The sequence below is a fragment of the Clytia hemisphaerica genome, unplaced genomic scaffold (genome assembly GCF_902728285.1).
Source record: "Clytia hemisphaerica strain Z4C2 unplaced genomic scaffold, Clytia hemisphaerica genome assembly, whole genome shotgun sequence".
NCBI lineage: Eukaryota > Metazoa > Cnidaria > Hydrozoa > Leptothecata > Clytiidae > Clytia > Clytia hemisphaerica.
The window spans coordinates 185,640-329,818 of record NW_027103629.1 but is presented as its reverse complement, the minus strand read 5'-3'; the positions used below and the strand labels follow the sequence as shown (position 1 = coordinate 329,818).

Here is a 144,179-nt window from a genome sequence, read left to right as displayed (position 1 = left end):
CCACGGCTCTCATTTTATGGCCGGAAATTGACCAATTTAAAGATCAATACAGAAATGACATGAAAAAGAATTGACGTGTTCTTGAAAATCGCTAGCGAAAAAGCTTCATGTGAGAATGGCAGACTTCCGATTTAAGCGTATTTAATATAGATATCGGTAGTTATGTTACTACCTTTTTGGTTAATTCAGCTTTCTAACGTAATTTATGACAATATGAAATAATAGAGAATGGCAATAAATCAACAAATAATGTAGGCGCTACATTTCGCTGGTAGGAATACTTTCTAAGGTTATTCATTACAATTTATTCAATAACATCAATTTTGGGACTTTAATTTTATCTAGTAGGAATTTCCCTGAACGCAAGTAATTGGGCTACAAGATTCGAAATTGTAACATCAGTAAAAAACTAAATTCTAGAAAGTAGGTATGTATAGTTGGTTCGCGTGTTCTCTGTATTTGGGAAGCCTTATCTCCACAAGGCTCCACAAGGACTAAATTGTCTAAGTGACAAGCGAATGGGATCTATATACATATAAACTGATGCCTGGTTGAAAAGTGTACAAAGTGAATGGTGCTTATCTAATGCGAATTAAAATGAGTTCTTTTTCCTATATAGCTTTTCCGTGGGGGTTGTTACGCTGTTGGACGCTGTTTAGTTAAATACTCAGAGTGGTTCTTAAAGTTTTTACTGTACAACAAAACCATTACTAAACCTTCTCAAGCCCATTGTTAGAGGTTTTAAATTCAAATGTAGATACAATTTTGTAACATAAAAAAAGGTTAAAGATTCAGAAACAATAACGAAATGGAATATCAACTCAGTTATTTTACACACCTTTAACGCGGTGAAATATGTTGGATTAGTTTCCGACAGTCCCAACCTCAATGGAATAAAAAGAAGCAAAGGGCGCCAAGTGGCAGTGCTTTGTTTTTCGTTAGATGAAGATGAGCTGAATCTTGTTTTCCTCCTCTTGTTAACATTACAGCATTCACCCTCCTTGGTAGGTGTCGGTAAGGGGGGCGTTTCATTGTGTGAGGACGAACACTCTCCATAACAACCCCAAGTGTCCATATTTGATTTGCAGAGTTTTCCTAAAAATGACACGGAAACAGTAAAAAAAGCATTAGGTTTGCTACTCAATACTTTTCAGCTGTCTTCATATAAAGGCAAATTATGGTAGCTTCGCAGCGAGTTAATAAAACGAAGTATAATTCCCCTTACTTAAATCTTCGATGACGACGGTATTATCCATGGCAACGTGAACTGCGATATCGTTGGCGTCGTCGAACAGCACCAATTTTCTTATAGAAAAAAGACATAATTTGTGAATTATTATGGCTTTTTCGGACAGAGTTAGTCTTATTTCGGGATTCTCATATATGATAGGGAAATCAGTACTGTTGAGTCGGCGCCGCTCATAACACAGCAAAGCCATGATGTAGATTCCTAAGGTCTTAATTTTGAGCAAACATATAATGTCCGATGCATAAAATGAATGGGAGTTTATAGTCTATCAGTTAGACTCATCACAATTCAGTTGGAAGATCGATATCAAGATAACAATAAGCTTGGTATGGTTAGCAGTTTCTTTGTCATTGATGGTGGCAAATACTACTTCAAAAGAAGCAAAACTTTTCAGACATTCAGTGAGAAAGTGGTTTTAAGAATACCTTATGACTTGAGCGATGGTATTTGGTCCGAACCATTGACCAACAGACTTTCCCTCTCCGACACCCATTTGCGCTGAAAAGTAAAAAAAAAACAAGGAATTGAAACTTGATTGGTTTCAAGGACTGTCATTAGGCTTTGCGCTGCTGCGCTGGAAGGTCAGCCCGAAATCCGAAATGCTAAGAAAGATTAATTAGATGATATTGAATTCGCTAGATAGAGTCATACGTGTTTTCTCAATATAGGAGTTTCTCGCTGTGATTGACCTTATCCAAGCTTTTTAATCGCTTTTGAGGAAATATAAACAAACCAAAACAGACTCTGAAACGAAACTTTGCGAGAAAAGGAATATGATTGATTTGGTCATGTTTTTAGCTCTCAAATGTTTTTCTAAGCCACAAAGATAGATGACGGTCAAATAGTGACAATTCAAACAAAAAAAATAGTTTTGAAAAAGATTTTTTTGCGACGATTCAAAAATATGAAGAATACACGGTCTTTCCTGATTCTTTTCGGGAATTCTTTTCGGAAAATTGGCAAAATTTCCATTCTGATTTGCCAAAATTGATAAATTCTAACCCAATTTACCAATCAATTACTGAAATTCAGTACCAAAAGCTTGAAATTAGTGAAATACCCACTCCAACCTCAAAAGGGATACCGGGTACTAACCTTTTTAAGATTCAATATTAGACACCACCAGTTACCCGGTGGGTCAGTATCCTGCGGCTGTACCCCCTCCCCTCCCGTTCCTTGCTGTTCTTTTAAAATTCAAGAATCACTTAAAAAGAATACTCTAAGCATAGGCGGTTTTAGACCATGTCGAGCTGAACTTATCAGAGAAAGAGATTTGTAATTGTAATTTTATTGTCTTTTAACGAGCGTTGCACTCCTTCACATGTTTCAAACCTACTTGCTCTGTTGTCTCAAATCCACCAGTGTCTAAGGCTCACTATTGAAAAGTTTTATGAATCTAGATGGTTGTTGTCCTAAAAATTTCAGCATTAGGGTTATTCGTTAGAAGTGTTTTCAGGGTCGGATACAGGAGGTAGGCTATCTTATTCATGGAGAGTAATTAGTTTCCATATAAGGTAATACGATAATAAAGTGCACTCTCCTCCATTGGTTATAGCCTCCCTCTGTATCCGAGCCTGTGTTTTCACTACGCTGTTGCTTCTAGAGCAAATACCGCGATGTATACGGCAAAACCAGTAGAACTCCCTAAAAATGATCTGTTATTAATAACAATTACCTATTTGATGTATGGAATATAAGCTGTCCTTTTTGTCCAAAAATTCTCGGAGAATCTAGGGTAAGAGTTTAAACAGAAAGATATGAATGAAATATTTCATGTGTTACTTAAACAAGCCTGAACAACAAATAGTTGACAGGTAATTTAAATCAGAATCAATTATTTTATTCATATCAACCAGTACACAACATTCAGTTTAAGGCTGAACAGTCTCATGTGTTTTGATTTGAATAAAAAACGTTCTAGAGTTCATTAGCCTGATCTGCCCCAATCTACTAGCAGGCCCTGTTTGTTAAAAATTAGTCACTTTTGCTTATCAGCTTCAGCGAAAGGTAACACGATCATTTAAATGAGTCGGTTGAACAAGCAAGTTAGGTAATCTCATTCACTATATCCCTTGAAACAATTATACAAAGCGTGGTGCTAATATCAATGTAGATGGTCGAAACTAAGCTCCAATCACGATATAAATCATGATATAAATTACACGGGCCTTGACTTTTAGTTAATTTTCTATTCCTAATATAAGTCATTTTTTCGTTGCCCCGAAAAGAGCTTCTTAATTTCATGGAATTATTAGTAGTTTAAGTGGTCTCAATTTTTCTTAAATCGATTTTAAAGATCCTCCTGTCAAAAGTCTCTTCCCGAATTTCACAGTTTTTTTCGTACCAAAGTTCGAGACTGTCGAAGTTACATAACTTAATGCTTTGCTGACGTAAAGAACACCGCACTAAAAAATACGAATAGAGGCTTTTTCAACATAAATTTTTTTTTAATGTTAAGGGTCTGTTTTCTCTTCATGTCAAAAGAGTCTTTGAGCTACCAAAAAATAATATCAGGCAAAGAGTGTCGTAAAAAATATCATCAGCTCAATGCAATTTCATTTAATAAACTTAATTAGATTTTTCAAAACCTAGGGTTGATCAAAGATATCAAACAACTGCCTAATCAACTTGACCTCCCTAAAAAAGAAAATCTTTCTGCATTTACCTGCATATATTTCGTATTTCTTTTATCTCGCTCCCAACTCCAATCTAAGAACAATAAAAATACATCATGATGACATCATCTAAAAATTAGTTTTTGAACTTCACTTCCTACAGAGTACAGAGGAAAATAGTCCTGGATTTCATTCCACATCTGAATTATTTTTTCTGATCAAAGTAATGGATACCTCTCCCAAGATGCCGACACTGTAAAGCTTGGCCTAGCATCATTTGTCCGCATCTCAGCATGCATCCCCAACCAGCGTCTGATGTTGGACCAGTTCCACCTTGAAAATAAATGACAAGAGAAGAGATATTAAAGATAATGATACCTTTAACAATTGTCACGAGTGATATGATATAAGATATAGGTGTAAAAATATTTCAGTGGAATATTTTTACATTTATATCTCATGTGGACTACCCTCATTACACTTATAGAAAGCCCAAAAGTTGAGACTTTTTAGGATGGACCTGGGATTCAATAGAGGTCCTTGGTAGGGATAAGATCAGAGCTGACCAAAGGTTGAAATGTCCCTTACTCTTAGGTTCCAAACAAACACCCCCCCCCCTAATTGCCGGGGAGGTTGAAAATTGTACTTCTGGAAACCCAAAACTAAGGTAAATATAGGCTAAAATCAGGCTATTTAGAGCAAAATAAGGGGGCTTCTCTTCATGACGGCTGAAAATATTCTTAAAGATTAATAAACGACCCTAATAAGGTCCGTTCTTAATTTTCGAAAAATTAACAAGCGGGGGGGGGCGTTTATTTGGAACCTAAGAGTAACTATTCAAATAGAGAGTGGCACTAACAAAAAAGTGTTTATTTCACTTTTATTTTCTCAACCTGTAAAAATGGCTGCTTTAAAGCCATTGACCTTTTACATAGTTATAATGTATGTTGATTCAGCAGATTGAAATAAATAGAATCTTTTGTAATGAATAAAGAAAAATGTGGAGCAAGATTTTTTTCTTCCTTTTATTTACAAATTTGAAAGGACTTTTTTATTAAAATTTTGCTGACATCAGTTTCAGACGAGTCGGGTGTATATAACACCGTATAATTCCTTTAACTAAAGTAATGCTTTAGCAAATTATTATCACTTTGCCATGAATCTATGTATATATGAAGCTGCTTGCTGATCTTCCAAAAAAACAATTTTTTATTATTGGGTCCTTCAAAAATGTAACCCGTTCCTTCTAACTCTTTTTCGACATTTTTCAAAGTCAAAGTGTTCTAAATTGATGGTCTGCATGATATATAAAAAACGCAAACGTGCTTCCTTCTATTTTTATTTCAGAAAATGGTTAAAAGGTTGTACAATTCTTTTAGACTGCTATTTTTTGAAAATTCAGCATTTTCAACGTCAAAGCATTCTAAATTGATCGTCTGGTTTTGGTGATTCGTTTTAACTACGATGTTTTCAAAAGTTCAATATTTTTTCGAAAAGATTCAGACCGGATTTGAATATTTTTAACCGTTAATCGTTACGTTAACAAATAGTACTTACCTATTGGCAAGAAGTTCCTTCGATATGTAAACCATAAACGATTGTATACATATTCGTTTATCTCTTTCATTTCTGAAAAGTGAGAAAATCAAGTTGTCATAATATTTACTGAAAAATTGAAACCAGTCTATAAAACTGAAAAAAAATCGGTTTTTATCAGTATCCAGAGAAAAATTTATGGATTTCTTTTGGATTAAAGCCATAAACAGCACGGACAATCAAACAAACATTCATTTTTCTACAACAAAGTAAAGAGGCGCGGAAAACCCGAGTTACAAAAACTCGAGTTACAAAAACCCGAGTTACAAAAACTCGAGTTACAAAAACCCGAGTTACAAAAACCCGAGTTACGACGAATGTGACGTCACAAGTCTTGAATTATGACGTCATAAGTGGGCTTCTTAACTCGAAAATGTTTTTTACTGTGGTTTTGTAACTCGAAATATATTTTTATAATTTTGTTTTAGAGTTACGTAACTCGAAAATAAAATTCAAATTTCAATTTTCGAGTTACGTAACTTGAAATTGTAGTACATTATTTGAACTTTCGAGTTATATTCAGGTGAAACCAAGTCGGCCAAAAATTCTAGAATTCATATAATTAATAAATATACACCATTTCTTTCGAGAAGAATCAATAGATCCGATTAGAATAGAAACTTATTTTAAAGCGGAAATGATAGAAACAGCGTCAAAAAATCTAATTTACAAAACAATAATTATAATAGACCAGAAGAGCAGACGTCATAAACATGATTTTGAACAATCAGAAAAATATTTTAAACAATCATTCTAAACATTTATTTTATCGATTACAATTCATTATATTATTTTTGTACATTGCGCAATTGAGAATCTTTTCAACGAAATATGTGTTGTGTTTTTTTTATAAGAACGTCTAAAAATTCGAAGCCTTCGGATCTTTAGCTTTTTTAGTTGAGCCTTATTAGCTTTTTTAGTTGAGCCTTATTAGCTTTTTTAGTTGAGCCTTAGGGCCTTAAAATTTTCTTGAAATGTTCCTATTTCACTATTAGCATTAGGTGAGTATTTTCTGCAATTTTCTAAGATTAAGAAATTAGGTGTTTTTGACGTTTTGAGTCCATAAGGCCTTAAAATGTCAAGAAATGTTCTTAACTTATTGTTAATATTTTAGCCCTCGAATCGAAACCTTATGTTCTCGTATGGTTTATTCTTAAAGAATGTGTGAAAAACCTAAAGAAACTACAAGTTCCACCGAACTTTTTTAGCGAAAGGACAATGAATTTGAATTTAACAAATAGGGATTGTGAAATACAAAATGTATTTCGAGTAATCGAATCTTTTAGATTTAGTCTACTTCACCCAACAAAACCTTCAGAAATTCCCATCAAAATAGAGGTATATAACAAGAAAATTACAGAAAATTAAATTTTTTACCGTCCCCTTTCATTTTTATTCCCTTCCTCTCTTCTTTTAGTTTTATAGATCAAAAACCCCATTCGTAAACTAAAAGAAAAAAAGCACTTTTTAGAATTTTTGGCCAACTTGGTTGCGCTTCAACATAACTCGAAATATTTTTTTTAAATTTTGTTTTAGAGTTACGTAACTCGAAAAATGGAATTTAAAATTTATTTTCGAGTTAATAAGTCCCCTTATGACGTCATAATTTGAGACTTATGACGTCACATTCGTCGTAACTCGGGTTTTTGTAACTCGGGTTTTCCGGGCCTCCAAAGTAAAGGGAAGATTGAAAAACCAATCTTATAAGAAAAATTAAGTAGTGTGGTGAAGGTAAAACTCCCATCTGCCGGGTCCACAGGTTGCGGATAGTGGAACGGCCTCCAGATATGGAGGTTAACTGCGAATATCAAAATAAGCAGTCCTGGACAAAATCCCGGTTTGCCCTTCAGCAAGGCATAGTAACCGGCAGCTGCCCTGCCCGGGTAAGTGGCAAAATCATCGGCAGCAGGATGGTGGATTGAAGTACATGCGTAATAGTCAAAATACAAATCGGTTGTGGTTAAACTGTGTTCGAAAGAAGACAAAACACCCACGTGAGACGAGTACTGCGCTTGGAAAGTCCTTTAGCAAGTGTCCAAGAACTTTTTCGCTAAATTACTCAAATGAATGACTCACCCAAATCAACGGCCCCTAGTCCCAGGCGCTCACAAGAGAAGGGGTGCTAACAATCACCTGGCTAACACGATGAACATAGGTACGTGGAATGTTCGAACACTTAATAATGAGGGTAACCTCGAAATTTTAATTGACACTAGCAAACGTTTAGACATTAAAGTTCTAGGTGTATCCGAGACACACTGGAGCTCCGAAGATGACGATATTTTCGAAATGGACAGCTATGTAATTTTAAATTCGACAAGACAAGACAAAATTCGCCGACAAGGTGTAGCATTTGTAATCGAAAAGGAACTTTCAAACAGCATAGTTGACTATAATCAATATTCAGAAAGAATGATTAGTTTAACCCTAAAATCGTCGTCCGGATCAATCACTTTCCTTCAAGTCTACACCCCATATTCAAGTTATGATGACGAATTTGTTGAAACATTTTATAATAACATCCAACAGAAAATTGATGCTCTCCCTAAATCCTCTACTGTCTACCTACTCGGGGACTTCAACGCCAAACCCGGAACAGATTTCAATGAAGCAATGCCAGAAGTTGTAGGACAATACGGTTTAGGAAATACAAACGATAGAGGATTCACCCTGCTTCAATTTTGCGCCATCAACAACTTTGTACTTACAAACACGCTATTTCAACATAAGGAAAATAGAACGGATCACATGGATTTCGCCAGACGGTTTAACACAGAATCAAATCGACTTCATTATAACAAATCAAAACAACAAAGGAAGTATTAAAAATAGTCGATCCTATCAATCAGCAGACATCGGTTCCGATCATTCACTCGTCATTGCTACAATTGTTTTTGATAAACAGGTAATAAAATGGCCACGAAAGAAAAACACACGATATGATGTACAGAAACTATTAAACAAAAACACTGCAGAAGACTTCAGGATATCAATAGGCGGAAGATTTGCACCGCTTATGCTACTAGAAGGATCTGATGTTGATGAACTCTACGATAAATTCAAAACCACTACGAACAAGGCTACTGAGGAAACCGTTGGACGACTTAGAAATAAACTAGCTGAAGGACTTGGAAAAAACGTAGCATTACTTTGTCACCAGCGTAGACAAGCAAGAATTAATTTCATCAAGCATCCCAGAGACCCCGACATTAAAGAAAGATACAGGACTCTAAATAACTCGGTGAAGAGAGAAATACGAAAATTTAAATCCCTAAAATTAGAAGCAAAAATAAACCAAATGGAAAAAGACTTTCAAAATAATAACAGCCACAACCTTTTCAAATCTCTAATCGCTATATATGCCTCAGAAACATGGGTTCTGACTACAAGGGAAGAAAACAAACTGAACGTTTTTGAAATGAGATGCCTTAGGTCAATAATAGGAGTTTCGAGGCGTGACAGAATCAGAAATGTAGACATACGAAGAATGACACAGTCCGAAAAAACGATCGTCGAAGTGATCAAAATCAAAAGGATGAAATGGTTCGGACATGCATGCAGAAAGCCGAACACATCACTTGTGTACCAAAGCTTCAAGCAAGATTTTCCAAATAAGAGGCCGAGAGGTAGACCACCAAAGAGATGGTCCGATCAGATCAGAGCCGACACAAGATTGCCACTCCTCACAGCGGAACGAAACACAAGAGACCGTTTGAAATGGGCAGAGTCTGTCAGAAGAGTCGCAAAGGGTCGACGGACCTATGTTAAGTCAAATAAATCATAAGAAAAATTCATTGTTGATCTATTGTGACAAAATAATGTAAAATTTACATGTCATCCGATATGGAGACTTATCTAAAATCTAGGGTCTGTGTTGGCGGGAAAATCTTATACGACCTCTTTTTTTTCCAGAAGAATCACCCTTATCTTTATCCTTGAGCGTATCATAAAACACGTCCACTCTGGTGGGTTTGAATGGAGGGTATTTATCGACCTACAAAAAGAGGAATTTTTTTTTACTTCTAGAGGGATTTTCAGAAAGAATCATTCTCACGACTCTCACGTCAGTATTTTTCAAGGAGCATTTTCAGAAAAGATTATTCCCACAGCTGGATAGCCCTGAATTAGTAGTATCCAAAAATGGTATGGTTTGTCAGCTTTCGATGTTTAGATCTCGAGATACATATTTTGGTTTAAATATTGAAAATTATCGATATTTTTGCTAAGTCAGCAGTTTTTCAGCATATTTAACCATCTTAAAAATGAAATATCTCAAGATCGGAACATCGAAAGTTAACAAACCATACCATTTTCGGATACTACTAATTCAGGGCTATCCAGCTGTGGGAATAATCTTTTCTGAAAATGCTCCTTGAAAAATACTGACGTCGTCGGAAAACGCCTAAAACGTCGATTTTTCGCCTTAAAATGCCATTTCTCGGCACCAGGTGGTCGAAACTTAACAAATAACCCCATTTTCTTTATCTAATTTTCACGCTGAATCCGCTGGTAGCCTCAGATATTTGATTTTCAGACTTCGAAAAAACTGTTATTAAAGGGGGAACCCTTGATAAGTTCTATCGATTAACTAAAAATCGTTTCACTCGAAAACTGCAGGAGATTCGAAGGGCAAATGTTTTTCGTCAAGCATAATATAAAAAATTTGCCCTGATGTTGGTTTATTGTTATAACTTTGGGCTTCTGTGACAACACTGTACCCAAATCTATAGGAAAGGGTCGGATATTATCCATGTTATATTTTGAATTTTCGGTAAAATAATGTACTGTAATGTGCAATCAAAAATTGAAGTAAAGATGACGGATGATGGAATTTGGACTTTCCGACTCAAAGGAATCGGAAAATTAAGAAACATTATCAGTCGATCGGACGACGCGAACACAAGTTATTTGTGATTGCAGCCTTCCTAATAAACTTGGTGGCCCTTCCTTTGGGACAATATAATATTTTCGAACTGAACTTTATTGGAAATGTACCGGGTGCGCTATAAAAAAGTCCCATACCCAAAACTTAAAATCGCCAAAATTACAAAAATTTAGATAGTTTTATGATGTAGCCAATTTTTGCCATTTTGGCACTTTTGATTGTTAAGGGGGCTTTTGGATTGTTTTGGGTAAGTGCAGTATATACAGATATATGGGTATACAGATTTGTCAAGATAGTGTGCGTTTACAAATTTAAGGTTTTTTGTTGACTCTTTTCGTATTTCCTCAGATTACTCCACTATAGGCGCTAAATGCTCATATTGCACCAGGAAAACTCCTCTTATTGGTTCGTTTTTCCCGCGCAATTCTTGCCAGATAATCCATTCCAATCCAGAGCAGGCAGACAAAGATTTTGTAGGCAGTTTTTTGATTGGTTCATTTACTTGAACCTGATTGGTTCATTTATTTGAACATGTTGCTATTTATGAGAAAAATTCGACAACAAAGAAAAGACAATTTGTTTACACACCTACTTGATTTGGTGATGTCAGCTAGCCTAGAGAAGGACTTGTGTTTTTCGACTAAAAAAGCTGATTTTACCATTACCATTATTTTAATGATTTTAGGAGGGGAAAAAGGGCACGTACGTGACAAATGACCTGTTCACTTTTAGCTTTTATTTTGAAATATCCCTTAGCTGGCATCAAAAAATTGTTCTGTTCGCGACACCCGACATCATCATAATATTTTCCACTGATTTTTTTTGTGCGGAGAAACAGGAAAAAATATGGAAAAAGCAAATTTTTCCTTTGATGTATAATCTTTTCTCTGCAGAACAAACGAAATAATTTCTTTCTTTTTTGCTACCTTTTTTTCCTGTTTGACACTTTTCTGAAATTATAAATTGTTTCGTGATTTTCTTTTGTTTTTTCAGCATTTTGGAGATTACGAAAAATTCTGACCGACTGACCCATATTCTTCTAAATTTGGCTCGCCTTCTTTCAAAAACTATATTATACTTTTCCTCATTTTTTTCCGTTTTTTTATGCATGATAGTATATAATATTTCATCTCTTTTTTGAAATTAAGTAGTATTCCTTAATTTATTATAAAATATTCTCCTTTTTGTAAAGGTGAAGCGTGACGCTACAGATCAAGTCTGTGTTTTGACTGGACTCGCCAACCTTTATAATTATAAGGGTACAGTCTGTTTCTTGTGACAAAATCCCCTGAGTGTGTCATTGTTTCATGCTTGAATGATATTCTTAAGTTATTCTTTTTAGAAGAGAAGGACTCTAATAATGTTTCGAATTGCGGGATTTTCGGAAAGACTGCAGCGAATTTAAAAGAAAACTGCTCTTAAGTTCCCTAAAGTTTCTGTCTCTTTGTTAATTTCTACCTGAAGGTATTTACACTCCTTACTTAATTCCTTTATTTTTAAATTTCTTTTTGCTAAGTTCTTTGAATTTTGATGATTACCAACTTTTTAGAATTACCTTTTTTAAGAATTTTTAGACTAATAAACTATTTATTCAATATTTTTAAATATTTTTTACTATTTTTTACTATTTAAACCTTGCAAACCCAAAGTACAAAATCTTGGAATCGGGGGAAAGATTTCTATTTCTATTATATAGTGAAGATATGTAATATCTGTCATTGTTGAAAAAGAAAAGTATTGATACATAAATAACTCAAACTGATAAAAACGAAAAAAGTGAAGAATATTTCTTAATTATGTATGAGTATATTTACGATTTTTTTTGGTATTTTTAATTTTTTAATTTTCAAATCATTCCGAAACAGAGGGTAATTTAGCAAAAAAGTCAAAGGGAATTAGATAGTGGTATGTGAAAGAAAAACCTGATCCAAATGAAGATAGAAGAAAAGTAATAGTGGAGAAACAATGAATTGCAAAAAAAAATTTGATAAACACACTTCCGTACAATAATTTACACATGTCAAGTTCATCAAAATTACACAAGTTCATCAAAATACTTACAAAATGGGGACAAATACAATAGCAAATACATCAAAAAACATACAAATAAAAAACACAACCTGAAGTCCCAGACTTGTGACTGGCATAGTGACTTTCCACGTGTTTAAGGGCCAACATTCAGTCGCCTTCAGAAAACATAACAGAAAAAGGAAGCGACAAGCAGCTTCCACACAAAAAACAGACACTGCAACAAAATACAGTACAAAAGGGCAAAATGACACACTGTAACAACTTAATACACTACAGGTGAAAGAAACATTTGTAGCAAACAACATCTCACACAAAAACAGAAAAATATCACACAAAAATTGAAAAAAAAACACAAAAAACTTTCAAACACAGAATCAGAAGTTGGACGAGAACCTGCTTCGTGCCACGACAGGACGACCGCACGGGGAAAAGGAAAGCAGAAAATGAATAACTCCGATGCTAATTTCTCAGAAATAATAATAAAAAATTAAAAAAAAATTAAAAAAAAAAATTACAATTTGAAAATATATAAAAATTCTTCGAAGGTTTTCCCATACTTCCTAAAACAGTCCGGAAACCTGGAAAAACATTTGACAACTTGCTTCTTCAAGAAAGCATTTGAAGCTCCCTGGTTTCGCATTCGAATGAAAAGCTCAGTGACTCTAGGAGTCAGATCTTCAAACATGAGTGTGCTACGTGCAATCCGTAAAATTTCTGAAAAAGTAGATCTATAAGAAATGCACAATGGGATGTTACTGTTGGCATGTGGCTTCCTTACAATGAAGAAGGGAAAGGTTTCTCTCTTATCAAAAAGTTTATATCTGAAAATATTGTTTTTTCAGCAGTGATATCTAGATCTAAAAACGATGCATGGTTTCCATGGTGCTCAACTTTGAGATCTAATTCTTTAGGGTGAATCTGTTTGTAGCAATTATGAAACTCATCTCTGTCATTTAAGGCACACAAATCATCAATAAATCTGCCTACAGAGTGGAAGTTATAGGCACTAGGCGAACTAGCAGAAATGAGACTTTTGACATACTCAAATTCAAAATAGTACAATCTATTCCCATGGGAATTCCAATTTTACGGATTGCACGTAGCACACTCATGTTTGAAGATCTGACTCCTAGATTTAGCCCATCTGTTCTTAGGTTTACTTAGTCTGTATTTTCTTCAGTGCATATATATGACTTTATTATATTCTAGTTCTATGAAGTTTTTTTATTTTTCCATTTGATGTTTAATTATTTTCAATTAATTTAATTTAGATAGTTGATAGCTCACTTATTTATGTCAAAATACTGGTCGTGTTTTGCAAGGTCCAGTACACTTTTACACAGCCTTCGGTGTTGCAATCTATGCAAGTTTACTCATTCTATCTTACGCTCTGTCGTGATTCTATCTCACCGAGTTCTTAGATCTATTTTGTCGCTTACTTTACCTCTTGCCACCAATAGTACTTGAACCTTAGTCTAGTCTAGCTTATAACATTATGTTAGTATTTTTTTTTTTAATATATTCGTTAATTTTTTATAATAGCACACATTGCGATGGCCTCAGCTAGCATACTCAGATACTCGGATTTGTTTAGGTTTTAGTCTAGCTCTATCACTATTCACATTTTACCCCTTATACTTCTTTAATCCTAATCATTTTATTCGTCATACTAGCCCACCGCTTCGTCCCTATCTGCTTGTCCGCATACGGCCCCAATTTTTCTTCAGTATACTACCAGGTTATTTTACAATTTTTTTCTAGACATTGCACATATATTATATACAGAATTTTCAGGTGAAGAGCCAAATGTAAATTTTGGAAATGCCAGAAATATATCATTATTATTATTATTATTATTATGCACTGTTTAAGAATAGAACTTTGAAGAAGCAATTTTTTATCAGAAAGAACACACACTCAGACAGCGAAGATATGCTAAAAAAAAAATTAATAATAATAATTTAAAAGCACTAGTAAAAGCAACATAAAAAAGAAGACAAAATGTTTTCAGAAATTTTAGAAGAAAAATTTCAAAAGTGAATTTTGTGAGAAGATTGAGACTAAAATTCCAAACACAAAAATTGTTGAGATTTAGAGAATTATGAGGTAGATGTGACCAGAAAAGGTTTTAAAATGACTTTATGCTAAAAATAGTATCAAATGTGTGTATATATAATGAATAAGTTTATTCAAAAATATATATGATAAATTAAAATGATCGAAATTGTTTTTAGTATTAGAGAGTTCAGCAAAAAAAAGGATAGAATGTAGGTAAGATTAGAATAGATGAGCTCGAGACTCAAGAACTTGAAAATGTAATGATTCAGAGAGAAAATAACTTATTTAATAGTATCATCAATTATGACGTCATAAGCAGGTTTTCTTAAAATATCTCTAATTATACTGAGAAGAAATTTAAGTAACACCAAATCCGATATTCTACATCCAATTACGCTCCGAAAAATATATAATTTGTTATGGTTTATGAACTAGAACTAGGGGCGAAAAATTAATGCAATTTTGGGACATGCATTAAGTTACCCAAGTGGTACTACTGAAGTAACACTCCTTTCCGGTGATTCAGATCCTCTAACAAAAAATTTTTTGTGATCTGTCTCTTAAAAACTAAAGTCCTCAATCCAATCAAGTTCGTTATTTCTAATACCATAGAATCTCAACTTCAGCAACAACTTTCGATGACACACTTTATCAAAAGCTTTGCTGAAGTCGAGTAAGACTGCATCTGCCTGTCCTTTATCATTTATGGTTTTCACAAGGTCATTGACAGTTTTTATTAACTGAGTCTCACATAAATGCTTTTTTCTGAATCCTTGTTGGCGGCCTGTTAGAACATTGTGATGCTCTAGATGGTTGATAATATGACTATGAATGATATGTTCAAGGCTTTACATAAAATTGAGGTTAAACTAACAGGACGGTAACTGTCTGGGTTTGATCGAGATTTATTCCCTCCTTTGTATAGCGGTGTGATGGATGCTTTTTGTCAGTTGTCAAGGATCTTTCCTTGCAACAGAGAGGCTTGAAAGATCATAACAACTGCATCACATATGATATTAGCAGATTCCTTCAAGATTTTAGTTGAGATTCCGTCTGGTCCATTAGCTTTCCCTGGATCTAATTCGGTAAGTAGTTTAAGTACAACGTTCCTCGTTATTATAATTCCATCCATTGGCGAAGATGGTACCCATCATTGTCGGAGAAAACGCTCACGAATTCCTTGTTTAATACTTTGACGATATCAGTATCTGAAGTAAAGGTATCACCATCAACACTTAAAGAGGTGATTCCAATATTGTCTTGTTTTCTTGATTTAGCTGTAATATAGCTGTAAAATTTCTTATGATGGCTTTTATGTTCTGATAGAAAGTTTTTGTTGATGCAGGTTGATGAACAAAGGCAAATTTACAAGTTTTTCTAGCTTTTTTAGAAGCCTCTATATATTTATCTCAGTCAGAGGATTTTTTGGTGTATTTGTGTGCTGTGTGAATCGTTTTGAAGATAATTTGGAGGGGACGTTGTTTTCCGGGGCTGTGGTCATTATGTCCTTGAACTTTGACCAAAAGTCATTGATTGGTGTGTTGATGGTTTCGTTATTTATAAGTTGATTTATTCTGTTGGTTACGTCTATCTATATGTTCATTTTGAAATGGTTGCAATCATTTCTAACAAATCGTCATCAAAGCCCTAATAGTGGATGGCGTTCAATCTACCGAAATTCAAGAATATGATTATATGTGTGAAAGTCCTTGGAGTGTTGATGTCCAATGACTGCAAATTCGAGCATCACATAAACAACGCGTTGGTGTCAATTCTCGGAAGACCTCATCCTGGATTCTCTAACCTAATAACAGCTGTTCATAATTTTCTTTGGCGCACGGTAAACCTCTGAAGGCACTTGAAAATTATACATCTGAGGAAAATAGTCCTCCCGCGGAAAATTCTACAACAAGAATCTTATTGTACGCCGGAAAGTCAAAAACTGATAAGGCGCCCTATTCATAAACACAATCACGCTTTTTTGTTGTCATTCCTAGTCCTTTTAGATGAACGCGGTCCCTATGATTTCGAGATTGCATATTCGTCAGATTGTTTGTTTTCACACATCCCTTTAGAGCTTCAGCGTGGTGTGCAGAAAACAATCACAATCTGATCTCAGGTTAGGATTCTCAGGACCTTCATAACAAGAGCAACTACACCTATTCTCACTCTTTGGAGATTTCTTGTTCTACCCAAACTAAAATATTGCTCCCAACACTGGAATCCATTACTGAAAGCTGATATACAAAGTCTTGAGATGGTCCAATGGAGCTTTATTCGAAAAATCCACCACCCTGAAAAGACATACTGGTCAAGATTGAAGAAATTCAAACTCTACTCGCTGAAACGAAGACGAGAAGGATACATGATTATCTCTACACATGGAAGATCCTTGAAAACTTTGTGCCAAATATCAGCCTCTCAGACGGTTTACGACCTGTTTTTCAACCCAGACTTGGCAGATTTTGTTTTGTCAAAGCCCAAATTCCCAGAAAATCAGCTGTCTTACAGACTAGCCAATATAATTTCTTGTCTACCCGTGGGACAATCTTGTTCAACACAACTCCCTCCCAAAAGACTTGAGGAATTAAAATGATGCCCTTTGCTAACCTTCAAAATAAAGTTAGACAAGTTCCTTGCTTCCGTTCCAGATGAACCCTGTGTTCTGGGGTTTACAACCAATGCTGCATCCAACTCAATTAAACACATCTAAAAGATGCAGGCAGACATTAGATTGCTCACCTGTGCTCACCTAGATGGAAGACCATCGAAAGCACTTCCAGGTATTCCAAGTAAAGTATTTACTATTGTATAATATTCTTCTTTTTATACTTTTTATTTTTATAAACAAGTTTTTGTTAAATATTTGTGATGTTAGCTTTTTTAGGCTTATGCATATAAATGGATAGAAATATAGAAAAGACAAAATGTCAAGATTACACAAAAATACAGGCCAGATATTGACAATCACAGGTGATGTCAACCAAAACCCTATCGAACTGATTTTTGTAATCAAACCATCAAATTTCATTGGTTTTTTTTCAACCTTTTTTTCAAAATTTCAACCTGATCGAACAGTAATCCAACTTTACCGGAAAATATTCAGTTCCATTAAAGGTTCGATTACTTATCCCAATTTGATTAATCAATCAATCAGTGTTTTTGTAGCTCAAATGGTTCCAGTTATTGCAAGCACAACAGCTCTAGCCGAAACGATCCCCAACATGGATTAGCGGAAAAGAGTTATGCTCATGAATCATGCGCTCTGAAAATGATTTGTGAACAAAAACTGTAAATCAATCGAACTTTACCGGGATTGCTCCGTTCGATTGACTTATTGCCTAGACAGTTAGTCACACTAGGAAATCAAGCTTTCAGAAGAAACAACATCAGTCATCTATATACAGGATGTATTTGCAACAAGAAGGATGAGAGTTACCTGAATCAAGTTCAAGATCCCAAGACAATCAATTAAAACTTGAAAACTAAAAATGATACAAAATGACAGATTGCGAACGTGCAGCAGCCAAATATCAACCAGCCAAATATCAACCAACCAACCAATTTTTGTCATTCAATTCCCGAGACAGCACTTTGATTTTTAAGGCCTTGTTTATACGCTAAAGTAAAAATAATTCCGCACATGTAAATGGGTCATTGTTTGAGGTCCAGCAAAATTTCCGGGAAATATCCTATCCGGCGATGCGCGGATCTAGGTGGGTTCCGCCTCCCCTGTATATCTTTTTCTTGGGAAATTGATCTTCAAATTAGTTTTCAAGGTTGGCTTGGCTCAAATTTTTTCATCTATGGCTCTGCAAAGTTTTTGAAAATGTTAATTTCATTAAAAAGCGCTGGGTTATTTTTTCATGAATCACTTTAGAAGTTTTGCAGCGCATTTTTTAGCTTGAGAGTCAAGTAAACGATACAGCGCTTTCGTAGCATTAATCTTTGATACGCATTTTGGCGGGACGCTAGTGTGACTAACTGCTAGACAATCCCATGTCCTGACCAATCGTCCCAAGTTAGAGCCGTTGACCGTATATACCGTGTTAAAAAAATGAAAATTTTGACATACCCCAATGAAGATTCCAAGCACTTTTTTGTGGCCATTATACAGCCAAAGAAAAACTCAATACACCTTTCCCGTAACTCAAACTTCTCAGAAATGGCCCGGGAAAAGGTGTGCTCCACCGTTGTGTATAAAATTGTTTGGGAGGTAAACGAACGCGTTTTTGCCTGTGAGTGGTTAGGGAAAGTGGCTTTTGGTAGGGATCTTCTTTTGGAAAAAGATTTTCAGAGTGGTATAATATCATGAATAGATTGAACATACTAAAATTTGAGGGGATTTTGTTAGACAGAACTCAAAAACTCAAAAAACCAACTTTCCCTAAGGAAACGCAGGCAAAAACAGGTTTGTTTACCTCCAGAGCCCAAACGGTGGAGAGCATCAAAATAATGCGCGCACATTAGTTTTACAAATTACGGGAAATCAGACGTGATTAATCGAACCAATCGAACAGTATTTTTAATCGAACAGTATTTTTAATCAAACTTTGTCAAACTTGATCGAACTTTGTTGGCCGATTAATGTTCGACTAAGTTCAGTTGTTGAACTTTAATCGAATACTCACAAATTTCTCAAAATACAAAGTTCGATTAAGTTCGATTACTGAAATCAAACTTAATCGAACTTTTTTTAAAGAGGCCTCGATAGTTCAATTAGTTTGATTACATTAATCGATCGTAATCGAACTAATCCAAATTAATCAAACTTTGTCAAGTTTAATCAAACAAAAATTTGAGAAAACCCGAGCAACTGAAGGCCGCTCCACTTGCGCGTAACTCGATCGCACTTTTTCGAGCAAAGCTTGCACGATACTTGTCAAAAGAAAAAAAAAATAAAGCATTTCAAGCGCGCGCTACATTTTTATGACGTATATAATCTTTTTTTCCGAGCAAAATGAGTTTTGTTGAATTTGTCAAACCTTTCTTGTTATCGAACTTTATCCCAGACGTCCGCGCTCAATAGGATCGATCATCGGAACGGCTCGATGACGGATCGATATGTGATCAATGGATTACTTAATGATCCGGATAGGAGATCGATAGAGGATCGATACTCAAGATTTTTTTAAGCTTATGATTAGTTATCGATTATTTATCAATCTATCCTCGATCTTTTATCGATCTTATCGACCCTATCGACTCATACTCGATTTACGATTGATGACGAATCGATTAACGATCGGATGACGAATCGATATACTCAATTGAAATACTAGCTCGATAATGGATCAACGAAGGATCGATACTCAAGACTTTTTAATGGCTGAATCTTCCATCGATCTCCTATCCGGATTGTTAAGTAATCCATCGATCACATATCGATCCGTCATCGAGCCGTTCCGATGATCGATCCTATCGAGCGCGGACGTCTGGTTTATCAAAGGGAGTTTTTTGTCGAGTTTGTCGAACATTTCTCGTTGACGAACTTTGTCGAACTTAATATGTTTTTTCAAACTTAATCGAAAACTCACAATGTTAGCAACTTTTGAAAAGTTCGATTCAAGAATTTAATCAAACTTTTGTCATTCGATTAAGTTTGACAAAGTTCGGTAATCGAACTGTTCGATTAATTACGTCTGGGGGAAAGGTGTATTTTGAATTGAGTCTTTTTAAACTCAATGTTGAATTGAGCTTTATCTTTAATAAATCTCAATATTTGAAGAGTCTTTTTTGTAATAGTACAAACCAAAGTAGAGCACTTGCTTTTAGCTGTAATTTTCAAGATTGAGAAAAGTACTTACGTTCGTCAGGCTTAAAGTGTTTGCCCAAAATGTAAACAGGCTTTTCTAAGTTCAAATGTGTCTCCACTGGATCTGTAGCAATCCCTTCGTATGTGAGAAAAGCAACATCCATTTTGTTGCTGGAGAAAATTCAAAATTCAATAAATCTTTATCATCTCTCTCGACGAGTACAGCAGTTTATCAAATGAGTTGAAATTTCAACTCAGAACACTGATATGTGTTTTTGAAACAAACTTTTTTTTCCTCCACTACTACCGCGCCATTATAGTTGTTGTTGTTTTTCTTTTAGAAAATGTTTAATTTGAGGACCGGACTGAAGTCAATGTTGTGATCACATGATCAAATACAGCATTTTGATTGGATAAAATATCAAATCGGCGCTTATGGCGGCTAGATTTCAAAACATTGGCTTTGGCCACCGACATTGAATTCAGTTCTTTTTTGCTGCTTTGGACATTATAAATTGGTTTGATTTTTTTAGATTTTAGTTTCTTTGTATTTGAAACGATGAGAGTGTTGCCTTTTCTGTACTGTGATTTTATAAAGTATGTTGAAAAATGACTGATGTAGCTACGCTACTCTTTTAGCTAGAGGTATTGAAGCAATTCTAGCTGTCAGTTTATACCAATTACCAGCAGGACTCTCCCACTTGTTTTTTTACAATCAATAAAATAGGGCAGGCAGGCAGGATAGCTCTAAAGCTCTAAATCAGCATCTATTAAGATGAAAACCAGAATATGATTTTTGAATGGGGATCAAAAATATAAAGTGTACTTGCAAACTCTAACAAAATTAATAACAGCACTGTCATCATTGACGATAAAACAAACAGCCAATTCGATTGACTTCAAAATATGCCATTTTTGCCCTGATTGCCAATTACTATTTTGCATTCGATTGACAAAAATTTGGCAAATGTGGCAAAATTTGAGTGCCATAAATGCCAAATAAAAAAGATGTGGTGAATCTGGCATTCTTTTGGCATTTTTGGAACTTACATGCGGCATACGTCTCCATACAAAACACTGTTCCCACAAGACCTGTGTTCTTTTCGCGCCGATAAATACTATCTTGTTTAAAACGAAAGTATGTCATTTAAACCGATACTATCTCGTTTAAAAAGAAACTAAGCTCATTTAAAACGAAACTTTCTCATTTAAAACGAAACTATCTCATTTAAAACGAAACTATCTCATTTAAAAAGAAACTATCATATTTATTAACCGAAATATCTCAGTTCGTCGGAAACTTACGTCCTGAAAAGGCAAGTTACAGTAAACGAGTTATAAATACGGTTTTAAAAAAAAGCTGAGTAAGGAAGACGTGCTTTTCTCTGAAGTAGCCAAAAAGTCAAAATTTTGATAAGTCATTCAGTCACGTGGGTCGCGTTTTACTGTCTGGTCTGTATTTTACAGGTGGGGCGGGGGTACATAGGCAAAATGGGTGCTGGGTATGTGCTCGAGCCCCCGGGGGGTACCGTATGTGCCGCCCTCAAGGGTACCTTTTTTGGACTTCTAAAGTCCCGCTAAGGGTCAGAAAAATCAGAAAATCAACTTTCAGTCCCACTAAGGGTCAGAATAAAAGAAAAAATTTCGACTTTTTACCCCCTGAAAGATCGAAATTTGGTCAAAATTGGTCAAATTTGTCCCGCTATAAGGGTCGTAATATTCCCCAAATTTTCCTTTCTTTTATCCTTTTTAGTCCCGGTAAGGGTCCAAAGTTCAAAAATCGGGCCGCACCCTCCCCCGTCAGCTCGCAACCCTAGTACCCCCCGGGCCCCCTCCTTGCCAAGATGCAAGGAAGGGCCCAGCCCTCAACCTCGATCCCTGCGTATTATCAGCTTTTTTATTCTAACTGATAGCGCTAGATAATACCCTGGCATTGGCTGGTTTTCGAACGCGAAAGATTACGTAAATCAAAAACAAAACGTCAGATTTCATTAACTTTCTTCTTTTTTGAAGTTGTTGCATTGCAGTGTAACTTTGTAACGTCAGAATATTTTATGACGTATTGTTTTGAGAAGTTCCCCCTCTGAGAGGGGGAACTCGCATCAGCCAACACCAGGGTATTCTCTGGCGTCAATCAGTAACGTAAATAAAGCCTGGGATACACGGGAACGAGGTTGCCCAGCCCTATTTTGAAAAAAGGTTGTTTGTCGAAAAGGAGGAACAGGCACTTTGAGAAAATGGCCTCTTTGGCTAGTTCTTAAAAAAAGCACGCTTTTTTCTTCTAAGCTCGAGTTACAACTCTTCATTACTCGGCTTTTTGATAAAACAGTATTTATAACTCGTTTACTGTAACTCGTCTTTTCTGGGCGTAAGTTTCCGATGAACTTGTTTAGAAATGATAGTTTCTTTTTAAACGAGATAGTTTCTTTTTAAACAAGATAGTTTCTTTTTAAAAACGAGATAGTTTCGTTTTAAACAAGAAAGTTTCATTTGAAACAAGATAGTTTCGTTTAAATGAGATAGTTTCTCCTGAAACGAACTTAGTTTCTTTTTAACAACAAAGTTTCGTTTTAAACAAGATAGTATTTATTGACGCTTCCGCGCGCCATACTTTTGCCAAAGATTTGGAAAAATAGAAGACCTTCCAATGCTAAAGCAAAACAATGCGGATCGGCAATTTAATTGGTTAAAAAATCGTTTGTTTACAAACGCCGAAAGAAAACTGCTGACTAAGCATCACAAAACGGAAATCATAATGGCGGAGTAGCGATGTACAAATTTGCCATAAAGCTGTGATCTTTTGACATTGAAATTGTAGATTTGGCAAAGTTAGTGAGTATGGCAAATTTGGAAGTCAATCGAATTGGCTGAAAGGATAGTATTCAATTATCATTACTATTCCTTTATTTTCATTTCTAGAACTTTTGCAAATAAAAAGGAAAAATACAAAAGTTGTATTTTCTACTGCTCTATTCACCTACTGAACAGGGAGGGGTCGGTAGTAAAATCTCAGACATAATGACTTTTACTAACGGTGGTGGTGATGTGACGAAAAAATCGAAAAAAAATTTTACTACCTGGTTAGTTAAAACTGGTAAAATTAGCAAATTTTAGCTATTTTTGTAATTCTTTTAGCTAATTTTTTGGATGACTTTTCTGAAAAAATCTGAAAATTTTTATAATTTGAAAAAATTTTCTGTTGGAAAGTTGTTTGCTGCAAACAAAAAATTAAGTGAAAAATGTGTCACAGAAATTATCATTTTTTAGCTTTTTTTGTAAAATCAGTCCGAAAAGCAACCAAAAAATAAGTGGTCAGGCAATTACTTTTTTATTTTCTGGTTTACAGACACTATGAGGAAAAGTTTTGGACAGGAGGATGGAAAAAAATAAAAATAAAATGGATGTTTTAAATTTTTTTTATTTTCTTTTTTAAAATCAGAAATAGGAGGAAATAATAAAATAAAATTTTATGAAATTTCGAAAAAGTAAAGAAACGAAAATTTTCGAAAAGATTTTTTAAATATGTCTCGCTTCAACAATCTTCTTATTAGCACATGTGCAGAAAAAATTACTCTTAAAGTTGTTTTTTGTGGATAGGGAAATTCCATGGGGAAGTTCCCTGATATTAAGGAAAAGATCAAAGTATCTTTACATTGGCAGAATAGGGCTCAGCTGTTAGATCGTTTAACCCCCTCTCTCTTTCTTTTCTTTACTTTTTTTTTCCTGTTTAAGTAAAGTTTTTTTTCTTTCTTTCTTCTTTTTTGAAGGTCGGAGGAGGAAAAGTAAATAAAAGTTTTTGAAATCTCTATTTTATTTTATTTCTATTTTGGCAAAAATAATGTCGGCGGATCCGTAAACCAATAAATAAAAAAGTATTTGCCTCACCATGACAAATTGTCCCAAAAACTTTTACTATCAGGGTAGTAAATACCTCTTCAAAGAGTCTGGGTGGTGGTTTGTAAAAATTTGTACAAATCCTTTTACTACTCATATATGCCTGAGATTTTACTACCACCCCCCCCCCCCATACTGAATTTGAAAAATCTTCTATGTGATGTTTTTTTGCAAACTTCAAAAAACTGATTTTTGTCACGCGTTTGCAGTACTTTAGCTGAAAGGGATTCTGCCACAAAAAATGAATCTTTGTCAGCGGGCATAGCTATCATGAAAAGCATTTGAAAAATTCAAGTCAATGTTGTTAATCAGTAATTCTATCCCAAGATATTGACATCCAAAGTTCCAAATTCAAGACATCTGCACTCTGTGGAAGCCATATAAAAATGTTATTGTCGCGAAATATAATCCCTACGAAAATTTATTCCCTTAAGATAACGGTGGCAGGTTTGCTTGAATTTTGAAACTCAATCCTAATTTTTGTACATGAGCTATGAGAATCGTGATAAAAGTTTGATGTCCCAAGGCCCTTATTTATTAACAGAAAAAGCTTATTCTGAGGTTAATTCTTTGTGTTTTAATAGTTCCCAACTAAATTCTGTCCAGATATAATTGGCAGTGGAAACAAGAAGGCCTGTAACTTTTGATAGTCAAATATAATTATGGAATTTTTATTTGCTTGTTTCAGAGAATCAAAAGCGCTATATTTGAATGTATTTTTGGTTGAAAAATTCGCGATTTTTAGCGGTAAATTTGGCGATTGTAAAAATTGAGCTTATTTTCTACTTATGCTATAATGTTCATTTTTACACCAGTGGTAGTTCAACCTTAGGTTAAGAATTTTTTTAAATTTCAAGGCGAACAGAAAGTCCTTCGGAAGATATGGGACCCAAAATACCCCTTGGTAGCACTTTTCTGTGAAATATCGTATCTCAAACTTATTACTAAAAACGGGGGTTATGTTATCTTTTTTGAACAGTGCAATTAAAAGTTAGAAAGTGTTGGTGCATTGGTATTATTTGTATCATTGATTATTTCGAAACTAAGTGAAATCACAGTATAATAAGCAGATATTCAATAGGTATACGTTGGTTATTGAGATTTATTAACCCAAGGTGATGTAATATTCAACGAGGCGCAGCCGAGTTGAATATTCATCACCGAGTTATAAGTTATAAGTTTCTATTTTGTAGAGAGATTCACACAAAACTCTTACACAAATCGAACATTCAAATGTTTTTTCTTTTTAATTGCTTTTTAATGACTTAAGTCAATCAATTGTTCACAAAATTCACAATTGAACTCTTTTATTGTCTCTCTTTAATAGAAACATAATAAAAATAAAAAAAATTCAAGTTTCGAAAGAATTGTTTGAAAAAAACATTCTACTGTGGTTTAATACCGTGGTATATCAGGAATTATGAAAATAATGGCTGCTTTTGCCTATGGGTATATAATAATTGTTTTTATTGAAAAGATAAGCATGAACTTATATTGCCTTTGCTATTTTTAAGGTATTAAAGAACTTTGCTAATTCCCAAAACACTAAACACAGTTTGGCTATGAGGTCATTAAAGAGATCGTAAAATGTGTTATGATCGAACAACTGTTTTATCATGTCACTACCCTCGTTTTAGTAATAAATTGGAGATTTGATATTTCACAGAAAAGTGCTACCAAGGGGTATTTCGGGTCCCATATCTTCCGAAGGACTTTTTTGTTCGCCTTGAAATTTAACAAACTTCTAAACCTAAGGTTGAACTACCACTGGTGTAATAATGAACGTTATAGCATAGGTAGAAAAGAAGCTCCATTTTTGCAATCGCAAATTTAACTGCTAAAAATCGCGAATTTTTCAACCAAAAAATACTTCCAAATATAGCGCTTTTGATTCTCTGAAACAAGCAAAAAAAATTTCCAGAATTATATTTGACTATCAAAAGTTACAGGCATTCTTGTTTCCACTGCCAATTATATCTGGACAGACTTTAATTAAACAGAGCTTGGGTTGATTTTTTTGTTCTTCAAACTGAATTCAAACTCAATCTTTGAAATAAAAATGATAACAGCTCAAAACCCTGCAACACAGATTTTTTTATATGAAAAAAGAGGTGGACTAATTTTCCTTTTGCTTTTTATTGCCCTTTGGTTGCTGTTGTTGTTGGCAAATTTTTTGATTTAAATGGTTTGATTTACATTTGAAATGTTCATTTCTATAAAAGGCATTTGTTTTGTTTTGAAAAGAATTCGAATGTTGTTAATAAATACAATGGTTAATTACATTCGAAAACATTAAAAGAGAAAAACAAAGGGACGGGCAAACCAAGGCAGAAATTAAAATCACTAAATGTAGAAGGGCCTTAAATTTCAAAACAAAGGCTGAATCAACTCTAAACCAGGCTCTTTCTGATCTATCAATCAAAACAAACTTATCGAGAACAAAAACATTGCTTGCGAAAACAAAAGTGACACACAGAAAACAGAGATACACACTACCGCTATTAAAAAAATATATGGATTAATTAAAAATTACAAAAACTTTATTTAGCATTTGTGAAAAATAAAAATAAAGAAATGAATATTATATACTAAAACGTCCCCGTATTTTAGTTTTGTCTAATTTCCAACCTTGGAATTTGCAAAACGCCCGTCGGCCCAATATACTACTTTAATTGTCCTTTGACAATTTAAAAACTTGAATTTATAGTACTTACAAAAAAAAATTTCTAGCCCTTTGTTTATCGCGCCATTTTTGCATCACACAAACTTTCTTGGCCACTCATAATAATTTTTGTTTTGCATTGTCAAATTTAGCTCTCCATTGTTTGTATTGTCAAGTCAAGACAGTTCAAATTTGACCTTACCTAAGAATAAAAAAGAAAGGATTTTGTCAGTTTTACTATACTATGCATATATTAATTTGCAAGATATTCTATTCGCTGCGCAAGCGCCGTTTTCGTAGACTAGATCTCTTTTTACTTGGAGGATCGGTGGTAACTTTTCATCTTGTTTATTTTTTAAATGGAGTAAAAAGTTCAGAAAGTTGCATATTTTCAGTGAGTAAACAATTCTGTAAATTGACAAAGTTGATGATGACAAAATTGACAAAAGTGCTCGTATTAGGATCTCTTGTCTTGAATCCTACTCTCGGGTACCTAATAGCCGGGGGGGTTGGAGAAAATCGAAAAACTTAATAAGCGGGGGGGTTGGAATAAAAATGTCCTGGGTGGAAAATTTTTGAAAAATAGGCTAATACAGCAGAATTAGGACAAAAGAGGGAACTTTCAAAAATATTTTTCCAAAAATTAATAAGCGGGGGGGTTGGAATAAGAATGTCCTGGGTGGAAAATTTTCGAAAAATTAATTAGCGGGGGGGACGGCTATTAGGTACCCGAGAGTAAGCATACGCAGGATTGCAGGTTTTGGTAGTTTTTCCAAGGTTTTGAGAATTTTATGTTTCAGTTTTTCATTTTATCCATGAATTCAACCTTTTCGTGCCTTTTTATTTTATTTTCTCCAATTTTTGTCAAGATGTAGTTTGTGTTGCTTTTATTGGATATTTCTTTGAATAATATATTGGATATTATTTGGTAAAGTTCTACTTTTATTTTTACTTTTTTGCAGACCGACCTGACCGACCCCTTTTTTTGGTGGCTTGGCCCGTAACAGGTCGGTTTGCGTAAAAGTGGACATGGAGACGGTTTGACCCACAGGGATTATAAGAGTGCTTCAATTTGTTGGTTTTTTGTTTTTATATGTTGCTGTTAATATACAAAATCTCACTGTAAAATTTTTTCACCAGAATTTGTACCAATCTGGAAATATCGCGTTACGTACGGGACATTTTACGTTACGTACGGGACGGTTTTGGGAAAATTCTAATTTTAAAGCTTTAATTGTAACATAATCCTTGTGTTGGCATCTTTTGTTGGATCATCCAATGAAGGATAGGTTGAAGTAAAACTTTTTGCCTTGTTTTTATTTATAAGTGCTAGTGGGAGAAATGGGCAGAGATTTTACTTCACGGTTGAGCTTTTATGTCCCGTACGTAACAGTTTGGTTGAATGAACTGGTATAATCTTTTGTGAAACCATTATGACAAATAATTTACATAGATTTCTTAATTGATATCTGTGGATCATAACTAAAATTTAAAATTTGCTGTAAAAACCATAGAAAAAAAGATATTTTAACTGATTTGAGCCTAATTGGAGATGGTTCTACGTGAATGTCCCGTACGTAACACCTATAAAATTGGTCATATCTCGCTGAAAGTTTGGTTTCAAGTTTTGTTTTTTTCAGTTTTTTGTAAGTTTTCCAGATCCCTCTCTAAAAACGATTGCTAAATTCTCTGGGTCTACATCGTTTTTCCAAAAAACTGCTTAGAAATAAAATTTGTCCCGTACGTAACTTTGTCCTGTACGTAACAACAAATTTCTATTAAATACACAGCTGTTTCTAAAACTATATTTTAGTGTTTACTTCCAATTTTATTGAACATATGATGGCTGTTATCAATCACCTACCTTCAAGACAACTTTTTTCAGTCAGTTGAGTGATTGAGAGGGTCATTGATAGCTGTGAGGGAGTAATACAATTCAAAAGGTTGCAATACAGAGTCAAATCTATATCTATAGTGTGACCCACTAAACGTAACCTGAGATTTCACTGAAACCCTTTTAGTTTTTTCTCTAGCTGTTTCTCTGACTTTATAAGTTATTGGCTTGAAATTTTAGCTGACCCTTTTTCATGATATATAGAGCCTAGAGATGTGAGGGAGTGTATGTAGTATTTTGAAAGTTTGTCCCGTACGTAACAACAAAGAACTTATGATTATCAGCAATAGTAACATATTCATTTGAGGCTAGATTGCTAACATAAACAAATTATGATAAATCTTATGTTTGTTTTTTAAAGTAGAATAAAACAAGATAATAATGAAACCAGTCAATCAACGAGTAAGAGAGCATCGACAGCGTATGAAAGATTCATTGGGAGGTGAAGTATTTAAAGAGATGAAAAGAGGAAGGATAGAGAAGATCAGGGAAAAGCAGAAAAAACAACGACTTAAAAATTATGAGGCAAAAGAGGAGTATTGCAAGAAGGAAAGAGCGAGTAAGAGATTACAAAAGGCCAGAAAAAGATAAAGTGAGGGACAAGCATCTGAGTTATCAATTTTACAAAGAAATAAACTAATTGGCAAGAAAAAGAGAAAGCGAAATTCTGAAAACATGAGAAAAGAACGGGACACTTTAAAAATTAAAGTTAAGCTTAAATACAACAAGAACAGAAGGCTTAAAAGACAGTAGGCAAGCAATGAGAATGAAACCAGTCAGTCTGCAACCCCAGAATCTGTAAACCTTGATACATTAGTCATGAACAGTGTATCACCTCATGGAAAAAGACGCGCCTTGCAAAGATTAGCCTTGAGCAATCCTCCATTAGAAGTCAGTCCGCTATACATCTCGATAAGGTGGAAAGTAGGCTCAAAGCCAAAGAAGACGCCCGATCTTTTCTTCACAAGAAGGTCATAAACTTCATGAATCAGGACATTAATTCTGTTGTTGTTCCCGATGAAAAGAAAAATCATAAAAATCTGCGGTACAGATTGTCATCAATAAAAACTCTATGGCATAAGTTTGAACCGGAAAATTATGACAAGGAAATTTCATATGCTCAATTCTGGCGCTATGTTTCAGAAAATATTATTAAGCCGAAGCCAGAGGACTGGGGTGCATGCTTATGCATGACCTGCATGAACCCTGAGTTTAAACTATCATGTATAAAAAAAACTTCACCCAATATTAATTTAACAATCGAAGATCTTTCAGAGGTGACAGTCCAGATAGTCAAAACAAATTGGAAGAATTGCACGCCAAAATTAAAGCATGTAAAAAAGAGTTTAAGTACTTGGAGTGGGCAAAAGAAAAAAGATCTGGGACAAAGCTTACACTTTACCACACCAACAAAAATCCTTGTTCTGTGAAACTGCTTGTTTTCTTGGAAAAGTTTCAGACTTCCAAGCAATTTTTAAAAATTTTGTTACGTACGGGACATTTTTTGTCACCCCCTGTGGCTTTAAAGATGCTATTTTATACTGAGGATTACTTGACCTTACAGTGTTTTATTGTTTTTTTCTCCTCGTGTATAGCTATAACTATAATTTAATCAGTTTAGGTGTTTCATGTACTTCTATTTTAGCGTTTATCATAGTTAATATGGGGTAGAATAGGATTTTCCGTTAAAAAATTCATAAATATGTTGAAAATTTTTTGCTTATGATTCTTTCAATGTGTAACATTTTATTGAAAATTGATGGCAACCATGTAGTAGGAGTGGAAAATATCAATAAAGGGTATTCCAGGCTTTTTAGAAAAAAATTATAGTAAATTTTAATGATTGTTACGTACGGGACCTGACGGGACAATTTTTTGGGTGCCTTCAACATTGAAGTAGCCACCATTTTCTTTCAGATCAGAATCACGTAGGACTGCTTCGGAATATGAAACTTAAATCCATAAGGTAAAGAAAAAACGTCATTACAATAAAAAATTCAAACAACAGGAAAAAACTTTTTTGACCCTTTTTCATGTCCACTTTTACGCAAACTGACCAACAACAAATTAAATTGGCCTCGCCTAAAGGCTAATTTTTTGAGCAAGTGTTTGAAACAAAAAGGGATCATTTAAAACAAAAGTTTTTGCATCGCAAAGAGGTTGTGTTCATGAAAAATATATCAATGATTCTGAATGATTACATGTTTATTTATAGGCAAGAGGTGTTGCGCCTCAGCCTTTTGAATGCTTAAAAGCTTTTAAAGAATCCAGGCATAGCATATGCTTATTATATGTTTATAAAGTAGGTTTTTTTGCTATGTGGGTATATATTTATATATGCCAAGTTTTTAGTTTACAGTTTACATGCCAAGTTTTTATACATAAATCTTGCAAACAATTGATCCAAAAAGCGCTCAAATTTTCAAAACAAAAGGACCACTTGAAAAATATTGTATACCGATGTATATGCTCATGTTATGCTTAATAGGAAATCTGCAAATCTGAGCCTCCAATTATAAGCGTTATTATTATTAAGCTTTAAAAACATGTACATATTTATTTTTGAGATTTTTATACATATAAACATAAATAATAAGTTTTTTAAAAGCACTTGAAACCAGGACCCTTGAACAAGTGGCAACTCAAAGCCCCTTCACTTATTTTGTAAATAAAACCATGCCTTGATTTTTGTCACTTTCGGCCACACTACTTTTTAGATTACGACATGGGCCCTGTATGTATACTTTTCTGGTATTCAATTTAGCTCCAAATCCAATTATTTTAAACAATGTTTTACACAAAAGAAGAACTGCAATCGCTGAATCGGAAAGAGTTACAAAAACTTTGTAAACAATTTTCAATTAAAGCTAACAAAAAGGTATTTGTTTATCACATCCCTTACACGTTTTTTTTTTTTTAAGAAACTGGTTTTACCAAGCAGCCTCAATGTTTCTTAAGAAATCGGCCTTTTGAGCCTTAAATGTTTCTTACATGTTTCTAAACTTTTTGACATAATCAGCCTCATGGAAGGCTGGATTGGAAGGTTTTTAAAAAAAAAACGAATAAAAAATGTTATTTTCTCATTCTCAGCCTCAGCATGTTTCTTAGATGTTTCTTAGTTTTTAGGCATTCTTAGCCTCATGTTTCTTAAAAGTGTGTTTCTTAAAAAAAAAACGTGTATATCAAACATTCTATGCTGTCTCTCTCTCTCTCTCTGTCCTTTTCTATTTTTCTCGGTTTCTCTTTTTTCTTCTTTAGAATTGTGAGTTGGTTTCAGACTTGGTCGAATACTTCAGCAGGCTACAAGAGGAGGCAAAGGTATTTTTGGTATTTAGGTGTAGCATCTTTTGTTTTTATAAAACTAATAGAAATAATAAACAATTTTCAGCCTGTAATTTTTGTAGTACACACACAGTAAAATTGACTCGAATTTGTAACAATCGATGATATTGATAATGTTCAAACTGAAAAAGTAAAATAACTCGTGTTCAAATAATTGAAAAAAAACGAAAAAATTATTAAGTTTTAATTAAGTTTTAATTGACAAATGAGTTCGAGGCTAATTGAAAATAAATTACATGAAAGGAATTTAAGTCTGAGTAAATGTAATTTGTGAAAGAAAATCTAAGTCTAAAGTAAAGTTAAATCCAAACATGATGAGAAAAATGAGTGAAAAATTCTAAGTTCTAACTTTTAACCTAAGACACACCTAAAAAAGCAAAACAAAATGGCTGACACACCCCTTCCCACAGACCGGCTAGGCTTTTCTCAGCAAGTGGTGGTAAAAATTATGGATAAAAACTCAATGTGGATTTGATATTCCCACGTTTGTAGAGCTGGGATCTGAATTCCATTATTTACAAGTCAGAAAATTCAATGGGAATGGAGAAAAAAAGCACAATATTTTGCAGTGAGGATTTGTATATTTGAATTGTTTTCATTGGGACAAAAATTTTAAGTGTAAAATTTTATACTGGGGACGATATTTTGGCCTAGAATTTGAAGATTTTTTATTTCAAGAGTGATACTGACCCCCTCATTCCAACCATCATTTTATGTGTTTTGAGAAAATTTAACCTGTTTTGACCTAAAATTTGAATTGTTTTATTTTAGAGTTTGACAGAAGATTTGGAGTTAAAGCAATGGATGTCAGAAGATGAAGAGACCTCGGCTACAGGAAAAGCAGAAAGCAGCAAACAAATGAAAGATGATCTTATGAAAGAAGTTGAAAAGAGGGCCAATGAAAAATGTATTGCTTTTGTTTTATTACAAAAGATCTTCCCAAAAAAGAGTTTTAACCTTAAAGCTAAGTCAACGGAATCGCTATGAAAATTTTTCTAAGATTGCGAAAACAGTACGTAGCTGTTTAAAGACGAATCATCAAAACAAAATATCCCGTGCCACGTCAATTAATTGTATTTTATAATGGAATGACTTCTTTTTTAAATTACATACAGACACTGACTTATAAAACCTTGGACCAAGCTATATCCGCCATCTTTGGTCAGAGTTTTTTTGAAAGTGGTACCCGCAAAGAAGTCATTGCAGTGTTGAATCCTTGCCTAAAGACAAATAGCGCTACATCACTAGTATTGTGTAAGCGAAAGTAAGCGCTCTCGATTCAGGTACCACTTTCAAAAAAACTCAGATCAAAATATTTTGCTTGGCTGGGATCGAGCTGTCTTAAGGGTCTATATATATATAAAGCTCAGCGAATACAGACCATAAATTTATAACGCTTTGGCGTTGAAAGTCTTGAAGGAAAATTAAAGCGAATAGTTACCATTTTTGATGGTCCAATCAAATTATTTGAGTTGTTTCTGCAAGATCAACAAGCAGCCTCATATATGTATATAGATTAGCCTTTAGAAAAGCGAGACATTTGGCGTTGCGGTGCTCCTATTCTAGGTCAGGACCTACCGGTACAGGACCGAAAAATATCGAGCTACCTCGTATATGCCAGTAGCACTTAATTGGTTTTTACCAACTTTTACACGAAATTATTTATCCTGTTTTTAGTGAGCAAAATACCCAGATTCCAAGCAGAAGGTACCATAGCAAGCACAGCATCTCCTTGTAAGTTTTCATCTTCCATTTTTCTAAATGAATTTAAACTGATGAACTAAAAGTCTAAACTACTTGTATTTGGGCACTACTAACCAAAAAGAATAGTTATTGTCAAGAATTACAATTACCATTTCTACTTCTCCCAACCAAAACTAGGAATCAGAAAACGAATGGATAGGAGTGAAAGTTCGAGTTGGTTGTAAAGCCGATATACATACCTTAATCACAATTTCTAGTGGATTGAGTTTGTTAATCTGTCCAACGACCAAACCTTAGTTTGGGCCCTTTAGACACAGAATTTCAAGCCTTGTTGTGGACCTAATTGCTTTACGCCGTTTCGACACTAGTTCAACCCCATGCTGAGTCTCAAATTCCCGTTTTTATTGCGAATTTTTCGTCCAATTTTGGCGTAGACCTTTTGTAAAAAAAAATGTAAACGTTTGCATTTTTATACCTTTAAAAAGTCACATGCTCGACCATCCCCGTTTGTTACTTTTTGATGCTAATAAGAGTTTGACCATATGAAAAATGGCTTTGTCAGCAATCAAAATTGTTAATTTAAGAATTACGCTAAGGGAATTAATTTTCGCGTGAAGTAATTTTCCTAATTTTGTAGATTTTTGGCAAAACCGCGAAAATTTGAACCCGCGAAATACAAATATTTTGCCAATTTTATCGAAAAATCCCAAGGAAAATGAAAGAAATTTGTCCAAAAAAGGCCAAAACGGCGAACATTTATTCCCGTGAAATGCAATTTTTCAATTTTTATATTCAGCTTCCCGGAAATTACAAATCAGTCAACAAAAGCAGTTCAAAAAGTAAGTTGATACCGTTTACTCTCCACTAAAGATATTTATCAGTTGAAATTTGAGAATATTTTTAAACTCGTTGTTATTGTTAGAGTTTCAAATGTGGGACACACAATTCTTTATCAATCCCTGCGGGTGCGCCACAAGAAAGAAGTTCATTATATACTATTTTAAAACTTTAAGTTACTTTCGAATTAATTGCGCTATCTTGGTTCTCTATTCTATAGAATGGACTCTATTGACGTGTACTTAAAAAAGAAAAAAAATCGTATGAAATATCAAATGAATTATCATACAAAACTCAAGGTGATTGTTCTTTTTAAACTGAAATTATTTTGATTGTATCAATTTGTATACCATACAAATGCTCGCTTATTTTTGAGTGCGGATTAACTGTCATTTGAACAAAATCTGAGGTCTGTTCTAAGAGTACCCAAAGCATGAGAGGCAGTCATCGTTAGGTAAGACGGCCTCTCGCAAATCAGAAAAGTAGGACGAAAACTACCCAAGCATTTTTAAAGGGTATTCAACTATTTCCCTTTTGCTGTTATTTGATTAAATTGTTAATTGATCGTTAAAAGATTCAGTGGTAATAATTTTGCCCTTTAATCTCAAATTTACGCTATTTTTATATTGTGTTTTTCATAATCATATGATTTTATTTTCAAAAAAGCCTCCAAAAGTTATCATTAATTCAGCCTGGTCAGAACCCCTTGTACAAAGATTGAACCTTAGGGATTTCTAATAATTTACGTTATAATAACCTTTCGAGTCAATACAAATATTCAAAGTTGTTTCTGTACTGCATTTTGAGGTATAAGAAAAAATTATTTTTATACCTTATTTATGCTCATTGGGTCAAGGGCTATCGTTTGTCATTAGATTACTTGGATTACTTTACGTATATGAATGAGATAGTGGAAAAATTGGCTAATGTAAGTCCTCGAGCCTTTAGCAGCCTTATGCTTTTAAATAATTTGACCTATTAAAAAAGGTATAGGTTTTACCTAAAAGGCCAGTACGCTAAACATTAGAACCTGAGGTCAAAAATGAAACGAATAGAGTTTTTGCCTCTGAAGCCGTTTTTTGACAAATATTGTCATGAATCAATTTCTAGAGAGTATTTAAACCAGGGAAGGAATTAAATCAAAGCTGAAAATGTTTTTCCTTTTTGTTACACAGAAACAAGCTGAAGATAATCTGAAGCGAATGAAGTTGTCACACAACACACCAAAGGCGGATACAGCTAATATTACTGCACGGGTATAAATGCACCTTCATCATCATTTTAGTCCAAGCGCTTCTCTTCGGTCAAAGGAGAGAAATTGGATGTAATAGAAAACCAACTGAGCTCTGGTTACGGAAAGTGTTTTAGCCTTGATTAGTTCGTTGAAAAGTTCAAGAAAAGACGACTCGTCCTAAAAATTGACTGGCTCCTATATGTATATGCTATGATCATAAAAGTAGATTTACGTTTTTCGTTTTTGGCAAATTGCTCTCTAAACTTTCGGTGTGAAGTGACTTTATATCAATAATGTTAAGTTGTTTCAATAAAATTTGGTAGAGCTTTGAGAAAAGCAGATTAAATTTCTTATTTTCTTGCATTCAGGGTTTCATCTAATGATCGGTTATATCATTAGAATTGCTAGGAAATTCTTAGCAAAAAAATATAGGTATCTTTTTGTCTGAGCTAGGTGTTCTCAGAATATAAGCCCCTAAAATTTAGGTATAGATAATTAAACTGAAAATAAAAGAATTTCGTCATATCACGCTAGCTATGCAGATTTTTTTGAAGAAATCCATTAACCAAAACATTAATTTTAAATTCTGTTTCTTTTCCAAAGAAATCAAAAGGCAGCACACCAGTGGCAACCAAAACTACCAAACGTGCATCGACAGCTTCTTTCAAAGTAGACAAAGAAGTGACCTTCAATTTCACATCAAAGCTGAAATCACCCAAACCTGTACTTAAAGAGTCTAATCTTAACAAGAGTGCAATCTCCTCCTCCTACATCAAACCCACAAGAAAATCCTTCAAAAATGTCTCCATTCTCGACACCAAGTAAGACTTTTTGTTAATTGTGAATTGTTTGCGAGGTATTTGCGAGTTATTCTATAACTTGTCTTCCTTGTATGTTAAAGTTTTGTTGGACCATTTACGCCTTCTCACTTTCATCTCTTAGATCACCTAATGTAAAAACAACTTGCTCGTCGTCTGCAACGAAGAAAACACCTGCGAAGTTTGATCTTCAAGCTTCTTTGAAGAAGAGGCTGTCTTACAAGCCGCACTCTGGAAAACTGAAGGGTTCTTACTTTGCTGATAAGTCGTCAGCAGGAGCTAACACCACTTTCAACGCCAATTCTACTTTTACGCTTTCCCCAAGGAAAGATGTCAAGCAATTGAGTAAACCAAAAGCCAAAGCCAAGAGGTAATAATTTTTTTTTCTCTTTTACAGTGTCCAAAGATCTATACCGATATTGACGTACCTTCCCCTCGTGTACATTATTGTATATTTAAATTTTAAATTATTCATTTTTTGTTCTCTTTGCAGGGAGAATCGACGTAACGAAGCTACTAAACGACGTGACAACAAGAGAGCAGACGCACTTTCAAAACGTCGTGGAATTCAAACTTAAGAAAATCATTTTATCCGTTTTTGACCCAGTGTACATACACCCATATGTTTTAAGTAGTAGCATGTTTTATCATTTAACTGTATATAGTATCTTTATCTAACAACACTACCTCTTTGGAAAATGGGTATTACTGCAAATTCTTTTGTAAATTATTTAGTCACCATTATTTTTGACCAAAGAAATAATCAATATAGACTTTATACGTTTCAATGAATCTATCGAGTCCTGCTTTCTTTTATAAACGTTTCTTTCAAGCGTATCGACGATTTCTAAAGACTGCGTATGTTCTTTTTTCGGTATCGTGCTTGATTAAAGATTTTGTGAGCATTCCATTGCATTTATCTAAAAATTGCATCTTCTGGAGTCCACAGGGCCTCATAAAATATTCTTAGATTTTTGGAACCTAGCATATTCCTATTTCTTGAAATTGTCTCATGATCGCAATTAATTGACAAATTAAGTACTGATTAATTAATCAATTTAGTACCTAGTCATTCTTTTGTTAAAATAGTCAAATAGCTCTTTCGTTAAAGTAGTTAGATAGTGATATATTTCGGTGAAAAAGAAACGCACTCAACGGATACTTCAGGTGGACCTTTTCCTAAACAAGTAAAAATGTTTCAGAGGTTTAAATTACTAAATCTCTACAGTGGAATCTGTACATATAACGTTTAAAAGAAGCCAATCTTTACTTGTTTTCTCCCCTGATCATCATCTAAGAATATGATGGTTGTTGAGATTTCTGAAAGTTACCCGTTTAACACTCGTTGCTAAAAAAGAAACATGTTAATTCATTTTTAGGTTTAACATGATGGTATAACAGGTTTGGAAGAGATGGTCGGTTATGACATTGTCGGCTTCTCACTTTGTAAACCAGCGACAGAGGGGGTCGAGTGAATTAACAGTTACACACAAAATTTGTTTCACGAGTACGATAAGTAGATTGTTTCTGCTGGTAAGGAAGTTCTGTAGTTTGAAAATCTGTCAACATCCTCATCTGTGCTGGTAAAAAAAAGAGCAAAAGAACCTGGATTCTTTTCCGATATCACTAATATTGATATTGTTTTCTCTTTCATCAGATCTGAGCAATCTTGCAACGAGGCTGACCTCGGCATTCAGTCTACAGGAGTAGCAGCCAAACAGGTATATAATGCTCTCCTTATCTTGATTCAAGTTGGCTCTAAATAATTACATCCTTTAGTTTGGACTGATGAACTATTTGCCTACTTTTGAAATATCTCATGAAATGCAAATACATAGTGTATGAATATTACACTGTGACGATTAACAGCGGTTCTATTCAGTGCGCATTTAAGAGTACAAAAGTAACCATGACGATTTTCCTAGCACCTGGATTAAGGCCGAACCAATCAAATCATGACCAACAAACAAAGAAATGATTCAATGAAAGAGTTTCATTTCAAAACATAACATGCAGATCTTTTCCATCATTAAATTAAAGTAACATTAAAGAATTCGAATTAAATGATGACTGGCTAAAAACTGTTGAACTCGTTTGGAAATAAGAAAATATTTTTTTTGAAAGAAATTCTGAAAGTGCGTCTTCACAGGCTAGAAAAAGCCAAACTGTGTTAAATGCTCCTTAGGGAATGGAATTTCTGACCATTATCTGAAAATATATTTTCCAAAGTTTTCAAAACTTTTCATTTACGCTGGATTATTCCATTTCATTCTTAAATCATTCTGTTGAATTAGGTTGAATGACATTATAATTGATAGCGAGAGCATTTTTTTAATTTTTTTTGCCTTTTGAAACTGTCAAGGAAATAAGTTGCTGGTTCCAATAAGAAAATACTGTTTAGCGCTCGTGATTGTGCAAAGCTCGACCAGAGAAAGATGCGATGAGGTAAAGAAGAGAAAGGGGTTACAATAACTATGCAAGTAAAATGGGTAGAAAAGAAAAGACAATAAATAGTTTTAAGATTTGAGCTAATTTTTTGATACAGGATTTTGAATATATTTTAAAATTGGTCCTAGTCATTAAAATGTTATACAAAAATATCAATTTATATAATTTTAGAGTTCTATTTTTTCTTACGTTTTCAATATTTGTTATTTTTTAAATTGTTTTATCATTTTTTGTGATATTATTCTTTTTAAGTAATACTGTTACATAATACGTTTTACAAATAATTTTAAACAACGTGGGATTATAATGCTTTACTGTATAAAGGAAGTTAAAGCTACAAAAATTTGAGATACAAAAAAACAGTTACAAAATATTTTACTATAAATCAATGATGTCCGTAACAACAGCTCTAATATAGAGCATAAAAGGACGTTTCTAAGGTCAACTAGACCAGTTCCACATTTTTGTTATATAAAATTACATACTGAATATATATGGCTAGAAAAATAGACTTGATTACCCCCTTCCCCCCAACCTGAGGTGATATGATTACTTGGCTCAAAAGAATTCTGAAAAGAAATAGGCGAAACCGTTATCGGGTTTTTCAAAGATAAGAAACTTTCTCTCGGTTGATTTTGTTACATGATATTCATATTCGACGCAAAGAACCATCGTAAGAGTTGTAATCTGATGGTTAGTTTTTAGATGTTTAATAGGATGGTATTAAGTTTAATAACATTTCGGAGCCATCTAACGGCATTGGGTGAATAGAAAAGAAATTCCTTTCTACTTTCTCATTCTCCACCTATTTTGAACAAAAGATGATAGAGTAGATGTGGTTTTATTGAAAAACTCTCATGAACGATAGATGGACGTCCTTAAACTTAATATACTTTGTCAATAGAGATTAATATGATATCGTTATAGCTTTTTAATGATGACTCACTCACTCTCCCTCTCTCAGTCATGTCTTTTCTTATTGTTTTAATTTTTTTTGAACAGGGAAGGAGTGTCGTTGACGACTTGACAAACAAAAGAAGCTTTTGGATAAAGAAACCGCAGGAAAGAATCTGTCATAATTTTTGACCTTGCCTCAGTAAGTCAACTTTTTTATCACCTCTCATCCCTTTCTCTTATTGTTAAACGTACCTCTCAAGATCGCTCTAACTTACTTAATATAATTTCACACTCACTGACTAAAGTCCACGAACTCGCACTTTCTCTCTTTTAAACACTCACTCGCATTAAACTCTCACGCTCTTACAATCAATACGATAAAATTGAAAACAAATGATTATACGATAACTTAACTTTTTGCTAGCGTTACAACTGTTGCTGTATACGTTGATTTCTTGAGTTTGAAATAGAACAGTTTTGTAACGGTAGCAAGAAGTTAGTGAACTGTTTACAATAAGACTTTCCTATAAAATAATATTGTTTGCCCAAAAGGGCAAATTAGTTGGCTGGCTATTTTACGACTTAATATAAGTCATTAGTGATAATCAGCCGCCAACCCTTTTCTTGTTCCACATTTTCGTAATATATACGTTATAATATAAGTTGAAGTATTTAGAATAAAATTTATATACAGGGACAACACGTTTCTCCTCTCTTTCTCAACATTGAGAATTTGAAACAAATAAAATGAGAGCAGGAGAAATAGGGACATTACAAACATAAAACGAACAATATTACTGTCTAAAACTGTTATACTAAACTCTTAGTTTGATTTGTTTGGTCTACATGTGCTTTCTTTTTCATGTTGACGAAACTTGTTGTTATCAGGGAAGGTGACACCACAATCTTCACAAACAAACAGCTTGGGTCGGCGTTCACGGAAAGCGAACTTGTGGACAACATTGTGTACTCTTGTCATGTGAGCTTCCAATGAACATCTCTGAAAAAACAAAAAAAAAGATGCTGTTGTGTAGTTGTTAATCTTAAAATGTTGTATTTATGCTCTGTTGGCACTTTGTCTACTAACTATGGACTTTCTAAATAAGAAACTCAAAGTATCTTACCTGAGTGAATGATTTTTCACACATTCGACATTGAAATGGTTTGATTCCAGTGTGTGTTCGAATGTGTCTTTTCAGATCAAAAGCATCATTAAATCCTTTGCGGCAGCGAGGGCAGTGGTGTTTTTTGTAGGGTGTGTGTGATTGAAGGTGACGATTTAAAAGTCGAGGGTGTGAATAAGATTTATGACAGACTTGACATTGGTATTTAATTCCCAAATCTTTAGTGGAGCTAGTTGATGATTCGCTTGTAGTACTGCTTGATGGTGAAAGAGGTTCTGAATCCATGCTTGACAAACTACCTGAAGGACTTGGTGGTTTGTATGCAAGATCGAATGTTGAAGACTTGCAGACTGGAGATGGAAGGTTAGGTGAGTAAGGCGTTTCGTATGAACTGGATGCTTTCGCTTTGGAGTATCCTCTCATAGCAATCATGGACCAGTAAAAAGCTGCAATATCCAGATTGGTCAATCCTGAGCAGTATTTGCAATCATCAGATGTGCAAGAGTGACCTCGACCTGGTGTGACCAGGGGAGGTGGTGGTGGAAGACTGCTGGTTGAAGAGACGAGTTTTGGAACTTTCAATGGTGGTAATGGTAAAGTTGCTTCGTATGTTGTGTTTTCTGAATGTCTTCGTTTGTTGGAGAAAGTATTCATACTTGGTAGTGGAGCAGTTGGTGATGGGAATGCTCCTCCTCTAGGTAAGTATGGAAGTGGAAATGCGCTGAATTCGTCTGGTTTCATAAAAGCCATTATTTTTGTCGATGCTACTGCACTTCTTGATTCGTCAAAATTTATCTGTTGAAAAAAGAACAGGATAATTCATTTAAAAACTGATTAATCACAAGAGGCTGTTCATATACTATGTTGATGCAGTTTGAATAATTCAATCATACTCCAAGATGAATAGCTTCATATTTTACTTATTTATCAAAAGATGCTGCTGCTTCTTTTCGAAAATCAGTTTCGTGAAAAACCTAAACAATGAAGCTTTCCATAATTTAAAAAGTGAAACACTTGACGTCAGGGTATCATGAAAAAAATGTTTTATGAATGTTGAAAAGATTTTCATGATTATTTTACGAGTAGATATTCTTTAAAAATTTGATTATTGATATGTTTATCTGTCTAATACTTTTCCCACATCAATGAACGAAAAATCAATAATGCAAAATGTTGTACTACTTACCAGTTATTTGTGCTTGCTGCACTATATTCCAAGCTTTCTGATTAAAAATGTTGCACTCAATTTTTATACATTTGAATTTTGAACTGTTACTATTACAAATTTCCCACACGGTAAAATTGTAATATTTTCGATTGCTGTCAAGTTGAACACACCCTCTGAATAACACCACGATGCTTTGCCCTCGCTGCCTGAAATCGGTTCCTTTTCTTCTTCTTTATTTTGAAATGTTTGAATTAAAGTGCTTAAGAACAGATTGACTCTGTTTTTTAAGAAAGGGTTTTAGTGTTACCCTGTTCCTGTCGTGTTTACACGTCTGTGTTTTTTTGTTAAGTGATCTTCAATCATATCTGTAGATGACTTTTGTAACGGGATTTCTTTGTTGTGTGTTTGTCAGAAAAAATTGCCTCGATCATCCAATATCTCAAAGCCTTTTGAAAGATGGCAATATGTGATTGAAAGTTCGAATAATAAAGGCTTGTTGACATATTTGTTAGATGTCTGATTTTTTGTCACGGGGGTAATATTCTTAGAAATTTCGAAAACCTTCAGAAAAATCAAATCAAGAAATTAAATGAATGTTTCAATTTTGGAAAAACCCTTTCTCTTGAATATTTGGTATTTTTATTGTCTCTATTAATGTATGTTTTTGAATTTTTTGCTGCTTTTGTCTGAAAGTATAGACCCCCGTCTATGAAATTCAAATGGTCTACTATTGATTATCAAAAGACGGTTTATGAAAATTGACAATTTATTATGAAAACAATCACTTGTAAAATAGGGGCGAGTTAAAAATGGACTTATTACTCAAACTATAGACTAACCAATTTTATTAAGCGAGAAAATATAAATGTCAAGTAAAAACCGTTGCTTTTGCAGCGTAACGGGAGCCTTGAATAAACAAGCTCTGAAAAAAATAAACAATCGGAAGTTCAAACATGGAAAGCCTTATCTGAACATTGAAAGGACGTTTGCATGATGTCTTGACTTGGAAATGTTTTGTTTGGACAACGTTACTTGAACACACTGAAAGTAAAGGAACCTTATGAAAACAACAATATCCTGATTTGTTTTGACAAGGATAACGAAAAGATCACCTCTATGAGACCTTTATAGATCTTTAGATTGTCTGCTTGGTCGATTTTCTCATGGGTTTCGAATTACTACCTTCTCTTAAAACCTATCTATGCCTTTGTATGCAAAGGCTTGACAGAAGGCTTCTAATGTCACTAATGGCTCTTCCAAAATCACTTTTTTGAATGGTGTCTAGTCTATTCACGTCACCATTTCCCAGGCTTTATTTCTTCCCATTAAAGTTGCAATATCGTCTACTATCTATTTCTTTTGGAAAAACTAAAAGCGAGATTGCAAAGTGCAACTGCCATAAACTTCCCTTCGAAAGCACGTAGTTGTTTTCATCAGGCCGCAACTAACGTCAACAATGAATTATAACTGAATCTTTTGGCTGCCTCAACAAAGGAAGCACAATTAATGCTTAATTAATCACCCGATAATTTTCTGTCCACCCACATTGTTCATTTTTTGAACGTTCAAATGAAGGCCTTTTAGCTTTGATGTTTAACGAATGTAAACTAGACATCTTTCTTTCAAGAGGGAAGTCCTGATATTTTTCTTTTCTTCTACACCATACTTTTGTCAGTTAATCGATGTCCCCAAACTTTCCGCTCCTCTGACATTATATTGTCTCCTTTGTAGCTGTTGTATTTGTTGATAACCATGATCACCATGGTTTCAAAATATCTCACTCCAATTGGAGATCTAGCTTATTTCAACCGTTCTCTTAAAACCTCCCATAATTACTATGTTCGTTTATTCCTTGGTATATCAAACTCATTTCTTTTGTTATGTTGAACAACAAAGATTAATAGCCTCATTAAACCGATTAAAATTGATGGTCGGAAGGTTCCAAAATACCATCTTTCATTAGTAAGATTTATTTGTTTTTTCTTTTGAATTTTTGCAGCATCAGGATTAATTAAAAGGATTAAATTTGAAAGCCATTATGTCCTCGTTAATACCCATCTAAGCTTCCTACATATAGAAGCAAGAAATTCATAGACTAATTTTCAATCTGTCTATTCCTACATTAAAGTTTGCACCTAGAAAATTGACCTCGATAAACCCCCTTGTAGACTGTGCAGTATAGGCTGAGAAAATATGGTGTACCAATATCATTTTAATTTGATTGAAACCTTAAAGGTTATTTGAAATGGCTCCATTGTTAATTGATTATTAATAAGAGCAGTGTAAGGGCATGGATAAAGAGTAAAAGGTAGCACTTCTTGATATTGTTGTTTTTGCCAAGTATCCTCCTCTTTAACTCTTTTCATCTTAGGAAGTCCCATGTCAACGCTGTTGAGTCCCTCGTAACATTGAGTCATTTCTCGCTCTTTATTGGGATGCGTAACTTTTAAGAGATTTTGGTATTTTCACTTATAAGTGGCTTGTCTTGTTTATGCTCCCTTCTAAACAGGATGTTTTTGATGGCAGCTTTTGGCGTCAGTAGCCTTTTCTTGTGCGGTGAAGAGATGATATTCGATATTTCCTCACTTCGTTGCATATGGTGTAGATCAGTTCTTTCACAATCATGTGAAACTCATTATGACCTTTAAAATGGAGAATACAAACTCATAGGTTCCCTTTGCTTCAGGCTAAGTCCTTTCAAAGTGTAACTCACGAGACCAATTAAAAGATTCATTTATCTCCTTCACTTTTCATATCCCCGCTTCAGATTTTTAACCGTCAAGAAAGTGATTAAGGCCCATAAAAGACAGAAATTTACCTAAAATTACGTTATTGGAATTTGTTTTGTACATTGCTTTAGATTTAGTTATAATGAATTAGAAATCTCCGACTGTTTTGAACCATAAAAGAAAGATAAGTTCATCAAGCTATCGTGCTGTCATTTTTTGTATCTTTCTCAGCCCACGTTATCGGCCTGGTATTTTAAACTACAATAGGTTACTTATAAATAAAAATCAAATCTCTCCTTAAATGGTGAAATTTTCATCTACTGTCATTCCAGAGAATTAAGTACAGCGTAAAAGACTTTAGATGATAACTGTTTTACTAAAGAAAAGAATCACAGTTATGTTCTGCTAAATTTTTTTTCTTCCGATGATTGACTCCATTGTATGTGTTGTGAAAGTGTTTTTATTCATGCACAGTGTGGTTTACACCATGCTCTGTTCTCTGATCTATGCTTTTGCATCACCACTGTGCACGCCTTCTGAAGAAACTACATTTTTCTTCGTAAGCAACAATTACGAACTGCCTTTTTTTACAATCTGAACAAAGCAAATCTTTTAGCGATTCAAACTGGTTAATTACTTCAAGGGCGTGGAAATTTCCTAAAACATTTTTAAGAATGAAGTTAATGATACCTTCAGTTTTGTGATGAATATGAAATAACTCTGGTTTAAGTTTAAGAAATATTAGCCAATACAAGGATTAAAAACTAACAAACATCAAGAATCATGAAAGCTTTTTCTTGGGAAAGCCATTTTAAAAAGCTCCTTTGCGAAAGTAAATTCTTGCGAATACTAAAATTCTGCGAGTTTGGCGAAAATGTCTTCGCTTTAAGTAAGTCTATTTTGATCTCAGAGAGGCTTGATTTAATAGATTAAAATCAACACACTATTTTTCATAAAGTAAGAATATCAGGGAAATGACATGTAGAAGTACAGTAAAAATAACTTCGTCCCCCTTTATTAAAACTTTCAGTTTTAGCACATGTAACGTGTTCAATGTCAGAACATATGACATGAATTAAACACGTTTTTTGAAACCAAGAGTAGATGTTTTGTTTTTGGAATGAACCCTTGGCAACAGCTGCACTTGAGTTCAAGGGTCAACGTTGTGCTTGTGTTTCATAGGGCTTTATAAATATGAGTTGTTGTTGAGTTGCAACAATGCAATGCAACAAGCAAACTCAAAAAGACTTCTCGGGAGTTTGGAAACCATGAGTCTGTTCAATATTTCTCCTTGTCCATCCTACTTTTGTTGTTGCTAACATTTTGATGAAAGTGTGCAATATGTATTACAACCAATGATTAAGCAAGCACAACCTTTTTTGAGTTTAAACTTTTTGATGTACACTGCTTTAGAGTGCGTTGTAATTAGGCGTAGAATCAATAGCTGGTTTGACCAGGTTACGCCCCATTTGATTCTTATCATACTTCATTGGGTATTATAATGTATATATTTTGCGAGAAATAATTTAGGCGAAATTTACAGCTTTGATTGAAATTCGTCATAATAACTTTATACGAAATTCAAGTTTTTCATAGACTTTCCATGATATTTCTGCCTAAAACGCTCATTCATACTTAGGCAAAAACATCCCTGGCATCTGGCATACCATAATTAGGTGCAAGTTGCAATAGTTTTGTTAGATAGTTTACCAATTGCTTAGTGTAGTTTTTCGTTTAAGAAATTACTTTCTCTTAATTTATCCTGTGCTTGAGATGAATTTCTTTCAAGTCATTTAAGACAGAAAAGATGGAAAACGATTTCAAAAAATACCTAACTTTGCCTTAGTACATGTTTTTTATTTATAAGCAAGTGTCTTACCCTATGTCAGGCTCGCATTATGCTTAGCATTCTATTGTTCTCAAACAATAGAGCCATTTTTTAGGTACCAAAAACTGAGCCTGCATATGCTTATAAACGTTATGCTTATAAAAGAAAAAACATGTACGACAATTTGAAAGGTGTTGATGATTATTTGTGAGCAAATCTTTTTTGTTTTTATTGCAACAGTAAGAAAGGCTGGGAATGACAAGTAGCGGGGTCGACTTTAAAGACCGATTACGAATATATCCGACATGGGGCATAGGGAGGGTGAAGCCCTGCTGCAACGTCTTGTTTGAATTTGAGACTTCCGTTTTTGGTCAAATTTCAATTTTATTTGGTTCGACATTGAAAAGATTGCTTTTTTTTATCAGCGAAATTATGGAGATTGATTATTGTTTTAGAGCATGTTTCGTCAACGAGTGTTGTACCCAAAATATCGAGGTTACATACTTTATTACTTTGTTATGATTTTGTATGTTTTTGATGTAATGCTTTTCAAGCATTTGTTAACTTTTTTCAGAAAGTCGCCTGTTACAAGCGATAAAAATTTAGGCGCGTCCAAGGCGCATACCTTCATCAATCAAAAACGAGATTAGGCTCGAGTTTGGGGTCAATGTTATACTTTATTGTAAAAGTTTTCTGCATGACTTCATCATATTACTTGGCAAGCCCCTGAAATATGCACATCTTTGCGAATTATTTAACATTAGGGTCAAACGCTTTCCCTAGTTTTTCTGGTTAAATTGGTGTGAAGTTAGAGCTTTTTTTTGTTTTTGCTTTAAAATTTCAAGCCGCTGAAGCCATTAAGTAAACTAAACAATGCCGGTCAATCAAAGCTTTCGATGTTTTCCCTTTGCTGAAGGTACCGATTCTCACGGAGGAACGTATCGATGGCTCTTTAAGGCTTCTTGACTCATTGGTTGCCAACCAAACACTACTACCAAATCTTTATATAGCAACACTTTTCAACGCTAAACCAACAAAAAATGTCGATGTTTGCGTCAACTCTTGATGACTGTGTTTTTTGATGATCTTTGTTCTCTAGTTGTGTTAACTCTTTCGACATACAAAAAGTTATTGACGATGTCACATTTGCAAATCTCAAGAACCTGCAAACTGATTAAAATTGAATTCAAATTAATTAAAAACATTCCAGTTTTTACAGTCAAAAGATACAGGGAGAGTTATTCAAATGATATTAGCATTACCAGTTCAGTTTAGCCTTCTGATGCGAATGAAATATACCTTTCTTATCGTCTTATTACTGGCCCATATCATTAAACAGCGGTTGGTTCGAAACGCAGGAGACAGGACGCAGGAGACAGGACACAGGAAGCAGGTCATACAAACTACAGACCGGAAAATTGTAACACACTCGTAACATATAATGTATAAAATGTTTCTAAAAACATTATACGCAATGGAAAATTATATATTATACAAAATACGCTATTTAAAAGATTTTTCAATGACAAGCCATCAAAATGCATCAAAATGCTGATGGTGCAAGTAGATATAGATTTATATATTTTGAAAACATTAAATGCTCCAAGAGAGCTGTTTTAGAGATATGAAAATAGTGACGTCATTTTCATCAAAAATACGAGATAGGGAATGAAAATATTGATATATTAATAAAACAAAATTAATTAAATTAAATTAATTAATAAAATAAAATTAATAAAACCTTTGACGCTATTTTAGTCAATTTTTGTTTTCATACCCAAGGTGATGCAGGAGATATAATGAGATATGATATAGCGATTGTGAAATAGCTATTTTCCTGTTGGGGCTGTTTAAAGATGAGATAAATATTTTTAACACATGTATTTTGTGTATAACATATATGTCACATGTCAATGACATTGAAAAGATAACTGCTACTATACATGCGTGATTTATGTGTAATATATAATACAAGTATTACAGGTCCGTGTTATACACGGCACAAAATGCAAAAGCACGTGGCAAGCATGTGGATAGATTTTGACCTTTAAAAAGGTTCTAGACCAATAAAATACCTTCAGAATGATATTTCTAACAATTACAAGTGTTTTTCAAACATTTTCTTTGTCTTTCACAGCAATTAAAGCTGACCTGTCAGCACTGACCTGCGTCCTGTGTCCTGCCTCCTGGGTCCTGTGTCCTGCGTTTCGAACCAACCGATTAAACAGTAATAACATAAGACTTTCTCATACTATGGTAACACTTATTCAAAAAAGATCAGCTTTGTTAATCCTTCGCCATGCCTCTAAAACATGGCATTCTAAGTCTCCAAAAGCTGCCCCTTTATGATAACTAGTTTTTCAGAGTTTTTGCAAGTTGGTGGCTTGAAGCCATTTGTTTACTTTTCCAAAATTCCTGGTCTCTGTGAACCGTTGAGGATCAAGAGGATAAACTTTTAGCTGAAAATTGTGTTTTTAGAGAAAATATGAACCAAATTCAAAAATGAATGAAATTTGGCAAGGATTAATTTTGACAAATAACCGGATTATTAAAATATGGCATAAAGTTTTGTCCAATTTGCCGAACTCTTCTTTCAATAGATAGGGAGTTTAAAAGTTATATTTTAAAGGAAATTATTCCCAATAGTGTTAGAATGAGGTATGAGCTCTTTTCCCACCAATTTTACTGGTTGATAGGAGGTCATTTCAGTTATGCCACGTTTTCTTTCAACGGTAATCCATTTCCCTTCCAAAATTTTCTTCCCGTGTTTCAAAGATCCTGCTCGAAACTAATCTTTTCCTCACATAACCGTTTTCATTATCTCCTTTTACAATCAGGATGAGAGGTTTATCTAATCAACGTCATTAACGGTTTTCTTTTTTCGCTCGCTTGCTAACGGTTTCGTTACGGCGAATCATTTAGATAATTATTTTTGTTTGCTTGGTCGAGCGGTTTTTAGCCCGCACCTAGTCTAGCAAGCTAGACGACTAATTCATACATAGTAAAAATAAAGCAAAAAGTAATAAAGGGAACAATTTTAGTCGTCTAGAAACCTTTGTGCACTAACTCCAAATAAAAGAAAAGTGTCAATATTTGCAATTATATTTTTTTACCGCTCAAAATAATTCTTAAGAAAAACATGTGTGTGGATTTGTGTTTTGAGAGTTTTGTTATTGCTTGATAAATTGTTTTCTCGCTACGCAAGTTTCTGCGTAGCTAGCCCCTGTATCTATAAGGATGGAACACCGGATTCTTCCAGTCGTTTATACAAACTAAATCCCGTTTTTTATTATTAGTATTGGTATTATTAGTATTACACGCATTATAAACGACTCCAGTCTAGCCCGCACCTCACCAAAAACCGGGAGTTTTAATCTCGCAATCGCGGAGAAAAGCGCAAGTTACGTCTAGTATAGGCTAAGTGGTTTTTTTACTCAAGTGCAATCTCCGTTTTATTTTATGGGTCTATTTTTACCCCCGGTTACTTTCATCGTTCGTGTCATATTTGAACCGCATTGGATAACAGCGCAAAATTTTATGTTTTTAAACTAAAAAATTGCATCAATTCTTTATTTACCATAGTTTTTTTCAACCTATCGCGTACATTTTAAACAATTTTTTTGGCTTGAAAAAGTTTTTCCACCCCCTGTATGGATATTTGATTCTATCCAGCTAAATAAGCACCGTTTTGAGGTCGACGATAGATTTGTATAACTCCTTGAATGATGATGGATGTTTGATGACTTTCATTTCTTTCTGTTTTGATGCAGAGAATGGAATGTTTTTGATAAAAGATGTCTCACCTGTCAAAAGAAAAGCATCTTGTCCGGAAGTCATCAGCAGTTTCCTCTTCTTCTTATCTATGTATTGTAAAAACTTCCATTTGATAGACATTCACATCACGTTCAATGTCCGTACTGCAGAAAACCATTATCTTTTCCACCAAATTAGTCCAATTAACTCGTGACGATTTTTCCCATGCTTGGTTGAAAATAAACTTGCGAAATGAACCACTAAAACGACCATTTAATTAGTTCTGTGGATAGACACATTGTTTCTTCTTAAAATAAAACCAAAGATAATTTATTATACTTACTGAAAGTTTTCTGCGACATCGTCCTTTGACGCCTTTGCAACCCTCCTTTGAATATTCCTAAGTGAGAGATTGTCCCAAGTAAATAAAAGATATGAATCATTCGTACATCGGTACTGATCGCTATGCTGGAGAGATTGGCTGAGCAATGTTCGTCGGCGGCAATTCTTTTGTTAATCGACAACTTAATAGGTAAAGTGATCGTTTTCTTAGGCAAACCTGGTTGAATAAATGTTTTTAGACTTCCATTGAATCTAATGAATCTTGTTCACTGAAATATTTTGAGCCGAGTTTTGAACTGGATAGATGACTGCCATCATGGATGGTAATAGACGATATCGGCTTTCGATAAATGCAATGCATTCTGGTTTCTAGGGACTCTCAAAGGAATTATAATCTATTATAATTGATCTATTATAATTCCTTTGAGAGTCCCTAGAAACCAGAATGCATTGCATTTATCGAAAGCCGATATCGTCTATTCTAGACCCAAATCCTTGATTTTGATCAGAAATTCGCAAGAGGTCGAAAGAGACGAAAAATATTGTGGTGGTGAAAGCTTTTACCGGGGGGGGCATACTTAGGCAAATGGAGGGTGCGGTATGTGCCGCCCTTAAGGGTACCTTTTTTGGATTTCCAAAGTCCCGCTAAGGGTTGGAAAACTTAGAGAATCAAATTTCAGTCTCGCTAAGGGTAGGAGAAATAGGAAAATTCCTACTTTTTACCCCAAGAAAGATCGAAAATTAATCAAATTTGTCCAGGTAAGGTTCGTAAGATTCACAAAAATTTCCTTTCTTTTCTCCTTTTTAGTCCCGGTAAGAGTCCGAGGGTCGAAAGTCGGGCGGCGGTTGTCAGCATGCAACCCTAGTACCCCCCCCCCCCCGGGCTTTTACAAACTACTTTTTAGTCATCCGAATTTTTTAGCCGATGATTGATCTTTGCCTACGAACAATTTATACCGGAGCATTTCTTTTACTGAATGCGATAATGAATGATAGTGAATTTCGGATCTATGTACTTTAACGTACAAACCCGACGTTACTCGATATCTACTTTTACCTTATTAAGATTAGTGATATATTGCGAGTATAGGTGATTTCAGTACCTAACTCGAGATATTGAGCTTCCGAAAGCGCAAAAACTGGACAAAACAGCTGTTTCTGGCTGAAAAACACTGAAAAACACTGTTTTTAAGGATTAGAGTTAGGTAAAAAAATCACCTATACTCGCAATATATCACTAATCTTAATTTTTTGAGAGCTTTCCAAAAATATACAACAGGTCTCCGTTTTCTCAAGCTAAAATTTTCATTAATTTTTCAAGCTATGATTTTTGCCTGAGACCGCCGTATTTGTCCGAAAATCACACCAAAGTGTCCGAAAAAAAATTGGTACCCAAGTTATTTTGATTCCCCTACCCCTTAGCTTTCCAAAAATGTATAACAAGTGCTTTGACTAAAAAAATCGAGCGATTTTACAAATTTCCCCCTACTACTTCTAGGAAAGCCAATTCCTAGAGATTTTCACTAAATCTTACTAACATTCTCAATACCGTCTTTTGATGGATTTTGGACAAAAAAACTTTTTATCCAAGTATCCCTGTACAAAGATAAGACCTTCATGAAGGTACACTAGCCCTTAAAATTACCTAGAAATGCCTTAGACAATCCTGGTATTTTGATTGAAAAAGTAGTAAATTCAAGTTTGAAAGTCGAGCAACAGCAACTCTTTACCTTCCAAATTTTACTTCCCTTTAAAGAATTATATGCGTTTTTCAATGACCATTGCTGCAAGCTGAGATATTTTGATATCATTTCATTTGTCACGAACCAAAGGATTCTTTTATCTTGATTGGGTCCCGGGGGGGCAGTAGGTTTACCAACTGACGGTATGTACGGCGAAAAAAAATGGCTTTTAGAATCGCACCCTTACAGTGCAGAAAAAAATCAGTGAAAATCATACCCTGACAGTGCATTTTTTCAAATTTTCAACTCTTTTAGAGCAAAAAAATCAAGACTTTTGAGCAAAAATTGCCTGGATTCGCTGAAATTTCCAACCATACAGTGCATTTCTGATATTTTGAAAAACATACCCTTAACCGCCGCACATACCCGTCGGTCAATTTGCCTGACTGCCCCCCCCCATTGGGTTGAAACTTTGAAAAGGTTGAAAGGCTTTTTAGCGCTTATTGTTGCCTACAACGGAAAAATAATTAATTTCCCGGGGGTAAGAAAACGTTTGATCCCGGCCGAAAGTAACATTTTAGAAATAGTAGCAGTAGTAACTCAAATAGTGATGACCTATTTCTTAACTTCAGGTTACAGGTAAAACTGTAAAGGATAAAAAAGTGCATAAAAATGGACTATTTTTTTAAGAGGTTTTTATTATTTGACATCGTAAAAAAATATTTTCATAAATTAGACTACAAAATATGAAAAAAGCTAAATGCATTAAATTAATCAACCGAAAATGAAAGTGAAAGAACTTTCCAGGTCTCCATTAGCATTTTCCCTTTTCAGATCTAAAGTCCAATTATTCAATCAATGCTTCAATTCTAGCATGCTACAACGGCTGTTAACATTTTTCGGCAAAAAAGCCCGTTTGCAAATTTTCTTCGCCCTTTTTCTTAGATAGTGATCTGTCTTCTTAATAAAATTCTAGCATTCAAAGTTACAGTTTAAGAACGTGGTCCGTTGAAATGTAAAATAGTAAAAAGAGTTTTCGACTCCAACGAGGTATGAAAAAGGGGTTCATTTTTTAAAAAATGCTGAAATTTTTTTTCTCGAATATTGAAATGGTCGGAATTATCTTTTAGAATTGGAGCATTTATTTAAAATAACAAGCACAAAAGAAATGGTGCACTTAAAGCAAATAAACTTTAGTTCATGATTGATGAAGCTTATCAGTTTGGTCTCACATAATTTAAGTTAAAAATAAAAATTTGAATATGAAAATGAAAATGAAAATAGAAATGAAAGAGAATTGGCAAAGAAAGAATGAGGAAGGTGTTTGTTACTCAGAAGGTGCAGATGATGAAGATGGCCGTTTGACGACGAAAATCCTTTGATTGCTCACCGTCACCAATAAAGCGAAGTTGTCGTACGTCACTGTAAATGAAATTTCAGGACGATCACGATACAAATGAAATGAGATCTTCCAGAAAAAATTTGAATATGGGGGGTGGAGGATATAAAATTTTTTGGAAATTTACCAACCGGACATTGTGAATTATGAACCCCCGGACAAGCATCAGTTGTCCCCTTGGACATTTAAAATCACCCCCAAACAGAGCAAGTTTGCCCCCAAAACAAGGCAAATTTTGCAGATTTTTCACTACCTCCCGGACAAAAATTTTCTGGAAGAGCCCAATGTAACATTTCTAAGATTTTCACCCTACTATTGGGGTTATAAAGCTATGGATATATGCCAAATATAATCTCCTTCGTCACATAGCCCTTATTCTTTTCTTTTAAAATTCCATGAATTTCATAGGTTGGCAAAAATAAGCTTCATACCCTACTGTGACTTAATACGGATGAAAATTATATGGGTTTCAACAAAAAAACATTTTGCCACTGTTTACGCCAGCCCTTACACTACAACAAGTCAAAGAAATAATGCTAATGTGCCGTGGGCCGATAATATATTACGAGCTTTCCTGAACCTTGTTCAAAAGAGCTTAATACGTACATGAGATTCGTTTGAAGGTCTCAGCTGGGTCAGTTGATAAAGGAAGGTGCGCAGAATGTTTGACAACTTGCGTGATTGTGGATGCTGTCTTCTCGTCGTTTTCCAACTCACCCGCACTCTGAACGTCACAGAAATAAAATGCAAATCAAAATATTCGATAACCATGTGAAAGTTTTTGTTTGAGAAGGTGCTCCTTTGCTTTTTGAAGAATTACTTTTTAGCTTTTTGGTCTAAATCATGTTAGCATATTTCTTAGATAAGATGACATGAGGCAACTCCATTAGCTTAAGAAAGGGTCCTAATTTCACGATACTCAATCAGGAACGCACATTTGGTAAATTTTGCTCAATTTAATCGTTAACATTGTTATAAAATGTATACTTGTTATAATATTGTTTATCAGTAAAAGAAAGAAGGTACTTTTAGGCTCTAATTAAACGCCCCACACCGCTTGTCAATTTTTCAAAATCCCCTCCCGGGACCTTATTAGGACCCCCCGTTTATCAATTTTTAAGAATATTTTCAGCTGTCAAAGAGAAGGTCCCTTATTTTGCTCTAAATAGCCTGATTTTAGCCTATATTTACCTTATTTTTGGGTTTTCAGGAGTACAATTTCCGACCCCCCCTCCGGCATATAGGTCTCCCCTCGTTTATTTGGAACCTAAAAGCACATATCAAGTAAGAAATTCAGTCAAGAAAATTGTGGTAAGAGGGAAGAGACTTACGGAAAGCACAGCACCTTCATGGTTGACCACCAAATATCCAGTTTGATCAGGAATACGATCGATGCCCATCAATAACGAGGATGACTGAAAAATAACAAAATAGACTAGAGTTATTTTCATTTTGGGTCTTCTAGGGCGAGACCAAACTAATTTATTGTTCTACGGGCCCGACTGGCCCCGTTTTTTTTCCAAAACCCAAAAATTCCTCTAAAGAAAGAAAGTTCTAAATGATCTTGTAGATATAGCTTGGGCACAACAGTACACTGGCAAAGTGGACCTTTTGCTATCTTTTGTTTAAAATTGATTATGAGCTACTTTTACTTTATTTCTCACGAGCTAACTAAGAAAATTTGCTGCAATAATGCCATTTTTTTCAAAGGTTTTCAAAATGGTATACATGGTATATTGTACTTCCCGAATATGAGATTTCCAAAAACTTTCTCTCTTAGAGTTTTCCTTCATGTTCTATCAGTATGATGCAACAAAGTTTCATCTTCACTTTGATAACTGCCTCGCTAAAACGCAGGGTTAACCACAACTTACTGTTATTTAAACCTATCGGTTTGAATGGTCTTTTTAAATACCTTATAGAAAAACGCTTATCAAAGAAGAAAGTAAAACGGTATAAATTCAATTTTGGCACGAAAAAGGATAAGGTAGCACAAAAATTTTTCAGAATGGTGAAAAAAGCCTGAAATTTGGCACAGATGACTCTTTCAGTGTCCACAACTTATAATCCACATAAAACATTAAATTTGGACAACTTGTTCAAAGATTAGTATCTTTTTAAGTTTCGCCTAGAGGGATTATGATGACATCATCAAAAGGTTTTCAACCTTGATATAACTTTTGATAGATAAATTCTTTCAAGGCATGTACTATATTAGTCTGGAGATCCATACTCTCTAACCAAAACTTACACCACATAAACGAAAATCCCATTAGAAGCTACTCAGTGAGAGTATAGTCTGAATCGCAGACCTCTACAAAACCCCTGGTATAGGTCTGCTTAATGATCTACCACCCGCTTTCCGGTTCGGTTTTTTTTAATTCGATGTATTTTACAGAATCTTGGCGAGTTAATAATTAGATTGACATTGATGTGCGCGCAAAAACGATCGTTTCGAACATTTTCAATAGTATGTTTACATTCGAAATTCGAATCCCAGACCAGAAAGATAAGAAAGAAAGATAAAAAACAATCTGATGCGCGCATTTTCTACAGTCTGTAAATTTATTATTGACTTTTGCTTTTATAAGATATCTGGTCTGTAAATTTATCAAAACTTTTCCTTCAGCTCTTCGGTCGAAACTCAAAAATACAAATATGAACAAAAAAGTGAAAGAAAATAACCAAAAACACTCCAATCTGTTCAAAAGAATTGAATCTAAGTACATGAAAAAGATGAACACAAAGGCCACACACGGCAAGTTTGCAATATATCATGGACTGAAAATGACGAACTTTTCTAAGTATTTGACGGAAATTAGCGACGAACTTTTGTAGCCAGATATTCTTCGCTCAACTGTTTCACCAGTTTCACCAGTTTCACGGATTTTCTTGTACAGATACATAGCCAAAAGACCCCTCTAAGCTGTTTCACCAGTTTCACCAGTTTCATGGATTTTCATGTACATATCTATAACTATAGCCAAAAGAGCCCCTATAGGCTGTTTCACCAGTTTCACCAGTTTCACGGATGCTCAAGTAATATCTATAACTATAGCCAAAAGAACCCCTATAGGCTGTTTCACCAGTTTCACCAGTTTCACGGATTTTCTTGTACATACATAGAGCCAAAATATCCCTCTAAGCTGTTTCATCAGTTTCACCAGTTTCACGGATTTTACTGTACATATATATAGCCAAAAGACCCCTCTAAGCTGTTTCACCAGTTTCACCAGTTTCACAGATTCTCAAGTACATATCTATAACTATAGCCGAAAGACCCCTCTAAGCTGTTTCACCAGTTTCACCAGTTTCACCAGTTTCACGGATTTTCTTATACATATACATAGCCAAAAGACCCCTCTAAGCTGTTTCACCAGTTTCACCAGTTTCACGGATTCTCAAGTACATATGTATAACTATAGCCAAAAGAGCCCCTAAAGGCTGTTTCACCAGTTTCACCAGTTTCACGGATTTTCTTGTACATATCTATAGCCAAAAGAGCCCTCTAAGCTGTTTCACCAGTTTCACCAGTTTCACAGATTCTCAAATAAGTAATATCTATAGCCAAAAGACCCATCTAAGCTGTTTCACCAGTTTCACGGATTGTTCATGTACATATCTATAGCCGAAAGAACCCTTATAGGCTGTTTTACCAGTTTCACCAGTTTCACGGATTCTCAAATAAGTAATATATATAGCCAAAAGACCACTCTAGGCTGTTTCACCAGTTTCACCAGTTTCACAGATTTTCATGTACATATCAATAGCCAAAAAACCCTTCTAAGCTGTTTCACCAGTTTCATCAGTTTCACAGATTTTCAAGTACATATCTATAGCCAAAAGAGCCCTCTAAGCTGTTTCACCAGTTTCACCAGTTTCATGGATTTTCATGTACATATCTATAGCCGAAAGAACCCCTATAGGCTGTTTCACCAGTTTCACCAGTTTCATGGATTTTCATGTACATATCTATAGCCGAAAGAACCCCTATAGGCTGTTTCACCAGTTTCACCAGTTTCACGGATTCTCTTGTACATATATAGCCACAGGACCCTTCTAAGCTGTTTCACCAGTTTCACGGATTTTCAAGTAATATCTATAACTATAGCCAAAAGACACCTCTAAGCTGTTTCACCAGTTTCACCAGTTTCACGGATTTTAATGTATATATCTATAGCAAAAAAACCGCTATAGGCTGTTTCACCAGTTTCACCAGTTTCACGGACTTATACATTTTAGTTTTAAGCATTTATCTTATAACAATTAGTTCTTACAAAGTAAAAAAGGGATGACGCATAATATGAACATATTTATTTTTCTTGTAAGCATATACTTTATAAGAATCAAATCAATAACTCTTGATAGACGGTGATATACCTTTCGGTAATTAGCTCTTACAAAGTAAACTAGGGACGGTGCGCAATATGAGCATGTTTACTTTTCTTATAAGCATACACTTTATAAGAATCAAGTCAATAACTCTTGATAGACGGTGATATACCTTTCGGTAATTAGTTCTTACAAAGTTAATAAGGGATGGCGCGCAACATGAGCATGTTTATTTTTCTTATAAGCATATACTTTATAAGAATCAAGTCAATAACTCTTGATAGACGGTGATATACCCTTCGGTTATTAGTTAATACAAAGTAAACAAAGGATGGTATGCAATTTGAGCATATTTACTTTTCTTATAAGCATATACTTTATAAGAATCAAGTCAATAGCTTTTGATAGAAGGTGATATACCTTTCGGTAATTAGTTCTTACAAAGTAAACTATAGATGGTGCGCAACATGAGCATGTTTATTTTGCTTATAAGCATATACTTTATAAGAATCAAGTCAATAACTCTTGATAGACGGTGATATACCCTTCGGTTATTAGTTAATACAAAGTAAACAAAGGATGGTGCGCAAGCATATTTATTTTTCTTATAAGCATATACTTTATAAGAATCAAGTCAATAACTTTTGATAGAAGGTGATATACCTTTCGGTAATTAGTTCTTACAATGTAAACTATAGATGGTGCGCAACATGAGCATGTTTATTTTGCTTATAAGCATATACTTTATAAGAATCAAGTCAATAACTCTTGATAGACGGTGATATACCCTTCGGTTATTAGTTAATAGAAAGTAAACAAAGGATGGTGCGCAAACATATTTATTTTTCTTATAAGCATATACTTTATAAGAATCAAGTCAATAACTCTTGATAGACGGTGATATACCCTTCGGTTATTAGTTAATAGAAAGTAAACAAAGGATGGTGCGCGAGCATATTTATTTTTCTTATAAGCATATACTTTATAAGAATCAAGTCAATAACTTTTGATAGAAGGTGATATACCTTTCGGTAATTAGTTCTTACAAAGTAAACTATAGATGGTGTGCAACATGAGCATGTTTATTTTGCTTATAAGCATATACTTTATAAGAATCAAGTCAATAACTCTTGATAGACGGTGATATACCCTTCAGTTATTAGTTAATACAAAGTAAACAAAGGATGGTGCGCAAGCATATTTATTTTTCTTATAAGCATATACTTTTTAAGAATCAAGTCAATAACTCTTGATAGACGGTGATATACCCTTCGGTTATTAGTTAATACAAAGTAAACAAAGGATGGTGCGCAAGCATATTTATTTTTCTTATAAGCATATACTTTATAAGAATCAAGTCAATAACTCTTGATAGACGGTGATATACCCTTCGGTTATTAGTTCTTACAAAGTAAACAAAGGATGGTGCGCAAGCATATTTATTTTTCTTATAAGCATATACTTTATAAGAATCAAGTCAATAACTCTTGATAGACGGTGATATACCCTTCAGTTATTAGTTAATAGAAAGTAAACAAGGGACGGCGAACATTATGAGCATATTTATTTTTCTTATAAGCATATACTTTATAAGAATCAAGTCAATAACTCTTCATAGATTGTTCTCAACTTCAGTTGAGCTAGAATCTGAGAATGTCTGTGTATGTCCCAAAACTTTGGCGGATTTGGTTGAAATTTGGCACACTTGTTCTTCACGTGGGGTCTACAATTGGGCCTATGAATAATTTGAAGCCACTGAAGCTGAGCCCAGTGCGTTGCGCACGTTCGACTATGATATACTCTTTGGTAATTAGCTCTTACAAAGTAAACAACCTTTGCTTGTAAATTGGTCTTATTTTTTAGCGATTTTGAGCCTCGCTGTTCTCATAAAATTTTTCTTAAAGTCTCTGACCATAGTCCGAAAATTGATTTTGGTATTTGAACATAAAAGTTATATTTCAGGTTCCTTAATACTTTTAACAAAGAATTGCCTTTATAAATTGATTTTTAATCGAATCCCTTAAGAATAAAAAATGACGTTATGAACTTTAAAAAGATGTTAATAATATGTTGCATCACCCTCTTTTACAAAAAGTGCTTAGTTTTAATGGGTAATTAACTTTTTTGTTTCAAAATTTCTTTACACTGTCCGCAAAGAATTGAACTAAAATAAATTTTGCGGGAAATTTTTCTAAAAAGATGTGTCAAAAGTTATGACTGTTTTTTTAAGCAAAATCCAGATGAAAAATTGATGAAAAAACATTATTTTGAAGATTTCGAGACAAAGTAGCATTTACAAAAATTTTCCGCAAAAATATTTATTGTTCGGTAAAAGATACACCATCTACTGCGAAAATTTTTTCAAAATGTTTTTTCTTCGCCGAAACTTATCACTTCAAAGTTGAAATACTCTTCCTCGCAAAAGTCTTCATTTTCTTCCTCATTAAATTTTTTCAATGCAATTTTTGAATTTTCAGATTCAGGAATAGTTTGTCTAACAGAAAATGTATAACATGCCATAGTTTTGTTGGTTACATCAGTCAGAAAACTCATTTTAAACACGGCAATTATGAAAAATTCACTATGGTCAGAGCCCTTAAAAAAGAAAAAAGTGTATGGATTGCATTTCTTTAAAGTGAGATAAAGTAAATACATATTGTTTGTGTTCCTTTTTATTAAGGCTCGATGTAAAGTGGATTTCAGATTAGCTTCCATCTCTACATTTTAAATTTTAGGCAAAATTTTTGACTTCAAGTCGTCTTGTTTCTTAACCATCGGTGTTGTTGTTGGTGATGTAGTGTAACCAATAACCAAATCTCACCTATTGAATATTTGTTTATTATTAAATACCCGTACTTGTAGGCAATAACCGCTTTTGAATAACTCCTGATATACCACGGCTACCTTAATGGTATTAAATTTCGTCTGTTACAAAATTTTGCGATTCGCGGAAATTCGGGGAAACGCGTTTTGCGTGTATTAAATTTCACGATTGCCAGTTTCTGGAATTTTTTGCACGTATTAAATTTCGCGATGCACTAAATTTTCAAATAGGGGGAATAAATGACTGATTTCGCTTGAAACACAACGTATTGCTCAACGTATTGGGTGTCAACATACCAAAAATAGTAACCAAACTAGTGACAAAAATAGATACAAATACAACGTTTATAATAAAGTTAGAATGTCGTTCTCTGTAAAACTCTTGACACTATGATCTAGACTTAGTTTTAAAACACAATTTCATCAATATTCACTCCCTAAAACAAATCACAACTGGCAACTGGCTGCATAACATTTTACACAGATCATCTCTGTAATATAATATAAAACTTCAGCCAGCTAAAACTAGTTCAGCCAGCAGCGACCTTCTTGGAAAAAATGAAAGAACGAACTATAAGACGTGTAGCACGTGGTTTCAATTCAAGTTCTTATAAACTTCACGCCCAATCTCGACTAATATTCTAGTATTCTTATAAAAAAGTGTGTAACTTTGAAGTCTTTTTACTATGTTACGCAGTTTTTGCTCTACACTATTCATAACTTGTACAACATACGTTGCACTGAAACTTTTTTGCAAAGAGATCTGAGAGCACTCTTGTGTTTGTTTTCATATGTACACCGCTCTAGAAATTAGACTAATATTAAGTATCATTTGTTTTTCAATTTCTCCTTGTAATTATATTATACTTAAAAGTGTCAGATGTCAGATAAAAGCTGAAAACGTACGAAAAATTCTAAACCTTTTCATGCTATGGTAATTGTCGTGAAGGATATCTGCCAATTCAAAATTTGTGTTACAGAACTATAAAAAAAGAGGTTTCTGAAAAAGGTTGACAATACACTAAACGTCTAATAAACGTTGTGATTTTTAGGGGGTGTTTAATAAATAATTTAAGAACCGAGGTCACTTTGATAATGTGAATTGGAACCTTATTTTGCCTTTTCATTATCATTAGAGTCAAATATGTCAATTTAGGGATGTAAAACGGGCCGTAATAAGTTCGAGCAAGTTTTGGTAGGAATTTCATACCAAAGAAATCACGTGACAACAAGCAATTTCACTGGTTTGAGAGATGTGAAATAACGTTTGCCGCCTACTTTTTTTGATCTCGCGCTCCGAAAACAATTAAAATGCTAAATCCTATCCATTGGCATGAAATTTAAAAAGTCTAATTTTTGCTTCACTATTTTTTGCTGGAGAAAGCTTAAAGTTGCCTAGCATCTGTGCTAGCAGGGGGGCCAGCGGTTTGCGTGAATGGGCATTTTCGGTTGCGTGAATGCGTGGCGTGAAAATTGAAAAAGAAATGCGTATAACGTAAATGCATTAATCTAGGCTATTTTGTCTGTGAATACGTGAATTTTCCCTTTTTTCCCGATTTTCCAATGTTTCCCCGATTTTTCTCGAAAAGTTTTCCGATTTTATGAAAAATCGGGTTATTGCGTGAAACTCGAAGAAAATTTGCGTGAATTTCGAAAAAGGATTGCGTGATTGCGTGAATTGAGGGTCCACTGGGGGAGGGGGCTCAGGCTAGGCTGTGATTTAGCCATGTATAGGATCGGAGTAAAAAATAAGACAGAACTCATTAGAGCCAGGGGGTAAAGCTTGAAAAAATATTCTAATCATTCATTTATGGTGCAGAGAATATATTCAATGGTGCGGAGAAGATATCTTTTCTCTACTATTTGAAATTAGAGCTTCTTATTACATATAATTATCAAATGTAACTTTCTTGCAAGGTGTGAATCTCTAAGTTACCGTGGTGTAAGATAGGTTATCCTTTGATGTTTGGACTCGATTTGATTTTCATTTTATTTAAGTCTCTGTTAGTGTTATATTCTATACTTTTAACCATAAAAAATGTCTGGTCTGTTATTTTCCAAAGAGTGAGCGAGAGAAAGGAAAGACAAGATGGCGACCGCACTCACTAAACATAAGTAGATTCTGGTACTTTTTAAAGTAAGTAAATTTACTACCAATTTAAACCTGATTTCTTTAAATAACTACGTATTTCGACAAACACGGATTGTAAAGTATATGTTATATTTCTAAAAAGAAATCCTATATAGCGGTTTTAAATATTGTTCTAAATAATGAAAAACTTAAAAATTATGGCACTTTGAAGTTGTTGACCTGCTTTTATTAATACATACTGTATAAGTTTACATTTTAGATTTTTCCAAATTCAGATACAGCTTTTTTATTATCAGAATATTAATTTATAAGAATATTTAGCATCTTAAGAACATGTCCTTCCTGAAAGCAAGAAAAGTGAAATTGGAAAAAACGCCATTCTTTTATATCAGATGCCAGAAAAGGTACAACACATGTGTTCCAAGTCATATTACTGTTTGACGTCAAAAAAGTTCACACTTCAAAATGTATCAAGATGATAGGATCAAATCCAAACGAACACACATGAGTAATTGACAGGGTTCTATATCTTCACCTAGGTAACGAATTTTTCACTTGTTTTACAATTATGCTTGATATAAGAAATAAAAAGTGTAATTATGTCAAAATTTCGGATAGTAAATTACAAAAAAGTTATGTCTCTTTTGATTGAAAAATCAATGCTCGTATTTGAATTTGAAATGGTCGGGGTGTTAGGTTATGATGCTTGATTAACTAAATTGACAAACGGTGTTAATTTTTTCGCGAACCCTCGTTTCTGTTCGTGATCAGTAAAGGGGCGAAAAACAAAACACGTGGTATTCTTTTCATTTTCCACGAAATTTGCTGCTGGCTTCACGAGAAAAATTGTTTGACAAAATCTGCCGTTGCCACGAATTTTGACGAATAGAAAAACCAATATACCCCATAGCACCACGTTGGGATAGATCTACCGATATAGTACCACGTGCCACAATCACTGCCATCCAAGGAGTAATGTTTAAAAATCGGGGAAGCGCAAAGTTTTTTTTTGTGATAAGTTCAGTACTGCTTTTTAAAACGACCCCATTCTTTGAATCAATATAGCCCACAAGGGCACATGTGTACAATTCGAACACAACTATTTCTTTTAAGGAACGCTTTTCAAAATCGGTAGATTTTCGGAAAGTTTGTTTTTAGATCCCTCTATATCCCTCTTTATCCGGCACTAGATCCGTCAAAATCAGAAAAGAAATTATTCCCGTTTGGTAGTGTGCTTTACCTTTCCTTTAAAGATAAAGAAAAAATCCTATCTTCAAACGTCATCATAGCTGCACGAGAAAAACCGTTGGACGAAAACTGTCGTTTGCACGGATTTCGTGGGATAGATATGCCAATATACATACTATGTGCTACGCGTCTTATATTTCGCTCTTTCATTTTTCCCACGAAGGTTGCTGCTGGCTGAACTAGTTTTAGCTGGCTGAAGCTTTATATTATATTACGGAGATAACCTGTGTAAAATGTTATGCAGCCAGTTGCCAGTTGCAATTTGTTTTAGGGAGTGAATATTGATGAATTTGTGTTTTAAAACTGAGTCTAAGATCATATTTGTCAAGAGTTTTACCGAGAACGACTTTCTAACTTCATTATAAACGTTATATTTGTAAGAACCATTCATGTTCAAAACTAAAGTCAAAGTTCGCAAAATTTAATTCTGTTTAAATTTTTCAAAAATAGAAAATCTCGAAATTAAGTACACGCGAAAATGTCAAAATCGGCTGGAAATCGCGAAATTCTCAAAAATGAAATATGTTACACTTAGCTACTATTTTTGTCACTAGTTTGGTTACTATTTTTGGTATGTTTGGACCCAATACGTCGAGCAAGACGTTGTGTTTCGAGCAAAATCAGTCATTCATTCATTCCCACTTTTGGAAAATGACCAATTTAGTGCATCGCGAAATTTAATACAAACGAAAATTTCCAGAAACTGGCAATCGTGAAATTTAATACACGCGAAACGCCTTTCCTGTAACAGGCGAAATTTAATACCATTAAGGTAGCCGTGGTATATCAGGAGTTATTCAAAAGCCGTTTCGCCTATAAGTACAGGTATTTAATGATACGCAAATATTGAATAGGTGAGAATTGGTTACTGACATTACATCACCAACATACATCACCGAGGGCTATAAATTCAATAAAGAAAGAAACAAGACGACTTGAAATTTAAACTGAATTAGAAAAACAAAAAGTAGAGATGGAAGATAATCTGAAATCTACTTTACATCGAGCCTTGATGAAAAAGAACACAGACAATATGTATTTACTTTATCTCACTTTAAAGAAATGCAATCCATACACTTTTTTCTTTTGTAAGACCAAATTTATAAAAACAGCGAAGCTCAAAAACACTAAAAAATAAGACCAATATAAGAACAAAGGCTGTTTACTTTGTAAAAACTAATTAGCAAAAGGTATGTCACCGTCTATCAAAAGTTATTGATTTGATTCTTATAAAGTGTATGCTTGTAAGAAAAGTGAATATGCTCATATTGTGTGCCATCCCTTGTTTACTTTGTAAAAACTAATTACCAAAAGGTATATCGCCGTGTATCAAGAGTTAATGACTTGATTCTTACAAAGTGTATGCTTGTAAGAAAAGTGAACATGCTCATATTGTGTGCCATCCCTTGTTTACTTTGTAAGAATTAATTACCGAAAGGTATATCACCGTCTATCAAGAGTTATTGATTTGATTCTTATAAAGTGTATGCTTGTAAGAAAAGTGAACATGCTCATATTGTGTGCCCTCCCTTGTTTACTTTGTAAGAATTAATTACCGAAAGGTATATCACCGTCTATCAAGAGTTATTGATTTGATTCTTATAAAGTGTATGCTTGTAAGAAAAGTGAATATGCTCATATTGTGTGCCATCCCTTGTTTACTTTGTAAGAATTAATTACCGAAAGGTATATCACCGTCTATCAAGAGTTATTGATTGGATTCTTATAAAGTGTATGCTTGTAAGAAAAGTGAACATGCTCATATTGTGCGTCATCCCTAGTTTACTTTGTAAGAACTAATTTCCGAAGGGTATATCACAGTCTATCAAGAGTTATTGACTTGATTCTTATAAAGTATACGCTTAAGAAAAGTAAATATACTCATATTGCGCGTCATCCCTTCTTTACTTTGTAAGAACTAATTACCGAAAGGTATATCACCGCCTATCAAGAGTTATTGACTTGATTCTTATAAAGTATATGCTTATAATAAAAGAAAATATGTTCATATTGCGCGTCATCCCTTGTTTACTTTGTAAGAACTAATAACCGTAAGGTCTATCACCGTCTATCTAGAGTTATTGATTTGATTCTTATAAGTTAAAATGCTTATCATAAAAATAAATATGATCTTATTGTGCTTATAATTAAAATAAATAAGTCCGTGAAACTGGTGAAACTGGTGAAACAGCTTAAATGGGTCTTTTGGCTATAGTTATAGATATGTACAAGAGAATCCGTGAAACTGGTGAAACTGGTGAAACAGCCTATAGGGGTTCTTTTGGCTATAGATATGTACAAGAGAATCCGTGAAACTGGTGAAACTGGTGAAACAGCCTATAGGGGTTCTTTTGGCTATAGTTATAGATATTACTTAAGAATCCGTCAAACTGATGAAACTGGTGAAACAGCTTAGAGGGGTTCTTTTGGCTATAGATATGTACAAGAAAATCCGTGAAACTGGTGAAACTGGTGAAACAGCTTAAAGGGGTCTTTTGGCTATATATATGAACAAGAGAATCCGTGAAACTGGTGAAACAGCCTATATGGGTTCTTTTGGCTATAGTTATAGATATTACTTGATAATCTGTGAAACTGGTGAAACTGGTGAAACAGCTTAGATGGGTCTTTTGGCTATAGATATGTACAAGAGAATCCGTGAAACTGGTGAAACTGGTGAAACAGCCTATTGGGGTTCTTTTGGCTATGGATATGTACAAGAAAATCCATGAAACTGGTGAAACTGGTGAAACAGCTTAGAGGGGTTCTTCTGGCTATATATATGTACAAGAGAATCCGTGAAACTGGTGAAACAGCCTATATGGGTTCTTTTGGCTATAGTTATAGATATTACTTGAGAATCTGTGAAACTGGTGAAACTGGTGAAACAGCTTAGATGGGTCTTTTGGCTATAGATATGTACAAGAGAATCCGTGAAACTGGTGAAACTGGTGAAACAGCCTATTGGGGTTCTTTTGGCTATGAATATGTACAAGAGAATCCATGAAACTGGTGAAACTGGTGAAACAGCCTATAGGGGCTCTTTTGGCTATAGTTATAGATATTACTTAAGAATTCGTGAAACTGGTGAAACTGGTGAAACAGCTTAGAGGGGTTTTTTGGCTATAGTTATAGATATTACTTGAGAATCGCCGTGAAACTGATGAAACTGGTGAAACAGCCTATAGGGGTTCTTTTGGCTATAGTTATAGATACTACTTGAGAATCCGTGAAACTGATGAAACTGGTGAAACAGCTTAGAGGGGTCTTTTGGCTATAGATATGTACAAGAGAATCCGTGAAACTGGTGAAACTGGTAAAACAGCCTATAGGGGCTCTTTTGGCTATAGCTATAGATATTACTTGAGAATCCGTGAAACTGGTGAAACTGGTGAAACAGCTTAGAGGGGTCTTTTGGCTATAGTTATAGATATTACTTGAGCATCCGTGAATCTGGTGAAACTGGTGAAACAGCTTAGAGGGGTTCTTTTGCTATAGATATGTACTTGAAAATCCGTGAAACTGGTGAAACTGGTGAAACAGCCTATAGGGGCTCTTTTGGCTATAGTTATAGATATTACTTGAGAATCCGTGAAACTGGTGAAACTGGTGAAACAGCTTAGAGGGGTTCTTTTGCTATAGATATGTACTTGAAAATCCGTGAAACTGGTGAAACTGGTGAAACAGCTTAGAGGGGTTCTTTTGCTATAGTATGTACAAGAGAATCCGTGAAACTGGTGAAACTGGTGAAACAGCCTATAGGGGCTCTTTTGGCTATAGTTATAGATATTACTTGAGAATCCGTGAAACTGGTGAAACTGGTGAAACAGCTTAGAGGGGTTCTTTTGCTATAGATATGTACTTGAAAATCCGTGAAACTGGTGAAACTGGTGAAACAGCTTAGAGGGGTTCTTTTGCTATAGATATGTACTTGAAAATCCGTGAAACTGGTGAAACTGGTGAAACAGCTTAGAGGGGTTCTTTTGCTATACTATGTACAAGAGAATCCATGAAACTGGTGAAACTGGTGAAACAGCTTAGAGGGGTTTTCTGGCTATAGATATGTACAAGAGAATCCGTGAAACTGGTGAAACTGGTGAAACAGCCTATAGGGGCTCTTTTGGCTATAGTTATAGATATTACTTGAGAATCCGTGAAACTGGTGAAACTGGTGAAACAGCCTATAGGGGCTCTTTTGGCTATAGTTATAGATATTACTTGAGCATCCGTGAAACTGGTGAAACTGGTGAAACAGCCTATAGGGGTTCTTTTGCTATAGATATGTATAAGAAAATCCGTGACACTGGTGAAACTGGTGAAACAGCTTAGAGGGATCATTTGGCTACATATATGTACAAAAGAAAAGAATATCTTTTAACAAAGTTAAACGATCATTTTCCGTCATTTGAATATACGTCAAATACTTAGAAAAGTTCGTCACTTTCAGTCCTTAATATATTGCAAAGCTGCCCCACACAGTATCGAAAAGTGAAATGCCAAAGCTGAAGAAAAGTTTTGTTTGTTTTAACATTTAACAAGGGAATAACAACCACTCCCTTTTGTATAATCATAAAGAAGTAATGTCAGAAATATTCAATATAACCCCCAAAATGTACTGTATATAATACACTAGGCCAGCGTGTTTCAAACACACTGTTGGCGATCGCTTATTTCCGACAAAATCATCGGAGAAAGAACCTTCTGTAGTGTTCACTACGAAAAGAATTTTCACTTTGTCCATTTTTTTGTTTAGTCGTAGAAGGGCAAGGTTTATTACTTTACACCCTGCGCTGCGGATCTGTCTCTGATAAATTATGGCAAGATTAGAGCAGCTAGACGAAATTAAAATGTCGAGTAAAATGGTCTGAGTGAACCTTACCTATTTAAAAGCTACTTTATCGTTGATTTGTTACATAGGCCATGCAATCTCAATTCACGACACTTATTTTACTATCAAAATCGTTGTAGTAAAAAACAAAATGTTTACGCATGCGTTTTAAAACAGCTGTGAAATTATTGTCTCGCTTAACGAAGTAAATCAATTTAACAGCTCTAAGCATAATGTGGCATAATGAACATGGATAAATGAGACGAGCATTGAAATGATAGGGGAATGACGTCATAAACAATACAAAAGTGATGAATACAATAGACTACTTCAGGCTGTTATACATTTTATTTGATCTGCAACTTTTGCCATTATTAGTCAGTACATAACACATGATCAAAGCAAAAGTAAAGCGTAGACCCTAGAGAAAAAAGTTACACTTTGAGGAAGAGGATGGGATATAGCCTAAAAAAAATTTAAAATCTCTCCTATTCAGACAAAATGTAAGGAAACTAATGAGTTTATAAAGGTAAGCGAGTCAAACATTTACTTTCGATTTCAAAAACGAGATTTGACTTGTATATATCTACACTGTTAAAATCGCCCTCAGGCGATCGATAACTAAAATACCTTGAAATAATCTGCAACATATCTGTAGAGCTGACAAAACAATTATCTGCGGAGCCAAAGTGATCAACGAATCCAGTGTGGTAAAAATTCATACACTCCAAATACAGTCCAAATTCAAGCATCAAAATGTAGTTTTACGAAGCAAAATTTTGTTGGTGCACACAGAAGATACATCAGATGATTAAACAAGAAAGGAGGAAGAAAAAAAAGCAAACTTCCTTCCGCCTACTTTTTTTTCGAAATCCAAATATATTTTCCAATCTATGCCTCACAGAAAATTTAAACATTACGTAATGTTATATTTGTAGACAATCGCCATCTAAAAATGTCTTTAGCCGTATATCGGCTAAAGGCAGCAAATCTCTGGACAAAGGAAATATCGCTTGATAAAGTAGCCAATCAGATTTGCACAATTTTAATCAAAACAATGATATCACGTGATTTCAACAATTGTTAAAGGTATGTGGAAACCTTCGTTTCGAATTTTTAACAAAAAAAATTATTTTTGTTAAATCTGATGTAAAATTTCCAGAGCTTTCCTTTATTGCTCCGGCCTAGGAGCCTTAAATTCTCTCTCGTCCGACGACGATCAAGACATTTTTTGTTTGTTTATCTAATCCGATGATCTATTCCGATTTGATAAAAACGGATTTTCCAATAATACTGTGATTTGATTGGCCGAAAGTATTTAAGAAAAAGATGGCTGCCGAAAGTGGACTAGCTGACTGTGTAGCAAATACTGGCAAATCTCAGTGAAAAATTGATCATTTTCATCATTATTCATGATGTTTTGGACATGATTTATGAGAAGTTTGATGCATACTGGCTCTCTAACAATGTGGAAAGACTTTGGAGAAATTTTGGCTATGAATCGTCAGCTGATCGAGTGCTTAAATCTTGCATATATGGCTAAACAAAACTATAAAACTCTGTACAGGTAACTTGACATTGGTGAAGCTTTCAAACACACATTGGAATTTAAAAGAGAATACTAAAATTACAACATTACAGTGCAAATTTGAAAACGATCTGAGTAGTTTTTGTGGTGTTATGTTTATGGCTGAAAATGATCCTGTTTTGTATTACTGTATTGATCATTGTTGACCGTTCCTTTTGATTCTTCAAACCCGACACAGATTTTTTACAAACGTATCACTATGAGAATTAAGTAAAGGATACTGAAACACAATTCCTGTGAAAATTTGAACAAGAATGGGGAAATTTTCACAGTATTATGGCTGAAAATGATTGTTTTTGGACTTTGTCTCGTAATTTCATCGCGGCTTGCGATTTTTCATACCCGACACAGATTTTTTACAAACATATAACTATGCTAATTCAGTAAAGGATACTGAAACACAATTCCTGTGAAAATTTGAACAAGAATGGAGAAATTTTCACAGTATTATGGCTGAAAATGATCGTTTTTGGACTTTGTCTCGTAATTTCATCGCGGCTTGCGATTTTTCATACCCGACACAGATTTTTTACAAACATATCACTATGAGAATTCAGTAAAGGATACTGAAACACAATTCCTGTGAAAATTTGAACAAGATTGGAGAAATTTTCACAGTGTTATGGCTGAAATTGATCGTTTTTGGACTTTGTCGTAATTTCATTGCGGCTGTTGACCGTTCCTTTTGATTTTTCAAACCTGACACAGATTTTTTACAAACATATCACTATGAGAATCCAGTAAAGGATACTAAAACACAATTCCTGTGTAAATTTGAACAAGATCGGAGAAATTTTCACAGTGTTATAACTGAAAATTATATTTTTTGGACTTTGTCGTAATTTCATTGGCTGGGGCGACCATTCCTTTTGAAGAGTTTTCAAACCCGTAACAGGTTTTTTCCAAATATAACACTATTTATTACATACACACTATTGTACCATTTTATTTGGTTTATCCTACTCTCCTCCAAGTATTATCCCAACAGAAAAAATAATGCTTAGCTAAAAGCTGTGGCCTCTAATTTAGGCTATTTTCTCCCCAAAATTTTATCCGGACAATCAAATCAACGCAGATCAACGGCGTATCATGGCTTCGCTATTGGCAAGTTTAGAAAAAACAAGCAACATGCTGAATGGACCTACCTCTTAATCAAAATCAGATAAAAGTAGGTGTTCTACATTTTACTATTGGTATTGAGCAAACACAATAAGTTTTAGAACAATGCAAAAACGTCTGATTTATTTTCTTTTATCATTGTAACTTGGTCGCCTTTTTTTGAAAATTTTATGACGAAAAAAAAATTTTCCGAGATAAATTACTTCTGCCACATTTTAGGGTGCCTTGCACTCTATCTTTGCCAAAAATCAGGAAAAACTAATGAAGCAATTTTGCACCAAGTCCAAAAAACCTTATTTTTAGGTAGTTTTTGGCCCAAATTTGCGAAAATCCGTATTTGACGACGAAAAAAAATTTTCCTAGAAAAATTACTTCAGCCACATTTTAGGGTACCTTGCACTCTATCTTTCTGCCAAAAATCAGGAAAAACTAATGAAGCAATTTTGCACAAAGTCCAAAAAACCTTATTTTTAGGTAGTTTTTGGCCCAAATTTGCCCCCCAAATTTTTTTTCAAAGATCGGGCTCCGTCACTTTTCAGGCATTGCTATTTTGTATCATTGTGCAAAAAATTGAAAAAAACTAATCAGCCAATCCCGAGAAAAGCTGCTAACAGGAAAATGGTAAAAGGGAATTTCCCCAAATTTGCGAAAATCCGTATTTGACGACGAAAAAAAATTTTCCGAGAAAAATTACTTCAGCCACATTTTAGGGTACCTTGCACTCTATCTTTCTGCCAAAATCAGGAAAAACTAATGAAGCAATTTTGCACCAAGTCCAAAAAACCTTATTTTTAGGTAGTTTTTGGCCCAAATTTGCGAAAATCCGTATTTGACGACGAAAAAAAATTTTCCGAGAAAAATTACTTCAGCCACATTTTAGGGTACCTTGCACTCTATCTTTCTGCCAAAAATCAGGAAAAACTAATGAAGCAATTTTGCACAAAGTCCAAAAAACCTTATTTTTAGGTAGTTTTTGGCCCAAATTTGCCCCCCCCAAATTTTTTTTCAAAAATCGGGCTCCGTCACTTTTCAGGCATTGCTATTTTGTATCATTGTGCAAAAAATTGAAAAAAACTAATCAGCCAATCCCGAGAAAAGCTGCTAACAGGAAAATGGTAAAAGGGAATTTCCCCAAATTTGCGAAAAATCCGTATTTGACGACGAAAAAAAATTTTCCGAGAAAAATTACTTCAGCCACATTTTAGGGTACCTTGCACTCTATCTTTCTGCCAAAAATCAGGAAAAACTAATGAAGCAATTTTGCACCAAGTCCAAAAAACCTTATTTTTAGGTAGTTTTTGGCCCAAATTTGCGAAAATCCGTATTTGACGACGAAAAAAAATTTTCCGAGAAAATTACTTCAGCCACATTTAGGGTACCTTGCACTCTATCTTTCTGCCAAAAATCAGGAAAAACTAATGAAGCAATTTTGCACAAGTCCAAAAAACCTTATTTTTAGGTAGTTTTTGGCCCAAATTTGCCCCCCCCAAATTTTTTTTCAAAAATCGGGCTCCGTCACTTTTCAGGCATTGCTATTTTGTATCATTGTGCAAAAAATTGAAAAAAACTAATGAGCCAATCCCGAGAAAAGCTTGTAACAGACGAACGGACAACGGTCAAATTAAAGGACCTCCCGGTAGGTCGAAAAATTATAACAACTTGGAAATATTCACTTCTAAATGTTTATCTCCTTTAGCTCCAATTTTGAACTTTTTAGTCATGGATGAGTGGGCGGGGGTGGGGTTGGTTCTTTAGGCAAGAAAGTGCATGTGTAATCACTTAGAAGAGCTAAACTTCCAGCTGGTTTATTTATTTGTTAAGATTATTTCTCATACTCGCTCTGCAATAGAATTATTACTTTGCTTTCTGATCTGTTCTGATTAGTAGTTTGTGGGCAACATTCTGACACAACTAACTCAACAAGCTTATCTTTCACATCTTTTAATCTCTTAAGCCGGAGCTTCCAGCGCAGCTGGTTTATTGTTTATTAATTTCATTTCATATTGTGAAAGATATGAAAGGACTTCTATCTCTTCCTTGTTTCGGTTGTTAATAAATAAAATGTCTTTTGGTCCATTAGAGCCTTTATAGAAGTCACCAAAACAGATGAATGTATCATAATAAACATAAAAAAGAATGACTCGAAGAACAAGACAACGAAACTCATCCCCTGTAGCTGAAAGAAGACTGATGAGTCAAGTTTTAGAGTTGCAATCAACAGTGGAAAAGCTGAACTCTCACGTTGACATTTTAAACAAAACGGTCGATGATCTTGAAGAGCAAGTCAAAGAACTTTCTCCCTTGAAAGGCGAGGTCCAGAAACTTGTCGATACAAACGCCGTGGCATCAGCTGTTTCAGAGAACCTTTCCAAGGAGCTTGAAAGGCTTCAACAGTATATTCGACGGAATTGCTTGGTGTTAGAGAACATACCACAAGGAATCTTTGCATGTCCACTTAAACGCTACTCTGGCCAGATTCTCAAAATGCGAGCAAGTTGACTTTATTTACGCCGATATTCACGGGAACTTAAAAGTAAGATTCAAAGAAAAATTCAATGGCAGGTATGTGTATTCGTTCAATGACGAAAATGAACTTTCTGAATTAATTTATGATGTTGAAAGCTATATTTATGATGATGATATTAATGGTACTAACTAAGTACTAATTTGATTAATCTTACAAGCTAAGTTGCTATATGCTGCTGAATTAATCTTAGACGTAATAATTTTGTTCAAACCTTAGTAATACACTTTTGATAATACTCTGAAAACTTAACTAGATTTAACATTAACATTTTCTATGATGAACACAACTTGTCAGGCGTGTGATGAGTTAGTAAGTTTAGGAGGTCCAACGTTCTTCTATCACTTTTGTCAGAACTGGTTTTATAATGAGTGTAATCTCCCTCTAACAAATCCAGACACTCAAATTGGGTCTTACATCAACTGCAATTGCAGTCTCTTCCCATTTAGCATGTGCTACGAACTGGAGGAGAAGGACTTCAGGTTCAACTATTTCCACCCGTTCTTTTCAGATCTTCCAGAGATTAATCAAATCCAAAATGCTAACACAGAACTCTCTTTTAATTCTTTTCAGTGTAGATATCTTGACGTCGATGATTTTAATTTAACGCTACTTTCGCAAACTCTTCTTCGCATCTCTCCTTCTTACATCAATTAATATTTCCTCTCTGCCAAAACATTTTGATCTATACAATAATCTTTTAAACGCAATCGACCACAAGTTCAAAGTTTTAGGAATCTCCGAAACTAGGCTTACAGAAACTTCCCCTCCACATAAACCTTGAAATTGACGGTTATAAATCTCTATTCTCCAACACTAAGGCTAGTGCTGGGGGGCACGGCACTCTATATTTCAAAAGACATAAAGTTTAAACCTAGAAAAGATCTTTCTAGTATACTCTATTCGGATAAAGAGCTTGAATGGACTTTCGGCGAGGTTATGTTTGAGAAACAGAAGAATGTCATTGTAGGCTGTATCTATAAGCACCCACCTATGAAAATTGAAACCTTCATCGAAAACTTCTTCATTCCGCTCTTACAAAAAAAAACAACAAGGAGAAGAAACGTCTCGTTCTCATGGGAGACTTCAATATCAATCTTTTAGAATACGGCAACTCTCTGCATGTTAATAATTTTATCGATTCTCTTCAGTCTTCCTTTCTTTTACCAAGTATCTCTCTTCCAACTAGAATTACAGACAGGTCGAGAACACTTATCGATAACATCTTCTTCACTCCATCTAAATATAAACCCCATAGCGGGAACCTTTTGGTGGGCATATCTGATCATCTTCCTCAATATTTAATCTTTGAAAATTTTCAAACTGGCAAACGGCACGAAGTCAAATACTATAGGAAATGGAAAAATTTCAATGATGCCAAATTTTCTGACGATTTCCACAAGGTGAATTGGAATGACATGCTGCGGTCGTATGCCAATGAACCCGACTTGTTGTTTGAAACTTTTTTCAAGGAGATGAATACTCTAATAGATATACATGCACCTTTAACTAAACTTTCTAATAAACAAATAAAGAAAGGTAGTAAACCGTGGATAACTAAAGGTTTAAAGATTTCTATAAATAAACGTATAAATATTACATGAACCAAATTGTTAAATTAAAAAGAAAGAGCAAGATAAATCATTTCAAAAATTACTTCAACTCTAACATTAAAACAGTAAAAATATCTGGAAAGGTATAAGCGAGCTAATTAAAGCGAAAAAACACAAAAGTGGACACACTGACATAACATTAATGGTCAACTAACATCTGATCCCGCTGCTACAAGCGAAGAATTTAATAAACATTTCTCAACGATCGCCGATAAAATTCGTGAAACTATAAACAACAATGCTGACGAAAACTTTAACGATACATTACGAAATGCTCCACCTAACTTCCTATTTTTTCAACCGGTACAATCTAACGAGGTAACAAAAAACTCTCTTAAACCTAAAGCTGACGGTCCTTATAGCATACCCTCTAAAGTATTAAAAACTGTTTTAGCAGAGGTGTCAGAAATCCTCTCAAAGCTTTTCAATATCTCGCTACAGACAGGTAAATTCTTCACTCCTCTCAAGACGGCTAAAGTAATTCCAATTTTTAAACATAAGGGCTCCGATCATGATGTTAATAATTATCGCCCAATATCTCTACTATCAAACATCGATAAGATATTCGAAAAAATAATAAAATTTAGATTAGTCTCTTTTCTTGATGACAGTAACATTATTTTCAAAAGCCAATTTGGTTTCAGAAGTAATTATTCTACAACTCGCGCTTTGATAAACCTAACGGGAATGATAAGATCTAACATAGACAAAGGACTTTACTCTTGCGGGGTATTCATCGACTTGCAAAAAGTTTTTGACACGGTCGACCATGAAATACTACTGTCTAAACTTAAACATTATGGTGTGAGGGGCTTATCTAATCAATGGGTTCGTTCATATCTTACAGACCGACAACAATACGTCTCTGTTTCTGGAGTGGACTCTTTTAAACGCCCTGTTAATCACGGAGTTCCTCAAGGATCTGTCCTTGGACCTATTCTCTTTCTCATCTATATCAATGATCTTCATTGTGTTCTTCACAATAGTCAAAAGATTTTTTTGCTGATGATACCTGTCTCCTCTCCTCTGATTCTGACCTTCAGTCTCTAGAGACCTGACCTTGCACGACTCTCCTCTTGGCTCAGAGCGAATAAAATGTCACTCAATGTATTGAAAACAGAAGTGTTGCTCTTCCGTAGCAGACATAAGCCCGTTCCCTATTCAATGAAGTTAAAGCTCGATGACTTCGAACTTAAACTCTCAACTTGCGTAAAATACCTTGGGCTATTTCTCGATGAATTTCTAACCTGGAACTCTCATTTTGACCATCTAGCAAAAAAACTTCGTTATTTTGTTCCTGTTTCTGTCATAAAAACTCTTTACTATGCTCTTTTCCATTCACATATGTCATAGGCAAACATTGTCTCTAGTTAAATGCTGTGGAGTAATTAGTTATTCAAAAGACTGTCGCGTTCGCCGAAACATCTATCGAACAAATGGAACGTTATATATGTGAACGCAATGCAATCGAACACAATTGAATATTACCCAGGAATTGGCTGTTCAGTTGAGATTTAATTGTGTTTCACAATAGAATAACAATTATTCTATCGCCTTTGTTATTTTTGCTCATATATGTAATTTCTGCGCAGATATGTAATTATTTTGCGCAAATATGTAATTATTTTGCGCAACTATGTAATTTCGAGCTGCGCAGATATGTAATTAAATTTTTGCGCAGATATGTAAAACACGACCTTTTGGTCTTAGTTATTTTTTGAAAAACTGACTCGATTTTAACATTAATTTTTCAAAGTATTTAATCGCATTGTTCTTGGACTATGGCAAATATTTGGCGATTGTTGTTTTTCTTATAAGCATCATCTTTATAAAAAACAAGTCAATATCTTTTTATCAAAGTGATATTGGCTTATTATTGCGATTGGTTCTTTCAAAGCAACTAGGGGACAGTGCTAAACGAGGCAAGATTTATTTTTCTTATAAGCATCAACTTTATAAGAACACAATTCATAACTCTTAAACAATATTTGTTAGCTATTGTTTGATAAATCAAATCTCTAAAAAGCCTATTCCACTTAGAAAAAATCCTTGTTCTTATAAAATCTTATAAACTAATGTTAGATTTGGAAAAATTCCCCATTTCTTTCGATAGAGCCGTTGCAGAATGCCGATTCCACTTAGAAAAAAATAAAGTCGAATATTTTGCCTTTAGTTTAATTTGTAACAGGAAAATAAGAAAGGCATGTAAATTTTTTAAATATCTTTAACAATCAGTGTCAAAATATATAACAATCTTCAGAATTTAAAGTTCGAGCAAGAATCACAACTTCAATAATCCCACTCCAGATCGGTTTCAAAAATTGCGTGACATTTTTTAGAACACAAAAAAATATTTAAAATTTAATAAAATTTAGGGAAATTTATCAGAAGCTTTGAAATTTTAACAGGTTATAGGAAATTTTATTAGGTTTTCAAAAATATATTTATTAAGTCATTATTTGCGACACTAAATGACTTACTAAATGATTTAACGTCTTATCTTTAAGGTATGTCACAATTTAACACAATCAACTTTCAAAAATTATTTACACAAAAATCCATGTTTGAATACCTTCTGAAACACCGAATGGTTAAAAGTGACCAACTTTCGTTGTTGAAAGTGCTAAAAAATGACTTACTTTTTGGGTGATAAAATTGGGGAAATCTCAGCTCCAAACTTTTAAAAGGCTTATTTTTTTTAAACCAGAACTCTTTCAAATTGTTATGGACTAAATAGAAGACTAAAAATGTAACTCAAGTGTGTTAAAAGACTTACTTTACTTTATACAAACTTTGATGAAAAAATTGAAATTTTCATTTCCCCTATCAAAAATACCCTAACAACAATCATGAAATATGATTAAACAAATAAAGTGAAAATATCGTAGTAAATTAATATCAACGTTTTAAAGCTATTTTAGTGAAAATTCGTCGGTTCTGCCCCCTTCACTGGACTTCAATGGGTCTAATCCATTGCAAGGGAGTGTCCCACGAGGTTTAGGACCATTGGGAACCAGCTCAGCCCTGTATGGAGCTCAGAATAAGCTTAACTAAGGCTCCAGTAAAGCGCTGTAAGCTTACAGCGTAAACCCGGGCGGCTCTGTAGGCCTAAAAAAGTAAATTAATATTAAGCAGTTATTGGACAAAGTCGAATCCAATATGCAAAAATATTGGGCGTGCGAGAAAAGATATTGGACGAGGCTTTGCCGAGTCCAATATCTTTTCTCGTAACCCAATATTTTTCATATTGGATGAGACTATGTCCAAATAAATGGCTTATTATCCGTTCATCGCTAAAATATTTCTCGTTTTCAAACATAATTCCAATTTATAAGCTCTTAAATCTGGTCTCTTGGTAGTTTTTTATTCGAAGTCTTATCTTTATTTTGTGACGTAACGTCAAAAAGAAGATGCTCAATTGTCATTGAACTCGTTGTGTGACGTCAATTTTTGAAATGGAAGCTATATATTCGAAAATATTGGACAGATAGAAGCCAATTAAATGTCGCTATTTACGTGCGTCGGATAATAATAACTTATATGTGACAAAATCGAGTCTGTTAAATGACGCGCCTTACGCGCCCACGCGCCTTCCATCTATTGACGCGCCCACGCGCCCTACGCGCCTGAATTTTGACGCGCCCTCTTACGCGCCTTATTATCAACGCGCCCTAAATTTTTGACGTGCCTTACAGTATTACTACCTTAAATTTTTGTAAATTTTGACGTGATTTTTATTGCCCCCCGGCACGTGAAAGGCGAATGTTCTGCAAAAAATTATTCAGAAAAAAAGACGACAACAACGGCGGTTCATTTCATTTTTTCTGATTTCTAATCCAAATTTTTTAGCATTCTCTATGAGACAGAAGTGATTTTATTTCTTTATCATTTATCATATTTATCAAAAACACTTCGTAAAAATTTATTTATAGACTCAATGACACATGGTTTTATCAATATTTCATTTTCTGGTTGAATTCTCAGTGTGTTATTTTCTTGCGAGTTCATACTTAATTGATTATGCCTTATTATTTTCCAAATTTTAGCTAAATTGTGCTTATAAGCGTTATGCTTATAAATAAATAAGAGTGTATCGGTAGAGCGATTACTCAGGCTAAAAGTAGCATTCCTTATTAAATTATCACATTTCAGGGCTATGGGGGCATTTATAGCGATAGTTAATGCTAGTTTAAAAATGTAATCGATTGTGGTGTACTTGGGATTATAGTACTGTACTTACCTGATACTGCTTAGCGAAAGCCTAATCCCCTCAAATCAAAAGTTTTTGATTGGTTTCTTATAAAGAAGATGCTTATAAGAAAAATAAATATGCTGACATTAAACACAATTCCTTCCTTGCTTTGAAAAGAACTAATAGCGAGGTTAAATATCGGGTTTGCTCTAGAACCGTTTCCGTTCAGTTTCTCGTTCTAGAGCAAATCCGATATTTTTGCCCGGGGTATGTCTGCCTAGCTTTCGGGTTAGCCTGTAGAAAAGTGCCGTAGCGCGAACGAAGGCTTCAAAAATTCGTCCGTCGTCCTGAGTTATCTACTGATACTTAACCTCAGGGCGCGTCGGTAATAAGGCAAGTAAGTAAGGCGCGTCAAAAATTTAGGGCACATCGATAATAAGGCGCGTAAGAAGGTGCGTCAAAACTTAAAGGCGCGTCGAAATTCAGGCGCGTAAGGCGCGTCATTTAACAGACTCGACAAAATCTGACTTACTATAACAAAAGGGTTTGTAATATGAAAAACAAAAATGTAAAAATTCAACCAGAAAGATATCTTTTTGGACTAAAGTAAATAAAGTAAGTCACTTTTTGTCACTTGAAACCCTTTATATTGCGCTTAAAACACACTAAGTTAATGTTCATTGCCATTGCTGACCATTGTTATGTAGAAAAATATATATTTTACCCCTAGGATATTTTTGTGCCTTTTTCGAGCTTCTTAAGTAAGTAAGTCACTTTTTGTCACATTTTACATTTTAGTATGTCATTTAAAAGTCACTTAAGATAAGGATAAGGTATAACTCTTTACCTTTGTCGAATTACAGGTTTCAGACCTCAGCAGGCTTCTATTTATATTGAAAACTCTTAGTAGTAGTAAAGTATGTCACTTTAAAAGTAAGTCACTTTTTGTCACATTTTAATTCTGGCTATAACTTGACATATAACAAGCTAGATGCTGAATGGACCTACCTGATGATGAAAGTTAGATAGCAATGCGAGGAGAAAGATGAAAAAAATCAGTCAGAAAATATACCGTTTAGCGAAAATGCATAACGCAATAAATTCATCATTGATTGTTGATGGGGGGAGAGGGAAGGGTTGTAGGGAAAAAATAAATAGAAAGTTCTGGTTGCAAAAATCAGTTTTATTGACAATTTGACAATGTTGTTGTTTGATGGTGAGCATTGTTATCAATAATGTTTTTGTGTGAAAAACATAGAAATAAAAGGAAAAAATCCAATGAAAATTTGCAAAAACGGCGATTTCCGGCATTTTCAAACGGGAAAGTTTTTTTCTTAAAAATCGAACTCGTCCATGTTTTGAGCATTGCGAATACGCATCTTTCTGCAAAAAAATCAGAAAAAAACAAAAGATGAAAATTCGAGAAAATGTTAAAAAACCGATTTTTCCGGCATTTTTCCGGCATTTTCGGCCGGAAAAAAATGTTTTTCGAAAATCGGGCTCCGTCACATTTTAGGTATTGTCATTTTGCATCAGTGTGCAAAATTTCATAAAAAAATATAAAGTACAGCTCGAGAAATTCAAGAAATACTGTCTTTCCGGCGAAAATAGGTTGTTCCGGCGATTTTTAAATAGTTCCGGCTTCAAAAATCAATTTTATTGAAAATTGAAACATGCTTAGTGATGGGCATTGCTATTAATAATGTTTTTGAATGAAAAGAAAAACACTTATAAGGAAAAAGTCCAATAAAAACCCAGAAAACGGCGATTTCCGGCATATTTCAGGCATTTTCCGCCGGAAAAAAATTTTTTTTGGGCATTATTAATACGCATCTTTGAGCAAAAAAATCAGAAAAAACTAATGAGAAAATCTTGAGAAAATGTCAAAAAACCAGTTTTTCCGGCATATTTCCGGCATTTTCGGCCGGAAATTTTTATATTTTTTCGAAAATCGGGCTCCGTCACATTTTGGCCATTGCCATTTTGCATCTTTGTGCCAAAAATCAGAAAAAACTAATGAGCCAATCTCGAGAAAAGCTGGTAACAGACGAACGGACGGACGAACAGACCGACGAACAGACACCAGTTAATTCATAGGACCTCCACCGGGGTACCCGGAGGTAGGTCCAATACTGTAAGTCAGTAAAGGTAAAATTTAAAGCATTATTTAAAGAAAATATCTGGCTTAACTATATCCAAATTATAGCTACTAAGCATAAGGTACCCTGCTTCTATAAGGTACAATGTAAGGGTCTTCAAAAATGTCACACACTCAGTACTGAATTTTTGAAACTGATCTCCATTTCATTGGATAATTCAATCAAATTTAATGACTTTGCTCGTAGATCGAGCCATGAAAAGGAAAAGAGAGTTTTTTATCATAAATTAGTCCATGTATTGGTAAAGACAACCAATAGAATTTTACTTTATCTCAGTGTAATGTAAAGAAATGCAATGCAATCCATATCTACAAAATCAATGAAGTTTACATAGGTGCGACTATCTCGAGTCGAGGTTCTATCAAAGATCTCATTATATTGTACTTTTTCATTAGGTTGTACCGATAAGAAAAATAGAAAATCCGAATCTTGTGCTTACCTTGCTAGATGGGTTCACTTTTTTAAAAAGAATTTGGATTCTCTTATTTTTTTAAGTTTCAGCCTAAAGATATTCTTAACATGTTCTCCGTTATTAACTTTGTAAAAATTACCGTATTTTTTCGAATAAACACCCTGGGCGTCTTTTTAATTTTAAGACTTTCAGGAGGGGTGTTAAAGAAAAGGGGGTTAATTAAAAATTTGAACACCTCCCATTGAGGGGAGGCGTCTTTCTATTCAGAGAAGGAGCGTGTATATAAAGGAATACGGGGATTACCGAAAGGTATATACCAGTCTACCAAGAGTTATTTGATTCTCATAAAGTAGTTGCTTATAGGAAGAATTAATATGCTCATATTATACGTGCCGTTCCTTGTTTACTTTGTAAGAACTAATTACCGAAGGGTATATCACTGTATATCAAGAGTTATTGATTTGATTCTTGTAAAGTAGCTGCTTATAAGAAAAATGATAATGCTCATATTATGCGCCACCCCTTATTTACTTTGTAAAAACTAATTACCGAAGGGTATATCACCGTATATCAAGAGTTATTGATTTGATTCTTTTAAAGCATATGCTTATAAGAAAAATAAATATGCTCATATTATGCGCCGTTCCTTGTTTACTTTGTAAGAACTAATTACTGAAAGGTATATGGCCGTCTATCAAGAGTTATTGCTTTGATTCTTATAAAGTAGTTGCTTATAAGAAAATAAATATGCTCATATTATGCGCCGTTCCTTGTTTACTTTGTAAGAGCTAATTACCGAAAGGTATATGACCGTCTATCATTAGTTATTGCTTTGATTCTTATAAAGTAGTTGCTTATAAGAATACATGATAATGCTAATATTATGTGCCATCCCTTATTTACTTTGTAAAAACTAATAACCGAAGCGTATATCACCATCTATCAAGAGTTATTGATTTGATTCTTATAAAATAGGTGCTTATAAGAAAAATAAATATGCCCATATTATGCGCCATCCCTTATTTACTTTATAAAAGCTATTAACCGAAGGGTATATATCACCGTCTATCAAGAGTTATTGCTTTGATTCTTATAAAGATGATGCTTGACAAGAAAAATAGTCATATCCATTTTAGGTGCTATTCAATGTTTGCTTTGAAAGAACCAATCACCGAAAGCTAAAACTTAGTGGTTGAAAAGCTATAGATCATTTTCTTATAATATTTCTTCTTGTATTTGATAGATATTAGCTAAAATACCAAAAAAGCTAAAAGTATTGGTAAAAGCTATCAAGGGGGTACCATTGATTTTAAAGATCGGGTTTTACATATCTGCGCAGAAATTTAATTACATATATGCGCAGCTCGAAATTACATAGTTGCCCAAAATAATTATATATATGCGCAGAAATTACATATCTGTGCACAACAGCCTTTTATTACGTTCGATCTGGTTCGATTGGTTTGATCCTGATTCCCGTTTGATTGACACCGTCTGATTTATTGCACCATCTATATCCAGCTTTTAACTTTTTACGTTGAATTTCAAATTTTTTTAATGAAAATTGATTAAAGAATTTTATGTACATATGATTAGTGCGTAAGGACAGTCTAAACTTAAACTCCTATATCAGGATTAGAAACTAGGCTGGTCTTACCTCTTTAGGCTAGTTTTACCCCTTTGCAGCAATAAAATGCTGACAAGTTGACACAACATATTGACAGGTAATCTCTGCGAGCTGTTTATATCGAAATCTGCCACAAAAACGAAAGTGGTCTTTTCTATTGATTGCTTACCAGTGCTCCTTTGCGGACTTCAAACTTCAACCAATGAGATTGCCAACAGGGCTTTTCTTTTCTGCACCTGTGGCCTCTCATTGCCTTGCTGCTCGACAGGCGACTGTAAAATCTCACCCTTCATACAATTTGTTTCAATCCATGATCCTAAGGCTTAGGCTCTTTCTCATCTTCAATTTTCTGAAGAAAGCAGGAATTTGATGCGACAGTTAGACTGTCAACAAAGTGCAATAAAAAATCATTGAATAAAAGAAGAACTTAAAATCTTAAATGTTTTCATTTTGAAGAATTGTTGGTGCGAAAAAGTCAAACATGGAAAAGTTTAATTTTTTATTGGTTTGATTTAAAAATGGGAAATTTGGAAAATTTTCTATGTTTTGTTTTTTGCACAAACCTTAAATATTTTCATTTCGGTTTCAGTTATGGGCCAGCACCCTGTTGCTAATATGTTTGCTTGAAATTGTAAATGAAACCACTGAAGTAAGGTTTGCGACCGCAGTCAAGGGCGACTCGAAGGCTCCCTTTTCGTATAGCTGTCTACCCGAAGGTAGGGAGGGCGCCACTCCTTTCCCTGGATTTCTCCACTTACCCTTGATCTGTCTCTTTAGTTGCTGAGCATCAAGCAGAGAGGCATCAAGTACCATTTTGGGAATCTTTGGTATGACCCTGCTGGGGATCGAACCTATAACCTTGCGCACCGTAGCTGCAATCTTTCAAGAAATATATTGAGAATTCCGGTTATTTTGACGTTTTTCGAGATTTAAAGTTCGGGCGAAAAAGCCGATTTTGGGCTATCTCTTTAATTTAATCGAATATTTCAATTTGAGACGGGTAGGCAGACTTCCAGGCTAGATTCGGAGCCTTACTGGACCATTTTTGAACTTTTAGATCCTCAGATCCTAAGGTCCTAAGTCTTAAGTCTAGCGTTAAAACTTAGAGTTAAAACTCTACCCTTCGAACCTACTTTAGAGCACTTACAAATCGATTGTGGTTTCAAAACACCCCGGTGGATTTCCCTTTTGTCTCAAATATTTCTTGAAGGATTGTGGATGCGCTACTTTCATGCTATGGTTGCTATAACCACTGAAAACGAAGGTAAAATCACTTATGACTAAATCTTCATGATGCACCGGCCTTGCAAGTAGCCAGCACGGGCAAAATATGCAAAGGCAAGTGCAGTGTTTTGTTAAGCCCTAACATGCATCCAGACGAATGTGCACCCTCCGGGTGGTGCAACCGTGGGGTCTTCCTGGAGGAATGGCGATCATAACAGTTATAGCCTAACTTGTGAGGTCTGCTCACCCGGGTGTATACTATAAATGTCGGCACTCTATAAATAACCTTTGTAAGTGTAAAATCGGCCTGCACTCCAAATCCTGTAATCTTCATGCAGGAATTTTAGTCTATACTGTAAGAACTCGTTCTAGAAGGTATCCCGCTCAATCGTAGAGAAACTAATGAATCGTTAATGAAGCAAGTCAAAGACTCTATCGAAGAACTGGGAATCGAAGAGAATGAATTTAAGTCGACAATCGACAAAACGCATCGAATCGGCCCTATCAGAGATAACGCACAACGTGTGATTGTGCGCTTTAATAAACATTCAACGTGCGAGAAAATTTATGAAAATCGGAAGCGTTCCAAGAAAATCCAGATCAAACCTTCTCTTACAAAAAACGACTGAAGACCTTGAATTCGGCAAAAGAAAGATTTCAAAAATGCGAACATATCAACTTCATTTTCACAGATATACATGGAAATTTAAAGGTTCGTTTCAATAAGCAAGTTGGTGGAAGGTATGTTCACTCTTTTGAAAAAGAGGAAGACTTGTCTGAACTTGTTTTTGATGCCGATAACCAACTTCCTTGCGATTACTTTCAAAATTTTGAAAATAATGAATGAACTTTTGTGACCGCATGATGATATCTCTAAACTCCTCGTATAATCAAAAATTTCTTTGCTATAGCGCTGAATTAAACTTTCTGAGTTTCCTTTAACTTTCGAACTTAAAACTTTTATTTACTTGATATTTTGAGAATTTTAAAACTTATTCTATTTGCCATAGATGGACCTAATTTGTGCGGTATGTGAGGAATTAGCGGAAGGAGCTCCTTCCTTTTTTTGTGACTACTGTCAGAAATGGTTTCACCATGAATGCAATCTCCCTTTCTCAATAAACTATCCACAAGTCGGATTATGCGTTAACTGCAACTGCGATCTTTTCCTTTTAGCATTTGCTATGAGCTTGATGAAAAAAGTTTCAGGTTCAACTATTTCCACCCCTCATTCTCTGATTTAACCACGATCGAAGAAATTCGAGAAACGAACACAGAATATAATTTGAACACTGTTGATTGTAGGTATTTCGATTGTAGCGACTTCAACTCTGCTTTTTCTAACACATCTTCTAACCTCTCATTTCTTCATCTTAACATCAGTTCTTTATCAAAACATTTTGATATGTACAACAATCTCTTAAACTCTTTAAATCACAATTTCAAAGTCTTAGGAATCTCGGAAACTAGACTTACCGATTCTTCTATTCCACATAAACTTGATATTGATGGTTATAAGTCACTTTTTACTAACACAAAATCTAGTGCTGGTGGTACCGCTCTCTTTATCTCCAATGATCTAAAATCCAAGTCTAGAAATGATCTCTCTCGCTCTCTTTATTGTGAAAAGGAACTTGAATCTACTTTCTGTGAGCTCCAATTTGAAAAACAAGAAAATATCATTGTTGGATGTATCTATAAACATCCAACCATGAAAATAGAAACTTTTACAAACGACTTTTTCATTCCCTTCTTACAAAAAGCTAACAAGGAAAATAAGCGCCTTGTGCTTATGGGTGATTTTAATATTAACTTGCTAGAATGTGGTACCTCTCCACATGTAAAAAATTTCGTAGATTCTCTTGAATCTTTTTTTCTCTTACCTAGTATTTCTCTACCTACCAGAATCACTGATAGGTCAAGGACACTCATAGATAATATTTTCTTCACTCCTGCGAAACATAAACCTCTGACCGGAAATCTTTTAGTTGGTATATCTGATCATTTGCCTCAATTTCTTATTTTTGAAAACTTCTCTACAAATTTCTCCAAAGAAACAAAATACTATCGAAGATGGAAAAGCTTTGATAGCAAGAAATTCAAAGAAGACTTTTATAAAATTGATTGGAATGACATCTTGCATCCTGACTCGTATAACCCAGATCTTTTATTTGAAAGCTTTTTTGATCGGATGAATACTTTAATAGATATACATGCACCCCTACAAAAACTCTCTAATCGACAAATTAAAAGAGGAGCTAAACCATGGATAACAAAAGGAATCAAAACTTCCATCATTAAAAGAGACCATCTCTTAAAGGCCTACTCGCGGGAAAAAGATAACACCATTAAACATGAACTACATACAAAATACAAATTCTACCGGAATCAGATCGTAAAACTCTGCAGAAGAAGTAAAAATAACCACTATAAGAAATATTTTCAAGATAACTTAAAAAACAGTAAGAGAATTTGGAGTGGTGTATACGAACTAATTGAAAGTAAAAAAAAACATAAAAGTACAATAATCTCTCTAAACATAAATGGGCAAGTAACATCAGACCCAAAAGTAACAACTGAAGAACTAAACAAATATTTTGCTACCGTAGCTGATAAAATACGATACACTATAAACGTGAATGACAAGGAATGTAACTTTAATGAAACTCTCCGCAACTCACCAATGAATTCTCTGTTTTTTGAACCAATACAAGCTAACGAAATTATTAAAATCATAAATGCTCTAAAACCAAAATCTGACGGTCCATGTAGTATACCAACAAAAATATTAAAATCTGTTCTCGCTGAGGTAGCTCAACTTCTTGCTAATATATTTAATACTTCCATACAGTCAGGAAAATTCCTAACTGCTCTAAAAGTAGCAAAAGTAATACCTGTTTATAAACATAAAGGCTCACCATACGATCCTAATAATTTCAGACCTATTTCCCTTCTTTCTAATATTGATAAAATATTTGAAAAGCTAATTAAATTCAGAGTTGTAAAATCTTTAAAAATCAATTTGGATTCCGCAACAAATACTCTACCACACACGCTTTGATAAATCTAACAGAAAAAATTCGATCAAACATAGATAGGGGTCTGTATTCTTGCGGGGTTTTCATCGATCTCCAAAAAGCTTTCGATACTGTTGACCATGAAATTCTCTTATCTAAACTACAGCATTATGGAATACGAGGCATTGCAAATCTCTGGTTTCGATCTTACTTAACTAATAGGAAACAATATGTGTCAATTTCTGGACACGATTCTTCAAAACGAACTGTTAAACATGGAGTTCCTCAGGGCTCTGTATTAGGACCACTACTCTTTCTAATTTACATAAATGACCTTCCTCAAGCTATATTGAATAGCGAAACCAACCTCTTTGCTGATGATACCTGCCTTCTTTCGTCTGACTCAAATTTGAATTCACTCGAAACCAAAGTGAACTCTGATCTAGTTAAACTTTCTTCTTGGCTTCGTGCGAATAAAATTTCTCTTAACACTGCGAAAACAGAGGTCATTTTGTTCAGAAGCAAACATAAATCTGTACCTTACTCTATGAATCTTTACCTTGAAGGACACGCCTTAAAATTCACAAAGCATGTCAAATATCTTGGTCTCATTCTAGATGAATTTCTAGCCTGGAATTTTCACTTTGATCATTTATCCACAAAGCTTAGAAGATCTAATGGTATTTTGTCCAAACTACGCCACTTTGTTCCACAACTAGTCCTCAAAACTTTATACTATGCTATGTTCCACTCTCATATGTCTTACGCAACAATTATCTGGGGACAAGGCCTTACTCAAAACTCTCGAATAGGAAAATTACAAAAAAGATGTTTGCGTATTCTAACTTTTTCAGATTTTAATGCTGAGACTTCCCCTCTTTTTCAAAACCTTAAAATTCCAACTTTACCAAATACTGTTATCAAATTTAATATTCAACTTGTACATCAAACTCTATCTAATCTTTCTCCTGAAGCCGTTACAAACGTGTTAAACTACAAAACCCTGACACACATTTATCACACAAGAAATAGTTACCTGAAACTTTTAGAGCGCCCCAAGGCAAAAACACTCAACTTTGGATTGAGATCCATAAAATATCAATCACTTTTAATTTGGAACCAACTATTATTACATACAAAGACTGATCTTAGACCATTATCTGAATATACGATCAAAAAGAAGGTTAGAGACTTCCTTCACATCTAATCCTCTCGCATACCTTGAAAATGAAAGTTCATCTCTTTAAAACCTTGAGATTCACATACAATGACAATTAATATTTTTCAGGTTTTTCAATAGTTGATGTCATATTTTTTTGTATGCATTGTTATTATTTTTTCCTTTTTTTATTGTTTATTTATGGTTAGGTATGTAAACATTGTTTTTATTCTGATTGTTAAAGTTTAAATAGTTTTAATAACCCTTAAGATACCTCCCATAATGATATTCGACATGACCAGCTCACGCGACCAGGTGTTCATTCCATTTGATTAGACGGTACGTCTATTGGATGGACTCCTGGCCTGCATTCCTCCCCTAATTTATACAAACTTAAAATATGTAAATTTTTAATGATATGCAGGCGAATAAATTACTTTGAATTGAATTGAATTGAAGAAACTCAGAGTGATGAACTTTATAGTTTTTTAATGGAAGATAACTTTCTAAATATTGACATATGGCTCAATCAACCAGATGGTACTAATCGATAAATTCGATTATCGAAGTAATCGATAGTGATGGAAGTAATCGAACAACCACTTACCGTGAAGTTGGGTAACTTGCATCAGTGGAGGCTAACATGCATAGCCCTCAAATGAATGACCAATCAAAGCAGCAAAATTTCAAAACAAATGAACTACGCAGCTCCGCTCGCAACTCTACTCTACCATTTTTGTTTTGATTTAAGTTTGTATTTTAATGACCAGACAGGTCATTCATTTGAGGGCTATGCATGTTAGCCTCCACTGATGCAAGTTACCCGACTTCACGGTATCGGTAAGGTGCTGTGGTATAGTGGTCATTGATCTTGGTTGCTGTACAGAGGCGACTGAGGTTCGACTTCACATGCAGCGGTTCACTTGGCAAGTGAATTAACCTTCGCCCGGGTCAACCCATGCCATGTGAGGGGAATTGGGTAGTCAGTTCAAGGTGCTGACGGGGTGCTAATTGAAAGCGTCTATAGTTGCGAAAATGGGCCTCAAATCCTCCTGCTACTCAACCAAATAGAAATAGAAATAGATTAACAATCGAATGTCAAGTACCAAAATTTCAAAAAAAAGTATTCGATCACTTTCTTAACAACCCTTCGAAGACTCGATAACCGTTCGATTACTTTGATTGTTATTGATTACTTTTGATAACTTTGACAACTTCAAAAACCAATTGATTACTTTGATAACCAATTACTATGATATATCTTTAAGAAATTGACTCCCTTATTTCCCAGCCATTTTCCATTTTGTGTGCTTTCGCCCTGGGTTTCCTCCAGTAACTATATTGCACATTTTGATTGACAAAAGTGGTGTTCACGCGTGAATTGCTAGCCTGGGAATCCAAGCTCATAATCTTATAAAAAACAAGAAATACCTCACCTCACAAAGTTCTAAGATTATAGAGGTGCAGGTAGATTAGTCTGACACAGAATGCTTTAAACAGTCTGTGTGTGAACCCTTGTTGACAGACTTTCTGAACTTTGGAAACCCAGGCAAACACACATAATCAACTTACCATAAAAACTCTTTCAAAAGCTCTAAAGACTTTCAGAACTACTAAAAACCAAATCAAAACATCAGCCACATATTTAGACTTCCACTTCCAGCCAACAGCGATTTTGTTTCGAAATGAATTCATGTTTTCATTTTCATTTGTTTTCCTTTGTTCTGCAGAGTCTGCTTTTGAACTGACTACCGTCAACTGCTCCAACTTGGGACTATCTGACGCAACATAGGACGGCCATTCCACCACAATTTCACCGAACCTCCAAAGCAAAGTCATTTGATTTGAGTTCAATGAACAGTGTAGCTGGAACCTCAATATTCCAGGATTAGAAAAAGCTATACCTGTTATCGTTTTTCTTTAAAGAATCAACAAGCCATCAACATCGATAAATTACACACATTTCCTCAGAAACTTTTAAAATTATCTGCCATTATGACTTTCTTGAAAGCCGTTCCGAAATTAACCAATCGGGTTATGTATCGGAATTCCTATGGGAATTCTTTTCCGATATTTGTAAAATAGCTAAGTCGGCAAAAAAACTTTTCCTGGGGGTTTGAGGAAAAAACAGAACTGCTATCATTTGTTTTTTATTTAACCATATATTTAAATTTGCGCTCAAAAATACTTAAAGAAATAAGTTAACAATATTCAATACACTATTTGTATCTCTCAGAAAATAAACACTTACAGAACGACATAGTTTATCATTTGGAATACCCCCGTATTTGGACCATTCTATCGTGGGTGCAAAAATAGGGCGGAAACTAAGTAGCACCCTCAGTGCAAAATTACCGCCTCGTCTTTATTCGCCCGCGCGAGAATAAGAGCTAATCATTTTTTTCTCGAGCGCTCAAGGGGAAAAGGAAAGTGATCAATATTCTTTGAAGAAAAAACGTCAGAAACAAACCCAATGACCAAAAGATGTATTTTGTTGTTGACAATCGATCCTGTGGAAGATGAAAAAATTTCTGCTATGCGTTTTTTTCGGAATGTTAAAAAACTCTAATTTCAATCTTTTCTTAAGGTAAAGAGGTTGCAACATTTGGGTTAGCGAGGCAAAAATCGCTAAAAAGCTGGTAAAATCATAATCCTCAAAAATCGAAGTTCCAGCCTCACTGATAAACCCCGTATTAAAAAATACACGATTTCTCTTTCGCACCGAGTAGGCTTTTAAATCAAAATATGAAAAAAATCCGTAGTGGAACAAGCGCGAGTGACTGGAACTAAGAAGACCAAATTAGTGCCAAAACGATGGAGAGTTTGACGTCACTCGCGCGGCAAGTTACACACTCGCTATTTGTTAATCCCATTGGGCGGTAGGCGGTTAGGCGACGGGCGGGCGTTCTCTAATTCTCCATTCAGCGTCCGATCATTTTGAATGAAAACAAAAGTTAAAAAGGACGCGCTATCAGTGAAAGTTATCGTGACATATTATGACAGAAAGTATGATTGATAAACTTGGTGGAGTTATCAAAACAAATTTGTTGTCAAAGAGATTTAACAGTAAGTGAAAAAACAGGCCAGATATCAATAAGTCCCATGTTGCGACCACTTGTTCCAAGTTGGAACAGTTGACGGTACCCAATTCCCCTCACATGGCATGGGTTGACCCGGGCAAAGGAACGTTCACTTGCCAAGTGAACTGCCGTGAGTGGGAATCGAACCCTGGCCTCCTGCACAGAAGCCAAGGTCGACTACCACTATACCACGGCACCTGGAAACTGGAAACATATTTGATAAAATGGAAGGCTGGAAAATACTCAATACAATCGAAGGTATTCAATATGATCGAAGGTAATCAAAAAGTAATCGAAATGATTGAACAAATTGAAAATGGTTGAAGAAAATGCCATAATCTGGAGTCGAGTGAGTATTCAATCACTGATAAAATCGATAGGTGGTCACTGACGTGACCTTTGATATTATTATCAATCATTATTGATTACTTTGATCACAATGGAACGTTCGATTCTAGTACCGTCTAGATGGCATCAAGCACTCTCTTATGGCATATGATTTACCACACTTTGACTTGTTTTTCAATAGACCTTTTCGCCTTTCCATCCGCCATCTTGAATTGTATGTAAAAATATAGGAACGAAAAAGCCGTGGTTAGATTTAGTTGGAAAATATGCAAAACATATGCAAGTTTACACAAAGATTAAAAAGACAACAAAGCATCTTATAAATAAATTTTATAATCATAAGAACAATAAAAGATGGAATTTCTTAATCCAAAAAGAAATATTTACCGAACAACAAAAGCCTTTTAGGAATTTGTTCTTAAAGACATTACATATTCTGTTTTCATGCCATTAAAAAATTCCACGAAGACGGAGTACACACACCAACTTTCAAAACACGCAAACTGAAAGCAGTAATTATGACGTCACACATTCAGCGGGTTCAGATCGATGTTTTGATTTGATCGTTCGGTGGTTCTATTCCCAGGAGAATAATTTACCGTCAGCCGAATAAGGATTATTTTTTACCTTCGCGGGTGATTTTTCAGTTTGAGTTTATGTCTAATGTTATGGTTTTTTGAAGTGCTTGTTCTAAGAGATGGGCGAATTTGATTATTTCTAGTTTTCAAAAGAAGCAAATTTAATCTTTCTTCTACAAGATTACACTTTAATATAATGTCAATTATGCATGTAAGTTTTAATTATATTAATACTTTCTTTTTGCATATGTTTTGCATACTTTCTAAGGAAATTTCACCACGGCAATTCGGCCACCATAATTTTTGCATACAATTCAATATGGCGGATGGAAAGGCGAAAAGGTCTATTAAAGCCATTTATAGCTCCGTCTGATATATCTATTATGGTTGAGTTACAGGAGGCTCTGGGAGCCCATTCTCGCAACTATAGATGCTTTGAGTAAGCATCCTGTCAGCACCTTGAACTGACTACCCAATTCCCCTCACATGGCATGGGTTGACCGTTGTGAGTGGGAATCAAACCTTGCTTGGTCGGCTGTGCCCTGTAGTACAGGAATCAAGGTTGATGTCCACTATACCACAACGTCAGCTAGCTATAAAAATTACACTTACCATTTTCGAAGTCTTTTTAGATGCTTTAAATGTATCGCAATATCTCCAATAAAATACAACAGCCCTCTAGCTCTATAAATACAAGGAGTAAAAGCTGGAGTAAAGCCAGTAAGACGGAGTAAGCAAATACTAAAGTGTCTTTGAAGTACGAAAACAGTCGGCTTCTGCCTGAGTGGATAAAGAGTACTATCTTGTAAAATACAAAAATTAAGATTGAGCCCGACTGTATTATAATTTTCTGCCTTGTGTACCGACGCTGTACCTTGTACCCGACTAAAAGCCCCCAGGGACCCAAGACCCCAAAAATAAAGCTCGGCTATTTCGGGGTACCCTAGGCTCCGCTTAGGTTGCTGGCATCCACTAACGGATTCGTGCTCCTTATAGAGGATGCTTAATAAGCGATATTTCCTTTGTCCAGAGATTTGCCGCCTTTAGCCGATATACGGCTAAAGACATTTTTAGCTGGCGAGTGTCTACAAATATAACATTACGTAATGTTTAAATTTTCTGTGAGGCACCAAATCATAGATTGGAAAATATATTTGGATTTCGAAAAGAAAGTAGGCGGAAGGAAGTTTTTTTTTTTTCTTTTTTTTTTTTTCTATTTGGTTGAGTTGCAGGAGGCTTTGAGGCCTATTTTCGCAACTATAGACGCTTTCAATGAGCGCCCCGTCAGCACCTTGGACTGACTACCCAATTCCCCTCACATGGCATGGGTTGACCCGGGCGAAGGTTCATTCACTTGCCAAGTGAACCGCTGCGAGTGGGAATCGAACGTCAGTCGCCTGTGCAGTAACCAAGGTCAATGACCACTATACCACAACGCTTTTTTTTCTTCCTCCTTTCTTGTTTAATGTGGAGATTTTGTGGATCAGGTGCAGTTATCAGTACCCAAGGTAGCATTCTTTACCAGTAAAAAAGCTGGTAAAGAATGCTACCTAAGAGTGTTTTTTTTTCAATTTACTGACCAGATTTCACTAGTAAAGAATGTTACCTAAGAGCCATCTCCTTTCACTGGTAAAGAGTCTTACCTAGGCGATTCCCTGCACTGGTAAAGAATCTTACCTAAGTGTCTTGACGATCACTGGTAAAGAATCTTACCTAGGTGTCTTGACGATCACTGGTAAAGAATCTTACCTAAGTATTTTGACTGTCACTGGTAAAGAATCTTACCTAAGTATTTTTTATGGTCACTGGTAAAGAATCTTACCTAAGTATTTTGACTGTCACTGGTAAAGAATCTTACCTAAGTATTTCGACGATCACTGGTAAAGAATCTTACCTAAGTATCTTAACGATCACTGGTAAAGAATCGTACCTAAGTGTCTTGACGATCACTGGTAAAGAATGTTACCTAAGTATTTTTATGGTCACTGGTAAAGAATCTTACCTAAGTATTTTTTATGGTCACTGGTAAAGAATGTTACCTAAGTATTTTGACGATCACTGGTAAAGAATCTTACCTAAGTGTCTTGACGATCACTGGTAAAGAATCTTACCTAAGTATTTTTTATGGTCACTGGTAAAGAATGTTACCTAAGTATTTTTAGGATCACTGGTAAAGAATGTTACCTAAGTATTTTTTATGGTCACTGGTAAAGAATGTTACCTAAGTATTTTTATGGTCACTGGTAAAGAATGTTACCTAAGTATCTTGACGATCACTGGTAAAGAATCGTACCTAAGTGTCTTGACGATCACTGGTAAAGAATGTTACCTAAGTATTTTTAGGATCACTGGTAAAGAATCGTACCTAAGTGTCTTGACGATCACTGGTAAAGAATGTTACCTTGGGTACCGATAACTGCACCTGATCCGATTTTGTAAAAGATTAGAAAATAGATTTATTGAGTTTAAGTGGGGTTCCCCACTGGAAATGCTAAAATGCTCAATATTGGTCCAATAAACTTGATATTTGGTCACATGAAAGTATTTGAGGTAAAAATAAATTTTTTTTAAAAAAATTTTCAATTTCCCTAATTTTCCTCATTTTGAGCATGATTTATTAGCCATTTAGAGGGCTCCATTCTGCAGTAAATGGAGGACGCAATTTTGATCAGAATGTTTTCAAATTTTGCAGGTGAATTTTATATAGAATTTTCCATGTTCCCTATAAATTTTTAAGAGTTTGGACTATTTTTTGTTGAGCTATGCTATTTTAAGTACGCAGTTATTAATTTGGCAAAACTTGGAGAAACTTCAAATCGTCACATTGAGCTCAATTTTTTTGCTGTCTTAAAGAGATTTATAGGGAACATGCATAATTCTAATATAAACATTCCCTGAAAATTTCAAGTGAAAAACTCAAACCGTTCTTGGGTTATTTTCTGCAGACTTTCTAAAAATTAAATGGAGAAAATCACGTTTAAAGTTTTTTCTTTACATTTTAGCCAAGAAAAGGACAAAGAAGGTCTAATTGACCAATCTTTTTGCTTTTTTCTAAAAGTTGGACATATCAGCAGTCATTTAAAGTCTTCAAAGTCACTTTGATCACAAATGGCGAGCACTAACGGCGAGCCTTGTCAAATTTCCTTTAAATCTTAGGCGCAAAATAACTCCTTGTTTTCCCAGAAGTGAAGTTCAACCAACAGGAAGTCTTTCTAGGTCAACTTTGAAAATGGTATTTTCCGGTGGGGAACCACCTTAAGTGCCCTAATGTATCTTCTGATGTGTGCACCAACAAAATTTTGCTTCATAAAACTACATTTTGATGCTTGAATTTGGACTTGTATGAGTGTATAATTTTTTACCACACTGAATTCGTTGATCACTTTGGCTCCAGATAATTGTTTCGTCAGTTCTACAGATATGTTGCAGATTATTTCAAGGTATTTCAGTTATGTATTATACAGTACATTTTGGGGGTTATATTGAATATTTCTGACATTATGCCGACAACCTCGCGAGCCAGGGCGAATGGTTGGCGGTCAGGCGGCAAAAGTGAGGGCGGGGATGGCCAGACGATTACGCCCATATAACGTCAAAAAGCTTATCGCCCTGGGTACGAGGTTGATTATGCCGAGTGTCCGGTATTTACCTAGTCTGAATATAAGGAGCACGAATCCGTTAGTGGATGCCAGCAGCCTAGTATTTACCGGTATTCCGTTATTGGACCTTTTCCCTCCCGGTTTTTAATGCCTGTCGGTACTGGTATTTACAGAAAAATTTACTGGTATTCTGGTATTTAAACCACCTGCCGGTACCGGTATTTTAACAAAAACAACCCGGTATATCGTCATTCTAAAAAAGGTGTAGTGAAGAGATTTAAATGTTTGAGAAAACGGAGAGAGAGAGAGGTAGCTTGATTAAAAAAAAAAACTGCCACTCAAAAAAGGATAATTGCTAATTTTTATTGACACTTTTCACAGTTTTTAAGCAACGAGTGCAAAACATTCGTTGTTTATTCTAACTTTTGTCAGTCGATTAATTTCGACAAAGTTCGATTAGCTCGGCAATCGAACTGTTTGATTAAGGGCTCTGACCATAGTGAATCTTTAATATTTGCCACGTGCAAAATATAATTTTCTACTTGATGTAGCATAAAAAAACTGTGGCATGTTATACATTTTTTGTTAGGCCAATCATCCTTGAGTCTGAAAATTTAAGAATCGCAATGAAAAGATTTGATGAAGAAGAAAATGAAGACTTTTGCGAAGAAGAGTATTTCAACTTTGAAGAGCTTATGTTCTACCCTGAGTATCAGAGGTTAAGTTTTCAAAGAATATATTAACCTCTGAAGACCAATAATAGAAATTTTATCGGGCATGTGTCAATCTAATCACTGTAGAAAGAATCAAAGATGAAGAGCAAATACTACCTTATTAATGTCTAGCAGACTGTGTAGCAGTATGCAGTTTACTATTTACGAATTCCCCAGAAACCTCCAAGTGTAATCGAAGTAAGTTTCTTTCGAAATAAATCTTTTACATGATCCCCAAATGTATAACAGTAATTACTAATCTTTTGATTATGGAAATGTCACTTTAATTGATTCGAAATAATAGACAAACTTTATGTTATGATTCTCTATCACTGACTCTTTTTAAAAAGCATTGATGATATTTTTGAGTTGTGTTTTAAGCGACGGGAATAAAAATATCAACTTTGAACCTCATCCAAGATCTTGGATGGTCGTCATGGTTACTTTTCTCTGCGTTGATTGCGCGCTGAATAGAATTTCGATTGGTCGGCGCACAGGTCAATATATGATATCGACCTGTGCCTTTCACGGTACTTATGTTCAGCGAAGAAAAAACATTTTGAAAATTTTTTTGCGGTAGATGGTGTATCTTTGACCGAACTAAAAAGATTTTTTCGGAAAATTTTTCTAAAAGCTTATTTGTCTCAAAATCTTGAAAATTTTTCCGAAAAATTTAAAACAGTTCCAGTTCTTTGCGCATAGTTTGAAAAAACGCACGAAGGAAAAGTGTCGGTTTCTTATGGATCTTATGTTTCAGGTCTTTGAGCTTTGAGCTCTTAGATATTCCTATAGCAAAAGACAACTTGGAGGGCTAATCCCAGAGGATCGTGTTCTTGGGCATTGAGATCGATTCAGTTGACATCGCCATCTGACTACCTAGCTGCAGACAAGAAACTTAGTATTTCCAATACTGTTAAATCTTGGCTAGTTCGGAAGAAATGTACCAAGCGTGAGCTCCTTCTCTCAGATGTTACCTTTCCTTTGCATGCAAGGTTATCAAACCCGGTAGGGCTATCCTTCCTCGTCATATTGACCTTTCTACCTCTCTAAGCTCCATCATCATATCTCTCTTAATAAATCAGTTCGAGAAGATCATAATATGTGGTCTACTTTCCTCCACTCTTAGATAGAAAATCCATTATGCTGAGCCCTGTTGTGTCTTCCCAATCCATAGCTTTGTCTACTGATGCGTCCTTCTTGGGTTTTGGTTCCTTTTATCAGGGATATATTGGTTCCTTGCTCCCTGGTCTTCGCACCTGCAAACTGTCTACTTGAGACAGTTTACCGCACTTTCAACGCCAAGCACCTACAGATATGGCATTTTTTTACAAAACATTCCTTCTTTTGAATCAAGTTACTCACTTTCCAGTCACTGTAGCTTCTTTGTGTTTTTTTATGCTGTTTCCTTAGCTAATGGCAAGCTATCGTTCAAGAATGTCAAAGTGTATATATTCGAAGTCCTTTGTCAAAATAATATACTCGGTCAATTTTCTTTCTTATCAGACTTCGATATCTTACTTTATACTCTTCTTGGAATCCGGCGATCTCAAGGTAAGTCAGGTCGCCTATCACAATTCAACACCTTCATATTATCCTGGATGACTATCTCAACCACTCGGGATTTTCACCTTAGATACAGTATTTAATCCCGGGGGGGGCACTCGATCTGAAAACGACCATACGTTCGGCCCAAAATTTGGCTTCTAAAATCGGACCCTTACAGTGCTTTGAATTTCCATAAAAAATCATACCCTTACAGTGCACTTTTTCAAAATTTCTCGCCCGTAAGGGCGAAAATTTTTGCAATTTTCCAAGAAAATGTGGAATTTTTCCTCCAAAATTGGACAATTTTGTACCAATTTTACCAAAAAATTGGTCCTTTATCACAATTTCCTACCCTTACAGTGCAGTTCAGTGCAGTTCAGAGTGCAGTTTTGTAATTTCCTACCCTTACAGTGCACTAGCTGAACTATGAAAAACCTACCCTTAAGGGCCGAACGTCTGGTAGGTCATTTACCTTGAGTGCCCCCCCCCCGGGTATTTAATAAACTTACCATACCAGTTAGAGGTAGGAGGTAGAAGGCTACCTCTGTTGGCTCTTACCTCGGTTGAAGTCTCTAACGGTGGTGACAAATAGCCTTATCTTTAGGTTTCTGGAGAGATTTGATTTCCAGATTTTCTTAAGTTTATTGCATGCAACCTACCCTTGTGCTTTTCTGACATTGGTATCCTTTGTAGTTGAATCAATCCAAAAGACGAGGTACTTGAAGTCATTTAGATTCTTTATCAGTTCACAATTTATTGACCCAACATCCACTTTACCTTACTGATTGTGAGTGATCATTTCAGCTTTGGCGGCGTTCAAGTGTAAACCAACATTTGCAGCTTCAACATCCACTCCAGAGAGAAGGTTTTGTGCTTCTTGCAGAGTATTGAGTGTGAGTACTATGTCGTCCGCAAAATCCAGGTTACTCAACTTGATTGTAGGGTCTCTTCCTTCTGCGACCGGTTAAGGTGAACTCCAGATGCCCTGTTTTGGATGTAACTTTTATCGTGACGTAGTCAAGCACGATAGTAAAAAGGTGAGGTGCAAGTGTGAAGTACTCCAGCCAAGATGGAAAACTCTTCTGTTTCTCAACCAGGAGATTGAACTTTGAGGTCTGCGAATTTGATGTTTGGAAACGAATCCAGTTCAGTCCAGTTCTCACCAACGTTATACTTCCGATTTGGCAAACTGAAAACATACCAACTGGAAGAAAGAATTATCGTGGGATCATGTTACTTGTTATTTTTACAGTTAAAAAGGCCTTTCGAAAACACGTACCAGGCAATTACTGTGGCTTATCTTACAGGCCTATGCTCCTTTTTTGGGTAGATTTGATCTCTCCTCTTCATTTTGTATTCCTGGGAAAGATTGAGTAGCAGTTGACCGCTATTGTTTGTTTTTCATGGTAAGTACGATTCTTTACCGTTAAAGTCACAAAGCACCAGTAAAATGTTTATTATGCTTTGGCACACTATTGATAGTGTCTGTCTAACTCGTCCAAGTGGTCAATGACATCGTGGGTACTCTCTTGTGGTGCATAGTTAACGATGACAATGGGGTTACCGTTGAGCGTTGCTATGAGTATTCATTTGTTTACATGCTTTACGCTGGAACGGACACTCTCGGCAGCTTTGTTTACGAGTAGACCTACTACACCATTAGCAGCAATTTGGGAATTCCTCCAGGCCGATTCGGTGATCAGTTCATATCCAGGTAGCTTGGTGTAGTTTATCGTCGCTTTCAATGTATGAATTGGGGTGAATTGATGATTTCGTGAATCACGATTCCAAGGATCGAGGTGCTATATAGAGAGTCGCAACTTAATTAGAGCTATATTGGCTAAAAAGAGGTTTTAGTTTTAATGACCCGATATAATATGCAGCTCGTCCGTCAGGATTTCGATGAACATCATCATCGTTCCCATTCCTGGTACTGTCATCAATCACAATGCTCGGATGAAAAAAGCCTAATGACCCAGGAAAATAGCACAAACCCATAAAATTAGCCATAAGGAGCCACAATGACCCAGAATGACCAAGAAAATAGCACAAAGAGCCATAATGAGCACAAAATTCTCGAAAATTGCAAAAATAATTATAACTTTTAAAATTACAAAAATTTTGTGTCATATTACGATACGCAGAGTATTATCAAGTTCTCAAACACTTACTTCACTGGGCTCAGTGGCATCAAAAATTATCAGAAAGCAAAGTCTAGAAAGTTAACAGTAGACTATCTTAGTTTAGACTTAGCTTCAGGAAACCTTTTGGCTAAAGAAACTCATTACAAAGGTTTTCCAGTGCATGAAGTTTATCTAGAATCATACAAAAGTGGAATTGAAGATGAGCAAAATATTGTTAGAAAAAATGTTTGTCTTTTAGTTACAACACATAAAAATTTGAAGCGATGATTATAGAGTGATTTTTACAAAATGTACAACAATAATTACAATCAGATGATATCACAAAATTAATACACGGTTTTATCCGGGAGGGGAGGTACTTAGGCAAAATGGGTGCCGGGTATGTGCGAGCCGTAAGAATCCCCTTTTCACACACTCGAAAGTCTCTCAAAGGGGTATAAAAACCATTAAAAAGAAAATCGAGAGTCTGAAAGGGTCCAAAAATCACGAAGTTTTAAAAAATTTCCTCTCTCAAAGGGTCCTGATTTTCCATAATTTGGACAAAAATTGAGTGTGAATCGACAAATATTTTGAGAAAAAATTTATTATTCCCCGCTCTAAGGTTCCTAAAAACGTCAAATTTCCTCTCTCTATGGGTCGATTTTCTATTTTTAGCTCGAACATACCCGTCACCTCGCAAACCTAGTACCCCCCGGTTTTATCTTCTCTGCTAACTACTCAAGGAGCGGAGAACAGAAAACTACAGCTTTTCTCATATCGCATCATTTAATCTTAATAATATTCCTTTTTGGAATGCGCACTGTAAATTGACCATGCGTTCGTCAATCAGCGAAAATTCAAGAAAGGTAAAACACACAAAAATACTTTTGGCCGCCAGAAATACATTTTGCTTAAAAACGTGCAGTATGAAATTCTCCAGTAGCTATACGGACGATGAAACCGCCTGTCAAGAATGAATTTGCGTTGCATGATAAATCGTTTGAACCTTTCTACCTCCTGAACTAGATTCAGAAGCTCTTATATGTAGTAAATGTTGATTTTGCACCTGGCATAAACCGGAGCCAATAGCACAATTCCACTCAGAGATTTCGTTTTTGGGAAACTGTACAACAACTGAAACTATTGCTGCTTGACCGTCCTCTGTCTCTTGTTCTGCTAACGGTAAAACTAATCGTGCTTCCTTAGTTCTCAATTTTTCATTTTTCTTTTTATTAATGCGATTTTCATTTTTGAAAGAAGATTGTGCATGATGAGGTTTTTGGTCGTCCTTGGTGAAGAGAAGAGGATAAGATGCTAAAGGACGACTTTGCATTGCATTCATCTCAAGTTGTTGGATTTGGTTCTGCGTGTTGCGAATGAAGTCAATGCGAACCTTCATGCCGATGATGAAACCAGACAGAATGAAGAGCAGGATGACGGAAAGCACCAGAAAGAACAACAACAAATCGATGCGCGGTAAATCTTGACGAAAGTAGACGTGAAACTTGGTGGTATCACTACCAGTCTTGTTCGTTGGCAGAAGTACAAAATAGAACTTCTTCGTTCGCAAGTTGTGTTGAGTGTGATCAATTTTGATAACGACTCGCTTTTCAATATTGTAAATCCACAAAATATCTGTCTCGAAGTTTTCGAACGTAGTGATGCGATCTTTGAAAGCTGAACGCGATGGTAGAAAGTTAGTGGAAGCTTCCATACTCCTTCTTGCGCGATTTGTATCCCTCGTAATGGTCAGTCGTGGTTGCGTACCATTCATTTCTAACTTGAAGATTTGGTTTTCATCCGCAATGAAGAGTTCCAGGCTTCCCTGTAGCACATCGATGTTGATTCGAATATTGACGTTGGTAAAGGAGGGAGCGACGGCAAAGAAAGCAAGTTTGTTGGATCCCGATAAAGTGAGCGTTTCAGAAGACTTGGCGTTGATTCGTTTGTAACATTGATTTCCGCTGACCGGGTTCCCGATGTAATCATCTTTTTCTATACATTTAGAGCACTGAAACAAGGAAAAGTTCATCATATAAGATAAAGTAAAATCTGTAGCAGTCCGAGATTAATCAGAAAAAAAACAGGTCTCTGTTGTTGGACGGTATTTAACCAAAACTTAAGGATAAAATTGCTCTGAAATTCAACTAAAACGTTAGGAACGTTAAAAAATGTTTGATACAGCAAAAGTTTAGAGGACATTCCCAAGCAAATGGAATTAAAAAACAGTTTGGCCAATTTTGAGTATTTTCAGAACCTCATACTTTTTCGAGTGAATTAAAAGATGATTATCATAGCATGTCCATTTTTGTAGTTTAATACCTGATCATTTTGGCAATCAACTTCGCATGCTGTATTTGATCGAGTGTTGTGTAAGCATTGACAGTCCAAACCATCCTTATTGCAAACATTTCCATGTCCGTTGCAATTACATCTAAAGAATGAAAAGATAAATTTCACACGCAGGCCTAAATCGAAAGAGCATCTGCTAGAAATCATATTTTTATCATATATCATATATTGTCAACGATGTAGACCAAAACTACTTTAACTCTTGTAAAACGTTTAGACGATTGACGTACATGGGATAAGTTAAGATTGGCTTGGGACTTACTTGACACAAACGTTGCTCTTTTTATCCTTGTAATAACCTTCAACACATTCATCGCAAGTTTCACCAGAACTTAACTTTCCACACATCAAGCAAACTGCTTCCGATGGGAACTTTGGTCCGTCCCCCACATTCTCAGTAATCTGAAAGAGAAAAGCAGCATGGATCAAAACTACGGCACGCAACAAGCGAAGAAAAATTGCTCAAAAATGTCTCTCAAATCTAGAGGAAAAGAGATTTTACAAAAATTTTTGCTGCACTGAAAACTTTAATTTTATTTCCTGAAAGTTCTTTTTCAAAATTTTCAATTTCAATAATTTATTTTTCAATCGCTTTAAGGTAGTTTTAGTTATTTTCTAGTGGCCCCCATAACGTAAGTTTGCAATTTTAGCGATTTCTCGATATCTATTTAAGGTATGGAACACAAAATTTTGACCAGTGATTAAGAGGGTTTTGGGCATAAATTTGTTTGATAGAATTCCCCAAACGTAGGTGTAGTTAAAATCAAATCATTTAAAATGGTTCCATTCATGTATAACTGGAACTGAAAATATAGAGCTTTAAAGCTTTAAAGTTATTTTTCTCCTATATTTTGCAAAAAAATGACAGAATTTGCAGTTTTTGCCGATTCAGCGAAAATTATAAATATAATTTTTTGTTATAAACTATTAGGTCTTCAAACTGGTAGGAACGGAGTTCATAGATTTTTTGCTGTTACTCATATTTAGAATTTTCGGTTTTATCAATGCTAATTTTAGGGCCCCCAAAATACTGGCTGACCTTTAAAGATGCTATATCTTCTAAATATATCTTCTAAAGTCACAGATGTATCTACATTTTCTGATATTAGGTGTAGAAAGTTTCCTATTTCATGACTTATTTTCAATATCCAAGGAGCTAGAGTGAGTTATATGCAATTTTTATCTAATTTTTGTGTTGTAATATTTCTTTTAGACGCAAATATGTCATTTTGAATCTGTCTGAAACCATACTCATTTGTAAGTATAACCCAACCTCGTCCCCGTGTATCCCAGGCTTTATTTACGTTACTGATTGACGCCAGAGAATAGAATCTAGCGCTATCAGTAAGCATCAAAAAGCTGATAATGCGCAGGGAACGAGGTTGAGTATAACCATCATTCTTTCAAAATAAACAAAAATCATCTAATTCTGATAAATCTAAAAGTCAGAATTTAATAACGACCTACGTTTTGGGGGACGTCTCCGTTTTGGGGCCCATATGCTGCAATGAAATTTCTTACCGACGCGCAACGAATTTTCATAACCAGCGAAGTTTTTTGCAGACTGTTATCTCTGGCCGAGAATTAAGTTTTATACCAACGAATACTTTCTCGGTTACTTTAAAATTGAATATTTTAGGAAATGCAATAATTGTTCAGATTATTGGTGTTTTCTAGCCTTTTTTCCTTATAAAAGCCGACGCTACTCTGGTAAAAAATTAGTCGGCAAAAACTATTCGTTGGTAATAAGTGACGAAATTATTGGCAAGTGACGAAATCTTTTACCGACGAATTTTTTGTTGGTCGACGAATTTTTCAGAAGCGAATTTATCACCGATTAGGTGTCTAAAGGATTGTGAACTGACAAAAAATGTCGATTAATACCGGCTTGTCAAAACTGGCTTGTGAAAGAACTTACCCATTCTAAAAGTGCGGAACGGTTATTGGAGATTCCGAGCCTTTCAACTTCTTGTTGCTGTGTTTGATAAAGACAGATATCCGAATTTCCGTTGCAGAAATGTTGACAAGTTTGACAGCTACCGCCGTCTCGAGGGCTGCCCACAAAAAGTGGTTTGCATCGAGTACACTGTGCTCCCTGTTACGTGAAAAAAAAATAAAAAGATCGATTTAATATGATGCTGATGCCTTGTAACTTTCTTTTCGAAAATAATTCAACGCTCATGAAAGTAAAAATTGGCATGGAACGTTTTACTTTACTGTAACCACATATGTTTTGGGTGAGACAAAATGATGAAGTTTAAGATTCGACCTATGTGACAACACGTGAAGACAGTGGTTTGCAACCGAAAAATTAAACCCATTTCACCTGTGTATCATTTTGACAAGCCAGACAGACATCAGGAAATGTTTCGTTCAGGCAATTGGAATGCCCATTACACATACAAGACACGTTACATTGTTGACCTGTCCAGCCGAACGAGCAATGACATTGGTTGGGTGTCACACATTCTCCATTCTCGCATTCAGGGTCACATACTGGTTCACATAATCTGCGTGTTGTAAGAAAGATTGATTGCTTTTGTTGCAATTGTTTTTCATGGATCAAAAAAAATGCCAATAGCCTTTTTGAGTCTAGGAGACTATGTTGAAATTTCACTGAAACTGGGAGACATACCCAATAATTGAGTTGAATTGGACATAGCTGAGGTACTATATAGGGCTATATATCCCCTATATATGTGGTTTCGTATCTTAACAGCAACGATATGTCAGCTTATCCTACTAGACTGGACCGTGTATTGCTGTATAAAATAAAGTCAATGTTCACCAAGCTATTTAATACCTACCCTTTTACACGTTTGTAACCAACTTTGCATGTGCATTGATAACCTTCAATTAAATCACGACAAACTTCACTTTTGGTACAATTACTATGTCCATTAGTACATTCATTTTCGAGTGGACACTGCATATACGCCCAAGTGTAGTTGGCAGAGTTACCGGAATCGACAACACGTCCATTACTGGAAAGTCCAGAACCACAGATTTCATTAAACGGTTCTGAAAGAAGAAATTATAACCGATTAGAAACGAAATTCAAACATAACAAGCTACATACTGAATGGACCTACCTAAAGATTGATGTAATAAGACAATTGAAAAATGAGAACCATAGTATGAAAATGCAGAATAATACGAGAACAACTCGAGAAATTCATAGAATCCGGCCATTCTCGGCTGTTCTGGCGATTTTTAGAAAGTTCCTGTACCAAAATCAGTTTTATTGAAAATTCGTGGACATTCTTATAAATCATGTTTTGTTTGAAAAAAACAAAGACATGAAACGAAAAAATCCAATGAAAATCTGCAAAAACGGAAATTTCCGGCTTTTTTGGCCGGAAAGAACATTTTTTCAAAAATCGAACTCGGTCATGTTTTGAGCATTGCAAATACGCATCCTTCTGCAAAAAATCAGAGAAAAATAGGGATGAAATTTCGAGAAAATGTAACAAAAACCGTTTTCCGGCATATTTCCAGCATTTTCGGCCGGAAAAAAATGTTTTTCGGAAATCGGGCTCCGTCACATTTTAGGTTTTGTCATTTTTGCATCAGTGTGCAAAATTTCAAAAAAAAAATATAAAGTACAGCTCGAAAATTCAAGAAATACTGTCTTTCCGGCGAAAATAGGTTGTTCCGGCGATTTTTGAATAGTTCCGGCTTCAAAAATAAATTTTTTGGCCCAGCGCTAGCGATAGGGCCTTTCATTTGCAACTTTCCGTCCGTCCTTTCCGCTGTCTGTCCGTCCGTTTTGGTAGAAACGGCGCGTAAAACCAGTACCACACTTTTTAATTTTGCCGTTTGGAGAGGGAAAAAGTTGCTAAAGTCGGACACTGGCTACAAAAGATATATTTTTTGATTCCGCGCTCTTTCAAAAACAATTTTCAAAACAAAACAAGATGGCGGTCGAAGCGAGGAGGTTGATTCATACTTTCTTGAACATTTTCTTTGCTTTAGTGGTCAAGAGACTTTCAAACCAAAGATATTTTGTAATGGTTTTCTTTTATAAACCTTTTTCAACATTCTGCCATATCTTATAGTCTTTGCTCAAGTTTTCATAACGTTTTATGAGTGAAAATTCTACCTTAAATCACTTTTATTTTTAGTCTATTGTTTTCGAAAAGACTTTATTTTTAGGAAATAATGGCTTCTGATATAGAAATAAATAAACTGAAATGCAGCTCATGTGTAAATTTGAATAAGATTGGAACTTTTTCCTTGATGCTACACAAGAAAACAGTCACTTCTGGATCTGTCGCTAACAACGGTCAGTGGTGGGACGTGGTATGATTTTCAAACTCAACACATGATTATTAAAAGTAAACTGATTCTGGAATTTGGTAATGGACACTAAAATGGACCTCATGTGTAAATTGGAACAAGATTGGTACTTTTTCCACGAGGCTACGCGTGAAAATGGTTATTTCTGGATCTGTCTCGTTTGACGATTGGTGCAGTGGCTTGATTTTTCAAATTCGACACAGAATTATTCCAAGCTGATTATGGAATATGTTAGCGGAGACTAAAATGCAGCTCATGTGTAAATTTGAACAAGATTGGGACTTTTTTCATGATTCTACACATTAAATAAAACTAGCCGGTACCCGGCGTCGCACGCCGGTTTAGCTGTTGCTGAACGCATTTTAAAGTTCTTTGGATGTTGGGAAGCTGGCTTAAATACGATGAAGTCAAAATTAAAGGGAAAACTTCTCTTCAAAGTTTGACTCTGTCCCTCCCAGGACACGTATCTTTTAACCATATTTTGAAAAAGATTTTTAAATTGTTGCAAAATTGATCAGAAAGGGCGTTATTCAAACAATACCTTACCGGCGACATGCGACGTCCGAAACGACTTTGCAATTAGATTTTTTTCTCGCTTCGCTCGCTTTACATTTGCCGTAGTTGTTGAGGATTAGGAAAACTTTGATGTCAAGATAAGAGGAGTGAAATTATAGACATGACACGAGATTCGTCGAAAAAAGGCAGCCCGTGGGTACTTAGGCAAGAGAAGGATACGGGCACGAGCCGTTCTTAAGGATGCCTTTTTGAAATGGACAGTCCCTGTAAGGGTTAGAAAAATTAGGAAATCAAACTTCAGTCCCACTAAGAGTCGGTAAAAATAGGGAAAAAAATTCAACTTTTTACCCCCAGAAAGATAGAAATCTAATCAAATTAGTCCCAATAAGGGAAGCAAACTTCACAAAATTTCGCTTGTTTCTTCTTCTCTTTAGTCTCGCTAAGGGTCAGTCAGGCAGCTAGGACACACATCTAGAAAAGCGTGATAGCGAAATGTTATGTTGCTTTTTATAAACTTTTTGAATTCAACAATGAATGATTTAGATTTACAGCAATATAATTATCGACATAGATGTTTATAAGTCCCTTTTTACGAAGAAAGATCTCTTTTTTATACCGCCTTTCGAATGTATTGTTAATGTTGCTGTTTAGTTTTTCCAACAAACTTGTCTTGTGATTCTTATGTTTTAACAAGTGTTTTAAATTTGTTCTTTTCTATAACAGGTTTTGTTTGAAAGATTTTCTTTTGTTTTGTTTTGAAACGAATTCGAATGTCTCAAATCAAATAAGGTCGTTAATTACATTCGAAAACATAAAACAAAAGAATAGAGAGAAAAAAAGAAAAAAACATAAGAGGCGGCCTCGGGCACGTCTGGGCAGAAATTATAATCTATCAATCAAAACAAACCCTTATCGAACAACTCAAAGTCTTTATAAAACGGCGCGAATATTGTTTAACACATTTGTGGAGCAAGAACTGGAAGTCATCTTTTGGAAGAACAAAAACATTGCGTTAGAAAACGAAAGTAGAAAACACAGACAAACACACATACAGACTACCACTATTAATATATAGATGATCAATTCTGGATCTGTCGCATCAAACAGACGGTGGCTTGATTTTTCAAACTCGACTCACATACCGTCAACCGTCTCTAACTTGGAACGATTGGTCGAAACATGGGACTGTTGCATATCTGGTCTGTATTTTCACTTACTGTAAAATCGAAAGGGAAATCGTGTATTTTTAAATACGCCTTTCCTTAACTCAAATCAAATGACTTTGGAAGTTCGGTGAAATGGTGGCCGAATTGCCGTCCCATGTTTTTTCAGATAGTCCCAAGTTGGAGCAGTTGATGGTAATTATTTAAAGTATATAAACTGATTCTGGAATCTGTTAATGGACACTAAAATTCAGCTCATGGGTAAATTCAAACTAGATTGAACATTTCTCATGGTTGCAAGGCATGACAGTGAAAATGGTCATTTCTGGATCTTCGCATTAACTGTTAACTCACATTAACCACATGAATTTTATTAGCTTGGATATGCAGACCATAAAAACTATTTCACCATCTAGTTCTTTAAAGATCATTTTTCTGGTCTACGGTTCTGGTCCAACCACAGATATCTAAGCCCGAAGGGCTAGATTTGCAACTTTAAGCTTTCTCCAGCAAAAAAAAAGTGAAGCAAAAATTCGACTTTTTAAATTTCGTGCCGATGGATAAGATCTAGCATTTTAATTGTTTTCGGAGCGCGAGATAAAAAAAAGTAGGCGGCAAACGCTATTTCACATCTCTCAAACCGGTGAAATTGCATATTTTAGGCACGTGACTCTGGTAGGAAATCCTTCCAAAGATGAGCTTCACTTTTTGACAAAAGCCGCAAATCTAGCCCTTCGGGCTTTACAGATATCTGTGGGTCCAACTAACATGCCTGCAGGGATATTTCTCCCTGCATATGTGAGTGTACCTAATTCTTCAAAAAGTGCCCACTCACTAAGCAGAATATTCGGGGAATTTTTTTATATTTTTCTATGGCGCGCATAATTTATGGAAAAAGCTGACCTTGTGAAAAAAAGATGAACAAATGAAAATGAAAACACAGGCTCATTTCTAAACAAAATGGCCGCTGGAAAGGAGCCTTTTTAAAATGTAGCTGATGTTTTGATGTAGTTTAGAGTAGTTTTGAAAGTTTTTTGAGTTTGTAAAAGAGGTTATATGGTAAGTTAATTATGTGTGTCTGCCTGGGTTTTGATAGTCTGTTAACAAGGTTCACTCACAGGTAGTATCAAACAAACTGTACCCGACATTTTAGTTACACCAGGTAAGTTTTTTTTTTCTGAAATTTTGAGTCTGGATACACAGGCTAGAATTTTATTGGAAATTTGAACCTGCGCCTGTGTGGGCCCGGTTGGTAGGAGACCATTCAATAAAATTTCAAGCGTCCAACCAATGAGAAGTACCGCGGTGATTTTGAAAATTTTTTTCCTGTCTTCACTTTGATCCATGTCAACGGGGTCATACATTTGCGGTTTTGCACGCTTGTTTTCAACACGTTACTTTTCGCTGGGCCTTCACGCCCAACGGGCTTCTTGTTTGAAAATTGAAAAATGCTTGATGGTGGGCATTGCTATTAATAATGTTTTTGAATGAAAAAACAACCAATTGTAAGGAAAATGTTCAATGAGAATCCAGAAAAACGGCCATTTCCGGCATATTTCCGGCATTTTCGGCCGGAAAAAATTTTTTCTCAAAAATCGGACTCGGCCATGTTTTGGGCATTGTTAATACGCATCTTTGAGCAAAAAATCAGAAAAAATTAATGAGAAAATCTCGAGAGAGTGCCAAAAAAAACAGTTTTTGCGGGATATTTCCGGCATTTTCGGCCGGAAAATTTTTTCCCGAAAATCGGGCTCCGTCACATTTTGGGCATTGCTATTTTGCATCATTGTGCAAAAAATCAGAAAAAACTAATGATTTATTTAGACCGGTAGAAATGGAAGTGAGTAAAGAAGAGAATGAGCTGAAGGGCTTACCAAGAAAATCACCTTCCATACAAGTCCCATATCCTTGATCACCTTTACTGCACCATCCACAATTCGTGTACTGTGAGCAAGAAGCACAATCCTGTTGACGACTGCATACACCCTTAACAGGACACGTGGTTGAGCTGACAGACCCGCATCGAGCGATGGGGCAATACAAAGGGAGGATAGCGGTTGACATGCATTGCGAAAGTTTCTCACTCCAAACACAAGTAGTTGAACCAGAGAGATCACCTGTAGTAAAACAAGTGATACTTTTATGGACCTACCTGGCTATCAAAACTAATCAATGAACATTCGCTATATAAACAGCGATTCTTATAGATAAAGATTCGTTTTTTGAGCGGAAAAATTATTTTGTGAAAATCTGCTTCAGCCATCTTTTACCAATGATGGTACTCTACTTTCATGCAAAAATCAAAAATTAATGATTTAATTTTTCAAGTCTTAAAAACTCTTTTCTAGCCGTTTTTGGGCTTTTTGGATATTTCCGGCATTTTCGGCCGGAAAATTTTTTCCCGAAAATCGGGCTCTGTCGCATTTTGACCACCACTATTTTGCACCTTTGTAACAAAAATCAAAAGATTCCTATGATTCAACCCTAAGAAAAGTTGGTAACAGACGAACAGACGGACGAACAAACACAGGTTAATTTATAGGAGCTCCAGGTAGGTCCAAAAATGTGTTAGACTAGTGTATATCTGCACTGGTGTGCACCGGCTGATGAATACTGAGAGCAAGATTTTTCAAGTCTCACAGATATGGGATGTGCTAAGAGAATATATTTCGATAACATGCACATCAACAAATAACACTGACATGATACCGGCTAGCCAGCGGAAGAGAATAAGGGCGAGGCAAAAGATTTTGTGGTAGGGTAGACTCTAAATTTGGTTATTGTTCCAAAAATTAAAACCCTTAAGTTTTTTAGCTTTTTTGTTGATCGACCGGTATACATGAACTAGAGGAACTGGTTGAAGAAATGAAATACGAACCTCTTGAAGCAATGCAAGCAGTACATGTTTTGAAAGTGTCACATGTGGCGGGACATTGACCTTCACTTTGATCTTTGACTTTGAGATATCCTGGATGGGAGACGACGTGATCAACGAGCACCTTAGTGAAGCAATTGTACGGCAAATTTCCCTTGTCATCGTATCGACGGTCTGTCTCCGTGATGTATTGAAAGTGCGTCCCCCAAAAACACTGGTTGTGACAGTTCATGCAAGTCGACGTGTAACAAGGTCCTTTGTGACATTCAACGATAGACATATTAGCTGACAACCCCTGACTTAATGCACAAGGGCAAGGTTGATTGTTGGACAAACATACGCGCTCTGCACCCTTGCCACACTTACACCAATGGCAACGATCGTTATTTTGAGCATACTTGGACAAGCAAGTTGAGCAAGTAGAAAAGGTGTCACAACCTCGAGAGTGCATTGTGTTCAAGTTGCATTGTTGTGATAAGGTACTGTTCTCGCATGGCACACTTTGGTCTGCACACGACTGGTTGGCAGGACACCACCTACAACCAAATGACTTGAGACAACCAGTTTGGAGACCATCGAACAATGAACATGGTTTATTAGGAAGTAGCAAAGAGAACAGTTCACCACCATTGATGGAAAGCGGTTGATACCCCGTGAAAACATAGAATGTGTTATTGTTATCCAATGTCACCGAAGCAAATATCGAGGCTAGTCCATCAAAAGTATCTGTAACATTTTCTGAAAAAGAAAAGAAAAAAGTTTTTGACATTCCTGCAAATGTGTCTGAGAGCTGTTTTTCTCGACGTACATAAGAGTTTTGGCTTAATTCTATTTTCTATATTCTGTATTCTTAATCATTAACTAAACAAAACTTTTAATCTCAAAGGCTACGAAATGTTTATTAAGAAACATCAGCACAGTTCAAGAAATCTTCTTGATCTGAAATGGCTTGGTCACTCCCAGTTTTCTTGAGTTTTCATTTACTATTCTTTAAATGCGTTTCCACCAAAACCCTTGTCATATTTCATTCAGTCTCTCAGGTGTAACCTGATAGCAGCTGTGGAGTTTTCTTAACGCGACACCCTGAAGCTCTAAAGATCGCTAAAAACTAACATCTGAGGAAAATGGCCCTATCTCTACAGAAACTTTGAGTCAACTTTTTGTCTTGTGCCGAAAACTTCAAAATTAAAAATCAGCTGAAATGGGGCTCCATAAAAAGTGCGTTTTAAAGATAGGAATTAAAATTCTATCCCACACTGCTTTGCGACTGGAAAGGTTTCAAATTGGAGGCGGAAGGTGAGAATGGATGTTTGTTATTGTTTTAAAACTCGATTTTTTTGGTCTTTATACTTTACTAGGTCACAGTGTGGATCTAAACCACACTGAAACGACCGCCTTCCATCACGCATCACGCTCGCAAAATAGCGCGCGCACATTATTAACGCCTACATGTCATCTCCAGTACATTTTAGATTATTCATTGAAAACAGAGTACAATGTAGTCATTTTTTATGTCTCGATTATTCAATTCCGAGTAAAAGACATTCAGGGAAAAAAAGAGAAACACCTGTACTGGGTAATCTAGTTAAAAAACCGAAAGTAATGGTAGACAAAGTAATGAGCCAAGGCAAAACGAGATTATCGTACCACTATGAAAGAAACCGCCTCCGGCGGTCGATAAACTTCATGAAAATATTCAGTAATGGTTTGTATTCATTTTCTATAGCTTCAGTTTTCTTCTACTGATAATATAAAGATGTTGGTTTATGATTTTTCTAGGTATTTGTGTATGATGTTCACGATCACGCCAATTTTTTTCGATTCCATGCCATTACGCCTAGAAAATTTAGTTTTCACACTCATATTCTCTGGATAAATTCAGTTTTAGGCCACGTCTAGACGCATTGGTATGAATAAAATTCCGTTGTATAAACTTAATTTTTGCCCACAAGATGTGTGTTTGGTCGTCAATCAGGTTTTCGGCATTCTCATACGCGTAAGTCAAGATTATATACCTATCGGAAACACCCGAAAAATCTGGAAGGAGTTTGACCTCTGTTTTTCTAGTTTTAGTAATACACAGGGGTCAAATTCCAGTTTTTTCGGGTGTTTCCGATAGGAAAAATGACCTTATCTTGACTTATGCATATCAAAAATTGTTTGACAACTGGTGGGTCACATCAAAGGGCCCCGGTTTGAGGGCTGAGATATATTTGAGTTTGACAAAGCCCTCCATGGTTGGGCAACGGAGAAAATTTTTGAATTCTGAAGGGTTCAAAGTGCTATTTTAGGACCCATTTCAATTCAATTTGAAAAATAATTCATGTAAAGACTTTAAGAATAAAAGTCACTCATCCATAAGCACCCTGGATGGAGAACTTGATAATCAGTAACTTACAAAAAGTCTGTCACGAAAAGCGAACTTTAGCTCTTCAGACAAAATCGGATTCAGACTGGATAGAATTCCGAGAAGCTCGAAATACTCTAAAAAGACAGGTAAAACACACCAAAAAAATCTTCTATCGTATACTTCTCTCATCCAAAAAACCGAATCCTCCACACAAAGTAAAGTGTTATCAATATTCAACCCTCCGAACTAAACGATTACTACATTTCCACAGCTCCTAGAATCCTTGGATCACAGCCAACTTCAATCGAGGAAATCCAGCTCCTTCTTCAAGATCTTGCTACAAATGTCGAGCATGAATTCGAATTCCAACCCGTCACATATGAACAAGTAGTCAAAGAAATCAAGAATCTTCGAACTGACTGCTCTTCTGGATACGACAATCTTCCAGTTTCACTCATCAAACCTATTGCTGATCATCTCGCATCTCCACTCACGCATATAATCAACACAGGTATCGCCGAAAACACCTTTCATCGACAGCGGAAAATCGGCAAAGTAACACAGTGCCGTAGCAACTGGGGGGGCAAGGGGGGGCTACGCCCCCCCAATAATTTTTTCAAAAATGGTTATTTTGCAAAATGCAAAGTTTTTCTTTTTTAATTTGTCATAATTGTCACAATTGAGTGCATTTTCAAGCAATCAAATTCAGCTCAAAGCTCAAATTTTCAAAATTTCCCCCCTCGGGCCAAACCATGGTTGGCCCTCACGGTGTCACTAAACTTCAGCCCCCTCAATATGAAAATGCTTCCTACGGCACTGTAACACCTATTCCGAAAACAGAACAATCCACCACTCCAGATCAATTCAGACCTATTACCGTGCTAACCATACCCTCCAAACCTTTTGAACGTTTAATGGCAAAACAAATCGTAGACTACATCGACCAACATCAGATATATAAGCAAACCCAATCTGGCTTTCGCAAACGTCACTCAACCGAAACGTTGCTTATGAAAATTCATGATGATATCGTTGGTGCAATGAACAAAGGGGAAATCACACTCGCAGCATTTCTTGATTATTCGAAAGCCTTCGACACGGTTGATTATAAGACACTCATAATCAAACTACGGAAACTGTCGGCTTCTCCGACAAGGCCGCGTTGCTCATGTTTTCATACCTCAGCGATCGCAAGAGATTTGTTCAGGTCGACGACAAGCAGTCTGAACAATGCAATGTTCAGTTTGGTGTACCACAAGGCTCCATCCTCGGACCGATCTTGTTTAATCTATACACCGTGGACTTACAAGACAACGTCGAGGGTGGTAGTACCAACCAATATGCTGACGATACTACAAATTACGAACATTGTAGACCTAAAAACGTACCAGACGCAATCATCAGAATGATACAACGCCTAGATCAACTCAAAGATTGGTCGACCGGAAACAATCTTAAGTTCAACAACAAGAAGACAAAGATCATGCTCTTATCGACTTCCAGAATGGGTAAGCTGCACGATCTCGCTAACCCAACCCATCCGACTTTCCATATTCATCATACAAACCAATTGATCGAAAAAGTTACCGTGTATAAACTGCTTGGTGTTCAGTTCGACGAAAATTTGAACTGGGAGGCTCATGTTAACAAACTTTGTCAATCGGTATATGCAAAGCTATATGTTCTTCGATACCTTCGTCGCACTGCATCGTATCGCTTACGTAAGCAACTCGCAGAAGCACTATTGTTACCCAGGATCAACTATTGTTACTCGTTATTCTGGAACCTTCAACAATATCAATTCAAAAAACTTGATAAGCTTCTATGTCGAATCGCATCCTTTGTAACGCTAAAGTATTCAACAACTGAGGACGTAATAAACCTTGGCTGGTTACCAATTCAACAACAAGTTGAATTCGAACTCTTAAAACTTGCCCACAAGTCGATTCATCTAGAGAATTTCCCATCATACTTTGAACCTTTGAATACCTGCCGATACAAAAAAACTTTTTGGCCGTACGTATATTTTTGGTAAGACAGGAGGGGCCATGCCCCTGCCCCCCCCCCCCCCGTTGACGGGACCCATGGGCATTAATTGTGAATTAGCGTGAATAGTTTTCACAAGGGGAACGAGGAGGCGCAACCATGGTTTGCGCCGACGGGAGAAATTTTCAATTTAGTACGGCTAAAACCATCCCCATTTAGTCTCTTTCTTCCAAAATATGGTTTAAACATCACAGAATTCCTTTGATCAATAATAATCTGCTCAAAATTACTTATAATAAACCTGTTGCTTCTTTCTGTTTAAAACTTTGCTATAAATATATATTTTCCTGAAATAAAGGACCTGATGCCTTTGATGCATCTAAGAATAAGCATCTAACATCGTCAGCGCAACATCGTTTGCGCCGACTGGAGAAATTTTCAATTTTCGACCCTCTCATAGCATTCGACTCTATTTTGAAGACTAGCTAGCAACTGGTAAAGACAATTGGAAGTTACAAGGATAAATGGCAGATGAATAAAACTGTTTGCACCGTTTCTTTTTATGTTTTATAGAAGGCCCGACCATAGTTGGGGCCGACCAAAGAAAATTTGAAATTTAAACCCTCTAAATTGGCTAAAATGGACATAGAATTACGATTGAAGTAATAAATATGATTTTCACGATCACGCTGAACTGCAAATTTCACGCCATCACGCCTAAAAAAACACGTTTTCACGATCACACCGGCACTTCACTTTCACGCCATCACGCTATCACGCCGTTTTTTCAAAATTTCACGCCATCACGCCACGAAAAACCCTCCATCACGCCATCACGCCAACCACTGGGGTGCCTCTTATATCAGTTTAAAGCAAAAAGGATTCTTTTTTGAGCCTATTTATTCATGAACCTTGTTTTTGAAATACAACAATGCTTTGCATACTTCTTTTCCCAAAACATTTGTATTTGCTTTGAGAGAACTTGACATATCTCCCCGACCCAAAAGTTGTCGGCCATGACACCCTTCTCTATCGACATTGCACTAGGACCCGTTCCTCTAAAATAAAATTCTACGCGGTCCAAGTACAGGCGCGTGACCATATTTTTCAGATTGTATATATCTGTTATCAGGTTACTCGGGTGAGGGTTCAGAGATGAAGGGCACGAATACCTTTCATTCATCAAAAGAACCAGACTTTGAGTAAGTTATATTTGAAGTTAAAATCATGTCGTCATATATACGTTTAGCCGTCAAAAGGATAAAGAGAGAAAGTTATTTACCATTCTCATATTTGAACCATCGATTGCAATGAAACTTCCACACGTACACCTCCTTGTTGAAGCCCAGTAAATCATCATAACCACTCAACACATAAATATCCTCCTCTCTTTTGATAGCTGCATGCCCAACAAGAGTAGGTACCTGGCAAAAAAGTGGTGGTCATTCAGTTTGACGAGTTAGTTCTAGTTGGAACAGTCTGACAATGTAACAAATTGAAATATAGTCGAACGTGCGCAACGCACTGGGCTCAACTTCAGATTTTCCTGTTATTAGAAGGCCCAATTGTAACATTTCAAATATTTAGTATTAGGTAGCAAATATACTTTGTCCGTTTTGGCTGAAATTTGGTACACTTGTTCCTTGGGTGAATACCTGGGGGTGTTTTTATCTTAATTTTTTCATTTTTTTATGTGCGTTAGAATAGTGTCCTCGTCCTAAGAGCCTTTCAAAATAAATAACTTAGGAGAAAGTTCCTCAAACCTGTGCCAAATTTCAGCCAAATCGGACCGTTTTTAAAGTCTCCAAGCTGCCAGCCTCGTTTTGGTGAAAAACTCGTCCCCAGGCCCCAAAAATCAAAATTTTCAAAAAATGAAAAAAACACTCCCAGATATTCACCCAAGGAACAAGTGTGCCAAATATCAGCCAAATCCGACCTTTTTTGAAGTGTCCAGGCTGCCAGCCTCGTTTTGGTGAAAAACTCGTCCCCAGGCCCCAAAAATCAAAATTTTCAAAAATGAAAAAAACACCCCCAGATATTCACCCAAGGAACAAGTGTGCCAAATTTCAGTCAAATCCGACCTTTTTTGAAGTGTCCAGGCTGCCCCAAAGTTTTAGCCTCGTTTTGGCGAAAAACTCGTCCCCAGGCCCCAAAAATCAAAATTTTCAAAAAATGAAAAAAACACCCCCAGATATTCACCCAAGGAACAAGTGTGCCAAATTTCAGCCAAATCCGACCTTTTTTGAAGTGTCCAGGCTGCCCCAAAGTTTTAGCCTCGTTTTGGCGAAAAACTCGTCCCCAGGCCCCAAAAATCAAAAATTTTCAAAAAATGAAAAAAACAACACCCCCAGATATTCACCCAAGGAACAAGTGTGCCAAATTTCAGCCAAATCCGACCTTTTTTGAAGTGTCCAGCCTGCCCTAAAGTTTTCGGACGGACATACATACAGACAGACATACAGACATTCTCAGATTATAGCTCAACTGAAGTTGAGAACGAATGAACTTACTGTGTCGTCAGGTAATGCTTCGATGTAATTCCAAGTAGGGTCGTTTCCCGGTCGAAATGCGTACATTTGATTGGACGGTTTTATTTCGTCGTCATAAAATGAAACACCACCATGTAGATAAATGTAATCGGTTTCTTTGTCGTATATTGCGACATGTAAATAAATCCCTAAAGAAAAAACACGATAACATGGTTAAAATGTTGACACTGTTAAAATATTCAGGGTAATCTTAACATTAGTCAAATGTTGAGCCTCCCAGTTTCCATAAGTCTCTGCATAACGATGTAAAGGGAATTGATGATCAAAAAATGAGAATAGTGAAATACGCATACCGACAGGTTCAAGATCATTGAATTTGATGACATTAATACGATGCGAAGCGAGGTCTATGTAATAAACAAATTCACTCAACCCATCCGAAGGAGCGTAACCACCGATCAAATAAACAAACAACTCCACCTTGGTGCACGTGTGACCACTCAACCGTACATCCAAGTCGAACGATTTCTGCGAAAAACAAAAAGTTGAGAGTATATCAATCATTAGCACCATTAATCAAAACGTCAGTCTCTTTTATAAAGAATGCTCTCACAGAAGGAACACTTGTGCTGGAGAAGGACGTTCACTTACTTTGAGCGGTACTTGTTTCCATGTGGACGAAGTGAAATTGAATGTCCACAAATCGTCAGAAGGTCCCCCTTTATCGACACCTCCGTGAATGTACATCAAGTCCTAAATGCAAAAGAAGAAAAAATACATGACTAGATCGTAATATAGATTTTCAAAAACCAACCAAAAATTCTCTTGTTGAGATGCATACCCTACCTGAAAGATGAACGAACAATGAAATATACGATTGTTGGGTTGTGCATCAATACCAGAGTCGATGGAGGACCATGATGTACTGTTCAAATCGAACACAGTGAAATAGCCAGAACTATCGGAGAGACCGGTGTTTCCAAACAGATATAGCTTGTTGTTGTAATATTCCATGCTTGAACCATACATTGTAAAGGGTGAGTGCTCTGGTAATTGCAAACTTGCTAAGTTATGAAGTTGCAAGTGAAAAGGAAGTGATTCATTGGCACAGTCCACACCAGTGAATCCAAATTTACATCGACACAGTTTTGTTTCCTAAAAACAAAAAAACTCTGTTCAGACGCCTTTCTAAGATTAACAAACTTTAGAATGATTTCGATTTTAGGCGATAAGCACGAGCGTTATTTGGAATCAAAAGGATTTACTTGATCACAGATGCCTTGGTTCGTGGCAGCATTACAGTCATGCGGACATGCTTTGAACTGACAATGATGACCGGTAAGGTGAGTTGGGCACAAACACTTGTTGCTGACGTCACAGACAAAGGGTGCCATGCAATCATCTTCACACTTCAACGTTTGGAAAATGGCTTGGAAACCTCTATCGTTGTGGTTTAAAGGGTGCGTTCTTTGACTGGAGATGATATTGCCTTCGTAGACGATGGTTAAAACACCTGTTTGTGAGCGGAAGTAAGATTCCTTATCATCAAGATCAGGTCCACAAAGAGAGGCCAGTAGTTTGAAAGGGGAGTTTTGTATGGAGGATGAAGTTCTTGGATTGGGTGGGACACCATCGAATATGTTGAGATAAGAGTCAAAACAAGAAGTCTTCAATTTAGTGATGTGTAGAAGAATGTTGTGGTCTGATGATTGTGTGTTGTAGATGATTTCGTTGTGAGAAAGGTTTTGTGCTGTGATCGTCCAATGACATGCATGTTTAAGCAATGAATCATGAGCGACAATCACACCTTGGCCTGCCATTTTATGAATGTTGGAACGTTGACAGTCCAATACACATTGCTCACTAGAAAAGAAATTGTTAAAGATGTGTTAGTGAGAATTTAGTGGGAATTAATAGATGGATCAGTTCAATACTCTTTTGGATTACAGACAGACAGTCTCTATTTAGGGAAAGCATGAGCGATTCTGAGATTCATGATGCTATATTGACCCACTATTTCTAGCATTTCCAGCAGCCTCAAATCCCGGGCTAAAAATACTTTTAGCATTATCATCGTATCAAAATACCCTATCACATGCTTACATTTTAGGATCGTAGACAAACCCGTCTGCGCATTTTTCACAATAAAAACCATCGGTATTATTGACACAATAACATTGACCTGTCTTTTGATCACACAAGTTTCTGCTGACGTCACCATTTCCGTTACATTTGCATGGTTGACACCCTTCAGAAGTCGTAGCGTTACCATAGGAACCGTTGACACAATATTGGCATGAATCACCCATCGTGAAATCTAAATAAAAAATAGGTAGACTCGTTAAGTTTTACTCCACACAAGCCGCAGAATGAAAATGAAAAATGATAACCCATATGGGTTTAATCCCAAAACGTCTTTTGCACTATGTTAGAATCAGGCTGAATGAATATTAAGAAAAAGAATCTATTTTTTGTTCCCGAAAGATCTGAATCTATAGAAATCAAGGGTCGTCGCTCCACACAGAAAAAGACATTTGATGCAATTCACGGTAAGGAGCAAAATGTATACCTTGGCAAAAATCACAGAGATCAGTTCTATTGAGACAAGTACTATGACCATTACAACCACAATCAATGGAACAGTTTGCTCCTTTCCAACCCAGATCACAAACACATTGATAGTTGAAGAGATCGCAGGTTCCATGTTCACCGCACGCTGGCCAACATCTACAAAATAAAATGGAAATTTTGTATGATTTGAAATGATTCATCGAGTATAAAATAAAATGGAATTTGGTATGAGATCGGTTGAATTGATACGGGATACGAAGAGAAAATAGCAGGGCAATAACGGAGCAAAAGTTTGGGTATAAGTAGTATATAAATCTTCAGGAAAAGACGATCACATAACAAAAAAATAGAAAAATTCACTGGACACAATACACGGGTTGCAGAATTATATCAATGAAGTATTAAGTCAAAACATGTGATTACTCGAGAAAGTTCACGTGATTTTATTCCCATGTTACTTGCTTTACAACCAGGGGGGGGTGAAGCAATTAGTACAAGACATCATGCCTACTAACTGCTTTCTCGGAAGAAGTTAGTAACACCACCACCTTGGTACACTTAGTACAGTTAGTACTAACTGAATTTAGCCTTGAAAAAGGCTTTTGACCTTCATAAATTCAATAAAATCAAATCAAATAAAATTTAATATCTTAAAAATGATTCAATTTTCCATAGCTTTCAATAGGAAAAAACAACATTTTAGAAAATCAAATTTCTATTGCAACCAGCAAATTGTTTTTAAGATTAAAAAAAAAAATTTCGAAAATTTGAAAAGAAAATCTACTTCCCAAAAATTTTTTTTGGTAAAATATGGTTGTTTTTTTTTAATTTTCTCACAAAATCCTATTTTTTACACAGTTAGTACCAAAATTTGGCAAATTTTTAGCAGGGGACCACCCTTTTTTGCAGTTAGTACATCTGAGTACTAAGTGATTTTATCCAATTCATATGGCACACCACCACGGTACTAACCGGCATGATGTCTTGTACTAACTGCTTCATCCCCCCCCCTGTTACAACTTAAAGCTGATAACATTAGTGTCAATAAATTCGAACCAATCAGAAATAAATGTCATGTGACAAAAAGCACATAAAACTTTGAGTGAAAGCGTGAATTGTCTTCAGACTTAAATTTTGCAACCTGTGTATTCCGTTCCGTTATTTAAGCGTATTTCATCCACAACATCTGTGGAATGAAATCAACAGAGGAATCAATAAGGAGACACTAACGTTTTGTTACAAGCGAGTTTTCCATCTCCATCAAAACCATCATCACACGGACAATCATAAGATCCATCAATGTTGTGGCAAGTGGAATTGGCTTTGCATGTGTGCATGTCCAACTGACACTCGTTGACGTCCGGACATCGGTCATAGCGCCATCCTGTGTAACTGTAACAATAAAAACAACAAAGAAATCTCATTTATCTTGAACAAATAGTACCAGGAAATCAAATAACTTTCCATCTTTAAGTCAAGAACAGATAGGTAAGTTTTGTGCTAAAGAAGGTATAATATAAAAATATAACTTGAACAACAAAGAAAATCTAAAGTTCAGAAGGTTTGAAATTCCTTCTGCATAAATTATGAAAGGGTTCTACTTATCTGAATAATTTAGAAGCAACACCCCATACCTTGAATTGGAACAAGTCGACTTGGGGCTCGTGAAATCACCTCTTGAACAACTAAAAAAAAAAACAAGTGATACTTTTATGGACCTACCTAGTTATGCATTTAACACATATATAATTGATATCTACGTGAGCGTGACCATTAGACAATCATTCAGAACACAAATAGTGACGATCTATTAGAATTAGTCGTTTGTTTCTTATAAAAAAAACGTTTAAAAACCAAATTTCATGCTCTTAAAATATTCTTTCATATTCAAGACTTTGTGAGCAAAAATACATCTATCTCATCAAAAAATTGAGTAATTTGGCTAAGAACATTGATGTATGCTTATCAATAGTGATTCTTATACCGGGTGCACCAAAAAAAAGTATACAACTTTGTCGAGATATTGTGAGCTTCAGGATTTAAATTTTTTGTTCATTCTTTTTTTATCGCATAGAGGATGCTCTAACTTGAATTTTGAGCTGTCATACATTAGGTTTGAAAAAGTAATTCGAAAATTATTTTTGAAAAACTGACTTTTTTTTAATGTCGAAATTTCAAGAATTCATCAAAAACAGCGAGCAAACTTTTCTCTTGCCACTTACCTTCTTTACACATAAAAATACCAAAAAATGCAACTGTGTTCATCAAAAGTCGTTACAGAATTTAAGAATATGGTAAAACAAGCTATTCCCATGTGGAAAAGTATTTTTGTTAAGGATGAAAATTTTTTTTGGAAATCTCCAAGAGAGATGTGGTGTGCTAAGTGAGAAAATTTTTGAAAAAATAAATCACCATTCCTCAACTCGTTGCTCAAAGAACTTGGGTCTGCATTGAGTTTGCTGGTGTTGAAAATATTCATGACGTGTAAATAAGATGGACAAACCGTTGGCAAAACAAAGTGAAAAAAAAAGTGAAAAAATGAAATTGTGTTTTTGTCATTTTGTCTTATTTATAGCGTGATTGCTGTTTTTAATGATTTTTTGAAATTTCGACATGGAAAAAAAGTCAGTTTTTTGGAAATAACTTTCGAACTACTTTTTCAAATTTAATGTATAATAGCTCAAAATTCAAGTTAGAGCATCCTCTATACAATAAAACAAGAATGAACAAAAAATATAAATCCTGAAGCTCACAATATCTCGACAAACCTGTATACTTTTTTTTGGTGCACCCGGTAGATAAACATGCGTTTTTTGAGCCAACAAAATTTTTTTGAAAAAATCTACTTGAGCCATCTTTTACCTATGGTACCCTACTTTCATGCAAAAAATCAGAAAAAGTTAATGATTCAATTTTTCACAAAGTCCAAAAAACCCGTTCTTTAGCCGTTTTTTTTTTTGAAAGTCAGGCTCCGTCACATTCGAGGGTTTATAGTTATGCATCTTTGTGCAAAAAATCATAAAGAATCAAAGAGGCAATTTCATGTCTAAACACACACATTCTTCAAAAGTAAGCTCTCATGAGCAAAAAAAACATCTATCTCATAAAAAAAATTGAGTAATTTAACTAAGAACATTGATGTATGCTTATTAATAGTGATTCTTATAGATAAACATGCGTTTTTTGAGCGAAAAACTTTTTTTTGAAAAAATCTGCTTGAGCCATCTTTTACCTATGATGGTACCCTACTTTCATGCAAAAAATCAGAAAAAGTTAACGATCCAATTTTTCACAAAGTCCAAAAAACCCGTTTTTTAGCCGTTTTTTGGCCCAAATTTCCCCCTAATTTTTTTTTTTCGAAAATCGGGCTCCGTCACATTCGAGGGTTTATAGTTACACATCTTTGTGCAAAAAATCAGAAAAAACTAATGAGCCAAGGAAAGCTAATAACGAACGAACGAACGAACGAACGGAAAAACGAACGGACAAAGGTTAATTTATAGGACCTCCACCCCACCGGGGTAGGTCCAAAAATGGACATTAAGGGCCTGTTGAGTATGTTGATTGTTCTCAGTGCCGTAGCAACTGGGGGGGGGGGCTATGTTTAGAGTTCAACTTTTCAAAATTTCCCCCCACGGGCTAAACCATGGTTGGCCCTCACGGTGTCACTAAACTTCAGTCCCCCCCCCCCAATATGAAAGTGCTTCCTACGGCACTGGTGGATTTTTGGACTTTGATGGATTCTTGAGTTCTTAGGTGGATTTTGAAAAATAAAGAATTCGAACCTGCCAATCAACGGATTGTTTTCATTGAAGCACCACCCACAACGCCATTCTTTTATACAGCTTGCACAATCAGATAAAGCATTGCAATCAACCGTCCTTGGAGTACTACAAAGAAAAAGATATACCATATCATCATCATTTTATCCACTCGAATAACTCTTCTTCTTTGTAGATGATGGACCAAAAATAGACAAAATTGTGAATGTAAAAGAGCAAATGAGCGGGAAGAAGTGTAGCGTACCATACCTGGTAATCGAGCGATAACAGTCGGAAAAGAGGTTTTGCGGGTGATAGTCAGCGAAAGAAAGACATTTCTGACGCCCGCTACACCAAAAACAACCAGTCTTTTCCCCTTCAACACAACTTTCCAATGTCTCAAAACTGAAAGATGAGATTTAGAGTACGAATTAAAGAAATATCTATAATTGCAAGACAAGAGCGAAAGATGATTACAAAGCGAAGATGAAGGCAGCTTACCTGGTGCAGCCATCATGACATTGAGTGATCTTTGATTCGCTGACCAAATGCTTCATTTTACACTCGTTCTTTTGCCAAGCACAAAATTGATCCTAAAAATCAAAAGCATGATGTTGGAAAATCAAGATACAGTAGTGTCACCAAGGGGAAAAAAATCGTTCGATTTAAGGAAACTTTTAACGTTTTAAAGTTGGTGAAAATTCTCTCCTTTTTTTTGCAAACAAGCTGAATAAAAAAGTACATTCAATGTATTTAGGATAATGAAAGTCTAAACAATTCGCCATAGTGATTTTTAAGCATCAACTAACTACTTAGGCGGTGGTTACACGTAGCCGGGGTGAAATTCACCCCGGGGTGAAATAAAAAAAAAATTCACCCCGGGGTGAAATTCACTCCGGTCTATAAAGAAAACACTGTTTCTGTATACACGTATTTAGGCGGGGTGAAATCGTTTTTAGGCGGGTTGAACTCACCCCGGGGTTGATTTCACCCCGGTCCTGAGGACCGGAGTGAAAAATTTTTTGAGAATTTTTTTTGCTAATTTTTGCAGATTTTTACATGTATACACAATTTCTTTTTCACCCCGGGTTGAATTTAAAAGTTATCCATGATTAAAGTCTGTTCACGATAAGTGTGCACTCTTTTTTCTTTTACCTATAGTTTTTGAAGGAATTCTTCAATCTTTACAAATTTGGTATCATTGGAAAGATATTAGTTAGTGGAAATATTTGAAATCAAGAAATCTTTGAAAAAATCCTAAAAATGAAGATTTAAATGAAGAAGAAAAAAATGAAGATCTTGTAGAAAAGTGCTATAACTATCATTTTCACTGAAGTGAATCCTTGATCATCGAACGTCATCACTGTGAAAAAAATTCTCCAAAATAATCATTCAGTCAAAAGATATCAAACAAAGTTATAAGCTGATTGACGTCTAAAAACGTTGTTTTCTGCTGTTTTCTGCTGTTTTTTGAGGTCAATCAATTATTAGCTTTGCATCATAACTTTATATTGAATAAGTATTTTAGTAAAATTTCTTCAAAGTGATGACCTAAGATCAAAAAATCTCTCCAGTGAATATGAAAGTTATAGCACTTTTCTACAAGATCTTCATTTTTTTCTTCTTTATTTTCATCTTCATTTTTAGAATTTTTTTAAAGATTTTTTTATTTTAAATTGTTCCACTCACAAATATCTCTCTAACGATACCAAATTTATAAAGATTGAAGAATTCCTTCAAAAGTTATAGGTAAAAGAAAAAAGAGTGCACACTTATCGTGAACAGACTTTACGTTTTCACGCCGGGGTGAAAATAAATTAAAATTTTCACCCGGACTGAAAAATAGGGTTTTCACCCCGCCTTTCGCCGACGTGTATCCCAAAATGATTTTCACCCCGGGGTGAATTATTTTTCCATTTCACCCCGGGGTGAATTTCACCCTGGTTACGTGTAACCACCGCCTTAGACTAGTAAACTAGTCGGTTATTACTTATAATAAAACTGTCAATCAAATAATGTAAATACTAATTAAATATTCAGCGCGCGTGAGAGAAAAGGAAAATAACTAGAAGCTTCTTCCAACGCCTCTTTTTCTTCACCTAAAATCGTAAGGAGAGACATACAGATTTCTGTATGTCTGACCCGTTCGGGATTGCATTTATTTTTCTTTCTGTTTATTGCATTTTTGGAAATGCTCATTTATTTATATGCTCTCATGTTTAATGTTACTATAAAATATCATTTAGTCAAAAAAGTTGGATGGATTCTCAAAAACCTAAAAAAGGTTGTAAAATTAAACAACGTTTTTTCAGGGAAGAAGCTTCTAGTCGTTGAAATTCAGAAAAGACACGCAACCTCACCTCTTCGATTCTTTTTATTTGGAGCTTGAATTTTTTGTATATGGGTCTGTTTTCAACTGACTAGTTTACTAGTCTACTAACTACTCAATCGGGCAAACAATTTCACCCCCTCCCCCACAAAGAATATTCAGAGAATGGTAAGAGACGGCTATTGTACCTGGTTGCATTGGTTACAAGTGAAGTAGTTTTGACATAAAAAACATTGCTCTTGTCGATGCTGTATGAACTGTGGTGCGCATGCATTTCTAGAGACACATTGATCGACACACCAACCACAGGATGCGTCTGTCAAACATCCCATGCATGAACGATGTTGAGAGCAACTATCAACACCGGCCAAAGGCTCCAAGTGTCGAAAGCTGATCAGCTTCTGCAAAAGAGTGTAAAAATGTAATTTAATGTTTGTTTTGATACTGAAGCCGCCAAATTAGTAAACAATGATTCCATTTGAACAATAACTTAGCAAACTTACGTAATCAGAGGATTCTGCGTTGATCCAGAAGGCGTGAAAAAGGAGATGTTTTCTGTTGGATTCTTCCGTCTTCTTCAACCATACATCGAAATTGTACCACACATCTCGACCACCCTGTTGCTCATCTTTGACCGGGAAAATGGCCGTGAAATCTGGTCGTCCCTTCAACGTCTCGTCTTTGATACTGTCTGGAAAGCGAATCCTTTGGAACAATTCACCCTAAAACACATGAAAAAAAAACACACAAATGAAAAAAATCCCTTTTGGAACAGCGATATATTTTTATAGGCCTTCTACCATATGCTTTAACTTTTACAGTCCAACCAATAAAGATATCATTTAGATTCTGTTTAAAGATTTTGAAAGATAAAGGGCTGCCCTTTAACATTATTGCCGGTTTTGCATATTCCATAAAGATTTTATCTTAAAATCTGTGCTGAAGAAGATTTTTTTTTAATATTTCAAATTTATATTGTCAATACCTACATTCAAAATTTGAATGTAATAATAATGCTATACAAGTTCGCAGGCCACCGTGCGAGCACATGGGCCTCTATGAACCACTCTTTGTACGGTTTACAATTTTCTTAAGGTAGAGTTTTTTCCTAGGGCTCCCCCTGACTTTAAATTTGAAGTTTGCGTCCTTTATTGAAGTATTCATTCTTTGGGCTATGAAACACCACTCTTTGATTGTCTTCCTTTCACTTTTCGTAAGACCTTCTGTCACTCGGAAGGGTATTTTTAAGGGTAATCCTCCTTTGGTGATTGCCTTTAACACTGTATTTTTGTCTTCTTCGTTTGCAAATCGGACATTTATTGGTCGAAGGCGTTTCTCATCTTCTCTTTACTTCGAAAATTTTTCCGATTCTTTCAGTTTCTTCGATTTTTATATTCCTTAAGCGTAGCATCATTGGTAAGACTTTTTCATGAAGATATTCTTTGTCATAGATTTTTTTGAAGATGGTTAAATAAATAGTTTAGAAGTTATCAGCACTTCAAAATTTTGAGTTTTAAGCGATTTTAGCTGGGTTTTATGTCATGTTTCACAATAAAGTCATAAAACCTGATCTGGACAACCTATGACCCTGAAATTTTGCCAAAAGTCAGAAAGTTTCAAGTCCTTTAAAAAATTTTTCTCAGAGATATACACAAAAGCACTCCAGCGTGGTAGTTTCTACCCCCTCCCTGGGGCTAAAAGGGTTAAGCAAAACAGCGACAAGCAAACAATTAAAAGCGACAAAAAATTAAAATACCATGATGGTTGAGCGCTCTTCTTTTGATACCAGCATCGTGATATTGACAGAAGAATATCTCAAGTAAAGTTCTATTTGAGCATCGAAGCTTGCTTCTAAAAAGGGATGGATTTTTCCTTTCCACCGCACAAGCATTTTCGCTTGAATTTCATCATTCTCTAATGTCATTTCGGGTTTAACTCGAACAGCTTCTGGGTGGAGGTAGTTAGGAGGGTTTGAATATTTGATTTCAGTGAGTCCAGGTGGCGTGTCCTTGACTGCACATTCGACAGGGTGGCGGATCAAGCCGATAACTGCATTGTTCCACCAATGAACAGCTGGTTCTTTGCAAGCAGTCGAGGCTTTCAGTGAATCATAACACTGACTATCCAAGGGACACCACTGACATCTTCCTTGAGAGGAACAAACCTCGCACGTTGTGAAGACACTGCATTGGGTGGAGCAAATAGATGTGGAGCAACCAGAGGGCGGATAGGCGGAAGCATGACATTTTGATTTCCCGTCGCAATATTGACAATTTGGATCGTCCAAACAATGTTCTTTGAAATACGAAACAAGAAAGGACTTTTAAAGGTTTGCAAATATTACACGTATGAGTACTTTAATGTAATACATTGATTATGTTTTGATCATAAGAGCAAATCGACTACCCACTGTTGGTAGTAGACAAATTAAGAAGCAATTAAAACACAACAGTCATGCATGTTCATTTTTCGATCACGTTGTTTTGGAAAGGACAAAAAAGTTTAAAAATATAATTAATAATAAAGTTGGACGTGTAAAAAACGTCTGTGTTAAATAAAGCCCGTTGAGTAACCCGTAAAAAAGACCAATGGCATAAAAAGTTACAGGTTAATAGGTGGACAAAAAGAAATTGATGTTGACACCGAACTGACCTTTGTTGATGTAATCTTTGCAATGTGAAGCAAGTGGAAGGGTTGTGTTTGTTTGACTATCCACCATGACAACTGACAAGGGTAGTTTGTATGCTAAAAACAATGAAGAGGCTTGGATGTTGTCGAAACCACCAGTGATAAGCAACGTATGGTGGTCCTTCATGGTCATTGAGTGTGAGTAAATGGCTCTCTTGTGAAATACATTGGATATACTGCCACCGTTTGGAAGTAAGGCCTCTGGTTTCGTCCATTGGTTACAATCAAGATTGAAAAAACGCAATCCGTTGAGTTCCCCACATGATGAAAAACCACCTGTTAAGAAAAAGCAAGGGGACAAGTCAATACAAGATTTTAAGTTTAAGATTGGAAACAAGGAAAGACAGGTACTGAAAAGAAATCAAATATTTTCCATTTTTCATACAACCTGTCAGAAATGGATCAAAACATTACCGTAAGTGATGAAATAATTGCCAGCGATAACACTTTTATGAAAAGCAGTAGCAACAAAGGGGTCACCAATTGTTGGCAACGTATCCCATATATTGTTCACAATGTCGTACAAAAAGAATTTGTTTGTCATCTTGGAAATTTTCCTAAAATTAATATTCGTGAGATTAGTTTAATGATCTGGCATGCAGCTCCTTTCAACTTTGGGCACTTACTAACAACAAGAGTTTCATGGTGTTGAAAACTAAAGAGATTTTCACGTCAATAGAGACGGATTTTGAAATTGATTGATTGAAAATAGCTCTTAATCCTAACCTCTGCTAATTTCACAAGCTATATTTCCGCAAAAAAAGAATCCGCGTGCAGCTAATAAAGGTCAGAAGGGGTAATGTGAATAAAAATCCCCACTGACATAATTGGTAATTGTCTTTATGCATCAGGATGGGGGGTCGGTACTAAGTTGTGGGGGCCAGTGCTGGGTGGTGGTCTGATAAGGTAAGTAAAAAACAACTCAGTACATGGTACTAAGTGGTGGTCCTAATTGAAAAAAACATTGTATGTATCAAGGGACTAAATGGTGGTCTCAATACCAAATATGAGGCATCAAGTCAGTACAGTATCTGGTATTCAAAATCCTGAAAAATCACAAAAAAATTCTTATTATAAGCAGTCTATATTTATGTCTTACAATTTTATTAGGACGTTTATTACGTTTATTGTTTATCAAACTTCTTTTTTTTGTTTTCCCCTGGGTGTCATAGTAGGCCTGATTAGTGTAATTATCGTGCAAATTTGGAACAAAGCAACAAATTAGGACCAGACATGTTTAAAAAAGTCTTCTATATATATAGTTTTTCAAGAGCTGTCAGATTCTATAATTGATTTTGGCCTAAAATGAGTTCGAAATTTCCATAAGAAATGAAGTTAGAAAAAAAAGTTTTTTAGAAAATTTCAAGTAGGTGTACCAGCAATTATCATTTCTAAGAAATAAAGGGTGGTATACCTATTTTGAGGGAGGAAATCAACTTATTACAGGGTACTTAATGGTGGTGTGTCATTTCTCAATGGTGATATCAAGATTGTACCGTGTACTAAGGGGTGTTATACCTATTTTAAGGGGTAAATTCAACTTAGTACCAGGGTACTAAGTGGTGGTGGTCTCAGATAAATTTCAAAAAACAAGAAAGTACAACTTTTCAGCACTGGTCCAGTACCACAACTTAGTACCCCCCCTGTATGCATAGCTATCAATTCAGGTTAAACTAGAATAAAGGGAAAAAGAAAGTGAAGGACATCACACGTTACCATTGAGATGAAGGGTGATAGCCTCCATGGATTACAATAATGTTCGTTCCAGGATAAAATTGTGCTGTGTGACCGAACAATCTCATATCAGAGCTCTTTCCAAACGAAGGTTTCTTCGTAGTCCACTGTTTTTTATACATATCAAATCGGTGAATATTTGTAGAGAAAGTGTCGTTTGATGCGTCATCTACACGCCCTGAGAGAGAAAGTAAGTTGACAACTTTTTAAAAATCACTAAGAAGTTCCTATACATACATATATAAGGACAGCGTTGAGCATCTCAAAGAACATCCCAAAGACCCAACAAACGAAGAAGTTTATCGTGTAGAAGAAACTATACCTCCAATAACATAAACAAACTCGTTCCAGTATACAAGGGCATGACCAGCATGCCCTGGTATGGAAGAGTCTTTACTGACAAGATTCCACAGCAAAGAAGTTACATTGAAGAACCAAAGTTCATTGGAAAGAGACTTGTTTGACAGCTCTCCACCAAAAAGCAGAAAGCCATCCTTGTATTTCGCACTTGCACATAGAGATACACCAGCCTAGAAAGAGTGAATGTGAAATAGATTACTAGCAGCAGAAATTAAGATTATTATCAAATAATTGGATGATAAAAAAGGCTGCGAGGAAGATCAAGACATGAAAGATTTGCCAAAGTACTTACAGGTTGTTGCCCGTGCGAATCAACTGTGTCCCATTTGTTCAATTTGAAATCAAAATATGGCAAATCGTCCAAAACAGAACCAGCAGAAAGTCCTAAATAAAGAAAAAAAGGTTAACAGTTAAACTCGAGCTTCAGAATAAAAGATATTAATAATAAATCCAGATTTAGTCTCTTTATATTTGGAATTTTCCATTCTTCACTTACTCTCGGCCTCCCATGGACGCTTAATCATTTTCATCCCTCTAAATTTGTCTCAAATATCCTGGCTCCAGGAAAACCATTTTCCTTTTCTTTGAAATCCATCACTCGATGTACCTTAAGGGAATAAATTTTCCCGGGGATTATATTTCGCGAATTTTCGCGAATTTCGCCTTTTTCGCGAAATATAATCTCGCGAAAATTTTCAAATTCTCATCTCTCGCTAAATTTGCGAAATTCAATCCTTGCGAAAATTAAGTTTTCTACACTAAAAGTTCTTTCAGCTAAGAAACTCTCTTAAATGAGTCTAGCCATTACTCGAATGTCTCTATGATTCGAATAAATTTTCATTCCTCGTAGCCGTTTGAGTTATGGAGACTCTACTGTACACATAAAATCTCGTAATCAAACTAACGAAAAATGTGAAAATCTGAAAAAATTCGCCAATTCGCGAAATTAAATCCTTGCGAAAATTTACAATCGAAGTTACTCGCGAAAATAAGTCCCGCGAAAATTAGATTATTTCGCGAGGGAAGCTGTCTCGCGATAATTAGTTGTCGCAAAAATTAGTCCCCTTGAGGTAGAAGGAAACTGGTATGCTGTAACCTTTGTTTTTAAAATTGTATCTGGAATCAAGGAGTAATGTGCAACTTTTAGTATTATGAATCGAAATTCATCAGAGTTCTGCAGAGTTTGTATATTATAGTTTGTAACTCCTCAAATGATGAAGCCTTCTTGAATCTAAAGTAAAATTATACGTAGTAAAACATACCTCCAAACAAAAACAATCTATCAACAGATGAGATATACTCTGAAACATGACCAGCACGTTTCTGCAATGAAGAATATTCACTGATCTGATACCATCGGTTAGGGTTGGTATTAGGTTTTTTATCTATCACGCACGAATCCCCATAAAATTCATCATTGCAGGAACACTTTTTCTCCGTCTGCAAAAAGACAAACAATTAATGACTATTTTCACAGATATAAGTAATCTGAATTCTCCTGATCAGTGTCCCCTATAAGTCCATGACACTAAATATCTGACCAGAAGAATTCTATATAATATGGGAAGAGTGAAACCCTATATGGAAAGAGTATTATAGGTTTTTAGTGTAGTTTAGCTAGAGGTATAACTGAGTTACCATGAGTTAAAGTTAGGTTGTCACTGCAATTTTATTTCGACCTAAACTTAGTTTTGATAGTTGCTTAAAAAGGGAGATAGATAGATATGAAGAGTTAAGCTGTAAGAGGAAGGGATATCATTTCAAGACTTTCAAACACTGAATGAAACTGTACAATGAAAACTTACCATATTACAGATACCATTTCCACTACCTTGAAAACATACATTGGGACACATTTGAAACTGGCAATGATCGCCAAAAGCGGAACCGGTGCATTGACATTTGCCATCACTTTGACAGGTACCAAAGGTATGAGTAACATTGTTTGAACAATTCATCGGACATTTGTGTATGAAATATGTCAAATTAAACCCATCATAAGCCGTATTGCCGTCAGTACTCAGAAGAATGTATACCTGAAACATCACATTATAAATATGCTTCGACTGTATGAAAGCAAGATGAATTACAACTACAAAATGTCTTTGTTGTACGTGAATGATATCGTTTGCCGTTTCTGTTTGTACCTAAGTATGAAACCTATCATCGAAAAATGCTGCTTTCATCATACCTATCTCGGACAAAAATGATTATAAATAAAACAAAGTGAAGAAGAAAATTATCTTACTTGATTTTGTGTGGAGGAGAGTGTAATGTCAGTTTGTGAGCCAGAAATGGTGGCAAGAAGAGGTGATTGAGATGAATTACCATCGTGTATATGAATATAATCGTATGTGCATTCAGTATAAAATGAGGTGAAGTGAATTGTTACTACTTCTGGTGGTCCCCCTAGAATTTATAAAAATGTTAATAAAAATCTTCAACTTGTTAAATCAGAAACATTGGCCTCAATGTTTGTTGATCAAGCATGATGATATAATGCGACAAGTAGAATGAAAAATAAATACCTTCTATTAACCATTCACATGACAAATCATTTTGGTATCTATCATATCCATCTGTGACTATGCCAGTCTTTTCAGTGAAAATCTTGCGATTTTGTAAACAAGGTTGTGAAAGTACGGCCTGATACCAGACAAGACAAAAGTAAAGGGAATAGAAAATCATGTTTATTGAAAGTCATATTCAATCAATTATTGCAGATCCATTAAAACACATTTCACTTTTTATTCTTTGCCTTTTCACTAAAAAAGTGGATAAGAAAAAAATCTTGAAACAGTTTAACACGAGTAGAGGTTATTGGAATAGGGCAAAATTGATAGGAAAAAAATATTAAACACATTCAATACTCTGTTGCAGATTTTATATAACCATAGTGACAAACTCATAAATTATTCAATTTTCTCAAATGAAAGAATGTTCAGGGACGTTGCTAGACCTAATGAATGTTCATTGAAGGAAGAAATTAGAACAGAATTAAAAAAAAGGAATTCTTTACATCACTATTCGCTTTTCATACAATATACAATAAGTACATAAATTTATTTTTTGACAAATAATCAAAATTCTGCTTATTTAGCGAACCTATTGAAGGACTTATCGTATCGGCTTATAGAAAGCAAACCAAAGTTAAGTCAATTAAGTATCTGAAAAAAATACTTGAAAATAATCTTTTCAAACGCCCGGAGTCTCTAACACCACGATCTTGGACCCAGCAGTTATTGAGACCTAATTCCAAATTCTGTGTATCAATGTTGTGTTTGAAAAGGAATGAACCCTAATCTACAAAATTAGAAATGAGGATGCATGGTGTGATGAATGTTTTTCCTAAGCTGTTAAAAATGAAAAATCTTGTGGCCCTGATAATATTTCTTCAAAGGATTTTAAATTACATGAATCAACGTCAGTTTCAAGCCTTTTCCAAGTTTTTTTGTAAAGGTGTTGAGCATGGTCCCTTTCCCTAAACTTGAAAAACTGCAAGGGTATCCTTTATATATAAAAAAAAGGATCATAGAAAGATTGTGGTAATTATCGTCCTATCTCACTGTTATCTATACCAAACAAAGTCGTTGAGAAATTCATTTGTAATGCTCAAGTTGGTTATTTGGAACCGTTCAATCTCAATGGAACTTTTTCAAACAGAGCTCTTGTGAAGATCTTCTTCTTTATATGACAGAGAAATGGCTGAAATCTATTGATTCAGGAAAGGTTGTTGTTGTTTTATTTATTGACTTTCAAAAAGCATTCGATAGTGTAGCTCATCCTATTTTGCTTAATAAACTGGCTGGGTGTGGAATATCTGGATCATTTCTTGAGTACATAATATCCAATTTAGATTATCGCTCTCAGTATAGGATAATCAACGGTATTTCATCAGATAGAGCAAATGTTTGATAAGATGTACTAGAGGGTTGTCTTCTAGGTCCTAATTGCTTTTCATCGTACATCAATGATATGCTAAGTGAAGTCAATCCTAATGATGGAGAGCTTGATATTTTTGCAGAGGACTCAACTGTTTTTTAGAGGTAGGCGCCACTGTTGTTTAACAGTGGCAAAAATGGGTGTTGCTGCCAAAAAAGTTGAAGTGTGTTCAAAGAGAAATTCTCTTACGACACACCCAGGTAAATGCAAAATTCGCATGATTTCAAAGAAGCCTTTTATTGGTCCCTTCCAGGCTGTAAAACTAAATGTTAAAGTCGTCCCCAATACAAAATGTCTAGGCATGACAATAGACCAGTATTTAAATCGAGAAGCACCCAAAACATTTAAACTCTTCAAGTTACACACTTGAAATTTTCAGCAATGAATACTCCAGGGAGGGCTCTAGGAAAAATCAATTTTGAGTTTTCAAAAATTTCCTTTAAATCCATAATGGCATCCTAGAAATTGAGTTTCGTTAAATGTTTCGTAATTTTGTTAAATGCCAATATTTCAAGCTAAAACCTGGTTTTCTTGGGCCAAAATCAAGATTTGTAGGAAATTTCTGAAAACTCAAAATTGATTTTTCCTGGAGCCCTCCCTGAAGTATTCATTGCTGAAAATTTCAAGTGTGTAACTTAAAGAGTTTAAAAGTTTATGGTTCTCAAAAATGCTGCTTTCATGCACTTTGCTACTAGAACCAGAGAAAATCAACCTCTTTAGTCTGAAATTTAAACATTGAGTGATCTTGCTGGGGTTATTTTGTTATTTATGCTGAACACCAGTACAAGAAACCATTTTTAAACCATTTGACCCTTCCCTGGCCTTTCATAGCCTAGAAATGAGCAAAAAATGCAAAAAATGCGAATCAAAGACCCCATGGGGAATGCTGGACTTTTTATCTAGGAGGTTATAAAAGTAGCGCAAAATGCCTACTAATGGATTAAATTTTCACAAAAAATACTACACTTTGAATTTTTGACATCATGCTAAAAAGAAGTTGATAATCAAACCCTAATATTGCTTTAATTGCCTGGTTCAACGCTGCCTCCAGTCTGAAACTTCCCCCTTTATTTACAGTAATTTTCTCATCCAATTTTGGGACACAGATCATCAACGCTGCCCTTCAAGAATAAGAAAAACGATGGTAAAAATAGTCCTTTTTATAAAAACCCAGAAAAAGTGCCTTTTTTGGTTATAGTGGACACTACCCTGCCTTTCTAGAATTTGGCCTGATAAACTATGAGACAGGCCCGTTAATGGTGTTTGACGATATCTCGGGTTGGCCTTAAAACCAGACTCTCCAACTTGATACAATCGATAACTTTTTCCAATCAATGACTAATTGATAAACATAGACCTTTTGCTAGGTGCAATACTGTTTCGCCTCCAGTTGTAAAAATATATGACAGTAGACCATATTCCAAGTGTTTACTTTTCATTTAACTGTGTTTAATATAACTTATAACTAAGCATCTGTGCTGCATGCTTAGGCTACAAAGTTAAACTATGTCAAATAGCCTAGCAATTGTGTATGTTTTTTTAGCCTGGCCTCCTCGGAAAATGCTATAGCAAAAATCAATAAATAAAAATCAAGCACTGAGAAGTTGATCTACTCTCAGGCAATCATGTGAAGTCATTGATAATGTTTTCATTGTGAAGTCAAAAATGGTATCGCGCCTAGAAAGCGATTCTATACAAGTGACCTTAGAAAAAATCTCAAAATCGAAGAAAGCGATACGATAAAAGTGAACTTATAAACACTCTCTGACATCGTGACCTATACAAACAATTTCCAGTCAGACATTGACTGATGACTGACTTTTATTTACAGCCCTGATTAAGTTAGGCTTCTGCTGTTCCTCTAGCCAACGATGTAAAAATAATAGATAACCAACTTGCCTTGATTCTTAAAAAACATCCGTGTTACGGTTGTAAAAATATTAATGACATTTTGCATCGTAAAAAGAGCAATTAAATAAAAACTTGCTTCATTTGCAACCTTCTATTGGACAGAATCGATCACGTGATGTATATTTTTCCAAAATTTGGGTTAAAAAAAGGGTATTTTCCTATAGGCAGCCTCACAGAAGGAATTTTTTAATTAGATATTATTGTTCTATAAACATTCATCTGTTTATTTTGTATCAAATCGCACATATATTTTTCCGATAACAGCATTTTATGAGCGTTTATTTATCCAGATGAAGATTAAGTGGTATCAGGCCGATCCGTAGTCAATTTGTCTAAAAATTGGTACCTTTATCTTTTAAAAAAAATTCCAAAATTTGCAGTAAATAACAATTCAAATTTTCTATCAATTCAGTGGATGTCAAAAAGTGTGTCAAAATCTAGCTAAAAGCATAACACGCACTGCACACAGAGCTTTTTTAAAGGGACATTACAGTAGTAAATGTAAACATTGTGCGAACCACGTGTCATTAAAGAGAACAATGAAAATCACGTGTCCAAAATAAACTTGTAAAACAATTGAACAATAAAAATTAGCCATATTTGGTTTGATTTTTTATTTTGACATGTGACATTTGTTTTGATTTTGTATCCGCTGCATACAGTTTGTTTACAAATTTCGCAAGTACTGTTATGTCCCTTTAAGGAGTGCTCATTTCAATAGGAAAACAATGGTTGCTCTCTTGGGAGAAGTGCCTTCTAGAGGTAGTTGGTTATCTATTATTTTTACATCGTTGCTCTAGCCTAAAAAGTTTCTTGTAGAAAGTATACAGCCATTCTAATTTGCGCTGAATCAGTGTTTTTTTATTTTTCTAAAATAGTGATGCATTGTGGGATTGTTTAGGGGGTATTACAATAGAAATCTCTTAGGAATTCCTCAAGAGAATTATATTGTAATACCCTCGAAACAATCCCAGGGCTGGAAATAACGATATTGAGGTGGTCGGACACATTGTCCGGTCAAAAATTGATTTGGGTCGGACATGCCCTAAGGCTTTTAAAGTAAAATGGGTCGGACATGTCCGATTGATTTTTATGTGGGGTATACTTCAAGTCTAATACAAGCTTCTGATAGAATTTCACATTGATCACGAAGAAGCTAAACAAATGCCAATTAATGTTCAGAAGTCCATGATTTTTACTTGAAGCATGCTTTCATTTGTTGAGAAAAAGCATCACACAAAATGAATATCTAACACTAATGATCGCAACTTTGAGAGTTTTTGTTTGTAAATAAAGAAGTTACTAATTCTATGTAAATTATAATTTCTTTTGGAAATTTCACAATGCATCTGACAAATTTTTTGAAGGCACCAAAAGTAATTTGGTCAGACATGATGTCCGACTTGAATCGATTTGGGTCGGACATTTCAGCAATTGGGTTGGACAGCAATGTCCGATGTCCGACCGTTATTTCGAGCCCTGTAATCCCATAATGCATCGCTGTTTTAGGAAAATCAAAAACTCTGATAAGGTCTATTGATGTTCAATTGCAATTTCGTTGTAGTTTGATAGGATAGGTTTGAATGTAACAGCTGTGTTGTAGAAGACAAATCAATTATATAACCTTATCATTATAGAAATTTCTGCTGGAGTAATAAGTTATATTCAAAAGACTGCTGCATTCTCCCAAACAACAAAAGGTCCGACCTAGGTTGGCTTTTCTTTTCAATTACTTTGTACTTTCATATCTACGTCCACATTCTTCAATGGAGACCCTTTCTTTGCTTTTTTCTGGGCCAATTCTCACAGCATCTCTGCTGGTATATGCAAGAAAAATAGCGAAATGATTCCGGAAAAGCACCAAGATTCTTAGTCCAGAAACCAGGTTCTTTTTACACTTTGACGGTGTCAAATAATCATCAGTCAGGACTTTTTGCCTAATTAGGAATATTTCTAATTTCTAGCTACTTTCCAGGTTTAAAGGAAAGTCACAGAAAATTTTCTAGACTTTCCTAATAGACAATATTGGCTTCGCATGAAAACTCAGATTTGACCCCCGAGAATTCCCCACAATACTTTGCGCGTAAAATATTTCACCGTGAACTTTTTTCTGCGCAAAGTATTGTGGGCAATTTTTGGAGAACAAATCTGAGTTTTCATGTTAAGCCGATGTCGTCTATTAGTCCTGACATTGAATATGGAACGCCTGATCCAAGTCTATTGAACAAATAGTTGTTTGGCATGACAGTCCATTGAATATTGAATATCAAATCAATCCAGCCAGTACAATACAAACGGGATAAATTATCTTGTACCTAGCTAACAGTTGTGTTGTAAGAGACAAATCAATTATAAATATAAGTTTCTGCCAGAGTAATTAGTTATTCAATAGACCCTCGCGTTCTCCCAAAAGACTGATAAGCAATTACCGTAAGTTGATCTAATGTCGACATTCCTCATCTAATTTGACAACCTTCTTTAGAGTTGGGAATAATAGACGGTTGGAAATGCTAATGGAAAAAACATTTCTTTGCTTATCGAATCAGAGAGAGAAAATCTTTTGTCTATTAATGATTCAGACTTCTTCCTGTTATTCCCATCTCTACAGTAAAGAAAAGTGTCAAAATTAAAAGAGGGGTGTCTACATTAGACCAACTTAAAGTATCTAAAAAACAAACATTTGAATATATTGAACCATATTTTTAATCGAACTAATCAAACTCAGTGTAGGTGGAACTTCGATATTCCAGGATTATGATTTTACCAGCCTTTTAGCAATTTTTGCTGCGCTAACCAAAATCTTGCAACCTCTAAGCTTTATCTTAAGGAAGATCGATATTAGAGTTTTTCAGCGTTCCGAAAAAAATGCACTGCAGAAAGTTTTTTCATCTTCACAGGATCGATTCTCAACCACAAAATACATCTTTTGGTCAATAGGTTTTTAACTGACATTCTTCTTCAAAGTCAATCACTTTCGTTTTCCCCTTGAGAGCGCAAGAAATATATGATTAGCTCGTTTTCCTGCACTGGCAGATGAAAATAAGGCGGCAATCTTGTGCTGAGGGTGCTACTTAGTTTCCGCCTTATTTTGCGCCCACGATAGAATGATCCAAATACGGGGGTGTTACAAATGATAAATTATCTCATTTTGTAAGTGTTTATTTTCTTACAGATAAAAATATTATATTGAATATCATTAAAACTTATTCATTTAAGAGCCACATTCTCTAAGAACCAGGTGGTTTTGGACAATTTTGTTAGTATGAAATTTTGTTTGCCTTCATTTTTGGATATTTGGTAGACAATAGTGAAAAACTCAGAATCCCAAAATTTTGGGTCCCAAAAATCCATAATGGCGGCTTGAGGGCTAGTTAAAATTTTGGACTTTTTTTGCCAAGTGTAAAAGTTTGATTTTGAGAGGAAATATTTCAAGTTGCAACTAAGGTCACATGGGTTTCTTTTGATTTTCTGAAAGTACTCACAGTAAAGTGTCAAAAAGTCCAAAAAAACCCATGTGACCTTAATCGCATTTTTCATAATGGCGGCCTAGATATGGAAAAAAACTCACTTTTTAACAAATTAAGCCTCAATTATTCAGCCTTGGAGCAATTCTAGGAATTTTATTTTTGGCAAAAAGTGTTCACAACTAACAAAGATCAAATGTTGAAAATTTGAAGTATTTCACTCAACCTGGCTGGGCTCTACAGGCTCTACAAGAAGGTGCAAATCTCAAAAAGTGCTATATTTGCCTCGATTATTCAAGAGTTGCGACTAATGTTGGGAAAAACTGTTAATTGTTCCTGGTAGAGAAAGTTGCCTAGTTTCAGGAACAAAAATAATACCCATGTGATCTATAAGCAGATTTGAGAAAAATTAAGCCAAGAAATTTTTTAAGTGTGATTTTTCTAGGCTGGCGGAGACACAAAAATAAGGCCCTTGTTACACCAGGAAGAATTGTCAGTAGCCTCTGTAAATCCCTTGTAAAGTAACTGGATTTTCGGTCTGTTGTTGATATAGCAAATTTTCAGGGACTTTAATCAAATATTTGAACAAAAGGAATAGCTGGAAATGATTTTCTGAGGAACCTCACCAATATCTCTCAAGATTTCTCTTAAATGTAACAAGTCTTACAAACCAGTATCTGTTTCCTGGGTAACTGAAGGTTGTTTTAAACTTGAGATTTTGTAGATTTTTGGCTACATGAGGTTTTTCTTAGTATTTGTAGATGGCAAAATGGAAATTTTGGGGTTCAGTAATATCTGATTGTCATATATGTCAGTATACCATGGAAACTTTAGAAAAAAATGACAATGGGTCAGAATCACTCTAATCAGCTCACAGGGACTCATCCAAATTGAACTTAACTCTATGAAGAAAGAGCCCGATAAAGATAAGTCCTAGCATCTAAGCCAATATTCAGATCCTACTATGAGAATATTGTTCAGGTTTTAGGCTGGCTTGCTATTTCGTACTTTCAGGTTTGGGATCTGAGTTTTCACTTGTACCAAAATATCCAAAAATGAAGGCAACAAAATTTCTACTAACCCACCCACCTGGTTCTTTGGATGTGGCTTCTGTAGTTTTAGAGAAATTTTTTAAATACCTTATTACACGAATATTACTAGGCAAGTATTCAACAGCCTTGAAATTAACACCCAAAAAATTAACAAGAATTTTATTTGTTTTTTCAAGGACACCACAACTGGTTTTAACTAAAGGTGTTTTCAGCACAGGGGTTTTAATTAACACAAAATTTCTTAATTGGTGTTAATTACATGTCTACTTATTTCCGTGTAATAAGGTATATGGCTAAATAAAAAGCAAAATGTGTCATCACAAGCGATTTAAAGTACAAATGAGATGGAACGTTCTCAAGCGTTCTCGTACATTTGAAAACGTTCCATAGCGTTCCTGGAACATTCCATAGTGTTCCTGGAACATTCCAGAACGTTCTAGATCATTCCAG

The 144,179-nt window shown here is 35.2% G+C and overlaps 5 protein-coding genes across 5 annotated transcripts in view; 1 reads left to right on the top strand and 4 right to left on the bottom strand.

The window, feature by feature from the left end:
- LOC136802567 (cysteine protease ATG4B-like) overlaps positions 1-20,481 on the bottom strand; it is a 38,879-nt gene extending 18,398 nt beyond the window's left edge. Inside the window, exons 1-8 of the mRNA XM_067059304.1 lie at positions 20,242-20,481; positions 5,422-5,493; positions 4,099-4,197; positions 3,915-3,958; positions 2,925-2,979; positions 1,675-1,747; positions 1,226-1,305; positions 839-1,095 (exon numbers count right to left, since the gene is read on the bottom strand). Coding sequence (XP_066915405.1) covers positions 839-1,095; positions 1,226-1,305; positions 1,675-1,747; positions 2,925-2,979; positions 3,915-3,958; positions 4,099-4,197; positions 5,422-5,493; positions 20,242-20,353 — 792 coding nt within the window. The 5' untranslated portion in view covers positions 20,354-20,481. The remainder of the gene's footprint in view (positions 1-838; positions 1,096-1,225; positions 1,306-1,674; positions 1,748-2,924; positions 2,980-3,914; positions 3,959-4,098; positions 4,198-5,421; positions 5,494-20,241) is intronic.
- Positions 20,482-31,372: 10,891 nt separating this feature from the next.
- Positions 31,373-37,366, top strand: LOC136802565 (nucleolar and spindle-associated protein 1-like). Its single transcript, XM_067059303.1, has 10 exons — positions 31,373-31,517; positions 31,898-31,957; positions 32,753-32,888; positions 33,659-33,715; positions 34,482-34,524; positions 34,743-34,821; positions 35,698-35,778; positions 36,360-36,577; positions 36,699-36,944; positions 37,068-37,366. Exons 1-10 carry the CDS (start codon positions 31,428-31,430, stop codon positions 37,150-37,152), a joined length of 1,095 nt encoding a protein of 364 aa, XP_066915404.1. The 5' UTR covers positions 31,373-31,427; the 3' UTR covers positions 37,153-37,366.
- A 1,855-nt stretch (positions 37,367-39,221) lies between these two features.
- On the bottom strand, positions 39,222-42,590 carry LOC136802564 (putative transcription factor Ovo-like 1). Its single transcript, XM_067059302.1, has 3 exons — positions 42,230-42,590; positions 41,044-41,838; positions 39,222-40,919 (listed from the first exon to the last, which is right to left on the bottom strand). The coding sequence occupies exons 2-3, from the start codon at positions 41,791-41,793 to the stop codon at positions 40,743-40,745; spliced, it is 927 nt and encodes a 308-aa protein (XP_066915403.1). The 5' UTR covers positions 41,794-41,838; positions 42,230-42,590; the 3' UTR covers positions 39,222-40,742.
- A 10,633-nt stretch (positions 42,591-53,223) lies between these two features.
- Positions 53,224-94,749, bottom strand: LOC136802563 (ragulator complex protein LAMTOR4 homolog). The gene is made up of 4 exons (XM_067059301.1): positions 94,520-94,749; positions 55,276-55,359; positions 54,551-54,668; positions 53,224-53,967 (listed from the first exon to the last, which is right to left on the bottom strand). Exons 1-4 carry the CDS (start codon positions 94,520-94,522, stop codon positions 53,873-53,875), a joined length of 300 nt encoding a protein of 99 aa, XP_066915402.1. The 5' UTR covers positions 94,523-94,749; the 3' UTR covers positions 53,224-53,872.
- Positions 94,750-102,763: 8,014 nt separating this feature from the next.
- On the bottom strand, positions 102,764-136,172 carry LOC136802562 (multiple epidermal growth factor-like domains protein 8). Its single transcript, XM_067059300.1, has 33 exons — positions 135,889-136,172; positions 135,609-135,769; positions 135,166-135,396; positions 134,623-134,800; positions 133,653-133,744; positions 133,323-133,530; positions 132,983-133,178; positions 131,681-131,823; positions 131,231-131,542; positions 130,335-130,873; positions 129,082-129,300; positions 128,767-128,979; positions 126,751-126,842; positions 126,520-126,654; positions 126,274-126,378; positions 124,123-124,173; positions 123,719-123,880; positions 122,487-122,644; positions 122,021-122,234; positions 121,183-121,780; positions 120,764-121,072; positions 120,569-120,670; positions 120,271-120,445; positions 119,939-120,105; positions 118,711-118,852; positions 113,096-113,830; positions 112,092-112,334; positions 107,047-107,260; positions 106,566-106,749; positions 106,158-106,334; positions 104,502-104,641; positions 104,210-104,321; positions 102,764-103,898 (listed from the first exon to the last, which is right to left on the bottom strand). The coding sequence occupies exons 1-33, from the start codon at positions 136,046-136,048 to the stop codon at positions 102,855-102,857; spliced, it is 7,911 nt and encodes a 2,636-aa protein (XP_066915401.1). The 5' UTR covers positions 136,049-136,172; the 3' UTR covers positions 102,764-102,854.
- Positions 136,173-144,179: the final 8,007 nt, after the last annotated feature.

What these genes read in the sequence shown, in the direction of transcription:
- LOC136802565 (XM_067059303.1), top strand. Translation starts at nt 31,428, where the DNA reads ATGTTTTACACAAAAGAAGAACTGCAATCGCTGAATCGGAAAGAGTTA. An exon ending in AGCAAGCACAGCATCTCCTT is followed by an intron (nt 33,716 to 34,481) that starts GTAAGTTTTCAT and finishes TTTTATATTCAG; the next exon opens with CTTCCCGGAAATTACAAATC. An exon ending in GTCTCCATTCTCGACACCAA is followed by an intron (nt 36,578 to 36,698) that starts GTAAGACTTTTT and finishes TTCATCTCTTAG; the next exon opens with ATCACCTAATGTAAAAACAA.
- LOC136802563 (XM_067059301.1), bottom strand. An exon ending in ATGAAGGTGCTGTGCTTTCC is followed by an intron (nt 54,669 to 55,275) that starts GTAAGTCTCTTC and finishes TGTGACGTTCAG; the next exon opens with AGTGCGGGTGAGTTGGAAAA. An exon ending in GACCTTCAAACGAATCTCAT is followed by an intron (nt 53,968 to 54,550) that starts GTACGTATTAAG and finishes TTTCATTTACAG; the next exon opens with TGACGTACGACAACTTCGCT.
- LOC136802562 (XM_067059300.1), bottom strand. Translation starts at nt 136,048, where the DNA reads ATGATTTTCTATTCCCTTTACTTTTGTCTTGTCTGGTATCAGGCCGTA. An exon ending in ACGCAGAATCCTCTGATTAC is followed by an intron (nt 128,980 to 129,081) that starts GTAAGTTTGCTA and finishes ACTCTTTTGCAG; the next exon opens with AAGCTGATCAGCTTTCGACA. An exon ending in ATTGTTCGTTCATCTTTCAG is followed by an intron (nt 120,671 to 120,763) that starts GTAGGGTATGCA and finishes TTTTGCATTTAG; the next exon opens with GACTTGATGTACATTCACGG.
- LOC136802564 (XM_067059302.1), bottom strand. Translation starts at nt 41,793, where the DNA reads ATGGCTTTTATGAAACCAGACGAATTCAGCGCATTTCCACTTCCATAC. An exon ending in GTGAAAAATCATTCACTCAG is followed by an intron (nt 40,920 to 41,043) that starts GTAAGATACTTT and finishes TTGTTTTTTCAG; the next exon opens with AGATGTTCATTGGAAGCTCA.